This window comes from Gossypium hirsutum, chromosome A11 (assembly GCF_007990345.1).
Source record: "Gossypium hirsutum isolate 1008001.06 chromosome A11, Gossypium_hirsutum_v2.1, whole genome shotgun sequence".
Classification (NCBI taxonomy): Eukaryota; Viridiplantae; Streptophyta; class Magnoliopsida; order Malvales; family Malvaceae; genus Gossypium; species Gossypium hirsutum.
Window position 1 is genome coordinate 22,858,229 of NC_053434.1, and position 144,179 is coordinate 23,002,407.

Genomic DNA, 144,179 nt, shown 5'->3' on the forward strand with positions numbered 1-144,179 from the left:
AAAGGACCGCCCTCATGGAGAGGTCCAGAGGTTGTAAGAGGTGAAAGCGGCAAATCGCAGATGGCATGGAATTGGGTTGCTTTGGTTCCTATCTCCGGAAAATAAGTCAGGATGACTGTTGGCCAAAATGATGGGAAAACAGCTGGGCACTATATTAATCCAACTCATTTTTCTTTGACTATTTGCATCCAGCATCTGTTCAGTACGTATCTGAATATGAAAATATATCGATATAACCCAAATATGAAAATATATCGATATAACAATACAGTTCTCCAAAGACCCTTAAAAGATTTGAAAGAATTAAGCATACTCTTATCATATAATCCATGAATTCATAAGCAATGAAGACAAAGAACAATTTGAATAGTCTAAATCATAGCAGATGTAGAGGTTGGTAAGCGACTAATTGCAGTTTTAGCTAGCAAATGACCTGAGATCCAGGTCGTACCCATTTGCACCAAGATATGTAATAAAGCCCACGCACCACGCCCAACATTGCAAATGATAATTGTAATTTGAATAGTTAATAACTACATACAGGCAAAAGTTCAGATTTCCAGCTTTCTCTTTACAGTTTTTTTAATCAAAGAAATAGACAAATATTGAACATTTATAACAAAATCTCCATTCCATTAGTAAGATTACATAAACAAATGTTACACTTTTAACAACAAGATCAGGAGAGACAATTCAACCATATAACACTTTGTTTGGAAACACTATAATTTCAACATCAAAGAAAAACAAATAAAACAAACAAATGAACAAAACGAGGAACAAAAGAAATAAGTTAAGAGGACCACCAAATTTGTCTACATATATGGCAGACAAAGTTTCACTACCAAAACTGTTTCCCCAGATGGAGAATCAATATTATGGTTCTGATGTTGTAATCTGTTGTTCAGCGTTGTCTGTATGCAACTTTGCCAGAGCTTCGGACAAAAGCAATGTCGTGGCTTTGGTCATGGTTTGATACTGTGAAGGCAACATGGGTGGGGGTGGTTGAGATTTGTATATTTGGACTCGAGCAGGGTCATCATCAAGTTTGTTAGCGTAATTTGCAGTTTCACCAGCAGCAACACCAAATGATTGAGGTTGGTGTTGAACTTGAGCACCTGCATGCCTGGTTTCGGTTTCAGTATGCGGTACATTAATAAGTTGGTGTCCTGCGGGAATCTTTTGGCATTGTTGTGAGGTTAACTCAGCTGCAGGTTGAGGTACTGCTGCAACCTCCTTGAAAACCATTTGTGTTGGAACCAATGAAGCATTTGGATGAGCTTGGGGCTGACCAACACCAATACCCGTTGCATGAACCATACTATGTTGCACAGGTACATTGTAGGGCTGAGCCGGTGCGACAGGGAAATAATACATTGGACGACGCTGATTCGACTGATAATGGAGATGGTGCTGCTGCTGCTGCTGTGGCACCGGATAATAGACTGGGTAATATGATGTAACGGGCTGCATCCCAGGCATGTTCGGCTGCACGTAACGGGTATCCTCATGAATTACTTGTGTTTGCTGGGGGGGTAAATGCATCAGATTTACCGGAAACCCGGATGCATGGATCGGTTTATGCATCTCAATCCCAGAGGAAGGATCAGCCATTTTCTTGTCTGCTTCAAAAGGGTTAGAACAAAGCTTATTGTCTATTGCAGAAATGGGGCCAACTTGGTCTTGAAAAGTTCCAGTCTGCACATTAGAAACAGCACTCCCAACACATTCATCGCTGTTGGAATGATAAAACAAAAATTTAACAATCAAAGGAAGTAAAAAGTACGGAATTTTTCAGTTCTATTGAAATAAACTTAACTATGATCAAAGTTGCATCCTATCCCAACAAGATTTAAGCATAGATTTTTCCAGTTAGAAATCTGATTCCCAAGTTCAAATTCCTTCTGTTTGAACTTTGAGCATGTCATTCAAACCCTTATTTATCAGTCAACACGAATCCAAACAATAGAAATCACCAAAAGCTCTATGAAACAATAAAAAGAAAATGCACATTTACACTACAAAATTCCTCTCTTTCCATACATAAAGAAAGACCCAAATTTGTTTACAATACCTTGGTATTGAATCTGGTGAGGGTTTAATTGGAGGCAAACTCGACAAAGAAAGCGAAGAAGAAGTAGAACCAAAGGAAGAAGAAGTTTCCAAAAGAATAGACTCAGCTTGTTCACCACTTTCACCTCCAAACCCCACTCTTGCACTCCTCAAAGCATCAACAAACCAACTCTCTCGTTTTGGATGAGTCAACTCAGCTTTATCGCCACTACCAACGGGAAAAAGGAAAAGTCTGATTCGTGAAGGTGAGGCAGTAGAACTAGAGGAGAGTCTCTTGTGCTCTTCCAACATGATTTGGAGATCATCATCGGTTGAGATGGAAATGAGCGAGTCAAGGTCGTGATCTGGAAGTTGGTATTTGAGAACAAATGGGGTGGCGAGGCGGAGGAAGGTGGAGAGGTGGGTGGCGAAGGAAGAAAGAGTAAGGGGGGTGTTGTCGGCGGTGGGGATGGTGATCAAGCGGTTTTCACCGCCAGAATAGTAGAACGATTTGGTTTGTGGACGTGGGATGATACGGCCGCCGTAGCTACACATTAGCCGTAGCTTAGGGGGCGAGGACGGTGGTGGATCCATGGCGGTGGTCTTGGGTGGTGGGCGGCTAGCGTAGATCTAGTTAAGTAATAAAAGCAGACAAGTTGGAGCGTATATTTTAAGCAAAAAAGAAGATAAATTATAATTATAGAAAGATAAAAAGCTTGCATTGCATGGAGGGGGACAAGTGGTGTAAGCATTACCGGACCGGACAAGACAGCGAAGCCATCTCATCGGTTCGAGGGGAGTTGGATAATCAATAATCATTTATGGATATTTTTTCTTTTAAGAATTTGCATGATATTTGGATTTTTAAAGCTTTTTTTAAAATCTATTATTTGAACTTGTCTTTTTAACAATATATTTAGATTAGGCATTAATGATTTGGATTTATTTTATATTTTGAATGTTGTTTAGGGGATGTCGAACTCATTCACGAAAAAATTATAATTTGTAGTCTGTTAATTGTAAATAAATCTTTTAATTAATTTAGTATTAGGTCCAAAAAAATGATTCTATCAAGGATTTGAAAAGGTGATTCAAAGTGAGAGTGTATTCACTCACTGAGTCAACATTTACTCTTGGTGAGATCTAAATTTATACCTTTATATGACATTTATAGGTAAGATGTGGACTCTCGCCTTCTCAAGTTTTAAACAAAAATCACTTTATGAATCCACCTAAATTTTTAACTATAAAAATAAAATTCGATAATAAAATAGATTGTAGATATTCTAATTCAATATTAAATTTATTAAAGGCAATACTTTACAAACTTTTCCCAAACAAATCTAACTTTTTATGATGATTTTATTTTTAACTTTTTAAGGAAGTCTTTAAGAAAAGTCATGCACAAGAACTGTATTTATTTTTTCTTAGATAGAGACGCTTAATCCATAAACATTGACAAATTCGTGTTTTTTTTAATTAAAGAAAATTTAATTTGAGCTAAGTCATAATTAAATGCGATCTCAATTATACGTTAGCACAGATCTTTTGAGGTATGTTTAAAAGAAGTGAAAATATTTTATTTTTTACTTTATATTTTCATTTAAAAATAATTAATTATTATATTATGTGTTGCATGTGTTCATTTTTAAATATATATATTTATTAATTAAGTGAAAATTGATTAATTTATAATAAAATTCTACCGATTTTAAAAAATAATTAAGAGAAAATAGCATTTTAAAAGTAATAAAAATAAAAAAGTGAGAAAGAATCTATAATAAATTATTAAGTAATTAAATAAAATAATTTGTAATTTGAATATGAGTCAAAATTTAAAAAAAAATTAAATATAAAAAATTTTTATTTTAACATTTTATTGCCTGTAACATAACATAATGCTAAACAATATTCATAATTATATAAATAATATTAAAATAAAATAATAGTAAAACAATCGAATAGCAAATAATAATAACTAAACGTCTCAAATAATAATGAAAACCATATGGTGATGGAAACAAAATTATTAAATAATGTTAAAATATGAGTTTTTTCCAATAATTATTTAGATGTAATTTTGAATGAAAATACCTCGCTAAAGTATATATTTATAGTGTAAACTATTTGTAACAGTTTGTTTTCAGTGAAATCGGAAAAGTGGTTTGGGACTACAAATCCGAGTTCGTAAGAAAAATTATTTTATGGTCTACCGTATGATAGGAATTTCATATAAAAATTTCGTTAAGAAAATTTTACCGATTACATGTTTAATTGGTATAAGGACTAAATTGCATGAAATGCAAAAGTTAAGTTCTAGTAGCTATAAGTATCAAATAGCTATGGAATTCAAAATTTGAGGTCCTTATATGGCAAATAGACCATTAAGAGGGGTTAATAGATAAGTATGATGATTCATCCATGGAAAATTAAATAAAGAAAAGAACAAAATTAGAAAGATGATAAATAATAAAATAAAAAAATATCATCATTTATATCATCTTTCCCAAAATTAAATACATTGAAACCCTAGCTAAGAAAAGAGAATTCAAGCATGCTTACTTGACTTAATTGGGTAAGTAATCTTGTCCAGTTTTTAGTAATTTTTATGTTTCCGAGATCGTAATAGCTTAATTTAGCTATCTCGGGGATTAATTTGCAAATTTATCAAAGTATTAAAGTTTTTCCATTGATGAATATGCATGAATTAGAAAATGAAAGGTCGTTGATAGATAAACAACTTTTGTAAAGGGAATTTTGATGAAATTATGATTTAAGGACTAAATTGAAAGGTTGTAAAATTCATGGAAAAATTCTAAATTTTATGAAATATATGGACTGCCATTGTGATATGTAAAAATCGGCTAGGCTTGGAATAAGGATTAAATTGCATGAATTTCATTTTTCGAGCCTAGGGACAAAACTGAAATTAATTAAAAGTATAAAGGTAAAATGGTAATTTTGCCTAATATGTGAATTGGATTAAATTGAATATGAATTATATTAAATTGAGTTAAATTTACTCATATAGACCCTGAAAGACAAAATACGGAATTAGATCGAAGAAAGAGAAAGTGTCGGATTAGTAGACAACAAATCAACGAACACTTGCCAAGGTAAGTTCGTGTAACTAAATTGTGTAAATTTATATGTTTAAATTGAATGTTATTTATGTGTATTGTATAATTTACATGTATGAAAATCGGTCACATATCCGATAATGCTTGATAAGTATTAAGTTTCGATGGATACAGGGTTTCCAAATTGGTTGTGGTCCTGCATATGTTGTGGACACACCATAGCTCCAAAGAGCGTCCCATTATTAGCCCTCTTGAGCTTTCCGTTATATGGTTTTTGCGAGCTTCCCGTTAATAGCTCTTCGGAGCATCCCGATCGATCGTGATCTTACATGTGTTGTGGGCACACCACAGCTCTTATGGTCGTCCCGTTATATGGCTCTTCGTGAGCTTCCCGATTAAAGGCTCTTTGTGAGCTTCCTGATTAATGGCTCTTCGGAGCTTCCCGATATGACTCACTTGAACTTCTCGATATATGGCTATCAAGAGCTTCCCGTTAATGGCTTTTTGGAGCTACCCGATATTGGCTCGTATGAGCTTCCTGATTATAGCTTTTATGAGTTTCCCGTTATACAGCTTGGATAAGCTTCCGTTACATGGCTTACTTGGGCTTCCCGTTATATGGCTCGAAAGAGGACTTCCCGATTATATGCTCTAATAAGTACAACATACAAAGTTAAGATTACAAATATGAATTGACAGATTGCAGATTCGTACACTTCGTGTGTATAACCGTGTATCCATCGATATTTCAAATGGTTCAACATACAAAGTTCTAATATAAGTTAAGATGAATTCTAAATGAGATACTACCTGTAAACACTTTAAAACATATGGAAATTTGATATTTGATGAGCTCATCCTTGATTCTTGATATTCACATGAAATACATGACTAACATGTTTGATGAAGTTGTGTTTAGGCTAATAGCCAAATTGCTTGGGTACATTTTTGTATGCTTACATTAAATGTAAATGAATGGTAAGTTTATTTCCTGTTATATGAACTTACTAAGCATTAAATGTTTACTATATTTTATTTCTCCTGTTTTATAGTACTTTGGAAGTTTGTTGGGCTAGAAGCTTGGCTGAGATATCTCACACTATCAATCTATCCAACAACTCGTTTCAGTATAAATAGTAAATTAAATTTTAGGTTATAATAGCATGTATAAGCTAAATTTGGCCAATGATGGCATATAAATGTGTGGTTGAAGCAAGCCATTGGTATGGATTGTAATTGATATGTGTTTTAGTATGTTTAAATGATAGTTAACTAATAGGTATGATTTGATTTGGTATAGTTAATACAAATGAGTTATATATTATTAATCAATTTGGTAAGATTGAATACTTGGATGTATGAGGTAATATGATATGTTTAAGACATGTATTTGGCTTGTTTTGGTTGCTTGATTATAGCTTATATATGTGCTATTTGATGTGTTCAGGTTGAAGCTAAAAAGGGGTAAGAAATATGTCTAGAAAATGACCTTATTTTGTCCAGATGGGCAGAGACACGGGCATGTGTCTCAGCCGTGTGTGACACACGGCCTAGTACATAGCACATGGGTGTGTGTTTTGGCCGTGTGTCCCCTGCATCTAAAAAATTCAAACAGAATGCTTAGGATTTTTCATACGGCTTGGAACACAGGTGTGTGACTTGGCCATGTGACCCCTGCACCTACACACGGCCAAGCATACAGGCGTATGACTTGGTCGTGTGACCCAAGTCAGAGAGTTACATGAGTACAGACATGGGCTGGGACACGGGTGTGTCACATGGTCGTGTGAGCCACACGAGCATGTGTCCCCTGCATTTTGGAAAAAATTTTGAAATTTTGCGAAAAATTCTTTGAGTACCCGATTTAGTCCCGAATTTATGAATAACTTCTAACATGAATGTTAAATAATATGAAATGTCTGTATTTATTCTATAAATTTCGGTAATGCTCTGTAACCCTGTTCCGGCGACGGATATGGGTTAAGGGTGTTGCAGTAGATTTTTGAATAAAAATTAATTCAAGGATCAATTAAGTGCACAAAAACTTTTAGGAGCAATTCAAGGATGAAATAGGGACTAAATTGATCGTAACATAAAATTTCTGGGTAAAACTTTAAAACAAGGGCACATTGTCATATAGCTAGTCCGTGTATAATGCATTAAGCTATGTGGAGGGGTTACACGGCCATGTGGCCAAGCCGTGTAACAAACTGTGGCCGTGTGGAATATGCAAAATTAGGCTTCAAGGAAGACACAGCCGTGTGGCAGGCCGTATGGAAGGTATTAGGCCGTGTGAGAATCGAAATATCTTAGGGTTTCAAGGGGACATGACCATGTGAGGGGCCACGTGGCCTATATGCCTATGTGGCTAGTCATGTGGCCCTATTTCGAGGCATGGTTTGCCTCGATTCGCTTGTAAAAGAACACACGCCTTTCACCAAGATATCGATTGACATTCCTTGCGCTTAAATCTAGTTCGATTCAGCTAAATCAAGTCCTTTAATGACAAAATTGCATGAATTAATGATCGATTTCAAGATAAATCAAAATTTTCGAAAGATTCAATGATAAATCGAGAAACATCTGTTAATCATTCGAGAGAGTATCGTTAGATAGGAATTCTATAAAGATTCGAGATCAACCATCGGAATTGAGATGTACTTACCAATTCTTGACAATGATCAAAGATTGTTTCTACTAGTGATTATGAATCTGGTTGAGAAATGAGTTAAAATCGGGAATTGATTTTTAATTCAGGATCAAGAATAAATTTCAGCAATGGGAAAAAAATATTTTACAAAGAAGAAGATGAAACAGAAAATGGGGAAGAAATAGAGAGAGAAGATAAAAAAAATCAATTTATTTTGGAAAAGAAAACTACAGTTCAATTGTAATTAGGAAAAGTATTAAATATTTAGGGTTTTCAAGCCTTGAGGGGGCTAGATAGAAATTTACCCCTTTTTTCAAAAATAAAAAGGAAAAGAAGGGGACAACATTACTTGATATTGGGCATGCAAGGGAGAAGTGTAAAGGCTTAACCGTTGGGCTACTACCCATAACTTGTTAAATTTTTACTCTAAATTGTACATATTCTAATGTGATTTTTATCCTAAGTTGTTGAAAAAAAAATGAGAGAGGAGTGGATAGAACCCAAGACCTCTAGAAAGCACACTAACTACTTAACCATCAAACTTAGGTCAATTTTTAATTAATTATTTCAATTAACCCCCTATATTTTGGATCGTGACATGTATTTTGTATTTAATGTTGCTTAAAGCTTTTTAAATTTTAATTAATTTTTTTAACATATTAATTTTTTGGTTAGATGGTTAGATAGTTGCAAATATATCCTTGAGTTTCGGATTAGATTCCTTTCTTATTCACATTTGTATTTTTTATTTCATGATGCTTCAAGTTTTTTAAATTTTTTATTAATATTTTACATATTAGTTATTTTGTTAGATGGTTAGATAGTTGCAATTACATCCTTAAATCTTGAGTTCGATTCTTCTATTACTCGCATTTGTATTTTTTTTATTTCATGTTGCTTCAAACTTTTTTTAATTAATATTTTTAACATATTAGCTCCTTTCGTTAGATGGTTAGATAATTACGATTAAATCCTTGAGTATGATGTTCTATTATTTTTATAACATATTAATGTATTTTTTATTTCATATTGTTTCAAGCATTTTTATTTTTAATTAATATTTTGGTGATATTTTTTAATTATTTTTATAAGCTTATTATTATTCTTTCAATTAATTATATTTATAATAATTATTAAATTTTATTTTTATAAAATTAAATAATTATTATCATTATCGATATTCAATTTTTAAATTTTTTTTTACGATCTTTTTACATTATCATTATCGACATTCATTTTTTTAACAAATCCCAAAGATTTGACTTCATAATTTCAATGATGAAGCTGAACAAGTTATCATCAACAGGTTCAAACATGGTAAGTAATTTGGTATACCATTCAGAGCCATAAATTCTGTGGGACTAAGCTTTGAAAGTTGTGTTATAAACGGGATGATAAAATTGGTGGTTCAGTTTAAAAATATCAACAACTGACTTTATAAAATCCCAAATACAAAACTTAACTGACTTTTTTCATGTAATTTTTTACTTACAAAATCCATTACAATTAGCAAATTTAACACAAACCAGAACAATTAACTGTTGGCATTTAATAATAATAATAATAATAAGCAAAACATTTTTATATCTTATAAACCAAACATTTTCTTAAATATGGCATTTAATTCAAGTTTAGAAATTTTTAATGTTTTATTTATTTATTTTCTTAAATATTATCCTATAAATATCCGATTTTCAAGAGAAATAAAAATAAACTTTTTAAGTCCTTCATTGGGGGAAAAAAGTATTACTTTCTGATTTGTGCAAGCTAGTATTTTGGGTGATTGAATTTGTTCTGTCTTGGGGAACACCTGATATTATCATTGAGAGTGTGTATCATCTCAAGAGAGTGACTTAGGCTATGCCTCAGTCTCCATCACCCTATTTGAATATAGTTTAATATCATATAATTTAACAAATTATCATTTTAACATTTAAATTGACCTTCTAAATTTGAAATTAGTAAAAACTCAATGTTTGGTTTATCATTATTTAAAATTATTTCACTATTAAAATTTGAAATTAGTAAACAGTGTTTGCTTTATCATTGTTTTAAATTAATTTTATGTTAAAAAATGAATGGATAAATTAGATAGACCATGTGGCAAAGAAAAGGAGACTGTCCACATTACATGTACTTTAAGACTTTGTAATATAATATATATAGATTTTATTCAATTTTATAAAATTTAATATAATACAAATTTATGTAATATTTAGGAACAAATTAATCAGAGTTAAGGAGTTCCTTTTCGAATGAGATTTGGATATTTAAGATATAATTTTTTTTTAAAGGAGTTTCTATATAATCTTCTTATGCTTGTTTTTAGAATTTGTATTTTTATTTAATATAAAATTTTCAAAAAAAAACAAATGTTGGAATGAGATTGGTAGCGACTTATTAAAAAATTTTAAATATATATATATATATACACTTTTTAAAAAAGAGATGTTGAAATTGTGATATTTAACTCTCCTTTTTTTATCTAAAAATATCTAAACTAATATAAATTATTATATTAATAAGATTAAAACTAATAAATAATTTTTTTAAAATTAGTATTTACCTATATCAAATAACATAATTTTAGTCCGAACTTATATTTTACTAATTGGGGAGGGATCCATTTACACCGATGTAAAACTTAAGTGGTTCTATATTCTTCTGTATATTTTTGTACGATTAATATTTTAACAATTCAACCATCATATTTCATACTTCATTCATGTAGATCATGCATGTTAAATTTGACATAATTTAAAATTTTTTAATTATTTATTTTATGTAAAAAAAACTTTCAACCGTTAAATATATTTTAATATAGACAATATTTTAGATAGATATGATAGAGATATCAAATCGATTTAAAAATTTACATGCATTAAAAATAGTAATATCATGATAAATTCAATGGTTGGATCGTCAAAATATTATTCGTATAAAAAGTTACGAAAGGGTGTAAACCACTTAAGTTTTACATTAGTGTAAGTGGATCTCTCCCCTTCCTAATTTACTACACAATATTTTAATATGAATTCAACACTTTTTAAACTTAGTAGTAAAGTTTAATACTTAATTTTTCAACACTTAAATTGTTAGACACATTTAAAGGCGAGAAAAATTGTGTGACTATTTCTATGGCTGAAACAGTAGCCACAAGCATTGTTTCATTTCTATATTTGCCTATTTTCAGAGTTAACAAATTTTAAAACAAAAATATTGAGCTATCTATTTTTAAGATCTTTGGACGAGTTAAAACCCAAAACATGAGGACCAATTGAGTTGAAATTGGAACTTAAAGATTGGTTATTGTGAATTAAGTAAGCCGCTTTTTTATAGTTGAAGACATTGGATTACATCAAAACTTTTATAGAATTATTATTCTATATTGTTTTTTAGCTTTGCTTTATAGAAAAGTTATTAAACTATAACTCTTACGTAAACAAAACTTAAATAGCTTATAAACTTAAGTTTTGCCTAGGTTAAAGTAATCGAGAGACCCAAAAAGATAGTGGATTGTTTAAATTTGTTCAAGTTAAGAACAATTATATGTACATTATTTTTGTAAGTAATCAAGAAAGTCTCTTGACTTGCAAAACTAAACATTCAAGGAGAAAATTTTATAGGAGAGTGATCTAGCCTTTATACAACGGTGAGGGTCTTAAAACTTAAAACATTGGTTGCACTAGGACTCGCAACATTTTAAAAATTTAAATTCATTATTTAAAATTTGAAATTCCAAAAATCTAACATACATAATGTACTTGTATTAAATATGATTATTGTATGAAAATTTATATAAATGTATATCAACTAATAATTTATATATATTTTTATAATATTAAAATATTAAAATATCCGATTGGTTTTGAAACTTGATATTATCATACCATTGAATTCAACATAACGAAGTCTTTGAATGAGAAAAAAAAGTCAATGATTAAGATATGAAATTATTTGATACAATCATGAAACAATATTGTTCTCAATCAACAATTAATTAATTTGAGGGTCATTACGTTGCATATAAAAGAAAAACCCCATTTTAACATTTCTTTTTATAATTTTCGTTCATCCCTATCCCTGTATTATTTAGAAAAAAACAGGTAAATCGTTTTCTCTCAAAACAGATTATTTGACAAAATCCAATTTTTTAAGAATAATTGTATAATATATGCTGTGGTCAAAATTTTCTAGATGATTCACGACCCATATAAAATTCAACAACCAATGTTTTACGCCATTCTATTTTGGTAAAATTCTCTTATTAGTCCTTATATTACATGTAAGTTATGGATTTAGTATTTATATTGTCATTTGGTCATTTTTAGTCCCTTTTTTTTTAATTTTGAAATTTCAGTATTGACCTAAATTATAACTGTTAATTTTATTAAGTAAAGTTCTACTATTTTCAAAATTTTATGTGACTAATGTATTATCATCTATGTAATATCATGTTAACTTGTTATTTTCATATAATACTCATAAAAAGCCATGTCGTTTTAACTAATGGATAGTAATGGTAAAATTAAAAAAATTAGAAAATTGCACTTTGCCCCCTAAATAATTAAAAATTGTATTAATCCTTTAAAAATTTTAAAAATATAGGCTATTAAAATGGTGAAATTATATTTTTACTATCGTATAAATATACAATTTAATTCCAATCCCCCAAAAATATTTCCTGGCTTCATCCCTGCTAATGGAGTTGGTTATCATTTGAGTCAAAATTAAAATTTAAAAATTTTAAAAATACAGAGAATACAAATTATCAAAAGGATACTACTTCTGTTTGGGTCAAGAATGAAGTTTAAAAAATTCTAAAAGTATAGGGAGTAAAATTGATCGATTAAATTAGAGTACAAAGACTAAATTCATAACTTAAGCATAGTATAGGGACTAATAGCAAATTTTGACCTTCTATTATATTAAGTTCCTTCAAAAACGGTTGAAAGTTCATTTAAAAGTTTTAAACTTTCAAAGTGGAATGGTAAGATTGGGTTTTAAATGAGTTTAAGTTGGCTTAAATTTAAAGTTTAAAGCTCATTATGAGTTAAATAGAGTTTTATTTTTAAAGTTTAAATTTTTTTTTATTTACTTCCTTTTATATAAGTTTTTGATGCAATGCTTAAAATTATTTTTAGTCCTTCTCCAATCCTTAAATACGAGAATAATGCACTTTAGCGCACTTGAAATCACATCCTTCTGCACTGATAACAATACCAATGTTAACTGAGCTAAGACTCAATCGACAAAAAAACTCATTATTATTATTTGATAAAAAAACTCGATTATCATAGTCCAAGTTTTGATTATTTATATTTTTTCTCATGTTTGAATAGAAATTTTCAATATTGATTAAAAGGAAAAAAAATTCAATTGCAATTTGCTAAATAGCTTAAACATTTTGAACTTAACTTGAAAATTTGTTGCAGAATGTGTATATTAATAATAATCTATGTGAATAATGTGCAACTGTACACAATCGTAACAAGTAATAAAGTAGTGAGTATAGTACCATCTTCACAAGGATTGTGTGTGCAACCAAAAATTGAAAAATTTAATTATCAATTTGGCAAACAATAAAAATATGGTTAAGAAATGTGCTAATTAACTAAACTAAATTTAACCTAGATGAATGCACAACTTAACAACACAAAATAATAAGCAAGTAGCAAGCGTTAAATACAATGACATGAAGTACTAGAATAGTTAATCCTCTTTAACCTATATTTATTAAAACAGTGATAAAGAATGTTATAGATTGATCGTGGCATAATTGGTGGTTTACTAATAATTGGTGATTTACTAACCCCGATTTTATGAGTGCTCGACTTCTCTCAAAGTCATAAGCTTAACCACTTAGTCTCTTCGCATATGTTTATGTCGAGTCTAACTTTAAGATTACCTTTCCAGGCATCATTCTTAAGAATTAAGTGAGGTAATAGTGATATGTCTATACTGAAACAAGTTTAACCACATTAATCCTAGGGTTATGCAAGGTAGTAAATATCCCTCGATACCATTACACATGATTAAACAAGCACCAATCAAGTATTGTGTCAATTAATAACTATATTTTCAAATTGATTTACTAATTCAATTACTTACCAACATCAAGTATGTGTCAAGAAGTATGATCATGTTAGTACTTGACTAAGTAAAACTACCAAATGCATAAGATATCTCTACCAAAACTTCATTGAATATAAACTAAAGTTACATAAACATTGTAGCATCAACAAGATTAAGTCATAGTAATTAAAGAGAAAACAAAAAAAAAAAGCAATCATGTTTTCAATTTAAGAACAAAGTAACAAATAAAAGAAAGAAGAAATTGTAAGGTGATTTTCGGTGGTTTTCCACGGTGGTTCACGATTCTTCTCCTCGTTTCTCCCTTTGCTTTGCTCTTAGCAATGCTTTCTCAAGCTATTCCTGAAACTCTTTTGCATCTCACTCGTGGAATTGCTCTTTTACCACAACCCCTGATTTGAGGGTGATAGATTTTCCATGTATTATCCCTTCTTGATTTGGATTCCGTTTAATATTTTTAGGCATATTAAAAGTTAAATTATTTTGCAATAATTGAAAATTTTGATCTAGTTGACGCACATCGTCTTGCACCACATGTATACCTTCTTCTACTTTGTTAACCCTAATCAATAGTGATGAGTCGCTATTAAAGGTTGATTTTCTCTCCAAATCTTGGGTGGCCCTAAATGATAATGGAGGTTGGTATGACGCATTGGGTCTTGAAGGATTAAGGTTTTGGGATTCTTGATTAGAGGGACCTCTTTGGTTCCCTCCCCACTTGAGGTTAAGATGGTCACGCCACCCTGGGTTATTGGTGTTTGAATAAGGGTTGTATCCTCTATTCCTCACATAATTAACCTCCATTTGGCTACTCTCATTGTGATTCCCCCATACTGTGTCCTCACCATTGGTTCCGGCATTAGAATGAGTAAGAAGTGGCTAATTTGGAACTTGTGCCTTTGCCAAACTCATCTAAAGTTGATTAAGCCTTTCGAGAACTTGTTGGTACTTGTTCTCGCTATCTACCGCATTCGTGATCAATTTCTAGACTCTATATGTGAACTACTTAATTGGCCACATATACGAGTTCATTGACATATCTTCAATGAGTTGGCAAGCTTCGACATATGTCTTTGACATGAACGCCCCTACGGACGCACTGTTAATATTAGAGTTTAAGTTTCCATCTAGCCCATTATAAAAAACTTAGAGTTGTAGCCAATCTTGCAGGCCGCGGTATGGACACTTATAGAGTATGAGTTTAAAGCGCTCTCATGCCTCATAAAGCAATTCTCCTTCTAATTGTCGAAAGTTTGCGATATCCATGTGAAGCTTCATTATCTACCGATGCTAAATACGCTCTAACAGATCGTTTTGCAAAATTAAGTCCCATTTTGTAGCGACTAATGACCCTATCTCGGACATATCAAAACATTAATTACCTTCATTAGGATACCTCATGGATTTGAATACATTAAAGGTTACCTAATCGTCTTGAACTCACATGGTGAGTTCCTTTTTTTGGACATCTATCAATGATTTCCCAGTTGCCAAGAAAGGTTTTCCTAAGATAATAGGGATGTTTTTATTTGCTTCAAAATCTAAAATAAGAAAATCAGCAGGAAAAGTAATTTTTTTTAGCATGTACAATAACATCTTCAATTTTCCCCTCAGAATGTGCTATCAATCTATCTGCCAATTGTATTGCAACCGTTGTCGATGTAACCTAACCAATACCCAATCACTTAAACACAAACATGGGCATCAAGTTTATACTCACTCCCAAATTACATAAATCTAATCCATAATAAGAGTCTCAAATGTAGCATGGTATGGTAAAACTTTTTGGATCTTTCATTTTCAGTAGTAGTTTGTCTTGCAATGCATTCTTGTGTCAAAGCTACTGTCTCAAATTCCCTCAACCTCCTATTATTAGAAAGGATGTCCTTTATGAATTTAGCATAATTCAACATTTACTCCAGAGCTTCCAAAAGAGGGATGTTGATATGTAGCTGTTTAAGCACATATAAGAATTTCTTAAATTGTGCCTCTCGCTTCTACTTCTGGAACCTCTATAGATAAAGAGGTGGTGGAACTTTAACCTTAATCGGGCAGCTTTTATAAGGTGATGGTGCCTCCGTATTTGTTGTGGGCATTTAACCTTTAGGGTTATTCTGTTATGCTTGTGTTTCGACAAGGGTCATAGGGGCAGGCTTCTACACTACGGGAATTTCAACATTTCGTGAGACTTTTACTTAATTATTAAGTATGTAAAGTGTCCATTCGGTTAGCTAGTCTTTAGGCTATAAATACTTATTATTTTTCTTTGAAAAAAAAACTTTTGGACTTTGTTAATGTTATGCTGCCAAAATTGTGAGGCAAAACTTTTCTCAAATTTCGTTCAAAGATTCGATTGGCTTCCTAGCGTTCTAGTTATGTCAACCGTTGCCCTTTGTCGAAACCGAACTTATCACTACTCGTAGTGTGGCGTTCAAACATACCGAGGTTCCTATCTTGTTAGATAGTGGGTCGAGGTTTTCCTTTACCATACCCAAACCGAACTAAAACAGCCTATAAACAACGGGTCGATACTAAATCAGTATTAGTTCTTGTTTGCACTTTTTGTTCAACCCCATTTCTCCATTTACCAAATTGTACCTAAACCGGCCATTCCATTCGTACCATTTCATAATACCATTTCGTTCTTAGCCTTCATACTATTACGCCCATTTTTTCAATTTCCCTTACCTAATTGAACCAATTCATTCATTTATACCTATTCGGACCCTAAATCTGAACTTTCAATTCTTCTTACCTATTCCAATTCGAACCAAAACCAATATCCTTCTTTCTCTTATCCAACCTTTCAATTAAACCTAGCGTAACTTCTTATCGACGATCGGGCACACTAATACTACTCGACTCTTCCGAGGCGGATCGTATCAGTAAGCCTCATTGTAAGATTTCAAAAGAAGGGCTCCATTTGCAAACACATCACAATCATTCTAGTATGTGCGTTAAGACCATTATAGAAAGTCTCCAATTGGATGCAGTATGGAATACCATCAATATCCATTGATATTGTGTCAATCACGTATTGTTTCAATTAATAACCATTTTCTCATATCAATTTACTAATTTAATTACTTACCAACATAATGTATATGTGTCAGGAAGTATGATTGTGATAGTACTTGACTTAGCACAACTACCAAATGCACGAAACATCTCTATCAAAACTTTATTGAATATAAACTAAATTTGCATAACCATTCTAGCATCAACAAGATTAAGTAACAATAAGTAATCATGTTTTCACGATTCTCTTCCTCTTTTCTCCCTTTGTTTTGCTCTTAGCAATGCTTTCTTAAGCTATTTCCAACACTCTCTTGTTTCTTACTCGTGGAAATTGTGTCCCACTGCTCAATGGATGAATGCAACATTGCTATTTTTAGCTTTGATTCCCTTGATTTCCTCCATGTAGGTAGTGTCCGTATGCACTTCTCAATAGCCGATAAGTTTGTTCGTTAAATCAAGTGATGTGTTTGGGATGTTGAAGACCGTATCTTTTAGTTTTGGTTTTTTTTCTTCGTTCCTTTCCATGTGCATACGATTTGGGCTCTAATTGGGTCACAAAAATTGTCAAGCTCTTCCGACATTAGGTTAGACGTGAAATGAGGCCCAAATAAAGCTTCAGTGGGCGTCTATGCATATAGATTCTTAAGGCCCAAACTGTTGGACTAATGCTACAACAATTGCTGTGGCATTGAGCCTTTATCTGTCAACTTTTATTATTTCTATCCACTGTCTTCATTAAACACCTAATAGATGAAAAATGTGAGTTTAGCATAGCAATTGGTAAAAATAGCAAATTTCATAAGACTATTTTAGTAAAACAGAATTATAGGTGAAACTATAGAAATTGATTAGAAATCACTAGGAATTTTCATTAAATATGAGCCTAAAAGTATTGAAAATAACTCTATATTTTAGAATTATCACAATCATCGAACAAAATTTAAGTTTTATTGTTTACTATTCATTTGAATAATATTAAAAAGATTTAAAATATATATATTACTATTTATGTATTTTGATAATAAAATTTAAATATAAATTTATATTATTAAATATAAAAATGAATGTGGCTCAAATTCATGAAATATTTGCGACAAATATTTTAGCTTCAGAAACCAATTATACATTCACAAGAAACCAGTAGGTATTGATGATGGAACTTTCATAGTTCATACCAATATAGTTTGGGTTTTTTTTTATTTTAATCCAAATTCAACAATAAATAATTTTCCATTAACACAAACAAAATTGAGTTTAGCTATCCATATTCTAAAATTCAATTCAGTTGTCAAAAACCGACTTTGCTGACTCACAACTAATTGACTTTCATTTCTTCATCCATTTTCTATATATATTCACTATTACCAACGGATTGCCCAATCTCAAAATCTGTCTTTCCATTTACTCCTTAAAAAGGGCAATTTAATGGAGTTTCTTCAGAAATCAGTTCCCGGTACCTTGAAGAGATACTGGAGAAGGCGGCGATACCAAAGACTCCACGGCGGCGAAGTGATCAAGAAAAAGAACGTAAAAGTCACGAGGATCGGAGCGAGGTCGCGAAGGTTTTGGAAGATCAAAGCGATACCGACGCTGCGATGGAGGCCGATAAAGCTTTTGACGAAGCTCAAAAACGGTTACATGAATATGATGATAAGATTAGCAGGGACTGTGGGGCATTTGACTGCTGAGAATCAATTCGGAGGGAAACGGATTCCCAAAGCACGAAAGGTTGCTTTGGGTTATTCGAGCTATGAATTTGATCAAAGGTTGGTTTATGAGATTTACAAGAATTTAAGTGCTACCCATGAGCTATATGGATAAAGGAACTTGACGGGTAGGGATGAATCTTAGAAGATGATTTTGTAAATTTGATTCAGTTCAGTTCATTTTTTTCAAAGTCCGTTAGCTAGCAAAGGAGCAGCTTCAAGGACAACTCGACAACTGTAGAGCCTCCTGCAAGTCTGAGGCCATTGCTTGGCAAAGGTGTAATTAGATTGTATAAACAGCTCTTATGTACCAAAAACATATATATATCAACCAATGATTACACAAAAAGCAAGTAAATTACCTCAACCAATAAATTTACTTACGAATTATTTACACATGTTTCAACTTAAACTAATTCATTCAAACTTAATTCAACATCCAATCTTAAAATTTTCAAATCCTCAACCTTAATAGCCAATTATTAATATTTTTTATTTAAATTTACTTATATAGAAATAAATTGATAATATTGAATCATCGGATCATCTATAACCAATGCTAAAAAGTCAATCTAAAGATCGGTTCCATCCACTCTCTAATTTTCAATTGGTTGAATTAGTATTATTTTATTTTATCTTTAATGTTTAAATGCTTTAAACACTAGTTTTAATGTAAACAAAAGTATACAAATAGTTAATAGTTTTTTTTTTAAAAGCATTGATCTTAAATGTTATTCTTTTTAGTAAACCATTAAAATAGTCATTTTTATTTTTTTTCAGATTACATTTTAGTCACTTATGTTATCGCGTTATAACATCTTAGTCATTGAGCCATTAATTGTCATTAACGATGTAACAGTAAACTGATGTAGCACGTTAAATCATCATTTCAAACGAAAATTTTAGGTTAAATTCTATAATTGATCCCTATATTTTTTTCATTTTGGGCAATTTAAATATTAGGAAAACAGGAGAGAATGGAAAATAAAGAGAAAAAAAATGAAAGTTAAAAAAACATAAACGAAAAAAATTAAATTGGAGAATGGCTAGTCTTGGCTATCGAAGCAGTTGACTCCACGGGTAGAGACATAGATGTATTCATTGGTAGAACAATACATTTGACTGGATTCCACGAAGCAGTTGACGTTCATGGTGCAATTTACCTAAATCCTGAGTTAGTGACTAACCATGCGTATGCAATTCATGTGTTTTGATATAAAAATTTTAAATTTTAAAATTATTTTTATTTAAAATTTTCAAAAATTATTTTTAAAAAATAAAAATGATTAAAATATGAAAATTATGTTTTTAATATTTTTTTTTAAATTTTAAAAATTAATTAAATGCTAACTTATAATCCATATGATAATCCACACGTATGCTATGTCAGCAAAAGTTAACAACATCCATTTTAAAAGTGGTTTGACAAAAAAAAATTACAAATTAAAAAATTAAAAAAAAAGCGAAAATTAAATAAAATACTAAAATAATTTTTACTGAGTGAAAAGAATAATTTTACATGTATTTCAATGTGTATAGTAACACAATCAACATGCATTTCAATAACTATTACCGCTAATCTTCCAATCAGCCAATTTAACATGGAATCCAAGAAACAAACCACCATTTCAAACATAAAAATTAACTAAGCAAATTTTACATTAGCCATATGTTGAAGCTCAATTCCGAAAATGGAGAATGCAACGATGTCCATGCTACATCATCTTCGACCAAAGAGAAAAAAATCCGTCCCAAATGGTATTCCATCTAATAAGAGTAGTTGGTCACACTTTTACTCTGTTTTTTTTTTTTTTTTTATGAATGAGAAGTTTAAAAGTCCATCGTGCATCATATATTTATGTATAAAGATGAGATTTTTCATAGTTAGATTTTCTCAAAATATTATTCACACCCAATCTTCTCAAACTTGAACTAGTTGATGATGTAAATTGGACTTACTCACCAAAAGTGAGAATTTTTCACACTCAATTCTAAACTTTAAAATAAAAGTAACTCATATTTCAAATCTATTACTTGAATAATCTTTCAAATCTATACTAACCAAGTAAAGCTACCGGAAGGAGTTGAATAAGTAGAAATTTTATTTTTAAGCATTCACTCTAAAAAACGATTTTCTCCACTTTTATTAATCAGTTCTCAAGAATAGAAGATGCATATAGGGGAGGCTGGCAGGAGCACTGACCTCCCCTAAAATAGAAAATTATCTAATTAGGCCTTTAAAAAATTTTAAAATTTTAAAATTTTAAATTAGTATATATTTTAAAATTTAATTCTTTAAAAATTATAAAGTTATATTATAGACTATTAAAAATACAAAAAATAACAATTTAATTTCGACCTCTAAAAAAATTTTCTAATTTCACCACTAATCAATAACATAAACAGAATAAGAAGGATGTTTGCAACTAATGTTGCCCATTACTGGAAACAATACTTACAGCAGAATCAACAACAACAATAAGATAAACATTCATTCCAGGAATAAAATATGTGCATATTTTATTAGTTTAAAAAAAATGTCAAAAAATATCGTAATTATCTTCATCTATTTTTCTTCTCTCTATTTGGAGGAATAATATATTTTATATTTCTAATATTTTAAGGTGCACTTTGTAAGTGATACACCTATTTTTTAAGAGGAATAGCATGCTCTTCCAGAAACATAATAGTAAGTTGATCTTTTTTTTTTTTTAGGGAAACACTATTTTTTTTCAGTTAAATTTGGAATAAATTGGATTCAAATTAAAATTCAAAGCTTAAAAGTAGTATGTAAATATAAAATTAAAATTATTTTTTGGAATAATAAATTAAGTTACGTGGACCAAGCATGGGCTAGATGTTTCAAAAATATCCAGGCTGCAATTTGGCCCAATCAATAAGCTCTTCTAGGCTTGGCTATATACCAGTACAACTAGGAATTCAGCATTAAAGGTTGAAAGTAGAAAAGAATTGTTTAAAAACAACTTAAATTGAATTCTTTACAATTCAAACCAGTTAAAAAATTATTTTAAGGGTTAAAAATAAATAATTAATTTATAAGAGATCAAATTATAATTTTACCATTACATTAATTTATGATTTGATAAAATTTAAAAGGTTTTTATAATAAATTTACCATTTTAGGAGAATCAAGTCTTCATGACTTTATTTTTACTCTATAAAATGAATTTATTCGAAGGAATACCTTTATAGAATATCTGTATGAGGAATATATTAAATCCAATCAATTATAAATCATACAAATTTATATTTCAACAAAATTATCCAAAATTCATTAAAAAATAGAAAAAGTAAAAAGATTATTAAAAAAATCTTAGTATGGAATAATATTAAAAACTTTGGATCGATACGTACATATGAATACAAAAATAAAACAATAATTATACCAATATTTTCTTTCTCAAATTTATTACATGCCAAAGAGATAGACTAGTGGTTCTACTATGGAGCTACCATTTTTTTTTCTTTTTGTCAAGTTCATTTTTTTGAGTAAATAGCATATAGTATTATTAACATTTAAATATGAATCTTTTAAGAATTTTGTATATAAAAATCTAAAAAATATTGAATAGACCTGCACTAGATACATCATACATACTCTACTCAACACCTACAATAGAATGAATCCAAATAACATAAATCGTAGATGGTGCAGATTATATTTAATCTAGAAAACAGCATTTTCACTTCCATTACCTTGTTATTCATGACTCCGGCTTACATTTCAATAACTTACTTGCTAAGCCAAATGCCCAATCACCAAACCTGCAAAATAAGCCCAATGCATCTAATTAAAACCTTGAATTTGCTTTTCTTTTTCCAGTTCAGAACCGATACGTTCTGGGATTTTCATTGCAAATTATATTGCTCTAACTCTTCTAATTTTCTTAAACCAACCATGTCTGACACCCATATCCAGTGCATATTCGGACATGATTATCACGCTATAATCATTCCAAAGTCTCCAAATGAATCAAAATCATGGAAAAACAATTAACATACCCATGCTGGATGCATACATATTTCCGAGACACGCATCGAGTCCAAGTTACATAGGTTGCAAATGTAGGTCAACTATTAAGAGGGATATATACACAAATTGTCAAAATGCAGAGGCTATATTGCACCTAATACTCATCTTGGCCATTTAATCCGCCCCATACTTGACCCAGAGTCCAAATAACATAGAACGGCATACCAAGAAACATTCTTAAGAGAATGGCTTGGTCAACCATTTCAGGATGATAATCAAGGCATATATAAAGGCAAAGATGGAATTAAAGTAAAACACTGCACAAATAACTAAAAGGTAAGGTTTACCTTGTAAAGAGACTGCCATGGGATCTTCGTAGCTTAGAGTACCATGCTTTATCATAAGCCGTGATTTTAATACAGGGAACATGTGCTATGTAAGGCCAACCCTCTCCTTCCCCTTCCTTGCACCACTTTTCCAAATGTGGGCATCCCCAAATGACTAGGTTCTTGAGTGTTGTGAGACTCTTTAGTCCCTGAGGCAATGACATCAAATGAATACAATATTCGAAATTCAACTCACAAAGGGAGGTGAGATGTTCTATCTGGTTTGGAACAGAAGTAAATCCGTCACACCGACTAATTGTCAATTTTTGAAGACCATTAAGATGCTGGATTTCTGTCGGTAAGGAATTCAACATCGGACAATCCCAAATGCACAATTCCTCAAGATGTGTCAAATGCATGACCCTATCAGATAAAGAGGTAAATCTATCGCACTGAACAATCTTCAGGACACGAAGTGAAGTTAAGCCATTTACATTACCAGGAAACGAAACAAGAGTGTCACACCCACTCAAAACCAGACTCTCTAAAGCATTGAGGTTTTGAAGTGCTTCAGGAATGTCTTTAAGCTTGTGGCAGCTGAAGATTTCCAAGTGTTTAAGCACAGATAGATTATCAAGATGATTCGACAGAGACCTGAGGTCAGGTAACGGCCCCATATTCAACTCCTCAAGGTGTGTTTGATTTTGCAACAAACCACTGGGAAAATTTGTCAAGCCAGAAAGGTCATGGATCTTAAGTGAACCAAGATCAGAATGAAATAAGACGCTCTCCCTTTCATAAATTCGAAGCTTTTTGAGGGTTGGAAACTTTGGCAATTCAATCAACTCAGGGCATTTCCTGAAAACCAAGATTTGCAGACGAGGAAAATTCCCCCTTCCCTCAACTGTTTTCCACGTCTCCAAAACAGGCATCGAGTCAAAAAAGAGTTCCTCCAATGATGAGAACGGATTGATCCCATTTCCATAGAATTCACTGCTAATGCATTTCACAGCATCCATTCCCTTTATTTTAAGAACCATGAGCAACGGCAGTTCCCCTAGAGGTGGAAGGTGTGAACATCTTTTACACTGGTCAAGCTCAACTAACACCAGATTCGGTAAATCAATCAACCAACTGGGAAGCCTTAAACCTTGATAACAGCTTATCCGAATATACTCCAGATTATAATGAGGTTGGAGACTGCTAAGAACCTCTTCTTCATTATCTGGAAATTCCCCTGCTTGTTTTCCCCAGATTAAACTCAATGATCGGAGATTTTGCTTCCTTATCAAGTTGGCACTCTTGGCTTCAGTTGAACCTGTCACATTATCGAGTTCCTTTAGAGACAACTCCTTCCCAAGGTCTAACTCTTTAAGTTCGCCAATTCCACAACCATGGTCCTTCCTTACTATAAATATACTCAGTTCTACCAATTGAGTTAGGTGCCCAATTCCAGGTGGAGTTTGCTCAAGAGAATCACAACGTGAGATATCAACACACTTTAGGCTTCTCATATGTTGCATTCCTTGGGGTAGCTCACAAAGATAGCGACAGCTGGACAGTTTCATAATCTGCAAGTTTAGGAGGCAATTGGCAGACTGGGGCAATCTTTTGATGCGAGAGTAAGACAAGTTTAGATACGTCAAGTGCACCAAGTTACAAAAAGAATTCGGAATTCTCCGGATGCATATACTCCCGTGATCACGTAAATTTAAATATCTAAGGTGTACCATCTTTCCTAGCGACTTCGGTATTTGATACATATCGCAGTCCAGTGCTCTCACATGTTTCAAAGGAGGACAATTGGCTTCAGTCAGACGAATGCCATCAAGAATGAGGGACCGCACTGACGAACAGCTTTTGAGGAGATTATATTGTTTGTCCGAATGAATCCTTTCGTAACTGGAAGGAGGCATTGGTTGGATGGGAATATGTAAGTGCCTAATCTGTTTTGGAGACCCAAACGACTGGTTGTTGTCATACATATAACATTCGAACCTCATTATCGAAATTGCAAGGTCATGAACGAGATCATGCATTTTACAGGTCACAGTGCCATCATGATATTCAGTAACATCTTGAAAGAAGGACCTCCAAGTTAACTCGAGGAATATCTCATCTCCAATTTCACGCAACTCCCTACGTCCTCTAGAAGGAACAAATCCATTTGCCATCCATAACTCTATCAACTGAGATTTATCCATTTCACAATCTTTCGGGAATATCGAACAATACGCAAAGCACTGCCTTAAATATGATGGTAGATTGTCATAACTTAATCTCAAGGCAGGTAAAATGCCGCTCCCGTCATCCGGTAACTCCCAGATCTCACTTTCTTTAACAGATAGCCAGTCACTTTCTCTACGCTTTAACCGCAACATGCTTCCAAGAGCTTTTACAGCCAAAGGAACCCCTCCACACTTCAGAACAATTTGCTTTCCAATTCTTTCCAATCTCGTGTATCCCTCCTCGCTTTCCATCAGAAAAGAACGCTGCTTGAATAGTAACCAAGAATTCTCATCCGATAAATAGTCCAAATGGTATATGGGAAGAGTAGCCATGATGAGAGCAACTTTCTCGATCCGGGTTGTAACTATGACCACGCTGCCTTTTGCTCCAACCTTCAATGAATTCCTAAAACCATCCCACTTTTCATAGTTTTCATTCCAAACATCATCTAATACGAGAAGAAATCGCTTCCCCCTCAGCTTTTCTTGCAAGTATCGTTGCAGAGGGTCGAGCTCCTTGATATCACAAGGACTACCATCAATGGACTCAATAACTGCTTTTATCAACCTTCTGACTTCGAAAGCATCGGATACACATACCCAAATCCTCAAACCAAAACCCCTTTCAACCCTTTCATCATTGAACACCAGTTGAGCAAGAGTAGTCTTTCCAAGTCCACCCATACCACAAATGGCATAAATGGACAAATCATTTTGATCCAACGAACTACCGAACAACCCGTTGATTACGTTCTCTTTATCCTCATTTCTTCCCAATATTTCAGATTCATTGACCAGCGAGCTAGTTAATCGCCATTCCCTATCATCAATTTCTAAATCCCCAACTTTTTCAGTCAAATGGAATTTGTTTTTCTCCTCTGCTACAGCATCTAACCGCTGCCTAATTTGCTTAAGTTCATGAGCCTTCTTGAAAGTAAACACAGTGGAATTTTTAAAGGAAAAGAAATCACTTACTTTGCTGCTCATGTTTTCTCGAGCTTTCCATAGGAAAGCTTTTGCAGCAAACTCGTCGAGTAAATCATCAGCATCATAAGCGATATCCTTGAGTTTTCTGAGCCAATTCCTGACGGCCTCACTCCTCCATTGTTTCTGCTCTGCGTCTTGAAGCACGGCTTGAATCGTACTTAAAGTGCTCTCGAGATCTTGAAGGTCGGTTTCCAAATTACTTGCGATTTCAAATTCACGAAGAGCTAGAGAATTGAGGTTCCCTAAGATGGTACTCACAAGGGAAGAAACAAAAACATCTGCCATGGACACCCCGGAGAACTCAAAAGATTCAAATGAAACTTAAGAGAGAATAAAAGAAGAACGATTTGAGGGAAGCAATGGAGCTTAGAAACAAAAGTAATGAAGTAAAAGCTGCAGAGAATTAGGAGAGAAATGCAAAGAAGAAATGACTGGGGAAAAAATGGAATTGATTCGTACATGGAATTGGAAGTCTGGTTGACTGCTGACTGAGTTGACTCAGGACATGATTAAGGAGTAATCGGAAATTTACGTGATATTTCTGCCTGACCTTTTTTTTTTTTTTGTAAAGAAATTTAATTGAGATAAATATGTATTGACGTTGTTTAGTACGAGCAGAGTTGGATGCCCCTATTTATCTGAATTTTATCATCAACCAAAGGAGGAGTAAAATGGAATATTTTTATGAAAATGGAAAAGCCTTTCATCAGATCAACTAAAGAGTCAGCAAGAGAATTTGTCTTTTTAGGTATTTGCTTAAATAGCATTCTTCACTTATGTTTGTACAATTATTAGATTTGCACAATTAAATCCATGTTTGCATGTTCTCTATTAATATCTTTGATATTTAGACCACAATCAGTCTCAATAACAACATTCACCCAATTGGCTTTTCAAACTACTTAGAGTCTATCGTAAATAGCCCAAAGCTTAGCTTGTAGCACACTATATCTCCCAATGTTCCTTCCTATTTCCCACATCCATCCACCATACTCATCATGTGCCACTGCTGCAGGTTGCAAGCATCACCTATATTCAGTTTAAAGAAACCAATGGATGGTGGTGCCCATCGAAGCACATTACTTACTCCTAATTTGACCAATCTCTGTTTGAATAAGTTCACTTACTATCACGAAGAAATGATTACATTACTTATGTCAAAAGAATAATCTTAGAACATGTAAAGATCAAATTGTCTTGACATTGTTAAAAAATAAGAGATGCTGAATTTCAACCATTCAATTTTTTTTTTTTTGAAATTTCAGGTTGTTGAGATTTTCTGCAAAATTTGGGAAGATAAAGAATGGTTATACATAATAAGAATATAATTGCCAAAAGAATGAAAGTGGGTAGAATATGATTAGGTAACTTCAACACACTTGCTGCTTGTATTGAATTCCCGCGTTTCGAGAATGCCCCATCTTATGGTGTACAAAACAAACAGAATTTTGAAAATGAGTGTAATAATTGTTTATATAGGAGCTTTTAATGATTCTCCATATATTACCATTCTAGCGAATCGTGTAGTCAATAAAAGATTATCTAATTTAAATTAAAGGTGTTTAATGGGTTGATATTGGTAATAAAATAGGAAGATTTGAACTATGATTTACACAAATTACAAAAAAAGATGCAGTGACAAAATTAAAGAAGATTTCTCCAACAATGCTAGAAAATATGATTTTTATTATGCTCATTTTTGCATCCAACTTATTTATATGATCAGGAATAAGTTTACTTACAAACATTTATAACATTACAAAAAAGCATATTTTTTTAAATAAAAAAAAAAGTAGTAGTTTACTGCTTTGTAAAATTATTATTATTTCAAATATGTTTCCTAATTATCAAAATAATTATTAATTAAAATACACCATAAATTGAATCCCTAGAGACCGTGAAATATAATAGTTTTAAGGTATATAATACAGGCATTACATTGAATATTTAACCACTCCATGAAATTAATTTATTTTATTATTATATTTACAATATAATTGTTTTTCTTATTTGCCAAATGCCCCATATTAGACTATATGATATGACATCACTGAATTTATCTCCGCTTTTACTCCAAATTCATCATAAATCCAATGTTCATTTTCTTTACTATTCCATTTTCAAATATTGTGATTTCAACCAAAAGATCAAAAATAGAGGTTTTATTAGTAGGACTATATATGATGACATCAACACTGGGCTCTGATCAGGCCTAAAATTAAAGAAAATTGCGCATTTCAACCAAGAGTTCATAGTCGAACCAAATCGAGTTCATATCAGGTCTATGTATGACATCCACAATGGGTTGAGATGCTCACAATAGGTTAGGATAGGGTCTAACATGAAAAAAAAAAACGAAAAAAGAGTGAATTTCAACCAAAAGGTCAAAGTAGAGATGCTCATAATCATTAAGTTGGGTTCAAATCAGGTCTATATATATAAATATCAACTGTGAGAACATTTACTACTAAGAAATATTTTATCAATGTCATATACAACACAGTGCACACTGCATTTGACTACAAAAGTCAAAAGACATGATCCCTTTCTGTTCTATCACAAGTGAGCACAAATCCGATTATTCATTGACATAGAAAGACCAGCTCGGTAAGTGGTGGAAAAAGAAATTTAACGAAACAAAACCGAAACTCCCTCAATTCTTGTGCTGCATTCTCCCACTTTCTGCACCGGCAAAGGGATCGATTATCACATTTATCACAACCGGCTTCCTTGCAGAGAAGGATTCAGAAAGGGCAGATTTTAATTCGTCAGGTGTCCCGACAAGGTAACCCTTTCCCCCAAAAGCTTCGATTAAAGTATGGTAAGCAGCACCAGGAACAAAGGAAGTGGGCGCAGGGTCATCTTTGAAAGGGCCACTTACTTCTTCAGGGCTCCTTCGGTCACCACCGTAAACACCACCGTTGTTAAAGACTATCACAACAACAGGCAACTTGTATCGAACCAATGTCTGCATTATAAGAACAGCATATTTAAAAGATAAACAAATACATAAAGCACTTCAATAAGCAAAAGGCATTTGTAAGTCAAACAACATAAAGAGCGTTTATAATTTGGACGATTTTTAATGCACCTCTAAAATTTAAAATAAGAACATAGAAAACATGACACATCGAACAAAATACAAAAGAGAAATGCTCTTCATTAAGTTATTATTGAACACCCAGCTTTCAGCAGACTACTTTTCTACTAATCCATCATGATACTCACCAGGACATAAACATAAATATGCATGCATACACATACTTAAGACACATAAGTACATACTTATGTGATTCTGGGTGTGGGTGGGTATGTGTGAGAGACAGAGAGAAAGAAATACGGGACTCATATACAAGAAACTGTGATACAATCCACTAATGATTTCCGAATCCTGAGAAAAGTTCCCATATTCAGTTCAACATTATATTAAAGATGCTAATCAAAATTTTCTTTCACAATTCGGCTAACTTGATCAACAAGGAATTTTTGCCAACAAAATGAAACAAAGATAAGTTATTATAGCCCCTAAGAAACACCATCATCTCTACCTTAGGCAGCATTAGATTTAGTTTCGTCAATAGAAACAAGAAAATTAGTTCAATATTCCAGTTATCAGTTCAAGCCAATTTAGATTGATAAACAACAGGAAGTGTAATATCAAACCTCCTGCTGAAACTAAAAGAAGTAACTACAAATAAATCATATCATCCTAAATCATCAAAATAGCATTCACATTCTATTTCTTCATGAGTAAGAGCATTAAACATAACAGACTTCAGAATTAAGATAACAAATTTAATTATGCAAGTGACGCTTTAACAGTAAATATTAGAAAATATACCTCAACCTCCATAGCACTGAACCCGAATCCCGAGTCCCCTTCGACTGCAACCACAAGCCGTTCTGGATTAGCCACAGCAGCGGCAATGCAATAACCTAAACCAACTCCCATTGTCCCCCAAGTCCCTGCATCCAACCTAGTCCTAGGCTCGGTCTGAACCAGCACAGACCTTCCAACATCCATTGTATTTGCCCCTTCTGAAACCACCACCGGAGCTGGACTCCCAACCCCCAAAATAGCATCTCTTATAATCCTCATAGGAGTCAAAAAGTTAAACGGCACAACATCTTTCGCCAACTGAGCTTCCATTTTCGACACATTATCCTTCACCTTCTTCGAAATAGCCTCCACCCAAGGATGAGACTTTCCCAAACAAAAAGGGTCATCTTTAATCTCCTTATTAATCATCTCCAAAACCTTCTTAGCATCCCCAACTAAACCTAAATGGGGTTTTCTCAACTTAATCTCTTCTTCAGAAACATCCACTAAAATGAACTTCACATCTTTATCCCATTTAGGACTCTCCCCAAAGTGCAATAACCAATTGAGCCTTGCCCCAACAACCAATGCAACATCACATTTGCCAATGGCGAGTGACCTTGCAGCACTGGCGGCCAACTCATGATCGTCGTTCACCAGCCCTTTACCCATTGGAGTTGGCAAAAAGGGGATTCCCGTTCTTTCAACCAACTTTTTTAGTTCCCCTTCAGCTCGGGCATAAGCCGCCCTTTGCCGAAAACAATCAATGGCCTTTCCGCCTTCCTCAACACACTAACCGCCTTTTCGATTTCAGAACTCGGCGGTGCTTTTGTTGCTTCAAAAACCCTTCCTTTCTCGACCTCGGTTAACAATTTCTCAGCTTCGGATTCAGTTATCGTCTGATGTAATACATCAGTCGGTAAATCCAAATAACACCCACCGGGTCGACCCGAAACTGCAGGATCCAAAACCCTAGCAACACAATCGGGAATTTCCTTGATATCTATGGCTTTAACAGAGAATTTCGAAAAGGGTTTCACTGCTTCGATCTGATCAAGCTCCTGGAAATCTCCACGACCGGAATCCTTCTGATCGGAGGAGCCAGAGATCATGACCATGGGCCAGGTGTTGATCATAGCATTGGACAAACCGGCCAGGCCGTGGACGCAACCGGGCCCGGAAACAGTCAAGAGAAGACCGGGTCGGCCCGTGAGGTAGCCATAAGCAGAAGCCGCATAACCAGCGGATTGTTCGTTGTGAAAAGCAATAAAACGGATACCCAATTGGACTGCACGGTTGGCGAGGCCAGTAACGGGGATACCCACGACGCCAAACATGTGGGTGACGCCGAAACGGGCAAAGGACTTGGCTGCTAAAACATTGCCGTCTAAACAGTCCGCCATCTTTTGTTTTATTGTTGATGAACTTTTGTTGTGGATGAAACTTTTGAAGTGAGAATGGTTTATAAAGAAATTATAAAATTACAGCGAACTAACTTCCAAAATAGAAAATAACAATGTAATCAAGGAAGAAAGTTTGACCATTAGAGCTAGAGTGTTAAAATGGGATTTTGGTTAGATTTAAAGAGGTAGCGTGGTAGTAGAGACAAGAGAGCTGTATGTATCTAATTTTCAAAGGGATGGAGTGGAGGAGCTGTATCTCTTAATATTTTGTGACTCATTTCTTGCTCTTTTATTGAATTTGTTTTCTACTTTTTCTTTGTGTGTTGATCATAAATGGGACGGTATGAGCTTTAGACTCGACCCACCTTCCAAATTGATCTGATGCTTTTTGTACAGGGTTAAGACAGTGGGTGAATTTCTAGTGGTTAAAGCTTATTCAAATCAGTCCTTTTTTAAGTATGGTTTTCGGCTTTTCAATCCAAGATTGTTATGCACTCAACTCTAACTCTCACAGATTCTATTATGAGCTCTAAAAAGGTACTTATATCAATATTTTTCATAAAAAAGTAAAAGAAATTTTGGTGTGAGTTTGGGCTTTGATCTTGTTTGGTTCCACTTTTGGTTTTATGCTTCTTTTCCTTGTGTTGCCTTTTGATGCTTTTGTGAGATCCTTAATCTTCTTTTTGAATGAATAAATGATTCATATGCTGTCAAATCTAAGTGATTAGATTGGTGGGTTTTGTTTAAAAAATAGATTAATTAAATGAAGACATATAAAGGAAAGATGAAAGATGTTAAAATTTGGACCTAATCGATTCAGTACAGCAAATTTGGGATTAATCAAATTAAAGAAAAATTATTGCAAATGTTAAATTTTAACCTAATTTGTACAATCGGATGTTAATTGAGGGAGGTCGCATCTGTTACTTAACTTTTCAAATTTGGGCGTCGGCTCTGATATAGCAAATTTGCTCTTTGGTTTGACCGAGAGTGTCGCCATCACGCACTACTAAACCTATTTATGGATTCTTTCAAAATTATGCTCAAATTCGTATCATTAACTCAAATAATAATTTTTTTTTATCATTTATTACTATTATTTTTAAGATTAATTTTTATTTGGAAAAAAGCAGCTTAAATTTGACAAATTTCTAATTTTGACTTTTTAGACATTTTCATTTTTGTTACTCGAATGAAAAAAAAATTAATTTAATCACTACTGTTACAATAATTTATCATTCTAATCGTTTATCTTTTCTGAGTAAAAAATTCTGATATGACATTACCTAATTCTTTTAATCTATTTTTTTCCGCATAAACACTCAATTAACAGGGTAAAAATTGGTTGAAGGCTAAAAATAAAAAACTAAGGCATCTAAAATTTTAATCGAAAAAACCTCAAAAAAATAAATTTAGGTTTAAAACCTCAAAATTAAAGGAATCGATTAGGGTTTGAATCGAAAGTAATCAAATCGAGGGTTTAGAGAATTAGTTTGATAGTTTAGTTGTTGTCTATTATTATATTGGTGTTCAAGATTTGTTTGTAACAATCATTGGGTCACAATGAATGTGAAGAGGAGTCAACCGAGTTTGAAATCAAGTGCTACATCTGTAATCAAAGCTTGGGATGAAAGATTGGGAATGGTTGGAAGGGCTGTTGGGATGGTATTTGAAGGTGAATGGGAAGAATAACCATGAATTTATAACTGAATTTTCGTTGATCTGCTTGTAGTTATCACTTCTTCCTCTGATTCCGCAACATCAAAAGGATTTTAATACTATTAAAATGCTAGTTGTTTAAAATCAGCTAAAGAAACTCCAATAGCACACTAGGATTGCATTGTGTAACTCCATTTCTAGCCGTTTTAAGTTTCAATTTTGTTCCCCTATTCTCTTTCCTTAAAGGCAGACAATAAACTTATGAAAAAAACAATTTTGAGATTAGAGTTTTAACACAGTAAAAATAGGAGATAAATAGATTTAAAATTTTTATATAATTACATGGAAACTATCGTTCAATTAAGAGTGATTATATGGACAGTACATGTCCTGTCACATTAACCTCAATGAGAAGACAGATAAGTGACTAAATCGATAAATTATTTAAAAGATGGTAATTGAATTGAAATTTTTTATTTAAATAATTAAAATTAAAACGCTTAAAAAAATGTAGTTAATATCGATAGACAAATATTGGCACACTACCTCAAGTCTGCCATAAAAAAATGGTCCTGTCATTGCCGGTGTGTTGGTGGCTATATACATAAATTTTTCCCCGGACGAAGCCTTTGCAGCGGTCAATAATGAGCTTAGCAAAACCAATATTTTCTTTTCTTTATTTGGATATTTGGGTGCCAATAATATTTGTATTCGAATATTAGAATAATCATTTTAAAAAATAAATATCAATTCTCAAAATACTCTTTAATTGAATCCACACAACTTAATAGATATCTGACCAGCAAATCCAGACCCAGAAGTGATCTAACACCAAATTCTGCAAGGGTAACCAATGTTGAGCAGGATATGGACATGGTTATTGGCTCTCACTACCTCGTCATCATAGTCATCCATTGAGCAAGGCCTCTTCAACTAGGTTGAGTTTTGTGCTTTACCTGCTAAAACTCCAGGTGACCCACATGCATGACCATGGTCAAAGTCAAACCGGTTCTCATTACTCAGTAACCACAGCTTCGCATTCAGATAACACACTTGAGCTCCTCTTGCTTTGCTGTGATCAACAAATTCACCTAAAACTCCATAGAAGATGACCATAATTCCAATGCAGGTATCAATTATTTACAATGTTCAATACAATAACAACGTTGATAGGATTCCACATATACAGCAGTAATTTTCCTTCGCTATTCACTCGAGTTTGAGTAGTAAAATAATAGTATGTAGCAAAATATAATCACATGAAGCTCAATTTAAACCCAAACTTAAAGTTCTTATGACGACAGTCCGTGACAACAAAACCGCAATGCCTGTAAGGGCAAGGCAGAAAAGGCAATTGGTAAAGCTAAAGAAAAATGTAACTAAAATTCCTTTTAGAAACATATTACAAACTTGGAAATTCAATTGTAACATTTTCAAGTGCCTAAGCAAATCATCATAGTGAAACAGTAAATTCTAACAAACAAAAACAACCAAATCAAACCCAGCATTTCTGAATCATTACTTCATTATGCATCTTCGTCCCCTGCCAAACTGTGGTTCATATTTCAGGTTCAATCCCCGAAATAGTTACCAGGTTATCTATTTTGAATAACAGCCATGTCTGTAAATGAGAAACTTTAAGGATCCTGCTCCTCATTTTGATTTGGTGAAGCAGGAACTTCCTCGTTTCCGTCATTTTCAACAGGTTGATCAGATGGAGGGGGTTCTTCGTTTCCACCATTCTCAGGGTGGAAATTTATGGGGAACTTTGTCACCCTGGGCTTATCAGATAGAATATTTCTTTGGACTTTCTCAATCAAGACCTTTGGGGGAGGCTCCTCTCTAAGCTGCTCATCATCATAATCATTGTTAACATAGTAGCCGACTCGGATAAACTCTTGGCCAAGATATGAACAAGTCAGGAGAAGCACTGTGACACCTATAATATCTTCTTCACGGATCCTTGATGGGTCTGGCGGGTCTGCCTGTGACACATTCAAGGACAAAGGTAAGAATTTAAAACAAACACATCAAATCCGCAACTAAAACTGAGTTGGTTGAGATTGCCTGTAGTACAAAACGGTAATTTCCAACATTGACAGGTCCAACAAGTACACTCTCCAGTAGTTGATCGTAAGTCTCATCTTCTGCAGATCCGACATAGATAAGTTTCCATTCTAAATCTGCAACCCAATAAAACATGAATATATTTTAATCTCGAAAAAAACATGATGTCAAGAAAAACATAGTATAACTCAGTAATCACGTATGGGTGGTAAAGTCTTATATTAAATTAATACAAACACATCCATAATCCATTCATGAATGATAAAATAAATTTAGAGTTATTGTCTTCAATGTCAGACAAAAGTAAAACAGAAGCAACCGTGATAGAAATATATCCATGTCTTAAACTCAATTTCCAAGTCCAAGCAACATTCACAACTAAAACATACAAAAACAGGTGTCCGAGCTGAAAAGCTGCTCTTCTACACAGAATTGGCATTCCACATATTTCTTTGTTCTAGAAACTTTAGAATGCTTTTGTGCAAGTTGACTATTAGCAACCCATTCCATGTAAATCCGTTAGTCAATAACTTAGGTTCTAGCATAAATTGTATCAAAATACACATAAATGTATCCCTAGAATGCTAAAATTCTGTACCTCTTCTCTTTAGGGTGTTCTTATAGGGTCATTCAATGGCCTTCCACTGGAAATCAAAGGGCAAAATGCCGAAGCCAATTAACTAGACAATCAAATTAAGCAAACATAAAAGGAAGCTTCATTGACTTAAAGGAAATTTGCTTTACAAAGTAAAACAAAAATTCTTCTTTCTTTTCTTCTTCAAAACAAGGAAAGCTAAATATATTTTCCAACTAACAAAAAGCTTAACTTTCTACAGAAAAGAAAATACAACAAATTCCCACTTCTTTGTTTCATTCTTTAAAAAAGAAAACATACGATATAAACTCGTAAAACCAATATATGCAATCAAAACTTGCAAGTGAAGATCAATTTATGCCTGACCCAAACCCTAAACCCACAATTGTACCACCAATTAACTAAATAACCTTATTCAAGCATACTAAATCTTTTTTCTTCTTGTCCTAACATTTTTCCCATTAATCAAAGAGGGAAAAACACAAAACAAAATATCATAGCCTTGACCTCAAGCAAACCCTAAACCTAAAAAAGAGAGAACTTAAAAACAACAAATGAAATCTTAAAAGTATTCAAACCACAAAAAAAAGGTGTTTCAGAAAGAAAGGTACCATCTTTAAGAGGAGTCAAACACTCGTAGGAAATCTCGAACTGAAAAGCAGACAAGAAGGAAGCTGGGTTATCCAAAACGGTAACATTAGTAATGTTGACGGCACTCATTGTCTCGATTCAAAGAAAAATTAGAGTAATTTCTAGCCGATTAATCCAAACCCCAGCCTCTCGAAAATTCATCGAACTTCAAGTAAAAACCTAATGTAAAATAAACAAATAAAAGCCAGAAAGTTCAGAATATTAAAAGAAAAAAAGAATCAACGGCGAGAAGAACAGGTTTTAGGAAAATTTAAAAAAAAAATTCAGTGGGGGGTTTTGAGATTTTGGGGATTTGGAGCTTGAAATGAACTTAAAATAAAATTGGAATTGATGGTTGGATGGATGGAGTTCGGAAGAAGAAATAAAAGGAGGGAAAATGATGGAAATGGTGATTTGGGGGCAAAATAAAATTAGTTTATTTTTTGTAGCAAAAAAGTAATTAATTAATTATTTATTTATTTAGGGCAAGTGGGAAAGCTGTCCAAAGGTGTATGGTGAAAAGCGGGTTGTCAAATTTGGCGGGAGTTTGGAACGTATGAAAGATTAAAAACAAGATGGAGGATGCCATCTATGTAAATAATAATTAAAATATAATGCTAAATATTACATTGAAATTTATATAACATAATTATTAATATATTTAAGTGTTTAATGTTTTTTTTCTTTTCTATCGAGAGTTTTTTTCAAAAGAATAAGGTTTTAACTTTGTGTGCTTATTTTTTTTTATCTTTCAAATTGTTTTAGAATATTTTTTTATTTGCGAATTGATCATTTTCTTTTGTTTTCTCTTCATCTTTTTGTATAGTTATTTTATTTTATTCGCAATGTTCAAGAAATAATTAAGAAAGAAAAAAATTTTCAAGAACTGATTATGAATACAATGGACATAAATTTCAAACTCGAACCATTTTGATGCAAATCTAATGCTTTCGATAAAGCAAAAGATTTTTCCTTTGCTTTTGGAAGCTTTATGTTGTTTTTTCAGCTCTATTTCTTTGTTTGGTTTTGGGTTTCAATTCATTGCAAGAACAAGTGATATCACTAACAAAGTAAGGTTGATTATATGATGGCTTTAAATATGGTGTCTTAACTTCTCAATCCAAGATACTCATGCATAAAGCTCCATCGATCATGGGGCATTGTGTCTTGAATTTATGCTCTTTTTGCTTGTTCGTTTACAATGTCTGATTTGTCTTTTGATCTTGAATGACGTTCTTCAACAAGATTAATACAATGTGTTTTAAGATTTTGAAGCGTTTTAAATAATTATTTGTGTCTTTTTTATAGAATAATTTATCTTGTCTATAGAGTTATATGACTGCCTAAAATAGTCAAATGTAAGCCTTGAAAAAGGTTTAATATATACTGGACTTAACTAGCTTACAAGTGTAATCATTTAATTTAAGTAGTGTTAATGTCAAATCAAACTCAAGCTCGGCCTTATAAATAATCTTATAAACCATCAAACTTGAAGACGAGTATGAAAATTATATTTCTTTTATACTAATTAATTGAGTATAATTCTTACACTATAAACTATACTTTAGGATTATAATTTTTACATATCGTAACACAAGCAAATACTAGAACTAGGAAGGAAAACATATATACACAAACCCGAAAACAGTTGTCATCGTTGGGCCGTCACATCCATCTTTCGAGTCTGCGAATGAAACATTTCAGCTACATCTGCTGCCGTGCTACATTCCTCGGGGTTCCGATCTGTAACCAAGCGAATGAACCTAGGAAATCTTATTGAGATGCCACGCGACGGATGAACTAATCCTATCGCAGCCTGATGAACCGGTGATACGGTGAAGTCCGCACCTCTTATTTCCCAAATAAGTTCTGGAGAGAACCACATATCAGGCACCTCAGCTGTTTGATAGTAAGCTGGCTTTTTGGCTAAGATCCTATCCCCCGCATAGAACTCTTTCATCTGAGCTCAATAAAGAAAACCAAATAACTCTTTTAGCATAACTTACGAAGTTTAGGGTAACGTGAACAAGATGAAAACATGAAAACTTGAAACTTGTATGCACAGGGCAATGTTTTACTAGATATATTGCTCCAACTCTTCAATTTTCTCTAAGTACACCTGTCCAACGCATATCCAACATGGGTATAGGAATACAATCCACCAAATATATGGAAAAACTTGGATAAAAAAAATTTAAACGGACCCATGTCAGACGCAGATTAATACTCTAACACTTGCTTCCTAGTCTAAGTAACATAATATAGGTTAATAATGGTAGGATCCGTGGAAAGAAACAGGAAAAGTCATGTCTGGTTTCTTGAAGGGACTATCAAAAACAGTGATTTGAACAAGAAACAAGTACACTATTTAATAGTATTATGCCCATTACATCAAATCTCAGAGCCATTCTCACTTTTCTACCGTTAGAAAACTGAATCAAATGTACTCCAATAAGTTGCAAAACAGATGAGCTCATTGTTGCAATCTTAACTAAGCCTACATCGAAAAGATCTAAAGTTCAGAATAAAAATTATTTTCATATAAAACATAACCATGTGTAAGTTTAAGTTCAGTGCTTGAAAGATTTAACGCCATATCCTTGGTAACATGAAGAAAAAGTGCACTTTCTAAAATACAAACATCACCAACATCCCACTTTACCTCTTTGTAAAATGAATCAGAGAATCCAGACATAACACGACATACACTTTGAAAATCTTCAGTGTCTGGGTTGTAGCATGCCATGAGGAAGGGGCTGTACCTGCAAGAAACACGTAACATACATAAAAGCATGAATTAGAACAGAAAGGATTCACATTGAGAGCCTGTGGCAACGAAATTCAGTGTAATAAATATCACTTGATTTGATTTCAATCATCTATAACATTTTCTTAGATAATATATGAACATACTTCATAAAATGCAAATCACTCCTCTTTCACTTGAATTCAATTCTACATGCTTGCTATACATCGCAGCTGTTAAAACATCAGGTCTCTTAGATCACAGGCTATTTATCGAGTGATATAAAAGTTTACGTTTTCCAGTGTCACCAGGATCATTTCAGCACACCTAGGGTTTTGTAAGTTATTAGGTCAATGTTCAGATGATTCCAAGCGTCTCTAGGAGCTTATATTTATTTTCTTGATGCCTATCAGTCATTTACCTACTTACTAATTTGTTTTGCATATGCAATTCCATCCTAGTGAGTTTAGGAGGGGATGGTATTTGATCAATGGAACTCTATCTCTTTTTGCAGTTTCTTCTTCTCCTAGTAACTTCTAAGTGTCAACACTAAGCTACCCATGTAGGCCAAACAGCATTGTCAAGGATGCAAGGCAAAGACATAGGCCCGATCAAATGCAACAAAGGGTCCAAGGGGCTTTTTTCGACTAGTGCCAAGGCGCAAGGCATAGGCATGTCTGATCAAATGCAACTTGCCCAAAAGGTATGAGGTGCTTTTGTTGTCTAGAGCTAAACACAAAACTTAGGCATGCATCCGATCAAATGCACCTTGCCCAAAAGGATACAAGGTGCTTTTGTTGTCTAGTGATAAGATGTGCCTAGGTGCACACCTTGACAACACTTATCGCAGATGTGCACAACATCAAATATCTGTTGGGCATGTTACATATGCATATACATATACATAGGGTCATTCATTACCATCCCGCTTTTCTTCCATTGCCATGCCAAGCACCAATTGGGACTAAATCAAGGGAATCGCTTAATCCTTCCACATAGTCTCGCTTCACCTAAGAGAGAACACCAAGCAATCGGATTCAATATTTAGTTCTCTTCCTATTTCTGAGCAGTTAAATGATTAAAATGTTCAAGTAACCACAAAACCTTTAACCATGTATCACTACGTTTTGACAGAAGGTATCCAGCATCAATATCTAAGGCTTTAACCATAATTCCTTCACATGAGAACTGCAATGCATCTTCAAGAAAAGAGCTTATCTGAGTAAATGTGGCCTCACTGGTCAAACAAGCATCATCTGCTTCCACCTATTTAGCAAGAAATCATAAACAATACCAATCAGTCCTATGTTGCTCTGACTCATTTTTCTTGAAGTATCCATGTCTTGACATATATTGGTATATGTGAGGAGATATAACCTTTCAAGTACCCTCCAAATACATAAAAGAAATTTGAAATAAGTAAATAAATATACCTGTGCCAGACACAGGACAAATATCTGACATTGACATCCAAGCTAATAACTAAAAAATTGTATTCTGTAAACAAGGAAAGCAGAGAGGACTTACTATGATTTCTTTTGCATATTCAAAATAACCCAACTTCTCATCATGAAACAAATCCTTCAAACCTAAAGTTTTTTAGCATGAGAGAAAAGATCAAACTTACAACTCACAAGAGTTTGATAAGAGGGACTTTGAAATAAATTAACCTGAAAAAGAAAAAATTGTGGGAGGGGAAAGGCATACATTTCCTTCTTTGGCGTAGAGGAACACCTAGCAGCCTGTAATGGAAATTATATCATTTTTTTTTTAATTTTAATGAAATATAAGAAAACAGCAACAAAAATAAGAGGGACAACTATTTGTAATTTAAGATTTATTTCAGACACAGATTTACAGCTACATGAAGATCTACACTCTAGTCTTTGTTCCAGAAAAAAAATGCTTAACTATAACAATAGCCAGATTTTAGGTGATTGACATACAACAATTGATAAAATCGTATGACTTTCTGTATGTAACAGAAGTGAGTGAATACTTAGGTTACTAGCTATGTTACTCAGACTAAAATGTGAGTGTTGGATACAAGTATGCATCACACACAGGGATGTTCAATCTATTTAAGTTATTCTGTGTATTTGGAGGGTCCTTAGAGGGTTATATCCCAATACCCAGTCCAAATAAACATTGGGCATGAGTGTTGAACACGGATACTTAAGAAAAATGAAGAGTAGTAGTAACATAGGTTTCCAGAACTTATGCTTCAGTTGCTCATTATCTTTCCCCTTTAATAAAATTAATGGTAATACTGTCAACTAACTCTTCAGTTTTCTCACTTAAAACACAGAAGTAAATGCGGGGATAATATTTCAATTGCACTAACCAATCTCTATCACATCAGAAAGGAATCTACAAGCAGTGATAAAACTCTTATACTAATTGCTCATAAATCCCTATGTCACAGGGACACTCAATAGCATTTGCAAGGTCCTCTAGTGAAGGAATAAGCCAGAGCAGCATAAAGTCCATTTTAAATTATGCAGAGAGAGATATGGCACTCAAGTCATTTAATTTAAATGAAGTAGATTGAAAAGCAGTTGAAAGCACAAAATCTATACCACATCGGAGACGTGGCAACCTACTGGGGTAATTAGAAGTTCATTCAAAAGTTCTTTATCAACAAGGAAACTTGGTTGTGGTCAAGTGAATTCATCATGATGACAGAAATATAATGTGTTAAACGAATGCACACTTTGAAGCCAAAAAATCACTAGCTAAATTTCCATCATTTAATGAATTTCTATGTTACTCCAATTCTTCATCATTGCTGAAGTACCCATGTCCAACACCCTTATCTGATGCCTATCTAGACATAGGTATAGGAATATGACCCTTTAAGGATCCTCCAGATACATAAAAAAACTTGGATAAAATTGAACATACCAATGTAGGACAAATACCCATATCCAACATCCACACCCAAGTTCAAGTAACAGAGATGAATTTCTAGCATGCACTTCTGCAAATGCATGTTGTGAATGCAAGAGGCAGTGAGGAAAGATATAAACTGAGAATAAATATTCTATTCTTATTCAATATACTAATTCCTTGCAAAGTTTGATTCATTACTATTGCTCATGGGAAAGCTCCTGTTTTTTGGTTCATTCATAGAATCAGAAAACACTCCTGCTATAACTTGTCCTCAATTTTTTAGTCTATATATCTATATAGATATATGTCAATAAAAGAACCTCAGAACAATTCCAAGAGAGGGTTCAAGATATTTACTGCTGTCCATTAGCAAACATGATGTCAAACACAAATACGCAAATATTAACCTGCAAGTTACAATGATATTAGAAAGAAACCTCCAAATTTAACTTTAGGATACAGGAAATAAAAGTTGAACTTATAAGAGAAGATGAGTGAATGTGAAAACTCTATATTCAAAGGGCCCCTAACATCAGTTAGGAAAGCACAAGGGAAATAGGTATCTTTTATAACAATAAGTGAAACAGCTATGCAGATCCTTCAAGTCATAAGATTACTTTCAATTCGCTTCAATGCTTGATGCTTGCATCATCAAACTTCCACAAAAATAGTAAATCTAATCGTGTAATATTACAAAGTGAAAATAAAGTGAACCTTTATTTTGTCCACTGTGATCAAAGAATCTTTGCTTCCTCTTTCTCTTGAAGATAATTCTTGGAAGGACATCAGCTTCTGACCATTCTTCCTATCAATTGCAACTACCTGAAGCCACAACAATAAACAGAATTGGCAACACATAAGGGTATGTTCCATCTAACATATTCTACAGCTCAGTTAATTTTGCAAGAATAACCAAAAACAACAACAACAATAATAATAATAACAAAGAAGCAAATCTCAAAGAAGTAAAAGGCAAGTTGCCATTAGACAATCTCACCTCAGCATCCAATATGAAAGTCTGGGCAGCAGGCTTAGCAGATTCTTTAATTGTATTAATTAAATCTGGAAATCTTAATGTTGTTTCATCCCCATTTCGTGAAAAGACACGCACCGCTCCATTAGCCAATTTGTGAATCTGGACACGCTGACCATCATATCTGAAAATTACATGCACAGGAAAACCACTCAATCATACCCAACATATAATAAAACTAAGAGATGTGGAAGGAAAGTTAGAAAATTCCAAGACCTGCCTTCGCATCAGTTATCCAACTAATGTGATTCAAGAAAAAACTCAACCACGTTGAGTGAAACAAAAGAATATGGTGGCATACTAGGAAGGCATGAAAGCTTCACAGTTGTTTCTTGCAATATCCCAAAATAGCAAAGAATACAATTTTAAACTAGAGGAAATGTGCATGATCCACACGGAGAGGGAGAGAAAAGAGCTTACTTATATTCACATGTAAAAGCTTTGTTTTGAAAAAGCTTCAGTACTTCTGGAACCCCATTGGTAATTCTACAATCATGGAGAATAATACCACCCATAGGCAACAGCATTAGTACAATTTGATATACAAGAAAGATACAAAAGAGTGATATGTATACATACTTTGCAAGCATGGGTTTAATAGGTATTCCCGGAACCATTGACAAGGTTGATGATGAAAATGCAATACCTTCCTTCATTAGTGAAGGAACAAGCAAATCCTATCCACAAAGCATCATCAGCGTAAATGTACCAAAACAAACATATTCTATCTTATGCTGCTTCCAGAAGAATGGAGAGAAGGAAAGGAAACAAACTGGCATGTGAAATATGTTATAAAGCAAATGAAACAGACTCAAATTTAAAATTTATAAGAACAAAAAGATATCAAGAGCAAATTAACGCATATATAATTACATTAAAGAAAAGCTACCACACATATTATATATAAAAATCTCAAAAGTGGGTAAGGTAAATCAGGAACTTAAAAGAAATAGAAGAAAAACATAAAGTTGAAGAACTTTGATATAAAATGTATAGGCAGTTACCAAATTTGGAAGTACATTATATGCTTCGGTTACTGCTGTAGAAAGTTCCTGACAAGTAACCAAAAGATCAAATCACAAACAGAAACAAATAATCACTTGCACAGAAAACAAGCGATGTTGAAAATAGCATTATGCATGTAGATAAATCTAATAGATACCTTTGGTAGTAGGACCTAAACAAAAATTAGATCAAACTAACACAAACATCAAAATATTCACCACTTAACACCCCCCCTTTTTCTTTTTTTTCTTTTTTTCTTTTTTGGGGGGGGGTGGCGGCACCGGTGGGAGGTTAAAAGTTAATCCACTCATTGCTTTAATACTTCTTAACCATAATGGCATGATGTAAACATCAAGTCTTCATAAAGAGATCTACTATTTCATACTCTTCAAGAAAGAAAAAAAATTTATAGCTTATGGTTTGTATCAAACCTGGAGCTTTTCTTTTAGACAATCTGCTGTCCCTTCATGACAAAGAGCACGAGAGGAATTCATGACAACTGCTTGAGCCAATGCAGGAAGAACAGTTTTCATCATTGCTCCTATTCGCAAATTCCTGACCTGTGTGTGCCATAATTTCAAAACAGAAGACATTGCAGAGCAAGTCAATGCTTGTACACCAAATTAAGAACTGTGCCACAAGGAATCCTTCATTCACATTCATGAAGTCTACAACAAATGCACAAATTCAAAAATCTTAACATGCCTCCACGAAAATTTCCAAAAAATTTTATTATCGGGCACGTGAAGGTTGATAGCAATCAAGACAATGAGCAGTAAAAAATATCAGCACAAGATAGTGTTTGCCTTGATCACATCTACTACGACAGAAGCATCAATTGGGGGAATATTAATATGATAAGATCTTGTCAAATGTGCTAAACTCTAATATGATAATAAAGAAACTCACTATCCATGTTTCAGAAAAGATATCACCTATCAAAAAAAAACATTAACCTTCTGCTCTTTTCATACTGTTGGATACCAGATAATTACATAAATAAAATCAAGAATCACCTACATAAGATACATACAAGAAATATCATTTTTCAAATCTTACCAAAGTTCTCACTAGAAACTTCATCTCCTTCTCTCTACATGAACGTATAAGATTCACAATAAGGTTTTTCTTCCGCATGGTGCTGCCACTGCCTGTTTGTACACTGATAAATGCTATGTGAGGAAAATGGGAAAAAGAAAATATACATGACAAAGATTAAAATAATACAAAACAAAATGATACGCATATTTCTCAAATTTTAAAATCATACCAAATGGATACTAGTACATGGAAAAAATGAACTGAGTTTCTCTTATTCGGAAATAAGAAATAAAGAGAACCTATATCAAAGGCTTGTTTTAGTCCAAGAATCTATAGGCACAATCGTATGCTTCTGGCACTCAAGTGACATGAATAACTATTCAAACCATTAGATATTTTATAGCAAAATATAGAACATGAGATCACTGGGGACACAATCTTTTGTCTTATCATCAACGAAGTGGTAATAACATTCTGCTTCTAATCTATCAAGTAAATGAGAAATCAGTTCTTAATCTTATGAAGAAAGAAATATTTTACAAGTTCTCAGTGAATTTCTTACCAGCAAAACCTAGGCATTAACCAATTACTTCGAGTTCTAAGAACTGCAAATTATTATGACACTCATACTTTCCTACATCTCTGGAAACAGATCAGTATCTAGTAATGGATTCAATATTTCAATAATTTTATAATCATGTGTTCCTGCAGGATCAATACTGGGCTGATCATACCTTATCTTCCGAAGCACAGAATATACATCCCTAATTAATAGTGGTCGTGGAGGAGCAAGTAAAGTTTGGGTTTGTCGGCATGCTTGTGCAACATCACCTTAGACCAAAAATAGGCGGTAAGAAGATGCCAAAAGTTATGGATGAAAAAGACTAACAGAAAATGGAAATTTCTGAATGGAATTATCTGCTTCTACCAAGATCACCCATGTCATTGTACATATCCCTTATTTTTGAACGGTTAGTCCCACAAGCTTCTTCCAGTGCAGATGTAACCAAACTACCGCCAATATTCAATTCCTGCATCATTACTACAGCATGAATGCATCTTTTCCTTTTCAGCTAATCTCTATTAATATTCTGTTTCTTATTTGTTAAGCAACCTCAATATACAATCTAAAGGGGAAATTATCTTTTACGGAATAGAGAGTAAGAATCAACTACTGCATGAAACAACAAAAGGAAGATACAGACAGGAGAACTGGCAAAGTGGACTAACAATATTTTCATGATCAGCGGCGATTTTGTTGGTGCACAGATACACAGCAGGAAGCACATCCTCAGGGGATAAGGCCAGCAAACTGGTTGAAAGAAGATGTCAAGGAAAAAGGGCTGGCATTCAGTTATAAGTAAAGCAATGCAAGCTTTGATTTCACAACCAAGAGATATACACAAAATAATAAGATACAATCTTACCAACCTCCTAAACATATTGCAAAGCATGGAAGTAGCTTTGATCTTTCCCCTTTGACTGCCAACAAGGTCAAAAGTCCGTGCAAGATGGACATATGGAGCAGGCTGGTCAGACCTCCAGCATGCTGCACAGACATCTCAGTAGGAGTTTTAAAATTTTGTGAGTAAGCTGAGATTCTGAGAAGTTCTATGAACTTTCCCCAAAAAGAAAGAGACACCAAAGATGCAACAGGAATATAACTCAAAGAAAAATGCCTAACATTTAAAAACAATAAAATAACTTCTAAATAGATGCTACCATACTACAGAATTAGAAGAATTTCAAGATATAGTATTAAGAAAATGGCAAATGAAAACAACTTCTTGACACTAACCATGCTCAATGGGTTTATATTTATCAGGAGGCAATGATACAAGAGTTACGTCAACATTTTCCACTGGTTGTCCTTGCAAAGATGAATCCGGAGTAGATCTTGACTCCTCCAGTGCATTTTCATTCTTGCTAACAGGGCAATCATTACTACAGCTCCAGACCTGAGCTGATTTGCTGGAAAATACCATATTTTCCGTATTCCCATCATGGTTCACTTCAGGATTACCATAATATGTATCCAGTGCCCTGTTGATATCTCCTTGGGTCTTCTCAAGTAAGGTGGCCACATAATTTCTTGACGATTCATTGCCATTTATTATCTGAATAAACTGATCTATTTTCTCTGTATATGATTTAGTCAAGTCACCAGGCAATGTGATTTCATCCTTAGGGCATTCCTCAATTTTCAAGCCAGTCCCACCACCTTTAGAGTCATCAACCAAAACTTTACCAAAGAAGCTAGTTATCATAGGTTGCTTTGACCCGCTAGATTCCAGTTTTGAGTTGCTTTTTACTTTCTTATTTGACTTGTTCTCAGTACTTTTCTTCCTTTTACCGGGAGATATGTTACTCCGAACTGAAAGTTTAAAATTAGAAGGCTTGCTGGCTTGACTTAAATGACTGATTAAACCTTCATGCCTGCTACTTCTAAAAGGCCCTGAATTCAAAGATGAGACAGAGTTGTCAGATGAACCTGCCTGAGCAGCAGAGGCAGAATCAGAAGTTCTAAAAGCAGAGATTTGCTCGTATAACTCATTTTCATGTTCATAAAAATTAGAAACTGCTTCAACAACATTCCATCTTGAGCTGCTGATCAAATTTAATTTCTGGTCCCTGGTCACCCATCTGGGCAAAGAGTCACCTAATTCCTCAATGATTCTCTCTCTTTCCTCCTCATTCGGTATAGCTGAATCTTGTAAATCAGGTTTCTGCACAGGAGATGAATCATTCAAAGTAATATCTGCATTTTTACTCTCAACAGATTTCATTTCCAATATATTTTGCTTTCTCTCCATGTCCTTGTCCTCATTCAAGTCAGGACTAGCATCCATTTCAACTTTTTCTACACCCCCATAGTTGCCGCGATGAAAACCCATCAGGAAGTCCTTTTTATTTGCCATTTCATCAACCAGACCAGCAAAGTGCCTTCTCAGCTTATCAGCATGCTTACTGTCAAGCTTCTCAATGTCCATGCCAACAGTAGGAATAACCTTCTTTGGTTTCAAAAACTTCACATATTCTCTAAGCTCATCATAATTAGAATGCTCACTGTAAGGGACTAGATGTATCTCGATTGAATCTTTTGACCTCACTACAAATTTATTCCGTTTAATTTCATAAGTCCACCCAGTCGGCACAAAGCCAACAATCTTCTCATACCCTTTTTCCTCCATAATCTCTTTCATTCTCACAAAATTCGGCCGAAAATACGGCCACGTCTCGCCTAATACATTCCAACCAACGACATGAACATTACTCTCACTCTCATCTACCGTGAAAACTTTATCACCCCCATACCCCAAAACATTTAAAATCTCCATTTTCCTCCCATCAACAAATATCTTCCTCTTACATCGCCTCGCGACCTCAACCAAAATCTTCTCTTTTCCAACAACATAAGTGGCAACAAGAAACAAAACCTTTTTTTCTTTAAATTCCTTTCCTATCCTATCTACCACACTAACTACATAATCAACCGATTCTTCTTGAGAAGGAAATACGAATTTTGGATTACAATAAGTAGTATCTAAAAAAATCGCATCACAACCAACAAAGTCATTCAAATAACTATTCAACTTCATCGAATTACAATAACGACAATCACCCGTGTGAACATACCTTTCAAAGCTCCCGTTTTTTGTGGGAACTTTGAATAGGAATTGGACAGCACCGGGGCAATGATTGGCGTCAACGAGAATGACCTCGCAGCCATCTACCACAACGGGGTCGTTTAGAGGTAAAGGGAAGACGAAATGAGGCGGGATTTTAAGGGTTTGGATGAGGAGGAGGGAAGTGAGGTGGGAACAAAAGATGATGCCTTTGGACCAGGAAGGGGAGAGGCCGGAGTAGTGGTCGGAGTGGAAGTGGGAGAGGAAGTAGGCGGCGGAGAAGGTGGTGGTGGTGGAGTGGCGGAAGGAGTCGACAAGGAATCGGGTATTGGGTATGAGTTTAGAGGGAGGGAAAGAGGAGGGAATAGAGGGAAAAGAAAGGGTGGAATCGGAGGAGTCTATGGCAGTGAGATAAAGTTGGGTGGAGTCTAACGCAAGTGTTTTGGTGGCGGTGGCCGTCCCTTGAGATGACATTGGCAGCATTTGGTGCGGAGGAGAAGGGAGAGTTTTCACGAGAGGTTGATTTGGGGGGTTTTCGAGAGTGTAGCGGTTGCGGATGGGTGAGTTTTTTCCCGCCTGCGCGCCGTAGGCTTGTCCATGGGCTGGACAGCATTCAGCCCGACAGACCCGTCCGTAAACAGTTTTGTCATTCGAGCCCCTTGGTTTCGAATTAAAATAGAAGGGAAAGTATCATTAAACTATTTACTTGCATCTATTTTGATTATTCAAATAATTATATTTTTATTTAGTGATTAATATCTTTGAAATTAAATATTTTAGTTATTCTCACCTTAATTGTTATTAGAGTGATAGAAAGTTATTGTTAGGTGAGTGATGAGAAGTTGAATTGGGTTTTTTTTATTGATCTAATAAAAATTTTAACTATTTATTGTTTATACATTCTATTAATTTAATTTAAATATAAATAATTTAATAAGTTTAGCCCTCAGTGTTTACAAAATTTATCATTTTTGTTCAAATTTTAAAAAAACTCAATAAATCTAGCCCTCAACATTTTTAAGATGACAAATTTTAACTTTTAAAAATTTATCCTAAACTATTAATTACTTGGTTTCTTTTATCAATCGATATGAAGCAATCTGAGTTGTACTCTAAAAGCCTTATGTATATAAATAAGAGGTTATAACTTTTGAGGCAAAATGAGCTGATAATTAGTGAGTGGTATTAGTAGTGCAAACTTCAGACTATCATTAAGATAGTTCTAATACTTACCTTATTTGATTTGACAATTTAAAGAAGAAAATCTTTGGACCTGATTATGCATTATTTTATTAAAGATATTATGGTCCATCTATGGAAAACTAATCCTTGGCATTTGAAATTTAGATTGGATTCAAGTGAATCAAATTATCCTTTGAAACATGGAAAACTAATGAAGATTATGTAGTTCTTTTGTAAATAAGATATTCAATTGATTATACTTTGATTATTGTGATTGTAGTAAATATTTTCAAGGAGTTACATTGTATTAGATTTTATGTTAGCAAGCCAAATTGAATATATGTTATAAGGCTTGTCTACGTTTTGTAAGAAAGTTTACTGAGAGCACTTGAATTTGTTCATTGAGGAACTATTTTTGTGAGAGAGTCCAAAGTTTGTATTGTAAACATTGTTGAGAGTGTTTACTGCCCAAGTTCTAAAAAAAAGGATTTGGAGGTAAGAGTTCTAGTCTTTTAAGTATAAAAGTGAAGTCTCTATATTTGAAAAGTGATAGAGTGTGAGTCACTTATTATATTGTTAACTAAGGATAGTGGAATTTCTCATTGAGCTAGGCTCTGCAGACGTAGAGAAATCGAATTGCGTAAACAAATCATTAGTGTTATTTGGTTTTTTGTTTACACAGTTTTGCAGTGTCAAGATGTAATGGCCATTACAATCTAGCACTTCCATTACACTTGTTGTGTTAAGAAAATAAGCAACTTAATTTAGCAATAATTGGTATTAGAGTAGACACTTAACATATCTAGTGGTGAATCTTGATGCTATTTTTTTTGCTTAAAATGGAAGGTTAGTCGATTACTCATTCCCCTGTGCTTGAGAATGACAATTATCCCTACTTGAAAGCTAAAATGAAAGCCTACATTAAGTCTGACAATGAAAACGTATAGAGATCTGTACTTACTAACTAGTAAACTCCTACTATTGATACTAATATTGGGAAGGTTCCTAAGCTTGAGGTTCAATAGACTTTGTAACATCCCATACTCGACCCGGTTGTCGGGCCTGAGCTACGAGATGCCATAATCAACGATTTAATAAATTCAAAACATCATGGAACATAAAATCATTAAAATACATAAATAATTAACATTTAAGTACATAATGTATTACACAATCATTTTTAGGTCCTACATGAACTTAAGAGAGCTCTTTTGTTAACCTGAGCTTGAATTAGGATCAAATTGTAAAGTTTTAAAAATTTAGAGTTGATGTCGCAACCTTACATCATCCACATCGTGAAGTTGCCAACACAGTAAGTCACTTTGTGATTTCAAGCATATCGACGTCAAAACGTCACTCACTGTCAGCATTATGTTGCGACATTGGACAATCGTGGTCGTGACGTAAACCTTGTTTTGGCCAAAAAATACTATTAGATTCCAATTCAAGGAATGCAAAGCTACCTAGATTTATTCTTAACATCTTATACCGTTAAAACCAAGTTAAAACAATATCATTTCATTATAACAAGCCGCCCAACGAATTTCAACTAAGTTCAACTCAAACATGACCTCAGTATATTCAAAACCAATTCATGTATATATTTTTGTTGGCTTATAACTCATGACTACATCCCAGTAGAGCCTATTCCGTGTTTGTTTAAACCATGTAGGATCTATAGCTTCCCTGGTGGACTATGTATATCTCATTATCTAAGGAGCCTCTTCATCTTTTCATCCTAACTGGGGTTGAGATATTTCCCTAGCCCTATTCATCATCACCTTTGGTGAACTCTCTTACTATCCCGGTAGTCTATGTCCCTCAGACCTACCAAGCTCATTCATTCTTGTGACTTATCGTCCCAATCAAAATCAAGAACTCTACTTAAATTCATTGGCATCCCTCTTGGGCTACAAACTTTCAAATTGTGACCCCTATGTTTTACGTCCTAGCTAAATTCCCTGAGTTTACTGTCCTAATGGATTACCCCATGTTTACTGTCCTGGCTAACTGACCTATGTTTACTATCCTGGCGGACTATCCCTTATTTACTGTCTCGGCAGACTACCTCGTGTTTATTGTCCCGACTGGCTACCCCGTGTTTATTGTCCCAACAAACTATCTTGTGTTTACTGTTCTGACGGACTATCCTGTGTTTATTGTCTCGATGGACAATCTCGTGTTTACTGTCTCTATGGACTACCTCGTGTTTATTGTCCCAACGGACTATACTGGTTGTCATAGCTGAGCTATGATCTTACACGTTAAACCTTTTTTTAAGGTGTCGCATCGTAGGACCTTATCGTTGACACGGTGTCACCCCATAGAGCCTATTGACCGCCATTGTAGTGTTACTCTATAGAACCTAATAACTGTTGTCATGGTGTTGTCCCGAATGACCTATTTCATATTTTACCTTGATGCTTGAACACTGAAATGTCCCCCTACAAGGCCTAGAGTTTTGCACATCACAACTTGCACTCAGCAACACCGTATGGCGGTATCTAACAAAAATTCTCATTCCTAAGTCCTAACTTCATCTATCACGTCAATATTTTCCGCTACACTATGCATACATTACTCAAACATATCATACAATTTATCATTAAACAAATATCACTCCAGAATATCTATTAGTATTTATCATAAAACAATCAGCAGTCAACTAGCAATAGCTCATACAACATCATTTATCATCCAAAGGCAAGGTACATAAGTTCACATTGTTCCTTATTCTTGTCAACTTGGCTTATCTAAATCCCAAAGCCTCATTTGTCCTAATAGCTAAGCATGACAACCATTTATCGGTTAAACTATAGGTGTTAAACCCTTAAAACTCAAAATCCATCATTATACAGAAGCTTTTAGAAGTTCTTACTTTACTTCTTCCTTCAATCCACGAGTACAGAGAGGTAAAAAAAGTTTACCATTTACTAGTTCCTTAATTTCTATACTACCAGACTTTAATGTATCCGACTGCTATGATATGCAAATATTCCTTCAACTACATCCACTTATTCTTTAGAGTGACTGAAGAAGATGATGTTATGGAGAGAAAAATGTGTAAACAAAATTGAGAAATCCGTCACCACACACCTCTCTCTCTATATATATATATATTCCTATGGCACGATCTTCACTGATCGTTACAACCATTCATCCTTAATCATTTTGTCTTCTACTATCGAACCAGCCAGATCCATCATGACCAAACTAGGATTGCTATCCAACTAATGGTATTTCGGCCACTAAGATTTCTAAATTTCTTAGCGAGGTTTGACAATTTGATCCTTTCAATTTAATTCTAACTTTTCCTAGATTTTGGGTGAATAAGATACTCGAGTGTTACAATGTAATTGAATGGACTAAACATATTTCTCCAAAGTTATTTTACACTTATAAATGTTTGAAAAAACGTGACATTGATATTTGTGAAATTCGCTCAGGTGATAACCCAACAAATTTGTTTATAAAAGCATTGTCAACTTCAAATTTCTAACATGTACATAACATAGGGATAGGAATGCGTCGTCTTAAAGACATTAAATAATTATTTACTTTTGAAGGGGAAACCTTCTATGAATATTATCCTATTTTTTCTTCACTAATTTTTTTTATCATTTTGGTTTTTTCTTAACAAAATTTTAACGAGTTATATTCATAATGAATAGTCATCTAATTAGAAGTGTATAAGATTATACACTTAGACATTATTTGCATGAAATGGACGATTATATACTTAGACATTTATGAGATTCATGTATATTAATGGTACATGAATTGTGCAAATTCATTATGCATAATCATGTATTGACTTATTAAATGTATCTACCTATTAAGGGTGTTCAAATGATCAGTTTGGTTAATACCCGAATAGAATTATCTAAAATGTAAAAGTCTTTAACTGTTAACCGAACATAAGTTTTTTTCAAATACATTAATTGAGCTGAAATATTTCAGTTAATTCCTGTTGATTAACCAAACTAACCAAAATTTATATGTTTTTATCTTCTGGTTAAAATAAGTATAAAACATACAAAAAAAAAACATTGCTAATGTTCATTTTCTTTTATTCAATAGTTCAAAACACTTTAAATGGAGGTGAAAAGAACATATAAGACATTAGAAATACTATATAAGTCTTGAAAGTTAACAACAAAACACTACATAAGTCTTGCAAACAACAAATATTTCGGTTAATTGGTTAATTCAGTTAATTATCCGGTTTCAAACCGAATTAACCAATAACCAAAATTTCAAAAATTCATTAACCGACCTCCGATCAAACTAAATTCGACTACTGACCAATTAATCGAATTAGATCAATTCAGTAAATTAACTTAATTTTAACCGAATTATGAATACCCGTATCACCTGTATATTGAAAGTTAGAAGTCTTATACAGGACCCTTTCTGTAGCCTCTTAGTGAGGTGCAATGCCTTTGTCTTTGTTGCTTTTTAACAACTCTCACGCGTCAAGGGCTTATTTTCATTTCTCTTGCATGACGATATGTGATGTTTTGCTTAAAAGAAGATATAATAAATTATTAACAACTTGAAAAACTAAAATTGCCCGAGAATATATTTGTTTTGATATTCTTTACTTTATTTTTTATTTATAAAACTTTCATATTTTCATAATTCATTTATAATATATTTAGAATAAATTAATAGCAATTTTTATATTTAATATATATTTTTATAATTCTCTATAATTTCTAAATTTTCTACAATACATTCATATTTTTCATAATATATTTATAATACTCTATAATATTTTTAATTTTTCTAATATTTTAATTTTTATATTTTTATTGCTATAATATTCCAATATTTTTATCTAAATATTTTAAAAAATAATTAAATCTGTATAAAATAATTAAAAAATCAATTAAACAATCTTAAAATAACTAAAAATAATAATTAAACCTTAATATAAAATTTTTTTTCACATCAAACATAATGTGAATCATAATGTTAGTATTTTTCCCATCAATTGTCACTTTAGTCGTTACGACTTCGACCAAAATCATTATTTCAAAATTAAATCAATTTAATTGAATTTAGGATTTAAATGAGTAAATTAAGTTAATTTATTTTTAAATATTTTATAAGAACTGTTTTAACATTTAAGCTTAAAATAAATTTTTAAAAATCATATAGAATTCGAACATAAAATTACAAAATTCTCAATATTTTAAACTTAAGTTTTTTTTTACTAAAATATTATGAAAATAATATTATTATTTACCAAAATATTATGATTTGAACAATAACTTGAAAATTTATATCCAATTCATCATTGTTGGTGGTGATTTGAGAGTTTTGATAGAGAATATTGATCTTATTTGATCTGTTATTTTAGAATTCTAAATCGGCACCATTTATGATAATTTATTATTATATTTATTAATATATTATTCATTTTATATTATTTTGATAAATAAATTTAAACATATATTATTTAAGTAAAGAATTTAGTTTTTATATATTTAGATGAAAAAAAACTCTTGCAGTACGTTTAGTTCACTGTAATGAAATAAGACTGTAATTGAATAGAGTTGTAATCAGTAATTCAACTGTTTGGTTGAATGGAATGGAATAGAACTGTAATAGTATTATTGTGTTTAGTTGAATGGAATGGTGTTGTAATAGCATAAGGTAAAAAACTAAAAAACCAGAATACTCTTACACCATGTTTGGTTGGGTGTATTAGCATAGCCAATACACCCCTAATCGGTGGGTCCCGCTTAATCCCTGTATTGCTATTACAGGTCTAATACACTACTGATCTAATCCCCAAAATCTACCGTTTTCTAATCCCTTCCTTGAGCTCAGATTAGGTGCTGCTTCAATTTTGGTCCATGTTTAACCCTCCCGATTCATGCTTCTGTTTTACCCAAAACACGTTCTGTTTTCCTTCTACCTTTGGGCGATAGAAATCAGAGACAGAACAGGGTGAAAAATGGGCTCATGTTATTGCCCTAATCTCAACCCCCGAAAAAACCAAATAAAAAACCAAACCAAAACTGAGAAACAAAAGACTTTGTCAAATGATGACGTGACCATCATCCATTCATCCCCCATTCCAGATCCCCACTACTTCATCACCCCTCCTAACTCATCGCTCAATTTCTTCTTCTTCTTCTTTTCAAATTTTTTACAAAATTCTCCCAATTCTACATCTGGGTTTTTGTTTTTGAAAGATGGGTATGGGTATCTATTATAATGGGGGAATCATGAATCAATTTTGAGATTCCGTGAGTGGTGGGAATTTGGGTTTTTTTTTCTCTGCTTAGTTTATATAAATTTTTTTAGAAGTGATAAATTGATCATCAATAAAGAAACAATAATTAATAGTTTAATACTAATAATTAAAAAAAAATGGGGAATGTGAATGGAAGAGAAGATGGGAATAATAGCCCATCAGGGATTGAAGAAGAAGAAACAAGGGCTAACAGTGCTCTTGAAGCTATGGCGGCACCTATGGGTCACTCACCTCCACACAGTCCCACATCAACACATTCTCCTCTCATGTTTACTCCTCAGGTACTCAATTACTTTTATTTTCTTACATTTTTCTGCTTGGGATTTTGATTTCGTGGAATATGATTTGATTTTCTTGCATGGGAATCTGGTTTCGAACGCATAATATCAAGATAAAAGAATGATTATGAAAGTGAATTTTTAATTAGTAGTTCATTTGTTTATTGGTTCATAGCTACTAGCAAAACTGTTTTTCCCAATTAATGCGAAGTATCTGTAAATTTTCAATAAATATTGTGAGTTTCTATTTAAAACAATGTAAAGAAAAAAGAAAACTTATAAATGGATCAATGTGTTGTAAATTTAGAGGCTTCAAGATTTTCTTGTAAGTAATGAATCAAAGCTCTTACATTGTAGAATGAGTTTGATTTTGATTCATCATTTTCGCTTAAACTTGAGTATTAAACTTAGAGGTTTAAAAATTTTCATGTAAATAATGAATCAAAGCTCTTACATTGTAGAATGAGTTTGATTTTGATTCATCATTTTCGCTTAAACTTGAATATTTAACTTAGAGGTTTCAAGATTTTCATGTAAACAAGGAATCAAAGCTCTTACATTGTAGAATGAGTTTGATTTTGATTCATCATTTTCGCTTAAACTTGAGTATTTAACTTAGAGGTTTCAAGATTTTTATGTAAATAATTAATCAAAGCTCTTACATTGTAGCAGGAGTTTGTTTTTGATCTGTAATTTTCGCATAAACTCGAGTATTTAACTTAGTGGTTGGTGCCTGATTCAATGAAATTAAAGTTCGCACAATTTGCAAAAAATTATAGTTTAGAAACTATTTTGTATATAGAGTTTTCATTTTTAAGAATACATAGTTTAAATCTTGAGTTTTGGCTTTTTATGTTTCTTCAAGATTCAATGAAATTGGAAAGTCACAAATGAAAATTGGAGACTATTATGTAATAGGGATTCAAGCCTAGTTTGTATTTAATTCCTTTGATAAATTCATGTTTTTTTTTTCGTGTTGCAATTTTGGTGGAAAGTCTTAGTGTGATCCCTTTGTTTATTGGTTAGTTATAATGCTTGTTTCATTTAACTTTGGCAAGAATTTATGTGTATACAAAGGGCCTCGGGTAGAGAGGAAACTTATTATGTGGAAATTGTATGGGTTTAATGTAAATGGCCGTAAAATTTGGTCACCTGATCGAGAATGCTACTGTCTATGCTATCTATGGCAGAAAATGGTATTCATTGATGCATGACGTGTTAATTTTCCTGCTATAGCTTTAAAACTTGTGGTGCATTATGGATAAAATTAACCTAATCTATAGGTTGTCTTCAATGCAGCCTTTATGGGCAGTTTAGGCAGTTCTTAATTTTTTTTTATGTCTTCCATGTCTGTGTTAAATTTAAGCCTAACCCCATACACGTTGCATGGGATAATTGGAAGACAAGGTTCTCGATATAAGAATACTTCCCTATGTTTTTTTTATATCGAAAGAAAAATAGTTAGCTCTTTATGAACTGCGACATTTAACACGTGTTTGCTATCTTAATCAGAATCCCTTTGCAGAGATGTGGAAAAGACTTCACTATTATGAAAGTGTTACCATCAGGTGTTTACCAGTATAGGTTCATTGTCGATGGACAATGGAGGTATGCCCCTGACTTGCCATGGGCTCAAGACGGCACAGGCAATGCTAACAACATTTTGGACTTGCAGGTAAATTTATTGTCTTTATCTTGGTATGGTATTCGTAGTTTTAGGATTTCCAACTATTTGTTTTCATTGAATACGAGAGATTTCGCTAAGGAGCCACCACTCGTCCCTCTTCACGTACAACTTCCACTCCTTAATCTACCTGCATCATATGATTCATGTATGTTGAGTGCATTCGTTCAGTCCCTATATTGTGAGCCAAAAATTGGAGGTTATGCTATTTCACTGCTGCTGCTGTTGGCGCTGCTAACTATGAATTCTATTTTTATCTTGAAAACAGGTTGTGGTGGTTGATCCAGAGGCGTATACCTATGACGATGAGGTGCTAAAGAAAGCTGAAGCTATGGGCAAGCCAGGTCTTGTGGAGATATATGCCAAAGAAGACAGTTTCATCTTTACAGTTGAATCCACTGGTGCGATCAAAGCTTCTCAGTTGGTTATTAATGCTATAGAAATCTTGAAACAGAAGCTGGATGTAGTTCGCCTGTCTGAGGATACTGTGGAAGCTGATGATCAGTTTGGTGAACTAGGTGCCCATATGCAAGGAGGATGATCTGCTTGTAATTAAGAACTAGCCATTGACATTTGTAGGTTTCAGAAAAGGCGTGTTTACATCTAACTAACTACCTTTTGTTTAAAACTCTTGAGATATTTTGGGTAGAACAGACTACTTGTTTTCCTCGATGAAAATTGTCAGCTATATGCCATCTGTTTTAAACTTAAAAGCCAGCAAAGCATGGACTGGCAAATCTTACTTGTTTTGAACCGATACAGTTGAAACTAAATTTTACTTAATTTATGTAAATCTTGGCGGTCCAAGAATTCTCTTATCAACTTAAACATGAAACAAGCCAAAATAATACAATGACACGTTTAATAATCGTCTTCCTTGGCACGTATGTTTGGAACTCGGATTGAGTGTTTATGCAGATTATAATTCTCAAGTTATATTTTGATTTTAGTAAATTCATATAAGAACATTTTATTATTAAGAATTTTATGAAATCATATATCATTATTAAATTATATTTAATATTAATTATTTTAAATTGTATAAATTCATATAAGAAAATTTATTATCAAGAATTTTATGAAATTATATATTATTATTAAATTATATGTAATAATAATTATTTTAAATTATACAAATTCATATAAGATAATTTATTAGTTATAATTATTTTAAATTTTATTAAATCATATATTTTAATTAAAATATATTTAATATTAATTATTTCAAATTATCTTTTATAGTATCATATATTATGATTTGAGTAAATTCATATAAGAATATTAATTATTAAGAATTTTATTAAATTATATATTTTAATTATAATATATTTAATAATAATTATGTTAATTTATATTTTATAGTATCATATATTATGATTTGAGTAAATTCATATAAGAATATTGATTATTAAGAATTTTATTAAATTATATATTTTAATTAAAATATATTTAATAATAATTATGTTTAAATATGATTAAATTATTTATTATTAATAATAATAATATTATTAAAATTTAAATAACAATAACAATAATCATTTACCAAAACAAATTTATGCTAAGGGTATTCTAGTCATTTTAGTTTTTCCATTATGCTATTACACCTCTATTCCATTCAACCAAACACAAGATTACTATTACGCCTCTATTCCATTACATTCAACCAAACAGTGGATTAGCTATTACACCTCTAATCCAATACACCTCTAATCCCAATACACCTCTAATCCAATATACCTCTAATCCAATACAGCGAACCAAACGCACCCTTAGCAATTTTTTTTAAAGCAGATGATTATTGTTATTGTTATTAAATTTTAACAAAGATTATTATTAAAAATAATTTAATAAAAATAATAAATAATTTAACCATATTTTAACATAATTATTATTAATATAATTTTTAATAATATGAATTAAAAAATCATAATATATAATACTATAAAAATAATATATAATCTACTTTATGAATTTTAAACTGTAATATATATTTAATATACTAAAATATCATTAGTGAAATAAATAATTTAATTATTCTACTAGGTTGAAAAGCTCTTTTAATTATTTGTCATTTTGGTTTTCTTTGAAAATTTCTTCATTGATCCTAGCCCAAGCCGTGTTTGAAGATGCCTGTAAAGCTAAAAAAAGCCATGTCTTTAATGTATTTTTAGGAAAACAAAAAGAAAACGACATATTTTTATTAATTACTTTTTCTCATAAAAGCTAATTAAAATTTCAATTTTTTTTACTCTCCTTCTTGTTATTTCTTTTATTTGAATTTGATTTTAGTTTAATTCTATATTTTAATTTCATATTCAAAAGTGTGCCAATCATATTCGATAGCCCCTATCTAATCATATTCATTTTCAATCATTTTTGTGTTTGAACTCAATTTGTTCCTTTGTTTGAATAATGTTTTTATTTGAACAAGGGAAAGTAAAAAGCATGAAGTATCCCGTACTAGAAGTATATAATAACATTTTTTTGAATAACATTTCTATTTACTATAGTTGTAAGACTAAAAGTATATAATAAGCTACCAGACTACAAAAGAAGCTGCCCATTTAATGAATCCAAACTACATTACCAGGAAGAAAAATCCTACAAACTCAACCTGCTTGCCTGCCTGTCCTTCCTACCTTGTACTTTGCTATTGACAATCTTATTTCAAGGTTCAATTACTAACAGAGGCTGCAAAGATGACAAAAAAGAACGCCTGAGCAACAGAAAACTAAGACAAAAAGGACAAAAACAATCAAATTTACTTCAAATCCACAATTCAATACCCATCCATCCATCCATATACATTATTTGGAATCAAGGTAGCAAAGAATACTCACTGTATCAACGTTGACTGCTTTGCCATCTTTTACAAGGATCTCGACTATGGTTCCTAATTGATCAGCCTATTGAAACAATGATTTTTCATCTACAGTTAGCTACATAAAGAGACAATTTGACAATTTCAATAAACTATGGATGCAACAGATCAACATATTGATTAAGGGCTGTACAACAGATTACAGTGATACTGCAACTGCCAAGTGCAGTAATTATGGGCGGTAATCGCTAATTGGCCAAACAAACTAAAATGCAGCTATCAGGCTGGTTGATGAGAATGCTCCAAGAGGAAGAACTAATATGGAATCTATTTAATACTAAGTCTCTTTAAGGTTAAAGTTTAATCAAGCAAGCATGAATGTTCAATAAAAAAATGGAAAACTAACTGGCCATTTAATTGAAACCTGCAGCAGAGTATCCTTATAACCAAAAAGTACCAGTCAAGCTTGCTTAAGTTTCTATTCAGCATTGACCTTAGGGCCTTACACATTCAAGAATCCTAAAGATCTGAGCCAACTACACGAATCTTTTCCTTCCATTTAGCCTCTGTTAAAGCATTCTCTTGTCCCACACTTAAATTTCATTTCTTTTTTATCTAGATATTAAAAATCATTTTTCAACAGAAAGCATCTAAACCATGCTTATGACTAAATTCATTAAAGCATCCTTTCTCCCAGTTTATATATGATTGCATCAACTTTAATTTTTTTTTTCTTTAAAGTCATTCTCATTCTATCTTTTTTTTGGGGTATTTTTGCTTATATCCGTTTCAATGTTTCCATTTGGATCACAAGCTACGTGTGCACATTTTCTCCACCTAAACACAAAAGGCACTGTTACTATTAATCTAAAGAAAGTATTTAACCAATTTGTAGTACTAACCAATGGTTTTTCGTAGTACTAAACGTTTCCTCTATGAATTTTAAAACACCTAAAGCAGAGACCAAACCTGAAATCTATGCCTTTCAAAAAGTGGTCTCTGCACAAACTGATTCCTCTACTAACAATGGGGAAACTTTCTTCTAATGGATCTAAAATTTTAATGTTCTCACCCCATTTCACAAGCCTGTCCAAAAATTCTGCTGCAATACTTTCCTGTCAAACAAATAACAAGCTTTGCCTCGTCATGAATTGGAAATAGAAAAAAAATATAACAAAATCGACGAAGACATGCTACAGGCATAGTTCAAGAACTCGTGGTAGCAGAATCTTTCCCTTTTTGGATCTAATGTGTGACTTTGACTTGAATCATAATAACAGTAATTTTCATCCAACCACGTTCCCATACAAGAAGAGTTTTGAAGTTATGAGTGAGGAGAAATATAATCCTATTTTAGGAGCTTATCATAAAAAAAGAAAAGGTACCCTTTAGGGAGATGAAGATGAAGGGCGAATGCACCCTTGATTTAGGGATAAATGTTGGAAGAAATCTAGAGTAAAAATTTGGGGAGAAGAAAGCAGGCTATTTTGAGGATAAATTTTAGGCGTGTGGTGTTGAATAACAATTCAAAGGCCCCACCCGTGAATACTTATTACAACAGCTGAGGGAATATAAGTATAATAGCAAAGCTGTAAAGTTACCTAAACGATGAACTAAACTTAAAAATTACTATAACAGGCGGAATAGGGCAGAAATAAAATTGCAATTCCATCCAACCAAGCCGTTGAACTTATCCTTCACTAAAATCACAAAATTCTTAACCACTCGGCATTTAATTTTAATCAAGGTGTTATCTTAAAGAAAAAGGAGAATTCAAGGTGTCATTGACATATTTTAATTTTATTTCTCTTTTAAAGTGAGAGATTAGCTAGATTCGAGGCAGTGCACAAAAGTTTTGGCCTGACGTGAGGATGCACGCCTCCACATATATCTAATTGTACAGAATTATTTATAAAACTAATAAAAACTACGAAATTACAAAAAGAACCCAGAAGAAAAAAATCTCCCTAATATCTACACTTTTTCTACTTCCGTTGAACAGTCGTAAACAAATCGAGTCTCCATCTTTCTTTCTTCACTAACAAATTTAACCAGTTTTTTGGGAGTTAAATAGCTTGAAATCGATGGCAGGAATGAGATTGTCGCCGGAAGAGTCTACGGAAGCTAACCAACATCTTCAGCTTCCGCAGCAACAGCTGCAGACCGGTCGAGAAGCGGCTTCCGATGACGACAGGTCGGTGGCTGCAGATTCATGGTCTATAAAGAGCGATTACGGAAGCACACTTGATGATGAGCAGCGCCACGCTGATGCCGCCGAAGCCCTGTCCTCCGCTGCCAACTTCCGTCCCGCCTCTGATTACAGGTTTCTCTTTTAGTTATTCTATTTGTCTTCCGGTTTTGCCTTTTTTTTTTAAATATTAATCTTTGGCTAGTTTTTGAGTTTGATAGTCCATAAACAAGTGCTTTCGAGTTGTAGAAAGTGAATTCGGTGCTTACTTTCTTACTTTTATTTATTTATTTATATATGTACATGTATGTATTTTTTAGGAGTGAATTTTAAGCTTGAGATTTGATCTATTGACAATTTAAAATTTCTTTGCGAGAAGATGAAATGAATATTTAATTATCTTGGTTTAACTTTCTTAGTTTGACTTTTGGATTGGAAAATTTCATAGTTTATTTGACCTTAATTATTGCTTGTATTAGTGTGATTTTTATATTATTTCAAAAAATTATACGTGGATCAGTGCTATGGAAATGAAAAGAAAAGTTATTGATATGATCAATCTATAGAAATTTTAGTTCTATACAGCCAAAAGGTTAAGAGTTCTACATTTCAATATATAATTATTTATCGTTATAGATAAATGCAATCAAGAAACAAGTTCTTTTATTCTAGTATGGTTCTTTTGCCTTTTTCTTTCCCCAGCTATAAAGCAATAGGGAATACTACAAAGAAAAATCATATATGATGGAAATGTGCTGATGAGTATAACGGAATACCAATTCAAACATATTTGTTCCATGCAAATGTAAAAGAAATTATGGATTTTGTTCTCTATGTAATTTCATTTTTAATCGTTCAAGAATATTATTTCCTTTTATATCCCAAAACACGTTATACTTTTTATGGCAAGTAGGAAAGTTGACAATGAAATGGGGGCTTATTAGTTAAATTTTCAGGATTTGGTTTTGATAGGTGGAATTATAGGACAATATTATTTTAACCCATTGCTAAAGAAGTTAAATAGTTTATATTAATCATTGCCTGTATGATTTTTATTGTACGTACAGTTCCGACAAGGACGAACCAGATGCAGAGACATCAATGCTTGGTCTTCAGAGTTACTGGGATGCTGCATATCTTGATGAGCTTGCCAATTTTCGTGAACATGGTCACGTTGGTGAAATTTGGTTAGCATTACCTTAACTATGTTAATTTGCCTTCAAGCTGGGCATTATATTTGTACTAATAGCCAAAATGTTTTTATCAGTTATCACATAAGCATGTAATCTGTGTGTATAAATATATTAAATGGAATTTAATTTGACATGCATTTTCATGGTTGCCCCAATGACCCTTTGACTTGATACCTTCTTTGAGTTGGTATCTGTGCCTAGTTTAATAACTTTTCTTATAGCAAAAGGATTGTAAAACTTTTATTTGTGCTAATTTAATTTCAAAACTTGTAGTTAATCTCTTCACTGTTTTACCTCTCTTTCCATAGGTTTGGAACTGATGTCATGGATACTGTTATTTCTTGGACCAAAAGTTTGTGTACTGATGTTTCTCAAGGTCACATCCCGAATCATGTTGGAGAGCCCAAGCCGCAGTCTGTTGAACACGATGAAAAGTATTTGTCTTGCTGGAGTGTACTTGACATTGGCACGGGAAATGGTCTGCTCCTTCAGGAGCTTTCTAAGCAGGGGTATAATCTAAGACTTTGCCTGTAGCTCTGGTATTTTATGCTACTAATATCAGTTCAAGTAAAATAATTTGTGGTCTTTAAGTGAAACAATCAGTTTGCTTGCATATTGTTATTGCTATTGCTCTACTGGTATTTTATAAGACATATTTTTGCTAGTGTCATAACATGAGCAGATAAGAGGTGCTCTTAGTCTTATGATCTTCAATTTAGGTTGGCCTTGGCCAAAATATTATAAGTGATAATGGATATGAATGAATATTTCCTGAAGAAAAGGACTCTGTTTTACCTAAAGATGGACAAAGTTTTATTATGATTGTGAAACAATATAGATATATAAAGAAACCCTGGTAGGTAACTAATATTTGAATAGGGCAATGTAGCCATCCTGCCTGTATAACTTGATAAATGAACCATTTAAATAACTAGAGAACATTTTTCCTGTTTATAATTGCTTGTATATATTTGAGGCTTAATTGCAAAAGGTGTCCCAAACAATGGGCCAAATTCTAAATTGATCCCTAAACTTCAAAATATTCACATTGAATCCTCAAACTAAAGTATCGTTTTAATCAGGTCCTTCAATGAGTCTAGTTATCAGCATTGGAATTAAATGTGAAATTGGACCTGCCATGGTTCTTTTATTTTTTTTGGAACATGTATGGGTTAATAAATATTCTTTGACTATTTCTGTTATTCCATTGTGTATCACTTCAGTGTTGGTTAATCTATATAGTTGTAGTTGAACTAAATGGATTTAAATAATACATTTAGGCATTGGGTAAACTTTCTGAAAAATTTATAGGTGAATAAACAAAATTTTCTTTTTATTATTGCTTTGATGGTAATGGTCAGGTGAATTTGCTGCACTTCTTAATTCAGGTTCACAGATTTAACTGGAACTGATTATAGTGAAGGAGCAATTGACCTTGCTCGAACCCTAGCTGATCGAGATGGATTTTCAAACATCAAGTTTCTGGTATGGATGGAATTCTATGAAATCTAACTGAATCTAAGTACAGGCTGTTTTTGTTCACCCTTTAAAAGAAATTAGTATTATCATGTTCTATGAATTGAAGTGCTTATCTCTGATTTGAAATGAATTGCTGTATGGTTTCTTTATGTGTGCATTTTTTTATTCCCATTCTTTGTATATTTATTTACACTTGCTTATACATCACATTGTCTTGGTTCTTACTTTTGATTCTTGTTTAATCTTTGGATCTTCCTCATCCAATTGTCTTAGATCAGATGACAAGTTTGCTTTTATTGCATCTATTACTGAGAAACCATTGAACCCATAGGCAATTTGCTTACCTTGCACTTATCAACCATTCTTATTTTTAGATATTTGTTTGATCTTTAAAACTTTCTCAACCTCTTGAGGGGTGCTATAAACCAAAATATAACGGCTTGGGGAAGTTAGGGCCTTCTATGCAGTCCAAAATACAAATTTAAGATCCATTTGTGAAGAAAACCGGATATTGAGACTTTGAACACCTGTCTGAGAGATTAGGATGGAGATGTAGGTTTCTTATGAAGAAACAGGAGCATTCAAAACATTCTGGGTTGAAATTGAATTCCTACATAATTGATCACTCTCTTAATGCTCAACTGTTCTCAAAGCACCTTGACCGTTGCTATTTCATTTGGTCCTTAGGTTGATGATATTCTTGAGACAAAGTTGGATAGACAGTTTCAACTTGTCATGGATAAGGGGACTCTCGATGCCATTGGCTTGCATCCTGATGGGCCTATCAAAAGGTAATAGTGATTTCATCTCTACTAAAGTATCTCCCTTCATATGCTGTTTCCTCAGTACAGTGATATATATAACAAATAACTGATTATCAGGAAGTTCACATCCATGCAAGTAGAATCTCATGAATTAAATCGTACAATTTGCACTTATGTATATGATATGCATTAGTTTGGATCTTTTTTAGTAGCTCTAGCTTCTACAGTTGTTATCACTTTCTACTTGATCACCTTTTAAGATTTTCTTGAACTTTTTCGTTTCAGGATTATGTATTGGGATTCAGTTTCAAAGTTGTTGGCCCCCGGTGGAATATTAGTAAGCACCTTACAGGCTTGTTTATGGTTTTATTTTATTTCATCAAAACTTCTGTGGTGAAATGAGATCCATTGCAATCAAAGCTCGAGCTTGAGTAGTACCTCTTTTTATATATACACGCACATATACACATGCCCACTCACATTCCAATTGTGTACATATACAAATAAAAGTCAAAATTCCAATTGCGCTCACTAGTTTTGCTCAAGCCAAGGTTTCGTCTCCAGCTTTCTTGACTACTTGGATAAGTTCAAATATTCTTAAATTCAATCCTTAGTATAGCTTTGACAAGGCTAGTATCTCAGTGTGAGAATTGAATTTAAATGAATTTACAGTACCGCCTATGTTACTGGGCCTTATATATGTCTTATGCAAGTATGTGTCTGAGCCGGGTATCTTCAATTCTTTTTCTAGGTTATTCTGAGTTTGGAGGGTCATTTCTTTCTCGTACTCTTATCCAAAAATGTGTTAGATATGAGTACTTAAAGAAAAATGAAGAGTTGGAGCAACATGTATTACTCTTTGTAGATTGAGCAATTTTATTTTTAATGATGTTTGTAGGTGATTACATCTTGCAACCATACAAAAGATGAATTGGTCCAAGAGGTGGAAAATTTCAATCAAAGGAACATTGCAATATCCCAGGAGCCAAGTGCAACGAAGGACCAAGAGACACACAGAGATCATCCCCCGTTTCGATATCTGAATCATGTTCGGACTTATCCTACATTCATGTTTGGTGGATCTGTGGGATCACGTGTTGCCACTGTTGCGTTTCTAAGGAACTAAATTCAAAGCTTCGGTCTTTTGTCATGAACGGACTTCACTTTTTTGGATTGTCGTGGTTGAAAATGGTTAAGGATCATGCATGCTGATTGGGACTGGATAGATAGACGTTTGAAACTTTTATTTATCGGATTCTTGATTATGTTTTATTTCCATGAAAGATACTGGTGTAGCTTGTGGTGGGATTATCCTAGGCAATTGTGTACCATACGTGGTGTAAGGGTTATGCAATTGATTACCAATCATGCCTGCCTTTTGAGTTTTGATTCCATGTGCTTCTGTTGCTTGTTTAGTTTCTTGACCGGTAGAGTGATAACAGGAAATTTGAGACAATCCAATATATATTGCAAAATTAAGGTGTTTCATTAATTTGTTTTCCTTGTATTCTTGTCTGATTCGAATCTTGAATCTTCAATTTTGAATTTTGAACGTCCACAAGCGTTTGAGGGGGAGGAAATCCCATATGGATAGCAAAGGATTGAACTCCGTTTTCTATGGAAAAAACTGGTACAGAAACATGATGAAATAAAAAAGAAGATAAAACTCACATTAAATGCACATGTTGCATAAAATTACCTCAATTAATTTTGAAGTAAAATAGATTTTTTTATTTAATACATTATATGCACATGTTGCATAAAATTTTAAATTTTATTTGATAAAATGCAAAATTATTTAATACGTCTCACTAAACTGTTTTTATAAAATTTATTTATTTTATTGATTATTACAGAAAATTGAAACTTTTAAAATTTTATTTTAGGCATTTAGCTAGTAAAATAATATCATCTCTCATTTGTCATTTCTTAGGTAAAAAAAACTAGACTTGGAGAAGCGAGCTTAATGGTTAAAATTTTTCCTTTAATCAAAATGATAAGGGAACGAAAGAAGAAAAAAAGCATTTTTATTGAAATATATTATTTGTTAAAGTTTAAAAGCAAATTTAATCAAAATGATAATTAAAAGAAAGTATGGTACAATTGCTATAAAAGTATTTTTCCAAGTATGATTTAATAAACAAAATGCAATATAATAGACTAAATGTTATATTTGAAATTTTGTTTGAAAAATATATTAGATAATCATTCTTTCGTTTTAGTTTACTAAAATAAATTGAAGTGATTATGTATGCAAGAAAATTTAAGGGAAATTTAAAGAATTAGTATTGAAATTACTTTCTATATTCCTAAATCCTGACAGGCTGAGAATATAAAATTAATTTGAAATTTAATTATGAGAATCCCAAGAAAATTAATTTGCTTGAACCAAACATACCCTAGAAGTTAAAACATGTGTAAAACTAAGATTTGTATATGGTTTACATAATTTAACAAATCAACATTCATAAATTAGCAATATAATTGTTTTGATCACACAACACGAAACAATAACCAAAGCATAAATAAGAACACACTACTCGAAAACAAGAGTTGAGAGGTATATTTTTTGAAGACATAGTAAGATACTGAACTGAAATCTACAACACTTAAGACACAAGAAGCAATTTAAGGTTATACAGTATCAAGTTCTTTGCCAAGCTTGCCACCAAGCTTGCCACATGCAAGTTTTGCATCTCTTCAGTTGGAAAAGAAGGGAAGAGAAAATGATAATAGATAAACTAGCAAGACCAGAGGGATGAAAGAGGCTTCCCTTTCTGACAAGTCACGACATGTTCCAATACGATCTCCTCCACTTGTTTTTCCACATCTTCTATGCACTGGGAAGCATCTATCATCTGCAATCGTCGCATGACATTTTAAAACAAGCATCATTTTGCTAGCCATTGTTCAAACCCCAATAGAACCCATCAAAGCAAAACTGGTTTTTCCGGTTTCTAGCCATTTCATTAGTTTTTCAGTTCAACCTATATGATTGAACTGCCAGACCAACCAGTTCCCTGTTCAATAGGTTGGTCCAGTCCTGTCTTTTAATTACTTCAACTAACCATGGCATCTTGTTGCTATTGCTATATGGCATGAGATGAAATAAAGTATTACCTTCCATGAAGAATCTTCAAGAAGCTTATAGTGTTGTGCAACTTTCTTCTGAAACTCGAGCTGCTCGTATCTCTCACCTCCGTAGCCTCCTCTTTCTGCAGCTTTCTAATAAATATGAAACAATATTTTCAGTTTACATATAATATTTTCTGAAGTTTTCACCAGCTTTAACATAACTAACCTCGGGCGGTATATCAAGGTACACTACCAGATCTGGAGCTATTAGCCCATTCTCTGGTGCCTGTAAGAAAAGACCTTAGTTGTTGTCAACGACCATGGTAAGCAATAACTTAATATGTGAGAAGCAGCTAGTTCTTTTGGCAGTTTGCCTTTACCTTACACCATTCGAAATCAAGTCCTTTAGCAGATGAGAAAGCGACTCCAGAATAAGAGTAACGGTCTACTATAAGGGTGGTTCCAGCTTTCAGTTTTGCTTCCATCATTGATCTGCAAACAAATAGTAGATTTAGGACTTCATCTTATACTGCAAATAATTATCGAACATATGCACATGCAGATACTGGATTCATTTAGGGTATTCTTGGTGAAGTGGAAAAGTATCAAGAAAGCAATGGTAGATTGGAAAAGTTGAAAGAAAATAAATTTCAAGTGTGGTTGGTAGGAAAAAGAAGTGAGAGGAAATCAGAAACGAAAGACAACTATCTTCCATCACAATGCACAGAAACAAAAATTATTCCGATTTGGAATAATAAGAGGAGAGAGAACGGAATAGATACAAATCAAATATGAATATTTACAATATTTGCATTTTTAAAAATTTTATTTTCTTTTCTCTCAGTTTTCATTTCTGTCAAACAATTGATATGTACCAAATTGCAAGTTATGAGACTTGAATCCCATATAGGGAAGTATGGGATTTCTTTGTGAGGATGCTCAACAACTAGTTTTTGGAGTGTGGTTCTCCAAAGGTCCATCAATTGGTACCAAAGCCAGCCATCATGTCTCTCAATTGCAGTTGTGCAGCTCTAATGGTGACATTGATATTGCAGTGTTCTGCCAGGGCTATATTAAGTTAGCAGAATGCCAACCCGTGTGCCAACCAAAACTGCAGAACATGGTGGACTATCATGAGCCTATTGCTCGGAATTGGACTTAGATCTCACATAGGAAAGTATGAGATTTCCTTTTGGGATTTATATAGACCTAGATTCTCCAACCTCAACTGCTAGCTTTTGTAGTGTGGTAGTTCGAAGGTCCATATCAGCAATGGATGGAAATAATTTTTCTTCTTTCTACTTTTTTCCTCTTCTAACTTTTCATTTTGCTTACCTGCAAAGTCTTAATGCTATTTCAAAACGAGCATAGGAACATACAAGTGGTCCATATGCATAACACATACCAAGAATTAAAGTCAGACATAGAAATATGCTGGTAGAAGAAGTAATGCCATGCATCATATTCCAATAAGATCGTTTAAAACATGTCATCAGATTAGATTGTCTGACTTGCTTAAAAGCCTAGAAAGTTTTTGTAATTCATCGGATAAATATTCAAATAAGATCGTTTATTCAGACTACTCTATTCCAGAAGTGCTATTTTGTCAACTAATGCAAATATTGGCCCACTTGTCCTCCTTGCAGTGTGACTAATCAAGAACACATGAACATAGTCAATGGATTGTCTAAATCCATGTTTTGGTGAAGTTGCTCACATTCACAAACTTAAAAAGTGTATAATTCTATGCTATGTTGCTCCAACTCTTTATTTGTTTCTATATACCCATGCCTAACACAAATGTCCAATACATACTTGGACTATGGGAATATGATCCTTTGAGGAATCTTCAAACACAAGAAAGTCTAAGAAAAAATTGAACATGACCATGTTGGATACATACCAAGGCCCAGCACTTACACCTAAGTCCATGTAGCATTAGCTTATAAGTGCAACATCAAGCAAACAAAGATGCTTGTAAGCCCCTGCAACAATCAATTTACTCAAAGGTATGACGGCTGATAAATACAAAAGGTGCTAAGACAATTGTATCATACAAGGTGCAAGGCAATTATAAAGCACTCACCTCAATAATGCAATGGACTTGCAAATGAAAACAATCATATAACATCCACATTATACCAAATGGCCTTTGCGATATATCTTTTCGGATCATAAACATTAGAAAGTTAAATTCATTTCCAGTCTAATGTATAAAGCTAAACGTTGGTACAAAATTAGCATTTTTATTTTCCTTAACTTCCATCTTGACTAGATTAATTAAATTCATTTCCAGTCTAATGTATAAAGCTAAACGGTGGTATAAAATTAGCATTTTTAGTTCCCTTAACTTCCATCTTGACTAGATTAATAATCTTCTATATTCCTCCAGTCTCTAAAAGGGTACAATACCTTCATAAAGTGTACCCCTTTTTAAAGAGGTTTTTGCTTGTTTGTGCCTTTCCTAGGCGCTTACGCATTGCCTTGACAATACATGCACTGTCACGTCATTCAATATTGTGACTGCATATGACATACAACTTTAACATTAAATGAAGGTCCAATATAGAGAAGTAACACCATTTTGATCCAAGATGATACTTCGCCATGTACTTGGCTGTGAAAAGAACGCAAATGCCAAATCCAAGAAGACAAACGCAAAGTCGGAGCAGCGGTAGGTAAAAGGATCATCCTTTCGCAATGATAGCAATGATAGCAAAGAAACAAGCTCCAACATAAATAACCAAATCAGATGCTAAAACCTCAAAGATTGCAAAACTTGTTGACAAATGCAGTATTGCAAATCCGAGAAGAAGACCAAGATATGAGCACAAGGAGATGGGAGATGGGTCAGTGCAGCTTAAAGGATTTTTCCTCCCACCAATATGGCTAACAAAAGTTCAAATTAAAAGAATTAAACCACAAACTGAAGAACTTCATAGATTATGAACTTTGTTGAGAATGTCATAAGCTATGTTACTCAGACTCGGTATAACCACTGAATACATGTACATGTTTGACACAGCCGCATCAGGTACCACCTTACAAGATCAAATCACCATAACCTTATAAAAAATGTGTCAGAAATGGGAACCACAAGAAATGTAATGAGTCCGAGGAACATGGTAAGGACGACATACCTATCAAGAACTACAAAAGATTCACTACAGCATGTGATACAAGTATTTCCTACTAGCAAACTTTTTCTAGGGAAGAAATCAATGCAAAGCATAAATGTGAAAACAAACCTCTTCTCCCACCGATTTGCACTGAAAAGTAGATGGATTGTGTGGTCATCCAACTGGGATTTATTAGTCAGATATGCCGATATCATCTGCCCAACGCTTGTAGTTCTGTCGGGGAATCGCCATAACTCGACTGAATGCCCCATACCCTCTAAATACGAAAGCAGCTTCCCACATTGTGAAGTTTTACCACTACGATCCAATCCTTCAAAAACTACCAAGGCACCTCTAGATTCATTGCTTGCACCCATCAGGTTACAATTATTACCATTCTCCATTCTAATTGACCTAACTGAACGCTTGCAAGAAATATTCAATCCCAAATTCAATGACCTCCTCACGGCCAAAACTCCAAAATTCCTGGAACCCAACTAGTGATAAGATTAAAATCTCAAATAAAAGTGAGTTTTTATTACAATTTAAGAGCGTCTTTATTTACTGTTCCATTTGCGGAAAAGTGAAGAAAGAACAATTTTTTCAAGGATCGAGTTTCACAATGTTTATTTATTTATTTTTTTGAAAAAATTGAACTTTCACCTTGTGCAGACAACTATGGAGTGCAAGAAATAGAAAAGAAAATGTAAAAAAAAAAATACTTACAGACTTGGAAACTCTAAAAGTGCAGGCATGTGTCATGCCTGCAATCAACAAAATTACAAACAAATTGAAGAATTAAGCAATGGAATCTAATAGTTTGAAGCTTCATTTAAAAGGAAAAAAAAAATACTAACTTGAGTAGCTCGTGAAACTTGAGCTCAAACACAAAAAATGAAGCTTGAAGTTGAGCATACAATTCAAGTTCGTTTTTACCAAGTAAACAAACCTAACCAAGCAATTCAGTATTTTTTTCTCAAGTTGAACTTGAGCCGAACCTCGAGCTTCGAGTTTCAGGTCAAGCTCGGTCTGGTTAGACTTAGACCCCTAAGCCCCTCTCCCTTTCCATTGTCTTTTTCAGTCTCAAACTTTCTCAGTTCCTCAATCTCTCATTCATTCATTTGCCTATCAATACTTATATTAGTTTCACACACTTTCATAACTTCATATATAATTATATTTTAACAATTTCACTATTGTATATAATAATCTATTCATATAAATCATTATATATATATATTATATTTTGAGTACATTGAAAATATATAACCATCTAAAAATATATATTAATAAAAGATCATATTCTCTATTAAAATGTCAGGAATAATGGATCAATTCAAAATTTAACATGCACACTGAGCTTATTTTGTCTAATTCAACAATTAGATTGCTAATATTAATAGTATACAAAGTTTAAAAAATGTATAAAATTAATAAAATTTTACATGTATCTCTCCTTATAAATATTATATGCGGGACACTATGCTCACTATACCAATTAATTTTTAAATTCAAACTGTTTACAAATCCACCTTACCTCAATGAAAATTAAAATGTAACAGCTGAAAAAAAAAAACTCAACACAAAGAAATGATCTCATTTTTTGAAAAAAAAATAATAAGAGAGGAAAATTAATGCAGAAATATCACACAAATTCATACAAAAATATCACACATGAGATTACGGAACAAAGATCCATAAAAAAAACCCAGAAATTTTGAAGAAAAAAGAGTACCTACCTGAGATGAAATGCAGCCATTAGAGAGAAAAAGAAAAACAGAAAACGAGAGGGTTTTGATGGGGAAAACTATGGAGACTTTATAAAAAGCGAAACCATTGCCCGCGCAAGACAAAAAGACCAAATTACCCTCTTTGACCCAATTGGCCAATTCTCTCGCTCCTTTGTGTCCTCGTTTCTTTCTCGAAAAATTCCTCTAGGGTTTTTAAAAATGGCAAATAACAGCAATAAAGAAGAACCAAACACTGCTCCAAAGCCTAATCATTGGTACAATATAAGTTTGGGGTCTTCTTTCAAAGATCAACAACAACCTTCCTCCAAATTCTGCACTTTACGATGTAAGTTCTCGTTGTTGCTCTTAATTTTTTTTTTCTCAGGGTTCTGTTTGGTTTCCTAGAAAACGAAGAAAAAGATAAGACTATTGATGAATATTCGATATTATTTTCTTTTTCTAGTTTGGTGTTTGATTAACACTCTAAAAGAGGAATTTGATTAGTGTTGTATATTCATGTTCTGCTATATCCAGAATTGCAAATCATTGAGATTTAAGCTTCAATTTTCGTTTTGTGTTTCGCGATCCTTTAATATATAATTAAAAGGAAAAGTAGTCATTCAATCCATTGAATTGGAATATCGTTGATTGTCATCTCCAGCAGTGAATCTCCAACTTTGAGATTTCAGGTTTGGTGTTTGTGAGATTAGTACTTTCTCCATTAGCTAGGAATTATACTTCTAGGCTATGTTACTTGGTCTAAGGTGTGTGCCGGATGCGAGTATGTATCTTTCACTGATACCGTTAAATTTTCAAGTTTCTATGCCTTTCTACTGTTATATCCCATACCTATATTCAATATGGGGGTGTATCTGGCATGGATATGGTGAGCTTTTTCTATTTTCCATGTATTTGGAATGTTATATCCCATACCGATATTTCAAATCTGAGGCATCACATCTTTTGTTTGATTTTGTTCCAGATGAATTTAAACCAGCATCAATTGATAAAAGTCAACCAGGATTACTCCACAAGGCAAAGGATAATCGAGTTAAAGTAGAATTTGAAAACAATCAGCATGGAAAACCCAAGGTGACATTTGAGGGTGCCAGTGAAGATTACAAGGATAATGATGCGGTTTTGTTCTTCAACGGTGAGACATTCCGGTTGGAGCGTTTACACCGAGCTGTGAAGCGGTTGAGGCATGTTCGGCAGCCTGGCGAATCTGCATCCATGGTTATGTCAGCCGGCCCTACTATGGAGTCTTATTCACCTCCACCTCCTAAAGGAGTGAAGCCAGAATCGTCGAACAAAGTCCCGGTTCCATCGTTGCCTGTGAGTTTACTTTACCCTGCAATCTTATGCATCTTTTGAGGCGTTGCTGTTTTTAGCAAGATCTATAATTATATTTTCTATTTGTTCTGTTCTCGATGTGGTTTACAGCTTCAGGTGGAGCGCATCAATACATCTGACTTCACGAGCAGAGGTGAGGTTCTTTTTTGTTTATGAGATGCTAACATAGTTAAGATAGGCCTTCATTGTTATGATTTTACTGGTTTATTTGAATTGTCAGTTGAAACTTAAACCATCCTAATGGAAGCCTAATTAAAGGAGATAGTTTCTTCTATCGGAAAGAAGGTACCTGGCTAGGGTAGGAAGTTTCTCGTGCTTAATGTCTTGAGTGAAAGAATAGTTTGCTCTTTCTTTTATCATATATTCTAGCTTGATGAACTTTATAAAGTCTTTCTTGAACAAAGAACGCACTTTCGGGACATCTAAGGAAAGGTAGCGTTTACTGTCTGTCATTGTCGATTAAGCCTTCCTAGTGAAAGCCTGATTCGTATTAAACCTTCTGTCGGAAATAAGGTACCCGGCTAGGTTAGGAAGTTTCTTGTGTTTTTGTGTTTTTCTCAAAAGAATAGGCACTCTCGAGACATCTAAGGGAGGGTAGCATTTACCGTACATTGTTGAAAGCCCTTTTTGGAATCCCTTCTGCTAGATGTACTAAGAATTGAATAAAAGACAATTATCTTTGCTCATTGACAAAATCATCTGGGCACCTGAATTTTCGCAGATACATTAGCAACTTTGTATTTGAAGAATTTGTTGTTTTTAGTCAATTTATTATTTAAACCATGCAAATTACTTTCATTGCTCATATTGCAGAATCCAGAAAGGAGAACTCCGAGTTCCCTACGTCAATTCCAAATCAACCAACTGCATCACCAGATCCTAAAAATTACGAATCAGAAGAACAGGTGGATATTGTCAATGACGACGATGATAATGATGGTTTGGGGGCAGTTAAAGAAGATGATGCTTCCGAGAAGGTTTCAACTGGTTTCAATTTTGAGTTACCACATCAAAAGGACATGGATGATGAGATCGCGGATGTAGATCTAAGTGATGATGAAGAAAAAGCAGGAGGGAATGCAGCTGAAGCTCTTCGAGCTCAGGTCAATGCAGAAGAGAACGAAGAACATACTTCGAGCTCGAGCAGTAGCAGCGGAAGTGAGAGTAGTGGTAGTGGTAGCGGGAGTGGAAGCGGGAGTGGAAGCGGGAGCGAGAGCAGTAGTGATAGTGAAAGCAATAATGATGGGGATTCAGTCATCTCTGTTTAAGTGGTTAAACCTAGTAATTGTTTTACACTATGCTACTCGAATTGGGGGTGAGTATTGAAAACAGGTATGTTTTCTTATATGGGTATACTCAAATTTTTTTTAAAGTTCCTTCTTATGTTTGGTGAATCACGCCTCATATTTGTCATATACAGGTGCCATACAAGGTTAACTCTGAGAAAATGAAAAGTCGGAACATCATGATGGACCCAGTTTGGCATTGCTATCGAATGACTCGTTGGTAAACTGGGGTTCAAATATGTGAACATTATTTACTATTATTTAGCATTGCAATTAATTAAAATCTTCATAAAGACATGAATGGAATCAAGTTCTGGTTTTAGTCCAAATGATTCATTTCTCGAAACTTGTTACCAAACCCAATGTTAGGGGTGATAAAAAGAATTTTTGCACCCAGTGAGTTCCGATTCACCCCAATCCGATACGAACTTTCTTTTTTTTTTTTTTTTTTTAAATCAAGTTTTAGGTTGGATTGAGTTGTTTATTATTATTATTATTATTATTATTTGGGTTTAGAGTTTTAGGAAAAAAATGTTCAGCCTGTCCGGACATGTTTATAAAGTAGTCCTTTTTAATTTTATTATTATTTTTAATGATTTTAGTTACAATTGTATAAGAATTTATCACATATATTTTATATTTTGGTTGTAATTTTGAATTTTATAAGATTTATAATATATTATTTGATCTAATTTTGTAAAAGATAACATGTTATATAGAATATTTAAAATTTAGGGGTGGGATTAGAAAAGCTATTTTGGGATGAAGATGAAAATTTTAAATAAAATCAAATTAGAGAGGTTGGGGGTGGGGTGAACAAAAATTGATCTTGTCTCGTTGTCATCCCTACTCAATGTCTATCAAAGTAAATCAAATTCAATCTCTACTTAATTTAAAAAAAAATATTAGCATATATTTAAGTGGTTTTTGTTAATTTAGAAATAAAATATTTTTATTATAAAAATTACAAACAAAACAAAAATAAAAAATCGAATTAGAGTACTTCATATAGAGTCGGTTTATTTCTTTAGCTGAAAAAAAACTTTTTATTGCATATTTCAAAGTTACTTTTGGCTAATTTAGAAATTAAATATTTAATTTTCTATTATAAAAATCTTTTGTAGCATATTTTTAAATTAGTTTTATTGATTTACAAATATAAGATTTATTATAAAAAAGTTACAAACAAAATAAAAATAAAAATTGATTTGTATTAAGTCAAATTCTAATAGAATTCAAAAGGAATTAGAGAATATAAAATTGGTTTAAATTTTTTGTTGGTATCTTAATAACTAAGTTTTTTAAGTAAGATTTAAAATCGTTATAGCCTTACTTCTTTAAAAGGATACAATCTCATTGAATTTTTAGACATCTATCTGTCTAAAACCTAAACAAAAAATGAAATGGAGAAGAGAGTGGATGGCAAATTACTCTGTGGGAGTCGAAGCCAATGAGAAGGGCCAAGCAGTGGTATCCTTAAACGAATTCTCATAAGTTCTTTTCTTTTCTTTTTGATTGGCAATTCAGTGTACTATTGCTCAACCTGTTGCAACAAAATTAGGAATAAATGTCCGACCTGTGCCACTCTAATTGGCCATCGAGAAAGTTCTGGAATCTATCAAAGTCCCGTGCCGAAACACAAATTACGGGTACCGAGAAGCATGAAGCTGAGACATGAAAACCCATGTTCATGCCCAGTTGCTGAATGCAACTTCGAGGGTTTATCCAAGCAGTTATGCAGACACTTCAGGAATGAACATGGAGTCTCTGCTACAACCACTTAAATAACATTATTTTAGGAGTCCACAAAAAGTTCCTTATCCTTCAAGAGGAGGACGGTTCTTTCTTCATTCTGAACAACAAGGTTGTGACTCTAGGAAATGTAGTCACTTTGAACCGGATCCGACCCTCCATGGACACATGTTTCTTGTACGAACTAATGTTCAATTTATTTTTAAAAAAATGATTTGTTTTACTTTTTTTATTCTTTTTACATTTTTTATGTATTTGAAAGGGTTTTGAGAGAATCAAACAATTGTGTGTATAAATATATAGTTTGGTTTTATCTTTTCGCAACAAAATATAAAAATTCTATATAAGAATGATAATGGTTTGATTCAAATTGATTTTGAGAAAAAAATTCAATGGGGTGTTCTAATTTTTTAACTTGTGTTGAATACCAATTAAATATATAATTATTTAAAAGTTTTAATTAAAATCATTAAATTATTATTTTTATATATAACCTTTCTAGAAATTTAGTTATGATGAAATTTAACCTTATAACATAATTTTTTAAAATAATTTTATTATAAGCTTTAATTATATTTGTAATGTTTAAAATAACCTGTAACTCATTCCCAATCCATAAAAAAAAATAATACACTTCAATGCATATTCTCCTGCATTGGTAATAAACCCATACTAATTGAGGTTTATCGACTACAATATAATAAATTTTAGAAGTTTAATTTTATCATTTCAACCAATATATCATTTGATTTCATTATATTTGTCATATACATTTTTTCACTCATACTGTAATCTAAGCTAGTGTGTATATATATATTGGTTTTCTTCACATCTATTTTTGACATCAATTAAATGCACTTGAAAGTAAGACCAAGGGCAGCAGATCAAACATCAACACTCCATCTTAAAGGATTGTATCCCAAAGCAATATACAAAGCATGTAATTTGGAACAATAATTACAACCACACCCCCCCCCCAAAAAAAAAAACAAGAACAGAAAAGTTAGTTATTCCAGTTAAACTCCCTGAGGTTGCATCTCTGATGGATCAATCAGACCCTCTAATACAACAAGCTGATCCAGCAGGGCAAGCTTCTCATCTTCAAGTGCCTTCACTTCATCTTCCACTTCTTTAATTTCTTTACCCATTGCAAAGCTTTCTTCCTCTAGCAGCAAATACTTTCTCCTCAGTGCTCGGTATTCGTTTCCCGATGTCGAAGACTCCGGTAATGAATCCGAATTTGATCTCTCTGGTTGTTGAAATATTGGAGACATTTCTTTCTTCGAGTTCCTTTTCGATGCCTTTTGCCCTGTTTTTGATGGGACAGATTCTTTGAAATCATTCCGTTCTATCGGAAGCAATGCTGATTTGTTTGTCGAGCTTTTCTTTTTTCGTGACTTTGGATTCAAACCTTGCTCCGACGGTGGCATCCTTGGATGATCCTGCATTTCTCAAGGCTGGAAACACCACAAGAGAAAACTTCAAAGGTCTTCACTGATAAAAGCATATATAAGCTAGAATCATACATCATATAAGATTATGTTGCTCCGACTTTTTTTTTTTTGAAAAAAAAATCAGTGTTTGACACTTATGTCAGGTGCATATTCAAAAACGGGAGTAGGGATATGTTCCTCCAAATATATGAAAAAAAAATTAAAAATATAAATTTCAACATACCAGTTTCAGTCATATATCCATATTCGACAACCACGCCCGTAACTCAAGAAGTCCAAGTAACATGCATATAGGCAACAACTGGTTAATGTTTTATCAGACCCTCTAATATAAAAGCTTATTACAGATCATAATGGTATCAGTTTATGGTGGTCCTATGGTTATCCTACTCATCTCAAAAATCCATTTCAACTTCAACACTAGGTGATTAGAAGCCAAATTACAGAACAAAAATGCATTGTATCATGCCTAGTATTACTTGGAATGCAGATCGATCCAATACAAGCAACAGGAAATAGAATGCAAATCACTACTTGTCTGGAACGTAATTCAAAAGGCAGTATTGCACAATTCACTTAGTACAAACGCAATACGACTAATTGGAACCTAAAACATTTCATGAATCCTATATTATCTGGGAGATGAGAAGCCAAAAACTAGAACATAAGGCTTCATGAATTGGATCACAAACAATCCACTTGGGATGACACGATCCAGTTCAGAATTCGGGTAAAGGTGATCGTACCGTATGTCATGTCTACCAGGATAGGATTGAAGTTTTAGTATATCATCTTCCTCCTAACTGGCCCCATGCATTTAAGGCATAAGAAGGATTCAAAAATGCTGGTGGATGATTCAAATCAATATCGTTGTCCCCAACGAGACTTTGAACAGTTCAGAAACAAATAAGTATTAGAATCAAATATTACAGAAACTAATCGGATCAGTGATGGCCTAATTCCAATCGACTTTCACATGAACTAGAAAACATTGTCAGGGAACTATTCCTTGATTCATTTATAACACGTAAAAGAAATCCCAGAAATCTATCACAAATAGAGCTTTGCACCAACCCGATTTCAAAACCCTCTCCATTTCGAAGCATCTTTTAAACAAATAAACTCCCACTTAATTTCGGATTAGTTGAAACGTTAACAAAAATTGTACTAGAATTGGGTAAAATCCTAAATACTAAAGAAAATTGTAAAATACCCATTATTCAAATATGCATCAAGAAGCCATAAATTGACATGGGAATTCATCAAACAGAAAATTACCTTAGGAAATTTGCAGAGCAAGCTTGGGTTCAGAAGCTGGGAATTAGAGGGATTCGATTATTTATCAAACGGATTGGGATTGGGATTGGGATTGGGATTGGGAAAAGAGAGTACATGTGTATGTGTATGTGTATGTGTATGTGTATGTGTATACAGTATATATTTATATATTTGAGTAGAAGAAATTAATTGAGTTCGTTGTCCGACTTTTGGAAACGACAAAGGGAAAAACGAATAATAATTCATTGAACTTTGATTTTTTATATAGGAATTAATATATATTTTGACCCTTACCATTCATTTTGATATCTAAATTAGTCCTAACTTTATCATATTACTATATGGAAATTTAATTAATTCATGGAAATTATATAATTTGAGGAAAAATAATAAAAGTCGTGGTAAACAGTGAAGAATAAGCTCTATCCAAGTAATAAAAACTTCATTCTCAGCATTAATAGAACATTATAACACATTAAAAATTTGCTTTTAGTCATAATTCAAGCACGACATATCTGAAGTGATTGCAAATACTTAATATGATAAGAAAATCAGCCTCAAATGTTCTAAAATGTCAGGTAAAAATCGATAAAAAAACCGAGCATCCATCAAACTAGAGAGTATAACGACAAAACCATCCCTGAAATCACTTGCAAAATCAAGACTACATGCATAAACAAGACTAAAAAATGTACTACAAGAGAAAACAAAAGCTTTTAAAAGTGAAGACTTATTAAACAATAGAAAATAAACAAAAAATATAAAACTTGAGACAACACAGGTCCAAATTGACTTGTGAAATAATTTATTATTTTGAAATACTATCAAAACATAAACATATTAAGAAGTCAACAAAAAGTCACCAATTTTTCAAGAGAAATCATTGGTGGTTGGTGGAGTTTCAATAACGATAGGCACCGTTATCTGTCTATCACAACTTGTGAAGATAACAAAGAAAACCATAAAACAGGTCTGCACACTGAAAAGAGAGAAGGCACATGGAATGAATAAGAATAAGAAAGAAAGAGAAAGTTGGTGGGAGGGAGAAAAAGTCGGGCAGTAATCAACTCGGAGGTTAGCATTGCTGCTGAGAAAAACAAAAGAGATGAAACAAACAACTTGGAGAAAAAAAATTCATGCATTAATGATTTTCTGAATATTTTTTTATTATCTTTCCTTATTTTCTTCATGATTACTTTTTTTTAAAGATTCTTGCTAATCATAGTCATATCCATAATTGTATTTATATTCGTATTTTTGACATGTTCAGTAGTTCATATTGGAAGGTTTTGTCTCTCTACTCCATTGAAAGTTCGAGTGTTTAAAAGGGCCGAAAGTTTAAAAAAGTGGGAGCTTTTTATTGGGTGTATGAAAAGGCAAATTGCATGTACACATATGATCACTTATAGGAATGAAAATGGAGCGAGGCGGGGCGAATATTACTAAATCCACCACCACTCCATAGCTGACAAGCTCTGCACTATTATCCGCCCTGCTCTACTATGAATGTATAATCTTGAAAACTACTAACACTGTAACACTCCTTGCCCGACCTGATCATCTGATCCGAGCTAAAGGATGCCACATCTGTTGCCGGAGAAACTATCGTCAAATGCACAATAAATAAATCATTCAAACATTCAATCATACCGTAAACACAATCATATTATGATCCACAATTAAATCTAAGTCTTAATTGAGCTTACAAAAGTCCTTTTGTTGACCCGAGCATGAAATAGGACCAAATTGTTAAGTTTTTAAAATTCAAGACTGACGTTGTGACTTCACTTCCTCCACGTCGTGACCTCAGGCCACTTGACATCGCGACGTGACACACTGTCGGTCGGCATTGCCGCAAAGAAAGTTGCTCATTGAGACGTGTACTTTGTTTTTGGTAAATTTTAGGTCATTTGATACCTATTTCAAGCTTACACCCTAATTCATTCATTTTATGCATAATGCACAACTTTACATGCACCAAACATCCCAAAAACATGCTAAAACAATCCATTCAACCATTCCAAACCAATCAATCCAATATACTTCAATTTGGCATGTAAACATATCATCACAACTTATTCAATTCCAACCTATTCAATCATGCATTTATCTATCCAAAACCATCAAATTAATCATGTTAATTCATACCCCAAATATGCCATACATGTAACACTCTTCACCCGTATCCAACGTCGGGATAGGGTTCGAGGCGTTAACGGGCTTAAACATTCACAACAACACATAACATATTACCAACCATGCATGGCAAACAAGCATATGCACATCACCAATATCAAACATAACATAAATAGCTAGATTTATAAGTCAGAATCATTAGCTCACTAAAGACCAATATATTTGGCCAAATTATAATAACACATGTTATAAAACTAGGTCCCTATACATGGCACTCACTTGATAATTCTAGCATATGTGTTTATACTGCCAAGGTATTGGCTTGATAGTGTGATACTGCCTCCGACGATCTCCAACCCTGAGCTAACCTGACAACACTAAAAGAAATGGAAAGGAGGGGGTCAGCTTTACGCTTAGTAAGCTCGTATGAAATAATAATAAGCAATTTACTAACATGCTTTCCATAGTAAAACTAATCCAATTGTACATTTACACATGTTCTGGTTAAGCTGCTTTCTTGAGTCACAGTCACTAAATCATTTATATCTGGAGTTACGAAACTGAAAATTAAGATACGTAAATTTTTCCAGAAACTAGACTCATATATATTTTCACCATAAAATTTTTAGAATTTTTGGTCCAGCCAATAAGTACAGTTTATTATTAAAATTTTCCCCTGTTTCACTGTTTGACAGCTTCAACCTTTCTTCGCTAAAATTTATTTATCTCATAGTACGAGACTCGGATAATGTTCCCATTTGTTTCTATTAAAAGTAGACTCATCAAAGATTCTAAGAATATAAATTATAATCCATAATTATTTTTTTAAAATTTTTTAAAAATTTTCCAAGTCAGAACAGGGGATCTCGAATTCATTCTGACACTGACTCACAAAAATTATAATATCACATAATATAAAATCTTTTGTTCCCCCTGTTTTCTTTATATGAAATTATACTTATTAAGATTTAATTCCATAATTCATTTTAAATTTAATTCAACTTACACAATTTTTAGTGAATTTTCAAAGTCACACAACTGCTGTTGTCCAACACTGTTTTACTATTAAAATTTACTCTTACATAATTTCACTTAATCCATTTTGTCTTATCGAAGTTCACTCAAATATCGAGCATATTGCTCAAAATTTTCTTAAACATATACCTGCACTTATTCATCATATAATCATGTTCACATGTATTTTTACTTAATCGATTTTCCCGTTGAACTCTTCGAAATAATAACTGATACTCAGTTGCCTGCATATATTTTCACACTTGTAGCCAAAGCTATCTGGTACGCATAGTAGCCTGCACTTAGTACTACACATGCGACCAATTATCCGGTACACGTAGTAGCCTGCACTTAGTACTACACACATGACCTAGCCATCTGATACACGTAGTAGCCTGCACTTAGTACTACACACGTGATCGAAGTTATCGGGTACGCATAGTAGCCTGCACTTAGTACTACACATGCGACCAATTATCCGGTACACGTAGTAGCCTGCACTTAGTACTACACACGTGACCTCACAATAGATCATTCGTATCGTTTCTATTCCGAAGGCTCAACCGGGAAATTCCTCACTTTCTAACATGTTACAATTTATTCATAGTCCTTTTTCAATTTGCAATTTACAACAAATAATCATTCTATAGGCAGCTACATTTCATATGATAACAAAATATAATAAAATAAAAATAATCGATAAATTATTTACGTACAAACTTACCTCGGATCCAGAAATGGCAATTTACCATTCTAGTCCATAACCTTGTATTTTCCCGATTTAAGCCCAAATCTCGATTTCCTTGATCTATAATATCACATTTAGCCGACTAATTAGTCATACTATTCATATGGGTCTAAAAATCATATTTTTACAAATTTGCATTTTGACCCCTAAACTTTTGCATATTTGCACTTTTTCCCCAAGGTTCGGAAATTAAACTTCTTCCTATTTTCTTATGTTTTATGACATGCTGATCATTTTTCCCTTCTATGGCAACATCAAATTCTCACTCTAACATGTACTTATGAACATTAGGTATTTTTACCGATTATACTATTTTACTCGTTTTCACGTAAAATCGCTTAGAAAAAGTTGTTTAACACAATTTCAAGCTTCATATTCTACCATTAAACATCAAAATACATGCATATCATTCATGGGTAAATTTTTAAACATAAATCCTAATTCAAAATAATGGTAGAAATGAGCAGATCATGTTATCGGGATTTCAAAAATACATAGAACATTAAAAACAGAGCTCGAAATCACTTACTATTAAGCTTGGAAGCTTGGCCAAACCCTAACCATGGCTGCTCTTGGTACATTCTGCTGTAGCAAGAAGAAAGGGATACATTTGGAGTTTAAAATTTGTCTTTTAATTCATTTTATCCCTAAATGACCAAAATGCCATTTTTACTATTCTTTCAAAATTTACCCAATTAAGGCCATTTTTGTCCAACAAGTTATACAATGGTTTAATTATCATTTAAGGACCTCAAATTTAAAATTTCATAACAATTGATACCTCTAATGTGTAGAACTCAACTTTTGTACTTTTTTACAATTTAGTCCTTTTTACTAAATTGAGTGCCCAAACGTCGAAATTTTCGAACGAAATTTTCACGAAATCATTTCGTGAAATTGTAGACCATAAAAATATAATAAAAATGAAATTTTCCTCAACATATTTGTAGTCTCGAAACCACTGTTCCGATTAAGCCCAAAATCAGGATGTTACAATACATATAGCTTAACACATCACCAAAACATACACATATATATATGAACATTAGCCTTTCTAAAATCAAACATTAGTTAGGGTTCAAACTATAGCTATCATTATCAAGTTAACATATATAAACACCTATATACATGTCACAAAATTGGACTTAAAACAATTAAAAAACTATCAATTTGAAAATGAGATAGTGCGAGCTTTTTGCTGATCCACTATACATACTTCGCAAGTTGGTAATCTATAGGTAAAAGGAAAAACAACGAGATAAGTATATTGAATGCTTAGTAAATTCATAGATATTTAAACAACAACTTACCTTAATTTTCAATTCAAACACAATAAGCTACCAGCTTGACATAGATTATCTAAACATGGAAAATCACATCAATAATAATGTGAGCTCATCATGAATTCAAACCATATAGCAATCTGAATCATATATCAAACGAATTCATGTCATTTTGAATATCACATTTTCAATCTCATTTAATCAATCAATAGATATTGAAATCATATAGATATTCATGCCATTATTCCAAATCAATATTCCAGTTCAATTCAACATTTTTAAATTTATACATCAAACTCATATCATACACAGGTATCTTGATACCCTAGTTACTTGTTTAAGCTAAATATATATACATGTCAGGTTACCCTTTCAAGCCAAACCTTTTAAACAATATCAAATTACCATTCTAGGCTAAACCCGTGTCACAAATATCATCAATATAACAATTGCTCGTCCGAGCTAAACATATATTCGTATCAGGTTACCAGTCTAGGCTAAACCTTTAGATTGACATCAGGTTACCAGTCCAGACTAAACATGTGTCTCGTGTATCTCCAATACACCAAATGTTCATCTAAGATTACCAATTTGGGCTAAACCTTTAATGAAATATTCGATTGCTTGGCCAAGCTAAAAACATACATATAAGGTTACTTGTCTGGACTAAAACCTTTAAAACAACATCAGTTTACTCGTCTAAGCTAAACCTGTGTCACATGTATCTCTAAGTCGACAACAAATGCTGTGTAATAGCCCGAATTAGGGCCTAGTCAAAACGGTGGTCTCGGGACCACAAATTCAAAGTCGGGAAATTTATTATTATTATGAGGTTATAGTATGATTATATTAGTGCATGAAAAATTTGGGGAGTTAATTTTAATGTTTGTGAGCCCGATTGCGAAAAAGGACTAAATCGCATAAAAGGAAAAAAGTTTCATTTTTGTACCCAAATGTGTCAATTAGCTAGAGAACTAAAATTGAGGGCTTTTAAAGTGAAATTAGACCCTTTTTAGAGTACTTGGCCAGCCATAGAGTCAAAGGGGGGATAAAATTTTTGTGGTTGGTGTGTTAGGTGACTTGTTTGGACTAAAATAAAGAAAAAAATGATATCATCTTCTTCCCATTTATTTTTCCACTGAAAATAGCAGCAAAAGAGGGATTTTTGAAGCTTTGAAATTTCAAAAATTTATCACCTCAACAAGTAAGTGATTTCCATGTCATTTGTTGATGATTTTTACATTTTTAAGACCCTTGAAGCATGAGCTTTCAAATGAGGGGTCCATATTACAAAATGGTGGAAAGTTTAAGGTTTTTACATGAGAGAATTTAGGGTGTTTTCTTAAAATTTATGGAAGAGTATGAGTCCTAGCTATGTTATAAACAACTTTTGTGAAGGAGTTTTCATGGAAAACACTTAAAGGGGCTATTCTGCATAAGTTGTAAAATAGTTGATGAATATGTGAAATAGTGAGAATTTGAAGTTGTTATAAGAGTAAAAAGGGTTCGGCTAGGCTTGAGATATGAGGAAATTCGATAAATCGAATTTCGTGCATAAGGGTAAAATGATCAAATTGCCAAAGTCTAGGGGCAAATAGTTATTTTACCAAAAATATGAATTTATGATTGCCTAATTGTAATTAGTGATTAAATGAGTGCATTTTTGCTATTATAGATCAAGATTTACTGAATCCGAACCTAGATCAGAGGAAAGCCAAGTAAATAGACTAAATCGACTAGTCGAGTACATTTTGTTATCCGAGGTAAGCTGTATGTAAATAATACAACTATATTGCTAATGTATGTATTCGAATTTTCATTAAATTGATATAGTATAAATTGCTAGATTGTGGACTGAGAATGTATATTAACAATTGAGATAATAGAAAGATCTAGTTGGGACCCTAAGAAACAAATTGGATATTCATGCCATAACATTCAGATTACTTGTGTGCTAGTGTAAGACATGTCTAGGACATGCATTGGCCACATTATGAATGCCAGTGTAAGACCATGTCTGGAACATGGCATCGGCGTAGAGATGAGTACTAGTGTAAGACATGTCTGGGACACGTATCGGCCTCGACGATGATAGCCAGTGTAAGACATGTCCGGGACATGCATCAGTACGTACATATGAGAGCTAGTGTAAAACCATGTCTGAGACATGGCATCGGCCTCGATGATGATAGCCAGTGTAAGACCATGTCTGGGACATGGCATCGGCAACTTATCCCATGTTTGAGGCTTATAGAATATCCAGTAGTATTCCAAAAGGTCCAACTTTAAAGGTTACAAAAATGATTTAATGAGGAAAGTATAATAATGTTGTGAGTGGTATAGGTACCTATTTGGTATGCATGAGTAATGAGCTCAAATTAGAAAATGTGACTTGAGTAAACGGTAATGAGTAAGTCAAGTTTATGCTTACCTTTGAGCTATGAGCATGATGACTAATGGTGAAATTGTTGTTGTATATCTATTTATATGCAACTTGCTAAGCTTTATGCTTACTCTTTTTCCTTTCCCTTTTCTTTTAGTGCCGCTTAATTAGCTTAAGGTTCCCTTGAGGTCGGAGTTATCGATCACACTATCAATCGAAGCACTTGGTATAGTACAAATCTTCTTTTGAGTATGACATGTATAGGGCTAGACTAAGATGTTTGACTTAAAGAGAAATTGATTATGTATTTTGGCTTAAGTCAAAAGCCCTTCATTTTGTATCAAGCCTAGAATAATGGCTATTATTCATTTTGTAAATGCATATAATGTTCTTTCTATGGATGAATTGGTGTCTATTGTAGTGAAATTAGTATATTGAAATGATCTTGTGTAGGTTGTGTAAGATGGGTGACAAAATGGCCTCCTTTGGTCCACACGGGTAATGCACACGGGCAAGGCACACGAGAGTGTGTCTAGGCCGTATGTCCCCTACACTTAAAATTTTAAGTCAGTTTAGTACACAGGTAGGCCACACAGGCGTGTGTCTAGGCCGTGTGTAACACACGGCTCACCCCCATGGGTGTGTGTTATGGTTGTGTGTCCCCTACACTTAAAATTTTAAGTCAGTTTAGTACACAGGTAGGCCACACGGGCGTGTGTCATGGCCATGTTTTAAAGTCAGTGTTGTACACGGGCGTGTGTCATGGCCGTGTTTTAAAGTCAGTGTTGCACACGGGCTAAGGGCACGGGTGTGTCCCAAGCCACGCAGGCGTGTGTGACCACACGGTCTATATCCAGACGGGCGTGTGGAGTTTTAAAGCATGAATTTTCCAAGTGTTTTTAAGTTCTCGGTTTAGTCCCAAACTGTCTCTAATGTATGTTTTAGGCCTTGTGAGCCTGTTTAAGGGACATAATGCATGTGAACGAGAAATTCTAAGTTAAAAGAAATTTTATGACTCGGTTTTATATGCGTATGCTTGAGTTAAGTCCGGTAGCACTTCGAACCCTATCCCGGTGTCAAATACAGGCGAGGGGTGTTACATGCTGGATCTCTATAATCAGTGATAATCAATCTGTATCAGTGTGAAAAATATATTTACTAAGTGCATCATAAATTTTCAACACATATAAATACATATCTTTACAATTTAGTCCAGTTCTCTCTTATTGTACCAAATCGCAACAATCCAAAATTTAGCCAAACAAACACTTATTCATAATTCATAAACATAACAATTTAAATACAATCACACCATATGAATTTACCTGGTCAAATGAAAAAACAAGCTGAATTTGTAAGGACTAATTGAAAATTCTGTCTTTTCCTTTATTATCTTCGGTTTGATTCAATTCTCGATCTAAACAATAATTCAGATCAATTTATTAATTCTAAACAATTTATAATATCCTATTATATGGATGAATCGGTTCAATTTAGTTTTTTTACATTTTATTCAATTCAGTCCCTAAAACTGAAATTGCAATAACTTTCAAATTTGAGTTTCAATTTCAAAACCAATCTCAATTACATCCTTTTAGGGCCCTCTACTATCAATAATTACAAAAAGAATTCACATGAAATTCGAAATCTATTCACTTTAGTCTTTATGTTAAAAAACTTAACAATTAAACTTTACAATCTAGTCATTTTTCACATCTAAGCTTAAAATCTATTAGTTTAACACCAATTTCTTTAAAAAAAATCATCAACGGAAACTTTTAGAAACTTTAACAGTTTCACAAATTAATACATAGACTAGCTAAATCAAACTTTCACAATTTCAAAAATATAAAACATATAAGAAAAAGACTAAAATAAACTCAACTAATTATTTTCGAAAGTTTGAAGCTTCCAAACCCTATTTTATACCTTTTCTTGCTTCGTGAAGATGAAAAAAAAATTTCTTTCTTTTTTTTTCTTTTTTTTGGTAAAAAGAAGACATTCCTATTAACTAGGAAGAAACAACGGACGAGCTTCCTTCATATGAGTGAACATTACTATCCTCTTCAAGTAGTTGAATTACGAAATTTGGACATTAATACGAGCTTTCTTTCTTTTCTTTTGAATTTTGTCTTTTATACTTAATTATTTTCTAATTAATCATAATTAGTTAATTGGACATTAATTAATTAAACAAACATAATTAGCAAAGTTGGTGGATTATATTTCCATCCACCATCGATTTACTATATAATAATTCTCTAATTGCTCAATTGGTCCTTCGTCAATTTAGAAATCTATAGCGATAAACTTTTACAATTTTTACAATTTAGTTCTTATACTTTAATTAACTATCAATTTGACAAAATTAAGAGACCAAACTTTAATACTAATCTTGTAAATATTAAATAATAATATTTATGAACGCCAACATCAAAAATGGGGTTTCAAAACTACCATTTTTGACATTATTAAAAAACGGGTTGTTATAACCACCTCTATGAATGTTGGATGCATCTATCCTCGCCTTATGCCACTTTGCTTCAATTTAACTTTTGCTACTTATCTTTAATATTTTCATTATTTTTAAATTCAAGTAAATATTTAAACATAATTCTGTAAAAAAATTAAAAATAAAATATATGGATTTTTTTCTATATTACGTTATTGCATTTTTACCTTTTTAATAGTTTATATATACAACGATAAAATAGTAATTTCATATAGTGGTGCGAGTCGAGGTGGGCAAGCAATTGTTGTAACTGTTCCATACCCACTATCCCAAAAGAAGAAATCCACCATTGCCTTGCCTCACATCCACTTTTTTTTTAAAAAAAAAATCGTTTATTCCGAAGTAGATTGATTCAGAATCCATTGGATGATTTGGTTTTTGCAATCTATAATCACCTATCAAGGAATTCTCAACATTTACATCTTATGAACGACTACATACCACTTAAGGTGAACGAGCTCAACAAAGTGGGAACACCTTCATACATTACACAATCACCCATTTTTCAGTTGCTACTTGAACTTGTACTAATTATTTCTTGGGTTTAATTCACAACTTGACCTTTGAATTATATCTTTTTTCTACTTTGATACTTAATTTTTTTTGTTTCTTTTTGGTACTTAAACTATCATTTTGGTCCATCTTTGGTACTCGAAAATTGCTAGTATCCAATAAGAATGTGGCATGTATTACATTCTAATTGGCAACTTTTAAAGTAAACTGAGACGAAATTAAAATTTAAGTATTAAAGTGAGAAAAAAATGTTTAGATTAAATTGTGAATTAAGTCTATTTTTAATATTATAACAAACTATTTTAAAATTAAGGTTTTTTATTTTATCAGTCCATTCGATTTAAAGAAAATAAATTATTAAAAATTTAAAATGTAAAAACAAAATAAATCATAAAAATTAGTTAAACATGTTTGTACTAATTTTATAAATTAACTATTTTTTTTATCTCTCACCAAATTAATACTTAATTTTAGTTATATTATTACGTACAAGGAGAGAGGAATTTTCAGAGCGTTCTGTTTTTGAATTTTGAACATAACCAAACCACGTCGTTTTCGGGTTTCGGCTCTAGAGGCACACACACCTTCACGTTTTTTTTTTTGAACATACACACCTTCACGTTTTAGCTCTCTTTTAAGCTAGTCTTGCGATCAAATTAATAGCCTCTTCATCCATTTATGTATGGTAATTTCACACTCATGTTTATGCATTTTGTTATATTTTAATTATATATTACCATTTTATATTTTTTAATAATTTTTTAAATAACTTTATTATAGGTTCTGCCCTCCCAATTCATAAATAGGAGAATAATACATTTTAGCGTATTCGAACTCATGTCCTCTTGTGTTGGCAATAATGCTTAATTGAGTTAAGACTCAATCAACATATTTTTATAAATTTTGATATTAATGATTTGTATTAAAAAGATTTTAAACAAAGACACATTATGCTATTGAGGAGATAATAAAGTTCGAATCTTAAAGACAATATTATTAGAAGAAACAATCATAAATTTTTAATATGAACTGTAAATGAATATGAAAACTACTCAAAACTTTTAAAAATTAATGTATTCAATATTGTATTCTTATAAGTTTTAGGTAAAAGGTAAAAGGTTTTGGTTGGTCAAAAGTAACAATTTATATGCAAGGAGGTGATGCATTTATATCATACTTTGATTGGGTAGGTAATATCAAATATAGGTAGATATTTGATACTAGTATTTTAATTTTTTATGAGCTTTTTTTTATATATATATTTTGTTAAAAGTAGGGTATTTATTATTAGAATTAGTAATTAATTTCTTCGTTACAAGTTTTTTCGTAAGAGATAAACAATTGATTTTAAAATATGTTTCATTCGCATTAGTAGAGATTAAACTGTGACCTCATAATTAAAAAATGAGGTGAACAACCACTATACCGCACATCATGATTAATTTTTTTTAATATTTGAAATCATATTCTTAAACTCATATGTATTCTATCCAAATGTCTTAACATAAATACTTGAATAAAAAAGGGATATAAGGTATGAGCTGTAACAATACAGTTGGTAATATCTTTGCTGGAATTTTTAATGGCTGACTAAGATTTGAGAGTATAATTTCAAAATTAAATGTAAATATTTATTGTATTAAAAAATATTTATTTATATTAAGGGTTTGGATCAGAATTAGAAAGTAATGATTTACAATCAGAGATCCAGTCAAGATTTCTTTCCTTTTTCTTTATTTAATTTTATTAATGTGACTAATAAAACAGTTGAAAGCACACCCTACCTAAAGTTTTATTCGATGTCCCAACCGACAAAACACAAAAATTTATTGTTTTTTTTTTTCCTTTAATTCTCCATCCAACTTTTTAAAGTCCCTTTGTGAGATTATTAAAAATAGCAGCAGCTCTAGTAAATAAACCAACCATAACATAAATAATAATAAATAATTAAAAAATCATATGACCCGGAACCCATCCATTAATGCAAGAAAAGGATCCGACCCGAAACTGAAAAAATTGAAATTATCGAAGCGGACATAACGCTTTCTGAAATTACATCATACGTAAATCACTGGATTTATTACCTTACAAAAAAAGGTCAAATATTTTTAATTAATAAGTAAAAGGAAGGTACCCAGCCAAGCGCCTTCTTTTTCTTCCACAGGGTTTTTATCTGTGAATGCTCTTCAACAACTTTAATTCTCTTTTTTTGAATCTGAATTTCATAAACTTTCTTAAAAGTTTCAATTCTCAGTAAAAAAAAAAGAGAAAAGAATTGAAGGTTTTTTTTTTTTGAAAAGCTTTAACAATTCATGTACAGCAAACTCCAGAGCTTCAAATAACTATCAGCCATGAAAATCCCATCTTCATTTCAATCTTTTAACCTTTGAAAAACCCTTTGCGGCATTGGGAATCAACGCAAAATTCTGTTGTTTTTGTTGACCCTTTTTTGTTCTCGAGGAAGAAAAGGAAGAAAATGAAGCCAATTCGTTGTATAATCAGTTTCTCCTTGTTGTTATGGGCAACTTGGTTGGTGACTGTGGGTTCAGATCTAGCTGCTGATAGGGCAGCCATGGTGGCACTTCGAAGAGCTGTTGGTGGACGCACGCTTTTATGGAATCTTTCGAGCAGTCCATGTACTTGGACTGGTGTAAACTGTTCTCAGAACAGAGTCGTCGAGTTAAGACTCCCTGGAATGGGACTTTCAGGTCAGCTTCCTAGTGGTATTGGCAACTTAACTCAGCTTCAAACTCTTTCTCTTCGTTTCAATGCTCTTTCTGGGTCTATCCCTGCTGATTTTGCCAAGCTTACTTCCCTTCGAAACCTTTACTTACAAGGGAATCGATTTTCTGGTGAGATTCCTCTGTTCTTGTTCTCTTTGCAAAACCTTATAAGGCTAAATCTCGCAAGCAATAATTTCACTGGTTCGATCCCTGAGAGTGTTAACAATTTGACTAGGTTGGGTACTTTATATCTGGAGAACAATCATCTATCTGGGTCGATCCCTGATATTGAAGGGCCTTCACTTGTCCAATTCAATGTTTCTTTTAATCAGTTAAATGGTTCAATCCCAAAAGGGTTATCAAATAAGCCTCAAAGTGCTTTTCTAGGGAATTCTTTATGTGGGAAGCCTTTGGTTCCTTGTAATGGGACTGAAAGTAGTGGCAATAAATTGTCTGGTGGAGCAATTGCTGGTATTGTCATTGGTTGTGTTCTTGGTGTTTTATTGATTCTGATTCTACTGATCTGCTTATGTAGAAGAAAGAGTGGTAAAAAAATGGAGGAAAGGGATGTTGCCCCTCCAAAACAGTCTGTGGTTGAAATTCCAAGAGATAAACCAGCAGGGGAGAGTGATAATAGAAGCAGTGGGTTATCTGGGGTAGTCAATAAGGAAGCTAAGAGTAGTGGGACTAAGAATCTGGTGTTTTTCGGGAAGGCGTCGATGGTTTTTGATCTGGAGGATTTGTTAAGGGCATCTGCTGAGGTATTGGGGAAGGGAACATTCGGGACCACGTATAAGGCCACTTTGGAAATGGGAGTGGTTGTCGCAGTGAAGAGGTTAAAGGATGTGACAGTGTCGGAAAAGGAATTCAAGGAGAAGATGGAGGTAGTTGGCTCCATGGATCACCAGAACTTGGTCCCATTAAGGGCCTACTACTTTAGTGCAGATGAGAAACTTCTAGTTTATGATTACATGCCTGTGGGCAGCTTGTCTTCACTTTTACATGGTATTTCTTTTGCACTATCTTTCTTGCTTTACTGATGGTGTTATCATTGCTGTTCTTTGTATTGATTGCCAGAAATAGAATCTTACTATGCATCTATGTAGCAGTAATGCTCATTGTAAAAATCAATTCATGTAGGCCAACATTCCCTTTTCAAATTTCCATGAGCTACATCTTTAGGATTTGGATACAGTCATTAGTTTGATAAACAAAGTAGCTTATGAAAATAAACTTCATAGTTGCTCAATTTACTTGTTGTATCTTATATAAATGAATTGGCATTTGGCTTTAACGAAAATCTGATAAAAGTTTCTGAATCCCGAGTGTACCGTTCTGTTTATCATCATTTTCTGCGCATTTAGCTGCTAGGAAAAAAACCCCAAAATTCCTACCTCTTTAAGTTTTTCTTTTATAATTTATTTGAAACTGTTATCCTGCATCATCATTATTGCTATTCAGGTAACAGAGGATCTGGAAGGACTCCATTGAATTGGGACACAAGGTCCGGCATTGCCCTCGGAGCTGCCAGAGGCATTGCATACCTCCATTCCAAGGGCCCTGGAATCTCCCATGGAAACATCAAATCATCGAATGTCCTACTTACTACATCCTACGAAGCTCGAGTATCTGATTTTGGTCTTGCTCAGCTTGCTGGCCCCACATCGACTCCCAACCGTGTTGATGGCTATCGTGCTCCAGAAGTAACAGATACAAATAAGGTTTCCCAAAAGGCTGACGTTTACAGCTTTGGTATATTGCTTCTGGAACTGCTTACTGGAAAGGCACCAACACATGCCTTATTGAACGAGGAAGGCATAGACCTTCCAAGATGGGTCCAATCCATAGTTCGAGAGGACTGGACCTCTGAGGTGTTCGACCTCGAACTTCTGAGATACCAGAATGTTGAGGATGATATGGTCCAGCTCTTACAGCTTGCCATTAATTGCACTGCTCAATACCCTGACAAGCGTCCTTCAATGGCCGAGGTGATGAACCAAATCGAGGATCTCTGTCGCTCCAACTCAGAGAAAGAGACTCATTAAACCCGCGATGCATATTATGGATCTCTTCCCAGCAGGCTTCCTCAGTTCTTACAGGTGCTCCACCATCTTTCAGTAAAAGGACTGGGAAAAACAATCAGCAATCTTTTATTTCTTTTTTCGATTTTCATTTCTTGCATAGATAGAGTTGTCGTTGCGTGTTTATTCTTCGGTTCATCATCTATAAGAAACAGTTGCATTTTTCATTTTTCCTTTGATATATTCCTCTTACATTGCCCATATTCACAGCAACATTCTTGGTGTTTCCCTGTAATTTTGACTCGATTGTGTGAATGTGAATTAACTGTCTATACCATTTGGCTTGAATGGATGATTCAGCGCATGATTTGCCATTGAAATGAAGATTCGTTGTTGAACATGAAAAATGTTTGATCATAAAGGATAGAGCTAAGATTGTTTACATTTGTTTGAATGCATCATATTAAGTTGTTGGTATTTCATCTTTCAAAAGAATTTTCTCTTCAAATCCTTGCATGCTTTTGTTTGTAGCTAACCCCAATAAAGAACAAAAGGGGGGTTTACATAATCCAATCTCAATGCCTTTCCTTTCCTTTTATTTTCGGGTTCTTTGCATCCATGTTTGCCAAGTTGGTTGGCTCCTAAAACAGATAAAAAGGGGAATAGCATAGATTCTATAATATTTCTTTTTAATTAGATTTTTTTTTTTTTTTTTTGCCTTTCCCTTCTCCCAATACATTACCGCATGCCTTAGAGAAAGTGGTAGTACTGAGCAAATAAATTGATAAAATCAATTCAAACCATAGTGTCTGGTTTTTGAAGCAATGTTATCGTCTTTAATCAATGAAGCAAACTTGATGGGTTCAATTTCAGAACTGTAATTTCTTTTTCCCTAAAAACTGTTATTGTCTTTAATCAGTAGCACTTAGATATCAGTAAGTAAGATCATGGGTGAAATAGAAATGTGGGTTGCCAATGGACCTGCTTTTGCTTCTGATGCAACTTTGATTTGTTCAAACTGAGTTGTAATTTAAGTTGCTTTACGTTCTGGCTTTTGCTTTTTGCTTTTGCTTCAAACTTCGATTTGTTGAGTTTGGTTTAAAAGATCTAGATCAGGGACCTTAAATCAACTATTTATCATTGCAAGTCATTTGAATTAGATTTGACTTTTTTAAAAAGAAATTTTAATTCTATTATTATGAAGTTGACTCGAGTTCTTGAGCAACTCAAACTAAAATCAAGTTTTTTTTTTTAAAAGAAAATCTAATTACAAATAAAAAAACCTTAATTCTAACTTGAATTGAAATTCAAGTATAAATAATTAATTTTGAAGTCAAACAAAAAAAAAAGTTAAATTCAATTTTTACTAGTTAAACAAATTTACTTACAAAAATATCGATGTCAATCGAACTAAAATTCAATTGACTATAATAATTTAAATATAAAGTAATTCAATATAAAATTTAACTTTTTTTATTTATTATGTAAATTATTTACTTTAAAGTTTTTCTTAATAGAATCAAAATTCTTATTATACTTATAATAAATTTTATTATCTAAGTAGATTATTTAACTAAATATTTTAATAAAATTAAAATTTTTATTTATAAATATGATAAATATTATAATAAAAATATTTAAAATGATAAATTCAACGATAAAATCAAAACCAAAAAATTAAGAGATATTATATTTCACATGTTATGATGTTCATAACTCTCATAATAAAGTATAAGTAACAATTCATTCATTACTTTGATAAATGAATGTCTTCATTTATTTTGTGCATGAAATATAATATTTTCCTTAAAATTTTTTATTTTATCACTTGATATTTTTCCTTTTTATAATAGGTTATTAGTACAATTTTTTTTTAAAAAAAAATCTTCGATTGATATTGAAAATAATAAGTTTTAAACTTAAACACATTTACCAACAAATGTAAAGTCTACCTCTTTAAACATTAAAACATATAAATCATCATTCACCAAAAAAAAGAAAACATATATGGTGATTGATCCTTAACTTAGTTGGCATCGTTGCGGCTATTACAACCTGAAAAGCGTAAGTACAAATACGCTTAAATGCATTATTTAAACTATATTGAAAAAACACTGAGTAAAATGTAGTATTAATAACTAATAGCTCCCTCTCTTTTGCTATGGGAGTCTTTTTATCTTTTACACGATTCAAGTTCTCATCTACTGGAAGAGCAACACATGCCCTTGAGGAGGAAGAAACATTACCCATGGGATGACTTACAGGATTCTTAGGATTGGAGGACAAGTATATTGAAGATAAATGAGATGTATTCCCATTTACTTGCTTGAATGCTTCAACAACTGGACTTACCCCTGAGTTTGCAAATGTTGTTGATGTATTTTGAGTTTGGTATTGGAAATTAAATATATATTTTGTGTCAGTTGCTTTAGGCCTTTAGTAATAGGCTGCTGTTAGTTTTCTCTGCTGTAATTTTTTTTTTTTACTTTATGTTTTTTGCTTATTTGGCAACTGTAAAGTTTTTTTTAATTAAAAAGGATGTGTGTGTGAAGGTAAAAAAAAAAAAAAAGCCTTCTCCATTATTCATAAATTTTTTTTATTTTCTTCTCTTCCTCTCTGTAACAAAATTTACACCAACAGATGTTCCATCAGAAGGAAGACTGAGCCCAAGCCTTCCTATACCACCATTTGCTGATTCCAATCCAATCTGTAGTCAATAGTGACTTGCTATTAAACATTCAGAAATACTAGCTTTGCTAGGATGACAACTATGAGCCACCAAATTAACCAGAACTACTACAGTCCTCCTAGAATAGAAGCATGCTGGTACCTAAGGAACTGCAATCTGATTGACTGCCCAAAACTGACATATTGGCTTATGTAGTGGTTAGAAAGGGATCGTATTGCTCCCTTACAAATTTATCACTGCAATGTTGCTCAACTTATTGCTCCTAGCAATTTTCAAGCTGAGGTATGGCCTAATTGCCAGCCATATCTTACCTCAAAAATGGTCCCAAGTTTGCTCCCCCTTCCCTATATTAATAATACAATAAAAACTAAACTAAAGCACAAAAATCCTGATAATCTTTTAGCTTTTCAGAAAGATGCATGTGCATCAAATAATAACACCACCAAGAGCAGAATCTAGAATTGTGAAAGCATAAGTATTTCTTAGTTGCATGAAAATGTAAATTATTGTAATGCTTCAAGAACCAAAGTTTGCCAAGTCAATTTCAGAAATCTTAAATCCAACCCAATTTCAAACCTCTGTTCAAAGACATTATAGAGACAATTCAACGTAACTGGAAATAAACAACGAAAGGAGAATAATGAATTTAAATACCTTCTCATGTTGGCTATGTGACTTCCTAGAAGAATCAAAAACAGATGAAGAAATAGTCCAAGATGAATGTGAGGAAAATCTGGAAGGGTTGTAATGACCTTTTTAACTATTATTGTGTCACTGAAATCATCCCCAAGAAGCCTAATATTGTTAACTGTAGCCATTATCCTATCAGAATACTGTTTAATGGATTCAGACTCTTTCATCTTCAGATTCTCAAAGTCCCACCTCAGGTTGGTCAACTGCTGCTGTCTGGTTTTATCTGACCCTCGAAACTCTTCCTTGAGCCTATCCCAGGCCTGCTTTGGAGAGTCACAAGTCATTATCCTTGTGAAAATTACATCTGAAACTCCATTTTGACATAACCTTTGTTTTGATCTTTATTAAACATTTGATATTTTTTTGTATTTTAGCTTTAATAAATTAAACATTTGCAATACATGAACTTGATGAATGGAGAATATATTGTTAAGAATGTGATATAGATGTTTTCATTGGAAAACAATATCAACGGAGGAATAGGAATTAGAATTCTACATTTATTTAATTTCTTTGGGAGTTTTAGTTTTATTAGGTTTTTTATTTCCTTATAAACTTTAAATTAGGAATTCTATTAGGACTTTAAATTAGGAATTAGATTAGGATTTTCCTTTGTAATTAACAGCCTATAAAAAGGCTGCCAATATGAAATAAAAGGGGGGTTTTTATTTTTTATCACAAACGTTAGTTTGGGAAGGGGGTTCAGTCAAAGACGAATCTGCCTTTGAGTAACCATAGGTCGAAGCAATGATACTTTCTCGTCTAGACCTGTGACTAGATCTTACGCCAAGGCGCATAACAACTTGGTATCGGAGTCAGTTGTCATGGGTGACGAAAAAACTTTGACAGCCAAGCTGGAGGCATTTATGGAACAAATGGCTACAAGGCAACAAGCATTAGAGGAGCAGATGGCGATTTTATCTTTTTCGGTCCAAAAGACAACGAAAGAGAATTTAGAAAAAAATAATGAAGAACAAGGCAGCAGTGGAGGTAAGAAAAGAAATTCAGATTCACAACACGGTGGGGGCATGGTGCCAAGATACTCCAAGATGGAATTTCCCACTTATGATGGTGTTGGTGATCCTTTAGGATGGTTAAAAGATGCGAAAATTTTTTTGGCAATCAGCGGACCAACGAAGAAGACAAAGTCGGCTTAGCTTCATTCCATCTCTTAGGAGAAGCACAATTGTGGTTTGATCAAATCGAGGAAGAGGAGGCAAATTTGGATTGGGAGCGTTTTAGAGAGTGTTGTCATGTCAGGTTTGGGCCACCTATGAGTAATAACCCCTTGGGGGAACTTGCAAACTTGAGACAAACTGGGACGGTAGAAGAATATCAACGTCAATTTCAATCACTACTGGCTAGGACTACTGATCTTAAACCTCGACAACAAGTAAACCTTTTTACTGCCGGATTAGTAGAGGAACTTAGAATTGATATCGAGATGCAACAACCGGGAAACCTTGGAGTTGCAATGAATATGGCTCGAGCTTTGGAACGGAAACAAAAAGTCTCTTCCAAGATGTTATCTCAAACCAATCTAAACTGGTCAGCTTCCCAAAACACTGGCAGCAATTCCATTATTCCAACAACTAAGAGCTTTGCAAAGGGAGGAGGACAAACAACGAAACCAATAGGGAATAACAGCAAAGTAGGTTCTTCCGCACCATTTATCAAAAGATTGACACGAGCAGAGATGGAGGAGAGAAGGGCTAAGGGATTGTGTTATAATTGTGACGAGTCTTACTCCATGGGGCACAAATGTAAAAGGCTATTTTGGATAGAAGTACCAGATATTGAAGATGAGCAAGATGATGAGGTAGATGATCTTGAAATTTCCTTACATGCCATTAGAGGAACTTGCAATTCATCTACTATGCAATTACCAGCAAAGGTGTCAGGAAAAACAGTGTTAGTTCTCGTTGATTCAAGCAGTACACATAACTTTCTACGCGAAGGTCTAGTGCCAAGATTGGGACTGAAAATACAAAAGAAAAGGGGGTTGCAAGTATGTGTGGCAAACGGAGAACGGGTTCCTAGCATTGGCATTTGTAAATCAGTATAGTTCGTTCTGGTCAATGACAACTTTCAAGCTGATTTTTATACAATACCATTAGAAGGGTTTGATATAATTTTGGGGGTTAAATGGTTGTGTACCCTTGGTCCAATTTTATGGGATTTCAGCTCCTTAATTATGCAATTTGCAGTAAACAAGAAGAAGATACTCTGGCAAGGGCAGCACCCAGAGGAAGTTCCACGACTCAGCTTGATACAGGGACAGGATTTAACTAATATAGTATTAGATAAGCTACTGGTAGAATTTGCGCATTTATTCCAAGAACCGTCTAGGTTACCTCCTAACCGCAAATCTAACCATCGTATAACTCTCAAACCAGGAACGGGACCAATTGTAGTCAGGCCTTATCGATATCCATATTTTCAAAAGGATGAGTTTGAGAAGCAGTGTGACCAAATGTTACAACAAGGAATCATTCGACCCAGTAGATCACCATTCTCTTCTCCAGTACTATTAGTAAAGAAGCATGACGGGTCATGGCGTTTTTGCATTGATTATCGAGAGCTTAATGCTTGCACTGTTAAAGACAAATATCCGATTCCTGTCGTGGATGAATTGTTGGACGAACTTCATGGGGCAAAATATTTTACAAAATTGGATTTACGATCGGGATATTTTCAAATTAGAATGGCAACTATTGATGTGGAAAAGACAGCCTTCCGAACCCACCATGGACACTTTGAGTTTCTTGTCATGCCATTCGGGATTACCAATGCCCCTTCCACATTTCAGAGTTTGATGAATGACATTTTTCGCCCTTACTTGCGTAAGTTTGTTTTAGTCTTCTTTGATGACATATTACTTTATAGCAAAACATGGACTGAACATATGCATCATGTAAGATTAGTTTTTGAACTCTTGCGGGATAATATGTTGTTCTTAAAGAAATTCAAGTGTTTCTTTGGAGAGTCTCAGGTAACCTACCTCGGTCATGTCATCCATGGTGAAGGGGTCGAGGTTGATCACACTAAAATTAAAGATGTCACCGATTGGCCAACTCCTAAAACTACCAAGGCTCTACGAGGCTTTCTTGGGTTGGCAGGATATTACAGAAAATTCATCAAGAATTATGGACAAGTGGCTGCACCCTTAACATCTCTTCTAAAGAAAAATGCCTTCAACTGGACTAAGGAAGCTGATGTTGCTTTCACCCAATTAAAAACTTCTCTTTCAGCAGCCCCAGTTTTGCAATTATCCAACTTTGCAGAGGAATTTGTGGTTGAATGTGATGCTTCGGACAGCGGGTTTGGAGCTGTACTACAGCAAAAGGGACACCCCATTGACTTTTTCAATTGCAAGATTGCATATCGACACCTTAAGTTGGCTGCCTACGAACGTGAATTAATTGGTTTGGCAAAGGCAGTGACTCATTGGCGACCCTATCTTTGGGGAAGGCATTTCCTCATCCGTACTGATCACTTCAGTCTTAAGTATTTGTTAGACCAACGACTTACGACATCTCTACAACAACATTGGATCAGCAAGCTAATGGGGTTTGATTTCCGAGTGGAATATAAAGTAGGGTTAGTTGAACAGGGCTGCAGATGCTTTATCTAGAAAAGACGAAGACTTACCACACCTCATGACTGTTTCATTCCCTCAAGTTGAAATTCTTAAAGCCATCAGACGAGAAATAGAAGCTTCCCCAGAATTATCACAACTCCAGCAAAGAATTCTACAAGGAGAGTTGGGGCCCGATTGGGTTGCACAAGATGGGTTGATTTTCTTCAAAGGGAGGTTGTACCTTTTACCTACCTCACCAATTATTCCCACTCTTATCTCCTCTATACATGTTATGGCACATGAAGGGGAATTGAAAACATTGCATCGTCTTCGCCAAGATTGTTTTTGGAAAGGAATGAAGCTTGCAACCTCAGAATTTGTGCAACATTGTTTAGTATGCCAACGCCACAAATGGCAAAATTTACAGCCCGCAGGTTTACTTCAACCTCTTCCAATACCAGAACATGTTTGGGCTGATATTTCTATGGATTTCGTGGAGGGTCTACCCAAAGTAAAAGGGAAATCGGTACTTATGGTGGTTGTGGACAGACTGTCGAAGTACGCTCATTTTTTACCTTTGTCCCATCCATTTACTGCTATATCTGTTGCTACCGTCTTTTTTGCAGAGGTATTCCGACTTCATGGCTTGCCTGAATCCATAGTTTCAGACCGTGATAAAGTTTTCCTCAGCCTGTTTTGGAAGGAATTATTTCGTCAAAGTGGTTCTAAGCTCGCTTTTTCCTCAGCATACCATCCCCAAGCTGATGGTCAGATAAAGGTAGTTAACTGAACAATAGAAATGTACCTACGATGCCTCTCTAGTGATCGTCCACGACAGTGGGTCGATTGGGTTCCATGGGCTGAGTATTGCTACAACACCTCATATCACACTGCCCTAAAGGCCACTCTCTTCCAATTAGTATACGGTAGGGATCCACCTCGACTTCTCTCCTATTCAGCTGGTTTTACAAGGATTGAAGCTGTGGATAAGGCTCTACAAGATAGGGATGCACTTTTACACAATGCTCGGGATAGACTTTTGCAAGCTCAGCAACGAATGAAAGCCACTTATGATTTGGGGCATAGAGAGTTGAATTTTAAAGTCAGGGATTGGGTTTGGTTACGACTTCAATAGTATCGACAATTGACGATAACTAAACAGAAGCATCACAAGTTATTGCCAAAATATTTTGGTCCTTTTAAAGTCTTGAACAAAATAGGATCAGTGGCCTATCAGCTTGAATTACCTACAGGCAGTAGAATACATGATGTATTTCATGTTTCTTTCCTCAAAGAATACAAGGGACCTCAACCAGATGCGGTCGGAGACTTGCCCTTAGTATATGATGGCAAGGCCTTGCCTACTCCACAAGCTATTATTAATACCAGGCTTAATCGGGGTCAGCGGGAACTATTAGTGCAATAGGCAGAATGCCCTCAAGAAGATGCCACTTGGGAACCAATTGATAATTTTCGAGCAGCTTATCCTGAATTTGAGCTTGAGGATAAGCTCAACTCCGAGAGGGGGAGTAATGATATGGATGTTTTCATTAGAAAACAATATCAACGGAGGAATAGGAATTAGAATTCTACATTTATTTAATTTCTTTGGGAGTTTTAGTTTTACTAGGTTTTTTATTTCCTTATAAACTTTAAATTAGGAATTCTATTAGGACTTTAAATTAGGAATTAGATTAGGATTTTCCTTTGTAATTAACAGCCTATAAAAAGGCTGCCAATATGAAATAAAAGGGGGTTTTTATTTTTTATCACAAACGTTAGTTTGGGAAGGGGGTTCAGTCAAAGACGAATCTGCCTTTGAGTAACCATAGGTCGAAGCAAGGATACTTTCTCGTCTAGACCTGTGACTAGATCTTACGCCAAGGCGCATAACAGAATGATTTGGATCCACATTTTGTTTTCAATTTGGTTCCTTCTCTTATCTGATTTGGTTGTTAGCGAATCGGTTTTCCTGCCAAAGTCATTTTCTTTTCTTCCATTTTTCATTTGCTTTAAACACTGTAATTCTTGTTCAATCTCTTTCAATGTATACTATTTATGATTATGCTTTTCCCCTAAATACAAATATTTAATGTATGGTTTTGAAAACATGAAGCCATTTTGATTGATCATATTGATTCAGAGTGAAGGCCATTATTTCTTCAGAGACCAAACAATGGTTCTTGGCCTAAGAACTAAGAACAGAACAGGCAACTCATATCAGGTTCATTACATTGTATGTGTAAAGGAAATTAATCCTTGGACACCATTGTAGCCTTTGCCAGCGGCTCAATCTTTATTGCTTCAATGGGAAAATGGTGATAAGAGTTCTGGGTCCTTGGTTTCTAGTTTTAGGAATGGGAAAATCGAGTTCGGCGAGTCTTTCAGGCTTCAAGTAACTTTCTCTAGAATCGTCCCGTAAGAGCACCAACCGTGATGGTTTCCAGAGGAATTGTTCAGAGTTCTACTTGTATGAGCCTCGAAAGGACAATATGGCAAAGGGTCAACGTTTAGGATCTGCTGTTGCAAACCTTGCAGATTATGGGACAATCAGGGAAACTATAAGCATTAGCACTCCTATTAACTTGAAGAAGAGTTCAAGTAACATAGAGCAGCCCGTTCTTTATCTTAATATCCAACCATTTGATAAAGGTAGTAACAAAACAAGAGAATTCTATCCCTTTTCATTGAGTTAAACTTTCAATTATATAGCACTGGTACAACAACTTATTCTTAGGAAAGATATATCTACAAGATATCTACAAGATATTTGCCAGCTATGCTTGACAAGCTAAAGTTAGCTACCTGGATGATGGCTTTCCCCATGAAAGGGAAGATGACATTTCTTGGAAATACTGGCCATACAAAATAGATGGTAATTCTGGAGATTTTTTGGATTATGAAAATGGTGAGATGCCAGATAATGCTTTTGAAGGGCATCACATACTGAGGAAAAGATCGGCAATCAACAGTGAATATTTCCTTGTTCTGAGAGATAGGAGTATACCCTTTCTTTTTGATGAATTCATTACATCTATGCTGGGATGTCAAAGCAACAAATTTGAATAGTTTAAGTGCTATTTCTCATTCAATTTATGGAATAGTTTAGCTCAACACTTTTTATTTAATATTAACCGGACAAATTAGTTTACAATTATTGCTTTGTTATTGGTTACAAATCATTATATGGCGTCATCCCTTTGTCTTTTAAGAATTTGGAGTGTTCTATTTCACTTACTGAGAATTTGCTGTGGGGGAAATCTCTAGATTCTTGGGATGATTGTTGGCTCAAGTTACTTCCAAGAGGGAGGAGTTAAATGTAAAAGTGTGTGGTTGCCATATTTCTTTCATGTTATTATTTTGTACTTGATGTATCTATGATGAGAATTGTGATTAAGAATGTTTTCTATCCACCTCTAATTCTTTCTCGTTTTCCACAATCAGATCTTTCTCCAAAGCATTCATCATCAAAAGTTGGTCATGATTTGACAACTTTAATTGGGGAAAGGTATGAAATTTCCCTCCAAAGGTACTTGGGAAATTGGCCTTGTAAATAGAAAGGTTGCTTTGATATACTGGCAGGTACAACAACCCAACTCAACCGAATTATGATATAAGAGATTTGCCAGCCCAACCAGGTAAATTATAGTAACTTTTTATTGCAAGGTGATTTAATTGGATGGTACTACTTTAACTTACATGTTTCCTCTCTCTCTCTCAAGCTGTAGCAGTGAAGAATCATGCTCTTCTAGTGCAGGTTACGTTTGATTTCATAAATTGCTTTGAAAATTCATTGTCATTTTGTAGTCTTTAATGAAAAGCTCTGATCTTGTGAAACTAAAGCAATCATTTAAAATATATAATTACAGTGAGGGGTGAAACGATAAATAGTGCACCTCCAAATCTAATGCCTAGGCATAGCAAAAGAATAAGTAGTCATTTGGTAGGACCAAAATGAAGTATGATCCGGACGATGATTTTGCCAAGGAAACACGTTGCGAAGACAGAGTCTTTCTCTTAAAAGCTTAGTTGTAAGCTGATTAACAAAAATGAAAGAAAAATTAAAAGAATGATTGGAAGTCCCAAGTTATCAGCTGTCAAAGAAGACAAAGAACACTTGACAAAAAATATTGACAAGTGTTATAATAATTTTAGTTATTATCAGACCCAAGCAGGGATTTATTTAAAGACAACAGCTTAACATGTACTTCAACATCAGAATTATAAATTTTGGACTGATGGAAGAAGGATAGTGGCTAATGGTATTGGAAACATCCATAATTATAGAGAAGAAGAATCCGTACAACTATTAAAAAAGATAGTTGATATGGAGATCGATGATTTTTCATAACAAATAATAGATGAAATCAGAAACACGTGGGAGCTTTGGAACTCACCAAGATCGTCACTATCACCTGATTCATTACATTTAGATGAAATAGAGTTAATGAATCTAGATAATATCCAAGAAAGATTATAACACCCCTTAACCCTAGACCGTAGCCGGAACAGGGTTATAAGGCATTACAGAACATATCAGACAATTTACAATTAATTCGAAATAAATTACATACATATCTTGATTTTATCATAAAGTCCCTATAATGGACCTTCGAGGTCTAAATCACACGTTAGAATTGAATCGGGACTTGTTCGGGTACTCCGGAAATTTTTCGTAAATTTTTTTTTACAACTCAATATAACTCCTTTATAAATATCTAACATTCCCTGCAAGTTTCAAACTGATACCAATCCAAAACAAATCTTTCAACTAATACATTTGCACACTAAATATACCTAAATTATGCCTATAACTTTGACTTAACCATATAATCAAATTACATTCATAAAATCATATAAAATTTTACTAACTAGCTTTATTCATTTTTCTTCCCAGGTTTAATACCAAACTTACCAAATTTGTCAAACCATTTCATTTAACTTAGTACCAAAAGACCAAATATCCTTTATTACAACCAAAATCATAAAACATTTTAAAGTGACCATTACAACACTTATGTACATGCCACTTTCATTTAAGTAAGAAAACATCACCAAAATTTATGCTGGAGTCGAGATCGTTCGGATGCTAGACCGGGACTCTGGACTCCTATTAACCTGCGCACGGAACCGTACGCTGAGTACTTCATACTCAATGGTATTACCATAATTCAAATTTTAATCATAATAATGGAATATAATTATCAAGCATAGAACTATCCAATTTTTCAAATATCAATTCATTCTTCAACTTTCATTAATTAACAATAACAATATAATTTTTTTTTAGCTAATCTTCAATTTCATTCACATATCATATTTCTCAATTTCAATCACTACATGAACATTTAGTTCATGCCTTTCATTTCCAATCTCAATTTCAATCCACAATTCAACTTTCTCACATTTTCAATAGTACAATCAATCAAATTCATTTAATTTTTCCCATTTCGATTATTCACCCTTTTAACAAACCCGGACTTTGACAGATACACGGATTCCAACCCAAACACACCAGTATGGCACATTGTGTCTAAAACGATACATAGTACCTGATCAGTATACGACACATAAGTGCTAGAAATGATACACGAGGTGCTTGATACGACACACGAGGTGCTTGATATACGACACATAAAGTGCCTGATCGGCAAAGTCAATAAATCCCGTACTCTTCCAAATCCTATGGCATGCCAACTATATCCTACTTAGCCCGACTAGTTAATAAGGTATTCCAATTCTCAAATAAATTTTCACTTTCATACCAAATTTAAGATCACTATTCAATTTCAATTTCACATTCAAATCAACATACAATTCAATTATACATACACATTCACCACCCGATCCAATTTCCATTCAACTCAAATATTAATACTTACCTTATACTCATTTATTAAATATAAAATTTATATAGAACATTTAATAAAAAGTAATTTTAATTATAGTAATACAAACCCAGACTTGTTCGATTACTCCTCGACAACTTTTCCTTTTGCTTTCGATGCCGATGCTTTGGGTTCTTTGCTAGCTACGAAAATTAAAATAATTATATCATTAATTACAACACTAATTATAGCAAATAATTGAATTTCTATTCAATTTACAACTTATTTTCAATTAGGTCCTAATTAACTCATTCACTTTACTAACTTAATTCATATTTCATTCTTATTCAAATTCCTATCAAATTCAACCTAACTATCAAGTGTTCATAATAAAACCCTAATTTAAAATTTCTTTCAATTTAATCCCTCAATCACAAAACTTATAGCTTCTTTTACAATTTAATCCATTTATCAATCCTAACTTGAAATTCATTCAATTAAATCCCTAATTCAACAATTTATCCAACATGAACCATGCTTAAAATCCTATGAACTTCCAATACTTCAACTTAATTTCAACAAAACTTTATTTTAAAGCTTCTAAAACATCAAAATTAAGTAAAAAGGACTTAATTGACTTATTATTATTATAATAATAATAAATATCTTATTTAATAACAAATATATATATTACAATTGGACACACATATATTTTACACTTGCCTATTATCATCACCATCCAATTGTACTTATTTTATTTATTTTATATAATTTAATATTTTAATATAATAAAAATCTTTTTACTTAAATAAAAAGTAATTAAATAAATATATTACAAATGTATAAATCTATGCATTACACTTGTATAATTTAATCACCATACTTTTGTCTTTATTTTAATTTATTTCTAATAATAATAGTAATAATTTAATAATATAAATTATAATTTGATAGAATAATAATAATGATAAATAATAAATATATATTTACTTAAATAAAAAGTAATTAAATAAATATCTTACAAATGTATGCATACTATTATTACATTTGTATATTTTTATCATCATACACTTGGCTTTAATTTAATTTAATTCATAATATGATATTTATAATTAATTAATTTAATAATATATTGTATAATTAAATTATATATATTTACATGATTAAAATCTAAAAATATCTTATGCTAAATGGCTTATTTTCCATTTTAGCCATTTTTACTTTCTATTAATCTACAATTCAACTTTTACCCCTTATTCAATTTAGTCCTTTTTCTTAATTTCTCTTAATTAGGCTAAATTCACTTAATTAAAGCATATTTAAACACACAACTAGACTCAAAAATATTCCTAATAAATATTTACGAACCCATTTAGCTAAGACGGAGGTCCGATAAAGTACTTTTTCGATGCCCGTAAATTTTGGGTCATTATAAGGATAAAAACGAGAAGGCTACGTGGAAGATCTACATTCAAGGGATGACTTAAACAATAAGGCACCTAGATGAAGACAAAAACCATCAATAATGTGACAAGACAGGTGGAAACAATCATTAATGCAACATTGGGCTACGTGGAAACAATAATAAATTCATCATTATCAGAAACACTGTGCGAGATTGAAGAAAAATTAAATAGAGTTTAAGAATTTTGTTATAAATAGTAATGTAAGAAGCCTAAACAAGGCATCGGAAAATAGTTGAAGAAATTTTCTATTTTACTTACAGCTTTCTCTCTTTGTAAAAACCTATCCTTTACTTCAATAAAATAGTAGCTTCTTTATTCCGCTTTGTAACACCCCTTAACCCCAAACCGTCACCAGAAGAGGGTTATGGAGCATTACCGGAGTTTACAGAATAATTACACACAATTCCATTATTTTCTTATGTTTATGTCAAAGTTGTCTTCTTGAGCAGCAGTCACTAAAATATTTATAACTGGAGCTACGAAACTTCAAATTAAGTTCCGTTAATTTTTCCTTAAAACTAGACTCATATACCTTTCTACCATAAAATTTTCAGAATTTTTAATATAGCCAATTAGTACAGTTTATTCCTCAAAGTTACCCCTGGTCTGCTATTTGACAACTTCGACCCTTTTTTACTAAAATTTAATTATCTCATAGCATAGGACTCGGATGATATTCCCATTTATTTCTCTTGAAAATAGACTCATTAAAGATTCTAAGCATATAAATTATAGCTCATAATTATTTTTATACAATTTTTAATGATTTTCCCAATTCAGAATAGGGAATTCCAAAATCAGTCTGACATTGTCTCACAAAAATTCAAATTCATACCAAATTAGTCAAATCCTATTTTATACCATAACCAAACCTAAATTTATTTATTTGATCCTTACATTTACAATTTCAAAATCACACACACATAAGACATCCTAGGTACATGCCATTACCCATAATTAACACACTTTACCTCATTGAATTCGGGATCGGCCTGGGATGCTAATTCAACATTCTATCTTTATTTTACCTGCGCACGGAAACAAACTGTACGCTGAGTATGGTATACTCAGTGGTATTTCTATAATCCAAACACTTGATAATATAACAATTAAACTTAAAATCACAATAACAAATATAACTATTCATCTATTTATTTTATAGATAAGTTTCATTTACTTACCATAAAAATTCTATACAAGCCATATAACAAACACAACAATATATTTGCTCAATTCTTTTCATTTGCTTACCGTATAAATTCTTTACAATATATTCACAATTCATTTGTATTCACACTTTACTTCTTAACAATATACCATTTTAATTCATTTTAACATCAATCATCATCCATTTGAACTTCACTCATTTCATGAACCTTTTGGTTCATGTTTTCAATCTCATATCTCAATTTCAATTCTCAATTCAATTTCTCATTTCATTCCAATAGCTCAATCAATCAAATTCACTCGATTTATTTTTCACTTATTTACCCCTATTAACAAGACTCGGACTCTGATAGATACGCGGATTCCTCCCAAACACACCAGAATATCCAACCCAAACACACCCAGAATATTATAAATCCTCCATAACACACCAGTATATCATATCCTCCCAAACACACCAATAAGGCATTAAATGCCTCTTCGGATAAACCGAAGTATATAATAACAGATACATCTTCTCGGCCGAACTACAAATCTCCCCATCACATCACAAATCCAATGGCATGCCATTTGTATCCAATCTGGTCCGATACTGTTAATAGGGTATTTGATTCACTTTCTCAATTTAATAAGTCTTTCATCAATATACCATTCTAATAATCACATATATTCATATCAATTCCCTCATATTTCCAATCAATATAATTTTTTCAATATAACATTCATTCAATATTCAAATTTTTACATAAATCATATATATATATTATATATTATATATTTCAATCAATATAAATTCAATCAAAATGATTTCAATCAATATAAATTTGATAAATTCATCACATACCAAAATCAATCCATTTCAATTGTAAAATATCATAATTTTAACACTAACAATTGTCATCTGTATATAAATATAACAAATAATGACTGAGTTCGGATTATAGAAATACAAACCGTATTTTCTCGAGCTAACTCCCGTTGTCTTTGTCATTTTTCCTTGCTTAGCCGAGATTTCCCGAGACAACATTAGCTATGGGAATTAAAACAATTCATATTCGTTAATTCTCTACTAATTTATATCTAATTAATAAATTTTGATTCAATTTCTACTTTAATTTCAATTTAATCTTAACTAAGTTCACTTACTTTTTCTATCTCAATTCATACTTCATTTCTATTCAAATTTTGTCCAAACTCATACTTAACTATTAAATTTTCAGCATATTTTCCTAATTTCGAAAATTTCATCAATTTAGTCCCTTCAACATAAAACTTATGAATTACTTTACAATTCAATCCTTATTTCATTTCTAACTTGAATTCCTATCAATCTAACCCCTAATTCATTTTTTTATTCAACATGAACAATATTTAGAATTCTAATAACTTTCAAAATATTAATTTAATTTCATCAAAACTTTGTTCTAAAGCTTTTAAAACATCAAAATTAAGTAAAAAGGGCTAAATTAACTTACCTATTAAACTTTCAAACCTTCAAACCCTAATTCTCCCTTTTTCTTTTCTTTCTTTCCTTCCCCTTCTTTTCGTTTGCCTATTCTGTTTCTTTTCTTTGTTTCCTTTCTCTTTTTCTTTATTTATTTACTATATATATATAATATAATAATAAAAATAAAATATCTATATTTAAAAATCTATTTAATAACAAATATTTATTTAACACTTGTATGCATTTTTTATTATTACACATGTCACAAATTTTACCATACATTTGTCATAATTTAATATATTTATTACATAAAAATCTCATAATATAATTATTTAATTAATAAATATCTTATTTAATATTAAATACTAATATTACAATTGTACACACTTATATTTCACATTTGTACCAATAAATTCATTACAATTGTCATTATTTAATTTATTTATCAAACAAAAATCTCATTATTTAATTATTTAATTAATAAATATCTTTTATTCTAAAATTAAGTAAATATACAATTATATTCCAAGTGTTCAAATACATATATTACACTTGTACAATTTTATCATCACACATTTGTCTTTATTTCAATTTATTTCATAATATAATAACTTAATATCAATTAAATAATAATAACCATAATAATAAATTAATTAATTAATATAAGAAAATCCTAGACTCTTCCATCTTTTGCCGCCTAAATTCATACATTAGGCATAATTGCCTATTTGGTCCCTTTTTATTTTCTTTTAATCTACAATTCAACTTTCATCCTTTATTCAATTTAGTCATTTTTCCTAATTACTCTTAATTAAGCTAAATTCACTTAATTAAAACTCTAATTAACCACTCGATTAACTTCATAAATATTTTTAATAAATATTTTCTAATCCATTTTTCAGAAACAGTGATCCGAAAATACACCTTTCTAATAACCTTAAAGTTCGGGTCGTTACACGCTTCATCCATATTATACACATAAATTGGTATCAGAGGCCCCCGATGTAACGATACTTGGAGAAATAATATCATAATGTTCATTGTAAGTTCTTATATTTAATTTGCAATTCAGTTTATTTCATGGTTATTTATCTTAAAACCCATATATCTGCTATTCTGTCTTACAGTTGCCTGTTTATGTTTGAGTGAGAGACTTTAGGCCTTTGAGTGTTAAGACAAAATAAGATAATAGATTGTTTATATAAAGATAAAATTTGCAATTATACTATGCATATAGACCCTAAGAATGAAAATAATATTTTGGCCCTTAGTAAAGGTTTTAATAGTTTAATAGATATAACCTCTATATATTTTAATAAATTATATAATAAAGTTAGTAAAATAGAAGAGCAAGTAAATAATATAGGAGAAATTACAGAATTAGATTTGAACAACAAATCTAAAAAAATTTTATCTAATGTTAATAATAAATTAGAACAAGTTCTTATTAACAAAAATATAGAACAAGAAATAGATTTAGGTCCTTTATATTATGGAAATTGTACTATAATATTAACTTTATCTGAGGAAGAAGACACTTCTTCAGAAGAATCATCTTCTACTAATACAATAGGTACGAATCCTGAAAAACAGAAAAGAAAATATACTCGTCAAAAAAAATATGATTTTCAATCTTATAAAGAACTTATAGAACATTAGAAATTTAAATTTACTAAAAGTACAGATAAAAATGAAAGAATATAATATTAGAACAAATTTATGAAAAACATAAAGATTTGTTTACTTTATTTAATTATTATTATATGTTAAATTATGACATTACAGACAGTAGTAGTTCTAGTAATTATGATAATCTAGAATATTTAAAGGTTACTAATTATAAATCTAATGAAAAAATACTTCAACAGATGAGTAAGAAAATATAGAAATTCCAGAACCAGAACCAATGGATACTGGAGAAACAGATCCTTATGGAAAAAGAAAAATAGAATTAGATCTTCACTATGATGATTATCTGAGAACTTTTAATAAAATTTTTGAAAAAGTTGAAAACACAACTAGAATTTTTGGTAATCAAACCGAAAATATAGCTACTAATGAAATTAAATCTGAATATCCGGGAGAGTCATCTAATCAACCTATACCACGTAGGATAGGTGATTTTAAAAAAAGAAATGTGGCCCAAGGTGGAATATATTTAGACTTGACTAATATTCCAATATCAGATTATGAAAAAAACTATAAATGATTGAGCACAGTCAATGACTATTGTTGTAAACAACAAAAATACTTGGACAAAAGAAAATTTCTTAAATTATTTTGTTAGAAAATTTCTTAAACTATTGAAGATGGGAAGAATATGATAAAGGAAAAGAACAAAAAGGCAGTTAATAAACCAAATAGGAACTCTCAAAGATCTTTTAAAAGGATTAACTTTATTCTAAAAACAGAATTTTGTGGCTATTTTGATAAAAAAGATCAAGATAGTGTATCTAGTTATATATTGTCAAAATTAAATTATGTGATATTAGATATTTAGAAGAATTTTCTAAAAAATTTCTTCATGAATATCAAAAACTAAAAAATGAAAACATAGAATTTTAGAAAAACCAATATTTTCATAAATTACCACAACTATGGGATGAAATTTGTATATAAAAATATGTAAATTATCTAGAAAACCACAGTAAAAAGGCTGGAGTAGCATCAGAAAATATAGACTCTATAGGAAATAAAATAAATTTTGCAAAAAAAAGAATAACTTTACATTGTTTACAAACTAAAGCCTTTAAACAGGTTAAAAATAAATTAAGTGCTAAACATTGTACTAAAATTTTAGAAAATGAGTGGAAATTTTGATGTAAATCAATATGTTCTAATACTTATAAAAAACATAGAAAGAAAAATAGAAGATATAAGTTAATTAGATGGAACCCAGGAAGTAAAAAATATAATGGTTATAATAAAAATAAAAAAAATTGTTAGAAGAAAAACTTCTAAAAAAACAAATATGTAAATGTTTTATATGTGATGAAGAAAGTCACATAGTACCACATTCTCCTAATAAAGGAAAAAATGCAAAGAAACTTATTAAAACTCTTGAAGAACAAGACTTAGAAATATATTTAGAAGAGGAAATAAATCATGAACAATATTATATGAATTAATATCAGAAATAGATTTTGATTCAAATAATGAAGAATATATATTTATTGTTTAATGTAGGAAGTAGTTCTAATAATCAATTAGAAGAAATTCCTAAATCTGAACAACAGGATATAAAATTGGGAAATTTAATTGGAGAAGAAAAAGACTTTTCTAATGAAATGATAGAAAAAATAAATAAAAATCATATTTCTAAAGAAGAAATATATAAAATTTCTAAATTTAAGATATGGAGTTAAAGACACATAAAAAAAATTAGCGGTAATACAGTCGCTAAAGATACTAGAGGAGGATTAACAGAAATCTTATTATTTACTAAAGATAAAATTAAAAGGATTAAAAGAAAATATCCTCAAGTTAGATATATACATTTAGGAATAATAATGATAACTATTAGAGCTTTATTTAGAAAAGGTCATGATATACCTATAATAGCAGTATTATTAGATAAAAGATTTGAAAATCCAATAAAAGAACTTTTTGAAGGTATTCAATCTAATTTACATACTGATGTAATAGGATTTAAAGTTAAACCAAATTACTTTATATCTATTACAGATCCTCTAATAGAAGCTTGTTTATGTTTAAGAATTCAGACAAAAAATTCTGAAATAAATGATTTAGCAGAAGATCTAGTAATAAGTTGGACTTCTATTAATGAATATACGAATACGGCAGAAGTAAAAATTAAAGAAATTAATAATAAAATCATTGAGCTTTTTGAACCTAATAAATTTACTACAGAAATACAACCAAAATAATTAAATTTAAGGGATCTATCAATACCAAGAGACTGGATAATAGATAGAATAAGTAGTGCTAGTACTTCAAAACCTGTAAGTACTATAGAATATATGTCGTCAGGAGATAGATTATATTTTAAAAATAATGCTATAACAAATATAAAAGATAATTTAGTTTTACCCTCAAATACTCAAACAGAAGAAGAAGAGTATAATATAAGTACAAGTTCAACAACAATAGGAATGAAAACAATTTATATACCTATATTTCCAACTGAACCCAGTAGAAATTCTAGAAACACTAGAATGGAAGAAATACAAACTTCAACAATTATTCAACAAATGAAAATTGGAAATAGTGATGTTATTACATTTTCAAATTTTCAATCAAGAAAATATTATACATATATTGAAATTAAATTTCAATTCAGAGAATATAAAACATTTTCTTTACATGCTTTATTAGATACACGAGCTACAACAAGTAGTTGCAGAGAAAATGCTATTCCTGTAGAAAAATGGAAACCTATGAAACACCCAATAAGAGCCATAGGAATAGATGGTAATGAAACCATAATTAAATTTAAGGCTAGAAATGTACCAATTTACATAAATAATGTAAGATTTGTAAAACCTACAATACTATGTTTTCCTGCAATGCATTGAGACATATTATTAGGAAATAACTTTATATTTCAACATTTATCATTTTATATAGATAAAAATTTAATTATATTATCAGTAGAAAAAACTTCTGTAGAAATACCATTAGTTGAAAATTATAAATTTGTGTGTGATAAAAATTTTACACCACCAAGAAAAGAACAGATTAAACAACTAGAAACAGATCATTGGTTGTTTAAAATATTAGAAAATAATTTTAGTGAAAAACAATTAAAATTATGGCAGAATAATCCTAGATATTGTGAAATTAAATTAGAAAATTCCAATAAAATTATTAGAGTAAAACCTATGATCTATACTAAACAAAATATAGATGAATTTGATATACAAATTAAAGAATTATTGGAAAAATGATTAATAGAAACAACAACAATTGTTAGGAATAGTTAATTATGGAAGAAATTTATTTCCTGACTTATATGAAAAAATGGGTAAGTTATATGAAAAACTAAAAAAAGATAAACCTTTTATCTAGTCTAAAAAAGATTCAGAAATTATAAAGAATTTAAAATCAGAATTAGATTTTATTCCGAAAGTTTATTTACCTAAACAAGGTGATAAATTAATCTTAGAAACAGATGCATCACAAAATTATTATGGATGTATTTTAAAAGCTAAAACAGTTAATAATGAAGAATTAATGTGGATGTAGTGTAGAAAAATTTAACCAAATAAATTTAACTATGCTATATATGAAAAAGAGTTATTCGCAATTAAAAAAGGAATAAAAAATTTTCTTATATATTTAGCACCTGAAAAAATTATTATAAAAACTGATAATTAAGCAGTTAAACAATTTCTTACTAATAAAAGTTTAGAAACTGTACCTATGAGAATTAGATGGTATAATGAATTATGTACTTTTAATTTCGAAGTTTTATATGTGAAAGGTATTGATAATATTATTGTTGATTATCTTAGCAAGCCTTATGGATAGAGGTAAAAAACCTCTAGAACAGATTGGAGAATGAACTACTGTTCATAAAAAACCCAACAAAGGGAAGTCAATAAATCCTAATCAAGGATTTGTTACTATATCTCCATAGGCATCATTTTACCCTAACCAGGGATATTATGTTCCTTATACAATGGTAAGACAACCAGTTAGATCTCAAGTAAGTCAATACCCTTGGTCTCAAGATCCAAATTCGGCATTTTAAGCCAGTTATTCTGAAATTATAAACGGAGCAGAAATTTTGTTCAAACAACAAATTCCAAAAATAAAATATTTTTATAATTCAGGTTTATCATCAGAATTATATAATTTTATTAATGAAATATGGAAAACCCATGTTTCTGAACAAAGAGCAAATTTCAAAAGAGTTCTTGCTAAATTTTCATAATTTTTAGTTGAAAAAACAACTAAAGAAAATGAAGCAAATGATTTATTATTAAAATTTATTTTATATAGAGACTAGGAAAAACTTGAAATAGAATATATGGATATTAAGGAGATAAACAATCTTCTTGATATATTTCAATATTTTGATTATAAAAGAACAAACAGTCCTATTATGAATAAAATATTTAGAATATATTTATATAATAAAGTTAGAAAAATATTACTAGTAGAAATTTTTACAAAAATAAATAAAGCTATTTGCAACGCAAGTTTAATTTAAAAATATTTTCTCAGAATATTTTTTACAAGCATATGTTTTTACAAATGCTCCTATAAAATTTAGACTGATCATGAACCATTTGATATAAAAAGTATTGTATAGGGTTTTGTTAAAGAAATAGTAATTCAAAATTTTTCTTTCAATTTATTAAAAGATTTTACTGTAATTATTAAGTCTATATTATCAAAAATAGTAAATCAACACAATTTTTACTTGTTTAAATAAGCATAAAGTGATTTGCTTTGTTAAAATTAATACGAATCTCTATCTCCTCAAAAATAGCCTGATTGAAATTGTCGAGATTATCTTGTAGTCTTCTACAGAAAAATATCTTTGAATAGATCACATTGAAAGTATTTAATATCTCATTATTTGATTTGTGTTGTTCCACGCTTTCAGCTCAATAATATGCTGCAAATAGTCCTTAAATATGTTCAGCAGAACCTTCGCCATCTGCTTTACCAGTTTTTATTGCTTCAATGGCTCATGGTTGGATAGGATTCAACAAGTTAAGGTGTGCTTGACTCTTAAGCTTAAGCCCGTTGGTTTACTCGGGAGCTGGGTTTGATCTTCACTTCTTGGTGGCTAATGGGGAATGATAGCAATATCAATGAATGGATTTAGCTTTTTTCTTCCCTTTTTATTTACAGCAATTCTGCGATTTAAAGAGGCTCCAAAGTGCAAATAGAGCATAGATCAGGAAACATAATATAAACAACTTCCCAACTTTAATTAGTTGATTAATTTTACACATTCATACAACCATATTCAACAAGTTTAAAAATTGAATATGCTTGCTTTTTTACTCTCCTTCTCCCATTGTCATGAATGACTCTTTTCTCCTTGACCTTCATTTCGCTCAGCTGAACTGTTTTTCCTTATCCATTTCAACTGAGATTAGTTTGTTTATTCCCTTGTTTTCGTCTTTTGCTATTTTTCTTCTTTCCATTTTCCTTTGCTTGAGAGAGTTTTTGCTCCCTTCATCTTCATCTTCATTTTGCTCTAGGGTTTAAGATTTGATTTGGGAGTTTCGAGTTTTGTTCACCTCTTTCAACTGCCCCGAGCTTCTCTTTTAATCTCATAGTTCCAAGTTCATTCGACTTCCGTTCGGTTTTAGTATTGATGGCATCACACCTTGGAACAAAGCATCAACAAAAAGGGAACCATACCTGAATCGCCGCCACCGACACGTTTTTGACCGTAATGGAGTTGTTTGACGCTCGACCGTTGATGGGTCTTAGTCAACCACAAGAGCCACATATTTTTTTCATTAAGGTTCATGTTGTGCTCTGTTTCGATAATTTAACCTGTGAAGCTTCTATATTTGCGCCGCTTTTCTTTGCTCACGAGGAAGATGGGCTTCACGTGTCCAATCCTCCATATTGTTTGGACGTCAAGTTTTTTATTAGGCTTAAAAAGTTATGGATTTAGAAGCGTTACTTTTACTAGATCGATTTTAATTTTTGTATTTTTTAAATTAATCAATCTAATCTTTATACTTTTCAAATTGATTAATTCTAACCTAACACAAACGATAACAATTAAATCTATTTAATTAAATTCAATTATTAGTCATATACTATGTGTACAAGAATAATTTGAATCCATTTTCTCCAACTCAATCATCTTAATTTTTATACTTCTCAAATTTTAAAAATTTTTTAAATTTAAAATTTAAATCTTAATGTAAATAATAATCAATAATTTATTAATTTAATATATTTGACACATTATATTTTAAAAATAGCAAAACTTAAATTAATGAGTAACAGTTATTGTTTAGGAAAGACTAAATTTTAAATTTAGAAAACACAAGGACTTAAAATGATCAAATTAAAGTAAATTGATTAAATAATCATTTTTGCAAAATATCGGGACTGATAGCAGAATTTAACTTTTTTTGGAATCATGGTCATGGAATGCGCTTGTCAGCGCCAATTGTCTACCACTCGATTTACTGTTTTTTTTTTTTTTTGGGGGGGGGGGGGTTTCCAGAGGCGTGTTTGTTGATGTCTTCTGGAAGAAAAAGGTTGTCCATGTAATCTATTCTCTTATGCTCGAAACACGACCTCATTTTTTTTTTATAAAAAAAAATGACAAACTTAAAGCAAAACCAAGACCGACGCTTCTAATTTTAAAAACTCAAGTGTAACATGTTGCAAGAACTATTTGTAATTAATTCAAATAAACTTTGATGTAGGTTATGGTTAGATCGGCAACATGAAAAAGCGCAAATAACTTCCCCATCTACCAACAAGAAACAACGCATAACAATGCCAATTATGCTTCTTACCTCATCAAACAATTACGTAGACCCAGCAGTCCTTGAAACATGTTAGCCAATAACCTTATAGCAGCAACTAGCTAGTAATCTTCCTCGGTGGTTTTTGCCAACAATCGCTAAATCCCCTTGGGACTACTTACGCATGCACATTGCAGCAGTATCCCAAAACCCCGTACTGAAGAACCACCGGAAAAAGATGGTTTTTGCTAACAATCGCTAAATCCCCTTGGTACTACCTACCCATGCATATTGCAGGAGTAACCCAAAAACCAGTTATGCAGAACCATTGAAAAAAGATGGTTACAACTCAGCGAACAGGCAGGCTTCATTTAAATTTCATTTTCGCCATCTGAAAGCAAAAATTCTTGTATTTGCTCCCTACAATCATTTGAAGAGGCAATATGATACTTTTTCTTTGTAGGACCACAATTTATGCAGCATATAAACTATTTTTACATGCACCTAGAGCAGCAAAGTCATGAATTTGAAGCTGACGTGAATCATAAACTCTAATTTTTTTAAAAAGTTTGTATTAATGAAAATTTAATCTCTCACCTTAGCAAACTGAAATCCCCTTGATCACCATGCTTTGCTTTGGTAATCATTTGTTGCGGTAGGACAGAGAGAAATTCCTCCATCAATGAGGGGTCTTTAGGAAGTATCTGAAACTGGCAACTTGAACAAGCAGAAGCAATAAGATCTGGATTTTGTTGATTTCCATGACTTCTCAAACTTGATGGAAAGTTTGATTTTTTGAGTGGACTGCTGCAAATAGGACAAAATGAGTCTGATGAGAGAGATCCATTCGGCTTGAGAGTATATCTCTTTTGATGTCTACGAGTTGCCGAAGGAACATTAGAGTCATGGATTTCCGGAACCCTGTTGAAGTGAAATGGAGTGAGCTTCCCAGCTGTTCTTACTATTGTGCACTCTCGAGAAGGATTTTCTTCCTGAAAGAAACAGCATTTCAATTAGAAACCTGCGAGTATAGTTCACTTAAAAGGAACTTACAGAAAGACAAACTGATAATGGTCACACTTTTAAACGTCCAACAGCTACTAACGGAATTTCCTTTTCTATGTAAAATAAGCTCCTGGATGGCATGAATATTAATGAGGTTAAAGAAACTCTCCTTTGGGGTCCGGAGGGCAAAGGTGAAATTTAGCTGCTCAATTAGACATAGCACTCTGCGTATCCATGAGCAGATAAACCATAACTAAAAGACTATGCAAAGAATATGCCCCCAAAAGGCACTATAAAAATACAGAATAATAAAATGTGAAAACTCCAACAAGTTCTACCTGCAGCACTTTAACAAATGATGATACCAGGCCATTGATGCCAGAGCATGGACCATTAAGCAACTCCACTATCTTCAAACTGCTGCCAAAATGAGTTTAGACCAATCATTTAGTTATAAATCAGATGATTAGTCAGATATGCCACAGATATACTTCCATGAAATTATATGATTGTCACATAATGGAGAAAAATGGAGGTAAACCTGATTAAAACAGAAAATTCAACTAAAAGTATATAAAAGTTTTCTTAATGCATAAAATAAATTCAAATATAAAGAACAAGGTTCAAACCCATCAAGGCTGCAAAGGGTGTTGAGCTCTTGTGCAGGACAATCACGAAGTGGAAGCACAACAGGAATCTCCCATCTCGAATCAACATACTGTATGTCAGCTGATAAAGAATAACCCTGACCCTGAAAAGAGCAAAGTGATCAAATTAGATAGGTGGTGAATCATAATGAGAACTCAAAGAGCAATGAATTGTGAATAAATATCTAGGTTAGCAGTGCAGGAGGGTGGGGGATCATGGGACTAGTGATCCCTGGCATGCCTATTTCACCCCAAGAGCTGAACTTGTGATATATTTTGTTACTAACCAGATAATATAAAATTAGTTTAATAAGAAGTCAAAAATAATCATTTACACCTCTCCAACTTATACTTTTGTTTGCAGTACTGAGCACAACAACTTTTATTTCATGCATGTTTTTTGCATAAACTTCAAAAAAATAGCAATGAGAATCAATGACTAAGGTAGAAAATCAAAAAAGCCTCAAATTCCCAGAATGTGATCAAAATTTTTTACAACTGCACTTATCATGCTAGTCTTTGAACCAATTTACAGCAACTCCTCTAATCTACCAGTTTGCCTAGCAATTTGCTCCTCCAAATTCTAGATAGCATGTTACCCTTCTAAGATATTGACCACAACTATACTGCTCCGCCTCATATTCAATCCTTGTGTCATATTCAATCCTTGTGTCTAACACATGGATATGGGGACATGAACTTAGACAAATTTGATCATAAACCCGTATCCAACACTCACACCTAAGCCCGAGTAACATAGGACCTCAAATCAACCTCAAAGCTCCTTCAAATAACCCCTTCACAACTTGAGCTAAAGACCATCTAAGCTTTACTATACTGATAAAATAAGTTTGATGCATTCACCATAGAAAATAGAAATAGCTTTTTCCAAACAAAGACACACACACCTTCACTGTGGCAGAAATGACGTGGCAAGCAATCCTTGACGTACATGTTCCTAGCACGATTCTAGTGTACCCATTTTCAGAAGCAATCTACAACAGAAACAGTAGTCAATTTTCCATATCTTTTTCCACACATTCACAGCTCAAAGGTAAAATTTAGTATTAAACCTTTTGCAACAACAAGATCCGTAAACGAATTAGAAGATCTTCTTTCCCAGTAACATCACTAACAGCATCTAATAACTCCTTCAATCTCTCCTTACCATCAATGCCATCTGAAGAGAAAATACTCTCAATTGGAACAACAAACAACTCTTTCGACGGTGGGGCTAGATTTGACACAATTAATCTTATATCCTCAATTGCCTTCTCAATGTGTAGAGAAGTAAATGAATGAGTGGAACTTTCATCAATAAACGCGACTCCGACACCAAAAACCGGTAATGACTTGTCTTTATTAGCATCATAATTCTTCTGCGCTTTATATTGCATCTCATGCACAAATTGTAAAACTACCCTAAAACCACAAACATAAATAAACATTCTGAGCAAAATTACCCAAATCCTTCAAATTAAGAGAGAGAGAGTGAAAGAGAAACCTGGAGGAAGGTCCACCAGAGAAAGCAACGAGAACTTTATCAGGAGGAGTAATCATGGCGTTATAAGTAACAGCTTGCTTGAACTTTCCATAGAGATTGTTTTTAAAGCAATCCTTACAAAATCTGGAATTTTCCCCACCGATACCGCAGCACACGGGTTCGTTGACCTTGCACTTCACGCAGAGGTTTTGGCAACTGTTGCCCCCATTTACCGCTGCTTTTGTATTTGGTTTAGGCTGTTCTTCCTCCTCGTACCCTTTATAGCAACCGGAAGAATTGCAGGTTGACGAATTGCACGCCATCAGTCACCTTGTTGCTCTGTATCTTCGTCCTAGGGTTTATGACTAGAAACACTACGGGCTATAGCTTAGCTGCCTCAAATTACCCAATACCCTTATTTCGTAAAAGAAAAGTTCTAGTTAATTAATTTACACTTTGCTCCTTAATTTCAAAAAATTACAATTTAAATTACTAAATTATAATTTAAATTACTAAACTATTCAAATGTTGTCGTTTGAGTCATGGGACTAACGTCATTTTTAAAATGAGTTTATGGCACTTTTTATAATGTAGGAAAAATGCTAGAAATCACAAAGCAACACTTGCAATTTGATTCCACGCTACCAACCTCATAAATTTATTGCATCAACAATTCACATTCGAAATCAAAAATAGAATAAAACCTGATACTTTATATTAATAATCAATACAACATATTAGTTTCATACAATGATTTACAATTATTGAATTAAAACCAGCCATCATCTAAACTTATAGGTGCAAATACAAAAAAATTTTACAACATGGTATAACATGCTTCTATGTCATAATCTTCCAATTATAGTTTACATACAAAATGTTACCTCCTTTTATAGCATACATGCATGCCATTATCTCATCTTACAATTGCATAAATAAAAAGTTACTTAACTCATCACCACAATCATAAGGGGTTTTTACTAATTTAATAAAAAAAAACACCAAAATAATACAAACATAAAATTATATATCAAAATGGTACATGTAGGGTGGTACCGCCTCTAACAGAGGTGTGATCACCCTACTTTTCTGACACTAGTTAAAAAAAATATTAATTTAAAAAAGAGAGTAGGATGTGCCAGAGGCAGCATTGGTGAAGCCTCTGTCAGAGGCGGCACCAGTTGCTGACGTGGCACAGGCGACACCTACTCCCCCAAACCCTTTATTTAAGCCATCAATGTTAAATGGAGGCACACACCAATAAAAAAATTACAAAATAAGAGAGGGAGAGTGAAGAAAGAAAGAAAAATAATTTTTTCCAGTAAAAAAATACATAATAAGAGAGGGAGAAGAGAAGAAATAAAATGTATCTTCTTTTTTGTTATTTTTAAATAGAATAGATTACGATAAGAAAAAATTATTTTATTAGTACTATATAGTTTGTTTAGTGTTATTTTTATGTTTTGTTTTAAAAGTTATTTTGTTTATTGTGATTTTTTGGTAAATTTTGTATTTAGATTAATTATGTATTTATTGTGAATGTTATGTTTTAAATTTTTTTAATATATTTGAAAGTTTTTATGTTAGTAAAACTATTATACATATTTTTAATTAGTGATAACAACTGAAAATATTTCTGTTATACATATTGTTAAAAATGGCAACATATTTGGTATTGCCTGATGAGATAATTAACTTTAGCACAAAGGGAAAAAGTTGATAAGATGATAAGAGAAGTGCAATAGTACAAAATGAAACCAGAAGAAGACATTATTCAACACCTTATTACCGTAAATCAAAAGATACAAAAAGTGTTGTGGAAGGGTCATGAACTGATTAGAAAGAATAAAGTGCAATACTTAACCCTTAGAAGGATATTAATAGAACGGGAGCACCAAATCATTTTAGAGAAACTTTGGAAGACATCGGTTCCAAGAACCTATTGGAATCTAGTTATAAACTTCGCGAAGTTTATAATCTCTTATGGAGTAAGGAAAATAGCGAGACAGAGTATAGGTTCACGAGACTGGGAAGCAAAATGTGTTTGGCAAAGCATGGATGGATAAATTAGTCAAGAGAACTTGTATATTCAATACCTGTTATAAAGATTGAAGAGCCAGAAGATCTTGAAAAATTTCCAAATTGGATTGTAGAAGATGAATATGAAGAAAATCAATAATTTCTAAATTGGATTGTAGAGAATTTAGGATCGGAGATGGAAGAAAACGTAGAACTGAATTTAAGTGGTTAAATGTAAAGATAAACGTTGTTCATGTACAAAATGGGAACTGAAAAGTCTAAGCTTATGAATGAAAAAAATTGCATATTGATTAATTAATTTTTTATTTAAGCAATTTATTTGCTGTTCGAAATTGTTTTCAGAAATGTTGTTTATTTTTTAACAGATTGAGTATTGAAGATAGATAATCAATTTTTCATATGCGTTTATTTCGATGAAATTATATTGACAACAACTGTTGGATGCATATTTGAATGTTGGCAACAAATAGCAATGAGATTTAATAGAAATGTCTCGTTGGATGATATGAAAGGAAGGATTAACGCAAAAATTGTTAGACGTTGTGGGAGAATGATCTCAAAACTTTTCTACAAGTTTCTAGTTTCGACAGATCCATCAAATTCACCGAAATGGAACTTGTAAATAACGAAGACGTGGAGACAATGGTTGCTCTTTACTATGGGAATGAGAGTGACAAAAATGCACCGATTCACTTATTTCTTAAGTTAGCCGGTATAGAGCAAAATGAATATCTCATTGCATATGGTGAAGAACATGGAGCTCAAGAATCGTGCATGGTGGCTCCAATATCGTACGTTGATAGTGAATCGACTATACGTGGGATTGATATCGATCTTAATGTTACACCCGATATTGATTTGGTTGGTGATGATGGATACGATAGTAGTGATCATTGTCATCAAGAGGTCGACAGTGATAGTGATCCCGATGTGGATGATGTCCCCAATGATATTGACGATAAAAATGTGAATGATGATGGAAACATTAACGCGTCTTCGGTCGGGAACCAAATGCAACGTATTGTGATACACAATAATCTTGGGCAACACATGTCGCTCATAGACCCCGACGCGGCGCATGTAGCTGAGTTCCCGAAGTACCCTAAAATACTTCCTACTCACCGGCTGGCCGTAAATTCTGATCCTAAGAAGTTGTTAATAGGCCAGAGATTCGAAAGTAAAGAAGAGTGCGTATTTGCTATTAAGCGGTATAGCATGAATATATCAGTGGATTACAAAGTTGCAGTGTCTAAACTGACATTATATATTGGGGAGTGTTGGAAGTCGGCGCAAGGCTGCGATTGGCGGGTTTGAGCTGCATTTGTTCAAAATTCACAGATGTAGGAGATACGCAAATTTGTTGGGCCTCACACATACACATCAGCACATATGACAGAAGATCATCGAAAACTTGATTCCAAAATTATCTGTACATGTATTATGCCAAAGGTGAATGACATGCCAACCATTAAAGTTTCGGTACTGATTGCCAAAATGCAGGTATGATTTCAGTATCAAGTATCATATCGAAAGGCATGGATAGCTAAACAGATGGCAATAGAGCAATTGTATGGGAATTTTGATGTGTCGTATAATGAGCTACAGGGATGGATAGCCGCTATGCAAGAGTACGTACTGGGGACTGTCATTGAGTTACAAACACGACCTTATTACAGCCTGGATGACTAACTACAACCGGGAAAAAAATTTCAATCAGTTGTCCTAGACGTTTGATCGATGTATATGGGCATTTCCCTACTGCAAGCCGTTTGTACAAATAGATGGGACCTGGCTATATGGAAAATATACACAGATCCTACTCCTTGCGGTTGCTCAAGACGGCAACAAGAACATGCTCCTAATAGCATTTTCCATCGTTGATAAGGAGAACATAGAATTTGGGAATTCTTCCTTACCAACCTGCGGAGGTATGTTATTAGCAACGATAATATTTGCATCATCTCCGATAGAGGGAAAGGATTAATTGTCGCAATTAGGCGTTTCGGTATGCCATGAAGATTCGTTTACTGCATCTGTCATATTGCGGCTAACTTCTACCGAGATTATAAGAATACAGACTAGAAGAGACAAGTAGTGAAAATGGGTAAAGTATAACCTTATCTTTTCAATATAAGTTGTAATGTTTTATGTTATCGAGTTATTGTAAATTGTCTTTTCTTAATCTATATACAACGTACGAGTTAGAGCCACATATTTTCTTCTAAAAAATGACAGGACTTGAGAGTGACATGGAAAGTTAAACAAACGCATCTTTCCGACAGTAGTTGGGTTCAATGGAGCCGTGGCAATAGGCTCAAAGTTTTGACGAGGGCATTCGTTATGGTTAAATTACCACAAACTTAGTGGAGGGGGTCAATGCTGTGTTGTTGAAAATACGATATCTTCCGATTTCATTTGTATTCTCAGCTACATTCTACAGGTTGGATATCTTGATGCCAAGAATATGTCAGCAACAAGTCAACCAAATGGAGGCGGGGCACGTGTTTGTCGAAGATGTTAGGGATGCAATGGTTGCAAACCATCGGATGGCGAGGTCAATGAATGTAGAAATATATTCACAATGCCTTGAAACGTTTCAAGTTATGGATACTGTAGCACCCCAAACCCGGCCCAGACGTTATGGCCGGATTCGACATGCCACATCGAAGCGTTCAAAACATTTATATTGTTGATCCAGAAAAACCTACTTAGTGTTTTAAAAGATAATTTCATTATAGGTTAAAGTGAATGGAAGCTGTGCACCGGGTAGGAAACCAGAAAAGAGGAGGTGAGTCTATCGGACTACTTAAGTACCAAGCTCCTTTCGGATCCAATCCTAGACATGCACACCGTCATTGCCACACCTTAACATCATGTATATTTCTAGGAAACCGATTTGATTAAGTCATTTTTAGGAAAAGTGATTAATTTTGGAAAATACTTTCATTGCGGAAGCTTTGCTTGTTGTCGTGTTATTTTGAAATCAATTGTTGTTTTTTTTTTAAAACGCGCCCTAAAGCTATGCAATTTCAACAGTTAAAATAAGTAATACCTATCTTAGTAATACATATTAAAACCATCAAAAATAATTAAGCGGCCTTATTCCATTTCAAAACCCAAACCTCAACGTAAATAATAGGATGTCCAGTTCACCAGAAGAAAACCATACTTTCAGAACGGGTGGCCACTCCGAATTCCCTCACAGCTCCAAGCCCACTATGGTTGGAGATTTCCTGCGTGGATGAAAATAAAAGGGGTGAGTTTGGGGAAACTCAGTATGTAAGGAAAACCCATTCAAAGCCCAAGTCAGCTCAAGCCTATTGGGTCTAAGCCCATTAGGTAACAGTGGTACTGGACCAGAGCCCTTTTCAGATTACAATAAACCAGCCTTAGCCCCTTATTCAGATAACAGTATGGCCCATAGGCCCATTTTAAAATACATGCAACATCAATAACATATGCAAGCCTATTTGGGGAGACTACTCAACCCACCAACCGCTACACTCCACCCGTACCAGCCCTACACTCCATGTGGGGAATAGCTCAACCCACCCAGCCCAACACTCCACAGTTGCAGCCTTGCTGCTCAGTTAACAGTAAATTGAGGCAAAGCCTCCAATACGTGGACAAGCCACTTTCAGTACTTCCCCCGTCAATATCCTAATCCCATGCATCAGATAATAACAACATGGCATGTAGTAAATAACAACAGTCAAACATTCATTTAGGTTAATTTAACCCTAGGGGTATTTCGGTAATTTATCTACTAGGGGTAAAACTGTAAATTTTCCACTTTTAAAGGTATTTCAGCAATTTATCTATTTTAGGGTTTTTCATGCATATTCCTACTTTTCACGTACTAACAAAATCACGTACCAAGGGTTCTTACCGAATTGGGCCCGTTGGCCCATCATTCCTATTTTGGCCCATTAAGCCCACAAATATCGAGGGCACAGAAATCATGCACTTTGCAGTCCAAATTTTGCAGCTTACCAAAAACATTAATCGATTTACCTCACGAGCATTCGCACACTCGCAAATCTACAAAATACCGATTTTTGGCATTTCGGCTTTTCGACTTTTGCCGATCCAGACTAAGAAAGACGGTGTTAGTTACACACCTGTTTGCGACGATATGCTGACGAGATCCACACATGAACTGCCTATAATTGGATTACTAACACATTAATCTAACTATTCAAATACGAACTACGTATTAACCCCTTACAATATTCGGCCAACCACACCTACAGATCATAGTAAGCTTATAAGAAATCAATAAGCAACTCATTAACAATTTTTTGTCAATGTTTACCATATAATCATAATCTCACTGCAAGTTGTCTTTCTGAACAACAGTCACTAAATCATTTACAACTGGAGCTACAAAACTCCAAATCAAGTGCCGTTAATTTTCCCTGAAAATAGAATCATATATCTTATATCCATAAAATTTTCAGAATTTTTGGTTTGGCCAATCAATACCAGATTTTTCTCAAAGTTTCGCATGTTTCACTGTTTGACTAATCTGACCACTCTTCATTACGAATCAAATTTCTCATTGTACAGAATTCAAAATATCTTCTTGTTTATTTCATTTTAAACTAGACTCAACAAGCTTTAATTACATAATTTATTCAGCTTCTAATTCATCTCCCACAATTTATGGTGATTTTCCAAAGTCACGTTATTGCTGCTGTCCCAAGCAGATTTATTACCAAATTCACTCTTTCACACATAACTTGCATGCATGTTATTTAAACATGTATATCACCAATCAATCATCACATATCTATGATTTTACTTAATTATAATCTCCATTTCATCATTTTAAAGCACAACATGTTAGCCGATTTTTCCCTTTAGCATCTAAGGCACATGCATGTTCTTTTGTTTGGCTCAACTTCACCTATCTTTCATTTTTCATCAAAAGAACATGAAACAACAACCATTTCCTTCATTTTAATTCATGACCAAATGCTCACAACACAACCAAAAACCAAAATATGCTTCAAGAGTTAAGGTAGAATCAAGAAGAACTCATGAACATCAAGATAGAAGCAAACTACCATGAACTTACCTTCAATTTTCTTCCCCAAGTGACCAAACATTCAAGAGTTTTCTCCTCTCCTTTCTCTCTCTAACTTTCGGCTATGATGAACAAAGATGGACAAAACTTTGTTCTTTTCAACCCTTTTTCTTTTAATAAAATTTCATATTTCATCCATTTAATTCTTTAATACAAAAGACATGAAATGCCCATCATGGAACATTTACCTAAACCATTATCATGGAACATTTACCTAACCCATTATCATGGAATATTTACCTAATCCATTATCATGGAACATTTACCTAACCCATTATCAATTTGTACCATTAATTATGGATATCAAGTGCTCATATTGTCTACAACAACATGATGGCTGGCCACTTCATGTAAAATGGGAGGTTTTTCATGCAAATCCTTCTATTTTGCACTCCTATTTATTTGGCCACTTCAATTTAGCCTATAGCATTTTCAAACATTTTCACATAGGTTCTATTTCATAATTTCACCCCCTTTTTCTTATGGAACAAAAATTAACTAAAATTACCGGGTTCTATCTTAAGCTTGGGCCTTCTAGAGGCCCACTAACATAATTAAACCTATACCAACATTCACAGAATTCCCAAAAATTGAGGTGTTACAGATACCATCGGTCGTCGACCCAATATACCACCTAGGTCTTATGGAGTTAATCTCCGGAACAGACGGTGTGATTGCAGGAGGGTCCAAATATTTTATTATCCATGTGTGCATGTCGTGGCAGCATGTGCTAAAGTGAACCTTAATGTTGAATAATTTGTCGATGATGTGTACACACTAGAGTGCACGTTGCGTGTCTGGAAAAATGAGTTCCCTGTCCTACCTAACCTGTCTATGTGGGAGGTGCCTCCGACGACTTTCGAGCTTTTCCCAGACAGAGGGCTATGCAAGAATCCGAGAGGTCGTCTGCAATCATCTAAAATTTGTAATGAAATGGACATTAGGGAGAAATTCGACAGTAAGTATTGTGGATTATGCAAGTTAACTGGTCATAATCGGAGTAAATGCCCGTAGCGAAACTATTATGTTGGACAATTATCACGATCGGGTAGGAATTAACCTTATGTTTTAATGTATTTAATTTATATAAAAAAATTATATTGCGAGGTTTGTTCCAATTAGATTAATGTTGTAATGTATTTAATTTATATTACAAGACTAAGTTTGTTACAAGTTTTAGTGTTTTAATGTTCAAAATATCCAAATTATTCTAATTTAAGTTATGGTCAAATTTTGTTCCAATTAATCTAATTAAATGTATACAAAAAATACAAACTTTTTAATATCAAAACCCAAGAAACCCCTAAAATTGATGGTTTGATAGTGTGGTCCTAGGGGTATATTTCTGCGGAGGTCGACGTTCACGTTGTGGGTGATTGCGATGACCAACATCCTCTTCAGTCGCAGGTGAGGGTATCTGAAACATGGAAGAAAAATCATATGGCTCGAATGGCATCGATGAATTTGAGCCGAAAGGAGTGCCATGTGCGGTGGCTACAATCCAAGAGGAGTGGAGTACTGCGATGGATACGGGCCGAGAGAAGTGCTGTACTGCGGTGGATACAACTCAAAGATATCAAACGCGTAATGGTATCCGCCCCCTAACGAGCCCAAGAAATAGTCATTGCCCGATAAATTTAGATGATAAGAACTATCAGCCGAATGTGAATGCAATCGCTCGAACTCGACCTCCGACTGTGGCTCGGGCTTAGGCTCAAGCTCTATCTCGGGCTTGGATTTGGCTCTGGCTCGGCCTTTATATTGGCCACTGGCTCGTATGCCCTAGGTCACTGCACGTGCGGGGGACTACAGTCGACTGTCCACCAAGTAAATATGGTTTTCCCATACTAGAGTACCATTGTATGTACTTTAATGATGGTTGCAAATCGAAAGACATCCATCTGAGGTCTTCAAGCCATCTGATTATGCCACACTGCAATATATTTTTGGTGTACAACCCTCCAATGACTTCCATGTTTTTCTCTCTTGTTGATGTCGTGAACCTTCCCCACCTACATTGGTGGATCCGGGGTATACTGGATGCAACTAAACTGTCGTAGTACTCGATCCCTGTGGTACCACTCGACTTTATTGAAATTGATAATTGGTGTGTTAGTGCACCATAATTGAGAATGAATGTAGGCATACGAGGGTATAATAGCAGCAATTTCTGGTCTATGATATGGCATCCATATAAAATGCACGATTAATACCATGGTTAAAATTTAACACGGTTCGAGTAAGATATACACAGTAATTACATGTCATGAAAATTGATAACCCTATTGTTGTTCGCTTCGGGCATCAGTACACCCCCTATAATATGCATAATGTACGCTTGAGTTGCGCACATCAACTCTTCTTCAATGGCATTAACTGATGAATGCTCAAAATTGGCTTTCAGCCATGTAAATTTCAAACCCGAAAAATTAGACTCATCATCGCCAGGTGAGGCTCCAAGTAGGCTATATCAAAGTGTAGTCGGCTCAGCTATTGCACTTACGCCTGTTACGGCACTCCCGTCGATTGGAAGCCCAAGTTGTAATTCAACACTCGGCCAGAGCAACAGTCCCCTACACGGCAAATGAAAAGTGTGGGTCTCCGGGCGCTAACACTCGACCAATACGGATATTAAATCGTACCGCAAATCAAACGTCCGGATCAATGCTGCTAGCCGAATCCAGCTAACTCCAAGTGAGGCATCAGTCGTGCATCTGGGGAATATCCTAAACCATTAACCCAGCCCCTTAATGCGCAGTACGGGCCCTAACAGTGTTAAATTATAGAAAATAGTTATAATAACATAATTTATTTTCGTAAATTAAATAGATCTTTTTTTAATGGAACCTGTGGTTAACAAATAACAACATATTACCATATTATTAACTCTGTTAGATATGTGAGGATCTTTCGTAATCAATGAAGCCATTGCGATGCCTGCAATTTCAAAATAAATTTCGGTTATTAATTTTAATGTTTGATGGATTTTAAATATTTATCAAAATAACTAAATTTTATATATTGCTTTTAACTATAAAAACATACGACTCACGATGTTTAAACATTTATGGAAGAATTTTGACTATTTTAAAACATACGACTCACGATGTTGGACTAATGATGATCTCAAATCTAAGGATTATACATATGATTATCACTGTGAGAAATATGATTATCACTGTGAGAAATGTTGTTATAATTACATAATAATACAATATGCATTTTCATGGCGGGTCAGTCCAGTATATTGTTCTCTAACAATACTTCTTATTATATAATAACCCAGTTGACAGTGGTTATGTGGTTATGGGTTCAAGTTTTATGATATTGAAAAATGATGCTTTATAAACTCGATACATAAGTTTCAGACCATGATAATAGGGAAAAACTAAGGGGCTTTCCAATATAATTAACTTATTTTATTTCTCTATCTCGAACAAAAGCAGTATCCTTAACCTCGGTCTTATCTGAACCCAGTAACAGAGTTTGATGCAAGAGGACTCTCGGGGAGGGAGTGACTATGGCAGTGAAGAGAAAGTAAAACTCAAGTTGAAGTGACAGTAATTGTAGTTATTAATGAGTTTTTTAAGCACAACAATCGTTGTCACCCCGAAAAGACCTTCACCTTTTCTCAACTATCATAATCACTCCTCCTTTGAGAGCCCTTTTCAATCCAACTTTATCACAGGTTTTAGGCAAGACGTAGGTTAAGGATACAACTTTGGTGGAGATGTAGAAAAAGAATAAGTTGATTATACTGGAAAGCCCCTTAATTTTTCCCTATGATTATGGTCTGGAACTTATGTATCGAGTTTATAAAGCATCCTCTTCTAGTATCATGAAACTTGAACTCGTGATCGCATAACCACCGTCAACTAGCTCCTGAGTTATACTCTAACCCATGACCGTATAAGTACCGTGATCTCAGAGCTTGAGTTGCAATGTGATGGGCTTTTAAGGCAATGGTTCCATCTTGACACGACAAATGAAATGTGTAGGTCTTCGAACACCACCGCATCATCGTCAACTCAAACGTAATTTAAAACTATCACACTATCTCCCTCAAACACAAATAAATCTTTTTGTCCAAAAATTTCAACACTCAACAAAAAAAAATTTAGGAGAGAATTTTTTAAGATTGAGGGATGGTGGCCTAGAAAGGTGATGTAGTAGGGGAGCAAAATCCCTATTTATATGGGCATCTTCGTGGGAAAGAATTGAAAAAATAAACAAACAATGTACCAGCTAAATCTAAAAATTATCTCGGGATTCTTGGGTTGTAGAAAACTTTTACGATTCGAGTCAGGGTTGAAAATAGAAGGGGGAAACATGCCCTACAGGGCACGTTTTTAGCTGAGATAGCAGAAATATTCACTGAAAATGTGCCCTGTAGGTGCTGGAGATAGAGTTAGTGCAGAAAACATACTTACAAAAGGTGTTGATGTAGGGTACAGTAGTGCATAGTGTGGTGCTTATGTAAAAGTAACAGGGTTAGCGAAAGCACCAGAATAATATGAACCATATTGACGGGGATGTGGTATAACCACTAGTGCCTCGTACTAGGTTGGAGCTGATGATAACTCTGTCAAGGCATGCATTCCTGACCTGGGATTGATGTGAGATCGTCTTAGCCTCCAAGTATGACGTTGCCTATTCCTTGTCTCCTCCGGCAATAGATATGGTTTGTCGTGATGTCTGAACCATGGCATGTAGTCTGAATAGGTCGCCAATTCCGGTGTGAGAATTCGTTCACACATAGGTATGAAATCATACCTATGCTCTCAAATGTTGATATATTGCTCATGGAATTTACGCTAATCTTCGTTAGTTATCACCTGCAAATTAACATTGTGCATGTCTTCGATGTCTTGGGGTTACAGCAAAATAGTTTTCCTAAGCCCGTATTGTCGCATCACTTAATCAATTTCGTGCATCTCTATCATCGCATAATGTTAAATATGACTCCTATTTTCAGTCAAATTTGAAAAAAAAAATCTTTCAGTTAAACTCTTTTTACATGTTTCAATCAAATACTGATTAATTTAGATTATTTTATTATTATTTGACCTATAAATTTAGCCTATAAATAGGCTCTTTTACAACCTTAGAAAAACACACCCATTAGAGATTAGAACTCATAACACATTTAAAGAATTTTGTGTTTACGTTTTGAGAGTTCTTTGTTTTCAGGTTTTCAGGGTTTAGTCTTTATTTCCATCTTTTGTACTCTTCATTCTTTTGCCATTATAGTAAAATTATCTTTGCCCGTGGTTTTTTATCCTCTTTGGAGGGGTTTTGCCACGTTAAATTTATGTGTTCAATTTCTCAATTTATTCTGCTATTTTTCTTGTTCGTTGCTTAATCGGGTCGATCCTAACACGTAAACTATCAATGCTACCTTGACGTATCAGATATTGCGATTGGTAAAAAAATTCGGTCGAGATGCATTCTTTAATTTTTGGATCAATGTATGGCATCTATTCAAACTATAGTATGAAATTATAAATATTATTATCTATATAATATTAAATTTCAAATCCTTACATAAATATTATATAATTGAAAAATTCAAAAACTAACATTGGCTTCCGATCGTTAATATAACAATAGTCGAATATCTTCAAGCTCCTTTGCTAATCCCATATGACTTGTGCGATTGTTCCACCTATTTTCGAATAATGTTATTACAAAAATATAATAATGACAAAATATTATGATAATTATATTATCAAATGAATTTTACCTTTTTTATGAGTATAAAAGTATAAGGGGCGTCGACTCGGGAACGTAAAAATAGTAGTTGGTATCATGACTATAGGAGTATGCAACCACCAATTTTAATTTTTTGTGGTTGTGTCGCTCGACACTTCTCTTGGTACAATGTAACTAACATGGCTGATCCCCAACTAAGTCGGCTCGCTTCTTTTAATTTGACGAGTTATAGTTGTCATCTTAAATGTACCAAAGTTTGAGATTTATCGAGCATTAGAACACCCCCGATTAACCTCAAGTTGAATGCTCAGGCATACTGTTGACTTTCAGGGGCACTGTCGAAGTTGTCGAGATAATTGAAATTTTGTTCCAACCATTTCATAACTATCTGGCTATGAAAAAACTTGCCTGACACCTTCTTTAATTGTTGCTTGCAAGTGCCGCTCCAACTGCCAATGATTGCTGATTCCGTAACGATTGACTTATCCACTGGTAAATCGAGTCGTAAAGATGCGTTCTTGAATGTGATTGTATACTCACAGCATGAAAGATGGAATTTGTTTGTCTCATATCTCCATCTTTCTACCAATGCGCTAAAAAGTGTGGGATCCACTTTACACCCCCAAGCATACGAGACATGTGCAAAAATATCGCTTCTTGCAAGTCTTATTTAATTACACCCAGTGCCCTTGCAGATAGATTGTGTACGTACGTCTCCAAATCTGATCTTTGACCTGATTATATAATTATAAAAAAATTATAAATTTAATAATGTTAACAACTTAATAATGAATTTAATTAAAATTTTAAAAAATAAAATATTTTCTTATCATTTTCAATTGGACGCCAAAAATGTGGTTGTCATCGAAATGAATAAGAGGAATTGTCATTATAAAATCAATTAAAACAAATAAATTAAGAAATAGATAATTAACAACAAGAACTTGAGAGAAATTTAATGAAAAATTGAAAACTAAAAACTTGAGAGAATTGATAGAATGGATGAACTGAGAGAATGAGATTTGAATGCAAAAGGGGGAAAATGACTTGGGTTTATATAGCAAATAACTAGTCATTGGAAATAATTTGCCCGTTTGACTTTTTGACCATTGGGGAAATTTTACTATTGCTTGAAAGCATGTCTCACAAGGCACACTTTCAGCCACATCAGCTTTCTTTCTCCAAAATCGGCTTATTTCCTTAAATATATCAGAAATCGACTTATTTCTTTAATTTTTTTTAATTTGGCCTTTTCTTCAATTTTAGCCCACCAAACATTCCCAAATTATGACTTATTTTAAATTGGTCATCAAACTTTAAAACATTCTAATTACATCATCAAACTATCAATGTTATATCAATAAGATCATTCCATTATTAAAATCGTTAATTTAGCTGCTAAATGAAACGTCAGATTTTATGTGACATAATTTAAAATGAAATTTTTTTAAAGAAAAATGAATATTATAAAAATGAATGTTGTAAAAATATTAATTTTGAGCTTTTCGAAACTTTTACAGAAATTATCAATTACTCTATTTTTTTGATTTACTTTTTTATTAGTTTTTAATTTAAAAAGTTATGCAACAACAATTTACTTTCTTTAAAATTTTCTTTTTAAATTGTCATGTAAGATTTTACATATCATTTAATGGTTAAATTAATGATTTCAATAATAGAAGGACTTGACTGATATAACATTGATAGTTTGTGAATGTAATTAGAATATTTTAAAATCAATAGACTAATTGAGAATAAGAATCATAATCTGGGGATGTGTAACAGCCCAATTTCAGTGAAATCGGAATAGTGGCTTCGGGACCACAAATTCGAGTCCGAAAAATGAAATTATTTAAATTTCATAAAATGATAGGTATTATGATAGGAATATTACATGAAAATTTTTATTGAAAAATTTTATCAATTATGTGTCTAATTGCAGAAAGGACTAAATTGAATAAAATGTCAAAGTTGAATTCTAAAAGTTATAAGGATTAAATAGTTATAAAATTAAAAGTGATAAGTCCTAATATAGAAATTAGACCATTTATGAAAAATATGTAGATATTTTTAATGAGTCATCCATGGAAAAATTGAAAAAGGTTAAGGACTAAATTGAAAATTGAATTAAATAAAGTATGATAAATAATTAAATAGAATTAAACCCATTTTATATCATCTTCTTCTTCATAAAATACATGGAAACCCTAGGAGAGAGAAAGCTTGATTTGGTAAGTTCTATGTCCCGTTTTTAATGATTTTCATATTTTTCTGATCGGGAAAGCTTAATTTCTCTATTTGGGGGATTAAATTGTAAGGAAATCAAAGTTTAGAAAATTACCCATGGATGAACATGGTGTAAATTGAAAGTTTATGATAGGAAATGAAAGGTTATTGATAGAGAAATCACTTTTACAAAGTGATTTTTAGTGAAAACATGTGTAGAGACTAAATTGCAAAGTAATGAAATTCTTAGAAAAATTCTAAAATTTATGAAATACATGTTCTGTAAAAGTTATATTGGAATTTTGAATAAGCTTGGAATAAGTAGTAAATTGCATGAATTTCAATTTCCGAGTCTAGCGACGAAATTGAAATTAATTAAAAAGTTAGGGGCAAAATGGTATTTTTGCCTAAAATGTGAAATGGGCTTGATTGAATGTAAAAATCATAGAATTGATGATTAAATTTATTTATATAGATCCAGAAGTGTTGAATAAAGAAAAAGATCGAGGGAAAGAAAAAGTCTCGGAATAGTAAATACGATCAATTGTCAAGGTAAGTTCGTATAACTAAATTAAGCATGTAAATGTGTTGAATTGATTGTTGAATTATGTGCATTATGATTTGTAATTGGTATGTACATGTAATAAACCAATGTTGATTTGTGATTTACATGAAAATGATGAAATATTACATGAATTCGTTGAATATTGATTTCCGATTGGACAGGTGATTACCGTGTATATGAGATCCTGCATATGTTGCAGAAAGGTTGTCCTGAAAAGGTAATATTTTGATCTCATTATGAAAAGGAAATGTACACCTTGTGTGTACCATGTGAAAAAGGATAACTTCGGCTATCGAATGTGAAAAGGGATAGCTTCGACTATTGAATGTGAAAAGGAAAGGTATACTTTGTGTATACCACATGAAAAGGCTATGTACATTTTGTGTGTACACTTGGAAAGGTTAGGTATACTTTGTGTATACCATATGAAAATGAAAGGTATACTTTGTGTATATCACTTGAAAAGGAAATGTACACTATATGTGTATACTTGAAAAGGTTATGTGCACTTTGTGTGTACAAATTGAAAAGGGTATGTATACTTTGTGTATACCACTTGAAAAGGGAATGTGCACTATGGATGTACAACTAGAAAAGGAAGGGTCCATCGGAAATTCAAAGATTCAACGGAAATGTATTAACAAATTAAATAAGAAGAAATGACATGATGAGCTCATCTATGCATAATAATGTTTTTGTACTAACCAATTTGGTTGAATGATTGTGTATAGGTCATATTTGCTAGTGTGCTAAATTGATGGATAAATTGCCTTATGTATGATTTACTTGTTATATATATGAATGGTAAGTGTAATTAGTTATATGAACTTACTAAGCATATAATGCTTACTAGGTTTATTTTTCCTTGTTTTATAGTGCTCGAAGCTTGTGAAGGTTGGATTGGGTCGGAGCTATCATCACACTATCAACTCCTTAATTTTGGTATAAACAATAAACTCATTTTTATATAATGGCATGTATAGGCTAATGAGGCCAAATGATGAAGTAACATGTTTGTTTACAACCTAGCCATTGGAATGGTTACTAATATGTATTTTGAGGTAATATGGTATGTTAATGTTCAACAAGATACAAATCGCCTTTCATAAAACATGATTTACAAATCAAAGTAAAGGTAAACTTCAAGGTATGGTTAAGAGTTGGAAATGTTAGATTGAATGATGGAAATTGGTTAAATTGGTTGGTATATGTATGTAAATTTTTATGCAGGAAAATGGTTAAGCTTAGGTGAGAAATAGGGTTAGGAAATGGCTTTATTACGTCCACACGGGTAAGACACACGGGCGTGTGTCTAGGCCGTGTGTGACACACAAACAGCCCATGGGCGTGTGAAATGACCGTGTGTCCCCTATATTCTTAAATATGAAGTCAGAATAGTACACAGGAAAATGACACGGCAGTGTGTTTGGTCGTGTGAAAGGCACGGGTTTTAAGCATGGTCGTGCGTCAAAACCGTGTGAAAATGGCTTTAAAATGGTGAAAAATCAGTGTACTACACGGCCTAGACGCACGGGCATGTGCCCAGGCTGTGTGCCCTTTTTGTACTTAAGAAATTGCAAGTCAGAATTCCACACGGCCATGTCCCAAGTCACACGGACGTGTGTCCCTATCTTCAAGGATAAATTTCCAAAGTTGCCACTTTAGTCCCGAACCACTTCCAAAGCATGTATTGGGCCCCGTAGGCTCATATTAGGGACTTTTTAATGAAATTTGAAAAGTTTTGATTTGAAATGCAAATTTATGACTCGGTTTTGTACAAATGCTAATGTATAAGTTCGGTAATGCCTCATAACCCTATTCCAATGACGGATACGTGTTAGAGGTGTTACAGAATGTCTAATGCAATTAACTCTTATAACACTCGAATAGTTTAGTGATGTTAATGAGGAAGAAAATCTTCTCTTTCAATAATTTATAACCTCTAATTGAGTTGGTGTCACAGGTTAATCGGATACCAATTTAGTTAGAAAATTATAAAAATATCTTTTTGATGAGACTTGAACTCACGCCAATTAAATTCATAAAACCTTAAATTTATCACTCAACCAAAATTTTATTTTATTATTATTTCTAAGCACACATATGTATTTTAAATCTATAATTTTCACATGTATACATATGTGATAAAAATTTCTAGTGCAATTTTAAGTGCTTTAAATTTTATTTTATTGATCCAATTTACTGTCTAGTAAAACAATATCTTTAAGGTGAGCAAAACTCGATTCGACTCAAAAAAATTGAAAAAAAAGATCGGAGGAGTAAAACTATAATATCTTACATTTTTACCCTAAGCCTCCAAACTTTTTTACTTTCCTCGTAATACTTTTACTCCCATCCCATCCCATCCAATCCTACCACCATCTACCCCAAACTTATATTCCCCCTAATTTTTTTGTAAATATTTTCTCCCATTTAATTTCCCTCCAAAATTTTACTCCCCCAACTCTCAAAACTCTTTATTTTCTCCCCTAAACTTTTACTTTTCACCATTTACCCCAAAATACAAAATCATCCAAAAAAAATCTCTAAACTTAAATAGTAATAATTTTATTTATATCTACTATTTATATTATTAAATTAAATTTCACATTTTGTTCTATTTATATTATTGAATTGTTTAATTATATTAAATCTTAATAAATTTATGTTAAAATTGAATTATTGATGATGCCATAAAATATTTGCATTAAAATTTTATGTTGGTATCAATTTCACGTTTTATCTTTAAGATAACTTTTATTAAAAAAGCACACATTTTTATGTTTAATATATTTTTTAATTTCAAAATATATAGTGGCAAAAATTAGAATATAATTAAATCAACTAAGTAAGCAAAGAAGTTAACCCGTAAATAAAATATTAATAAATAAATTATAACGAGATGAAAGTTAATAACAAATTTGATTATGGTGGGTGACAATGGTTACAAGGATCCAAAGTAATTTTTTTAAATTTAACTTAAACAAATATATTCGATTCGAATTCCGTCTGACTTGACTCGATTCGAGAAAATTTCAAATCAAGTTAGGATGATAAAATAGGATTCACCAACTCATTTAACTCGAAATTTTTTCATTCTATTCGATTTGATTGAACGGTCACCCCGAATCTAGGTGTACACAACAACTTTCTACCTCCAAAAATAGAAAATTCATAATTTAATCCTTTTATAAATAATAAATTATAAATTAATATATGGTAAAATTAAATATTAAT

At 32.9% G+C, this 144,179-nt stretch overlaps 13 protein-coding genes and 1 long non-coding RNA gene across 29 annotated transcripts; 5 read left to right on the forward strand and 9 right to left on the reverse strand.

The window, feature by feature from the left end:
• Window positions 1–605: 605 nt before the first annotated feature.
• On the reverse strand, window positions 606–2,850 carry LOC107911022 (uncharacterized). The gene is made up of 2 exons (XM_016838922.2): window positions 2,075–2,850; window positions 606–1,735 (listed from the first exon to the last, which is right to left on the reverse strand). Exons 1-2 carry the CDS (start codon window positions 2,644–2,646, stop codon window positions 877–879), a joined length of 1,431 nt encoding a protein of 476 aa, XP_016694411.2. The 5' UTR covers window positions 2,647–2,850; the 3' UTR covers window positions 606–876.
• A 15,468-nt stretch (window positions 2,851–18,318) lies between these two features.
• Window positions 18,319–18,714, forward strand: LOC107911311 (uncharacterized). Its single transcript, XM_016839172.2, has one exon. The coding sequence runs from the start codon at window positions 18,319–18,321 to the stop codon at window positions 18,712–18,714; it is 396 nt and encodes a 131-aa protein (XP_016694661.1).
• A 3,208-nt stretch (window positions 18,715–21,922) lies between these two features.
• LOC107912762 (putative disease resistance protein RGA1) lies at window positions 21,923–26,741 on the reverse strand. 2 transcript variants are annotated; one of them, XM_016841071.2, is made up of 2 exons: window positions 22,941–26,741; window positions 21,923–22,385 (listed from the first exon to the last, which is right to left on the reverse strand). In XM_016841071.2, exons 1-2 carry the CDS (start codon window positions 26,417–26,419, stop codon window positions 22,325–22,327), a joined length of 3,540 nt encoding a protein of 1,179 aa, XP_016696560.1. In that variant the 5' UTR covers window positions 26,420–26,741; the 3' UTR covers window positions 21,923–22,324. The 2 variants fall into 2 exon arrangements, with proteins under 2 accessions (XP_016696560.1, XP_040937305.1); XM_041081371.1 differs by lacking the exon at window positions 21,923–22,385 and having other exon boundaries at window positions 22,945–23,128; window positions 23,419–26,723.
• Window positions 26,742–28,573: 1,832 nt separating this feature from the next.
• LOC107912763 (2-hydroxyacyl-CoA lyase) lies at window positions 28,574–31,649 on the reverse strand. The gene is given in 3 exon segments (XM_016841072.2): window positions 28,574–29,102; window positions 29,976–30,700; window positions 30,703–31,649. Coding segments are annotated over 3 exon segments (1,695 nt in total). The 5' UTR covers window positions 31,358–31,649; the 3' UTR covers window positions 28,574–28,787.
• A 2,609-nt stretch (window positions 31,650–34,258) lies between these two features.
• LOC107912764 (histone chaperone ASF1B) lies at window positions 34,259–36,753 on the reverse strand. Its single transcript, XM_016841074.2, has 3 exons — window positions 36,290–36,753; window positions 35,084–35,199; window positions 34,259–35,001 (listed from the first exon to the last, which is right to left on the reverse strand). The coding sequence occupies exons 1-3, from the start codon at window positions 36,396–36,398 to the stop codon at window positions 34,654–34,656; spliced, it is 573 nt and encodes a 190-aa protein (XP_016696563.1). The 5' UTR covers window positions 36,399–36,753; the 3' UTR covers window positions 34,259–34,653.
• A 1,057-nt stretch (window positions 36,754–37,810) lies between these two features.
• On the reverse strand, window positions 37,811–49,289 carry LOC107912765 (DNA ligase 6). Of its 4 annotated transcripts, XM_041081372.1 has the most exons (19): window positions 46,824–49,281; window positions 46,457–46,574; window positions 46,256–46,337; window positions 45,954–46,056; window positions 45,760–45,856; window positions 45,044–45,146; window positions 44,416–44,544; window positions 43,984–44,031; window positions 43,559–43,656; window positions 43,400–43,465; window positions 42,944–43,103; window positions 42,661–42,768; window positions 42,304–42,353; window positions 40,762–40,796; window positions 40,582–40,643; window positions 40,159–40,320; window positions 39,976–40,064; window positions 38,971–39,070; window positions 37,811–38,268 (listed from the first exon to the last, which is right to left on the reverse strand). In XM_041081372.1, exons 1-19 carry the CDS (start codon window positions 49,132–49,134, stop codon window positions 37,960–37,962), a joined length of 4,230 nt encoding a protein of 1,409 aa, XP_040937306.1. In that variant the 5' UTR covers window positions 49,135–49,281; the 3' UTR covers window positions 37,811–37,959. The 4 variants fall into 4 exon arrangements, 3 of the variants coding, with proteins under 3 accessions (XP_040937306.1, XP_040937307.1, XP_040937308.1); XM_041081373.1 differs by lacking the exons at window positions 37,811–38,268; window positions 38,971–39,070; window positions 39,976–40,064 and having other exon boundaries at window positions 40,725–40,796; window positions 46,824–49,288; XM_041081374.1 differs by lacking the exons at window positions 37,811–38,268; window positions 38,971–39,070; window positions 39,976–40,064; window positions 42,304–42,353 and having other exon boundaries at window positions 46,824–49,288.
• Window positions 49,290–56,217: 6,928 nt separating this feature from the next.
• Window positions 56,218–58,816, forward strand: LOC121209983 (SNF1-related protein kinase regulatory subunit beta-2-like). Its single transcript, XM_041082041.1, has 4 exons — window positions 56,218–56,382; window positions 57,746–57,786; window positions 57,892–58,054; window positions 58,332–58,816. The coding sequence occupies exons 1-4, from the start codon at window positions 56,218–56,220 to the stop codon at window positions 58,602–58,604; spliced, it is 642 nt and encodes a 213-aa protein (XP_040937975.1). The 3' UTR covers window positions 58,605–58,816.
• Window positions 58,817–60,532: 1,716 nt separating this feature from the next.
• Window positions 60,533–62,426, reverse strand: LOC107912766 (uncharacterized). The gene is made up of 3 exons (XR_001688284.2): window positions 61,957–62,426; window positions 60,904–60,969; window positions 60,533–60,754 (listed from the first exon to the last, which is right to left on the reverse strand). It is a non-coding gene; the product is annotated as an uncharacterized lncRNA (long non-coding RNA).
• A 66-nt stretch (window positions 62,427–62,492) lies between these two features.
• LOC107912767 (EEF1A lysine methyltransferase 2) lies at window positions 62,493–68,000 on the forward strand. Its single transcript, XM_016841078.2, has 7 exons — window positions 62,493–63,207; window positions 64,140–64,259; window positions 64,574–64,774; window positions 65,654–65,750; window positions 66,432–66,535; window positions 66,794–66,845; window positions 67,407–68,000. Exons 1-7 carry the CDS (start codon window positions 62,969–62,971, stop codon window positions 67,632–67,634), a joined length of 1,041 nt encoding a protein of 346 aa, XP_016696567.1. The 5' UTR covers window positions 62,493–62,968; the 3' UTR covers window positions 67,635–68,000.
• Window positions 68,001–68,957: 957 nt separating this feature from the next.
• On the reverse strand, window positions 68,958–74,569 carry LOC107912769 (thymidylate kinase). 6 transcript variants are annotated; one of them, XM_016841080.2, is made up of 7 exons: window positions 74,442–74,539; window positions 73,429–73,466; window positions 72,832–73,188; window positions 69,964–70,075; window positions 69,810–69,869; window positions 69,629–69,733; window positions 68,958–69,366 (listed from the first exon to the last, which is right to left on the reverse strand). In XM_016841080.2, the coding sequence occupies exons 2-7, from the start codon at window positions 73,455–73,457 to the stop codon at window positions 69,250–69,252; spliced, it is 780 nt and encodes a 259-aa protein (XP_016696569.1). In that variant the 5' UTR covers window positions 73,458–73,466; window positions 74,442–74,539; the 3' UTR covers window positions 68,958–69,249. The 6 variants fall into 6 exon arrangements, with proteins under 6 accessions (XP_016696569.1, XP_040937313.1, XP_040937312.1 ...); XM_041081379.1 differs by having other exon boundaries at window positions 72,832–73,199; window positions 74,442–74,493; XM_041081378.1 differs by having other exon boundaries at window positions 72,832–73,199; window positions 74,438–74,492.
• Window positions 74,570–74,576: 7 nt separating this feature from the next.
• Window positions 74,577–77,400, forward strand: LOC107912768 (ELL-associated factor 2). The gene is made up of 5 exons (XM_041081376.1): window positions 74,577–74,778; window positions 75,415–75,767; window positions 75,876–75,918; window positions 76,599–77,117; window positions 77,206–77,400. The coding sequence occupies exons 1-4, from the start codon at window positions 74,652–74,654 to the stop codon at window positions 77,051–77,053; spliced, it is 978 nt and encodes a 325-aa protein (XP_040937310.1). The 5' UTR covers window positions 74,577–74,651; the 3' UTR covers window positions 77,054–77,117; window positions 77,206–77,400.
• Window positions 77,401–79,710: 2,310 nt separating this feature from the next.
• Window positions 79,711–81,784, reverse strand: LOC107912770 (uncharacterized). 6 transcript variants are annotated; one of them, XR_005904933.1, is made up of 4 exons: window positions 81,556–81,784; window positions 81,024–81,162; window positions 80,501–80,542; window positions 79,711–80,280 (listed from the first exon to the last, which is right to left on the reverse strand). XR_005904933.1 is itself a non-coding variant. In XM_016841089.2 (3 exons), exon 3 carries the CDS (start codon window positions 80,251–80,253, stop codon window positions 79,840–79,842), a length of 414 nt encoding a protein of 137 aa, XP_016696578.1. In that variant the 5' UTR covers window positions 80,254–80,265; window positions 81,024–81,162; window positions 81,556–81,775; the 3' UTR covers window positions 79,711–79,839. The 6 variants fall into 6 exon arrangements, 5 of the variants coding, with proteins under 5 accessions (XP_016696578.1, XP_016696575.1, XP_016696576.1 ...); XM_016841089.2 differs by lacking the exon at window positions 80,501–80,542 and having other exon boundaries at window positions 79,711–80,265; window positions 81,556–81,775; XM_016841086.2 differs by lacking the exon at window positions 80,501–80,542 and having other exon boundaries at window positions 81,556–81,775.
• Window positions 81,785–94,197: 12,413 nt separating this feature from the next.
• On the forward strand, window positions 94,198–97,236 carry LOC107912771 (probable inactive receptor kinase RLK902). The gene is made up of 2 exons (XM_016841090.2): window positions 94,198–95,872; window positions 96,329–97,236. Exons 1-2 carry the CDS (start codon window positions 94,621–94,623, stop codon window positions 96,910–96,912), a joined length of 1,836 nt encoding a protein of 611 aa, XP_016696579.1. The 5' UTR covers window positions 94,198–94,620; the 3' UTR covers window positions 96,913–97,236.
• A 24,851-nt stretch (window positions 97,237–122,087) lies between these two features.
• LOC107912772 (cytoplasmic tRNA 2-thiolation protein 2) lies at window positions 122,088–125,861 on the reverse strand. 2 transcript variants are annotated; one of them, XM_016841093.2, is made up of 7 exons: window positions 125,332–125,861; window positions 124,901–125,249; window positions 124,736–124,822; window positions 123,810–123,931; window positions 123,519–123,597; window positions 122,773–123,167; window positions 122,088–122,595 (listed from the first exon to the last, which is right to left on the reverse strand). In XM_016841093.2, exons 1-7 carry the CDS (start codon window positions 125,631–125,633, stop codon window positions 122,547–122,549), a joined length of 1,383 nt encoding a protein of 460 aa, XP_016696582.1. In that variant the 5' UTR covers window positions 125,634–125,861; the 3' UTR covers window positions 122,088–122,546. The 2 variants fall into 2 exon arrangements, with proteins under 2 accessions (XP_016696582.1, XP_016696580.1); XM_016841091.2 differs by having other exon boundaries at window positions 123,519–123,600.
• Between the last annotated feature and the right edge of the window lie 18,318 nt (window positions 125,862–144,179).

What these genes read in the sequence shown, in the direction of transcription:
- LOC107911022 (XM_016838922.2), bottom strand. Translation starts at nt 2,646, where the DNA reads ATGGATCCACCACCGTCCTCGCCCCCTAAGCTACGGCTAATGTGTAGC. An exon ending in TCACCAGATTCAATACCAAG is followed by an intron (nt 1,736 to 2,074) that starts GTATTGTAAACA and finishes TCATTCCAACAG; the next exon opens with CGATGAATGTGTTGGGAGTG.
- LOC107911311 (XM_016839172.2), top strand. Translation starts at nt 18,319, where the DNA reads ATGGAGTTTCTTCAGAAATCAGTTCCCGGTACCTTGAAGAGATACTGG.
- LOC107912762 (XM_016841071.2), bottom strand. Translation starts at nt 26,419, where the DNA reads ATGGCAGATGTTTTTGTTTCTTCCCTTGTGAGTACCATCTTAGGGAAC. An exon ending in CATGGCAGTCTCTTTACAAG is followed by an intron (nt 22,386 to 22,940) that starts GTAAACCTTACC and finishes CTTATTTTGCAG; the next exon opens with GTTTGGTGATTGGGCATTTG.
- LOC107912764 (XM_016841074.2), bottom strand. Translation starts at nt 36,398, where the DNA reads ATGAGTGCCGTCAACATTACTAATGTTACCGTTTTGGATAACCCAGCT. An exon ending in TTTGACTCCTCTTAAAGATG is followed by an intron (nt 35,200 to 36,289) that starts GTACCTTTCTTT and finishes ATTGGGTTGCAG; the next exon opens with ATTTAGAATGGAAACTTATC. An exon ending in ATTACCGTTTTGTACTACAG is followed by an intron (nt 35,002 to 35,083) that starts GCAATCTCAACC and finishes AATGTGTCACAG; the next exon opens with GCAGACCCGCCAGACCCATC.
- LOC107912765 (XM_041081372.1), bottom strand. Translation starts at nt 49,134, where the DNA reads ATGCTGCCAATGTCATCTCAAGGGACGGCCACCGCCACCAAAACACTT. An exon ending in TCTGTGCTTCGGAAGATAAG is followed by an intron (nt 45,147 to 45,759) that starts GTATGATCAGCC and finishes AGCATTTATCAG; the next exon opens with TGTACAAACAGGCAGTGGCA. An exon ending in ATGTTTGCTAATGGACAGCA is followed by an intron (nt 40,797 to 42,303) that starts GTAAATATCTTG and finishes TTTCCATTACAG; the next exon opens with GCTGCTAGGTGTTCCTCTAC.
- LOC121209983 (XM_041082041.1), top strand. Translation starts at nt 56,218, where the DNA reads ATGGGGAATGTGAATGGAAGAGAAGATGGGAATAATAGCCCATCAGGG. An exon ending in CTCTCATGTTTACTCCTCAG is followed by an intron (nt 56,383 to 57,745) that starts GTACTCAATTAC and finishes GTTAAATTTAAG; the next exon opens with CCTAACCCCATACACGTTGC. An exon ending in ACAACATTTTGGACTTGCAG is followed by an intron (nt 58,055 to 58,331) that starts GTAAATTTATTG and finishes TCTTGAAAACAG; the next exon opens with GTTGTGGTGGTTGATCCAGA.
- LOC107912767 (XM_016841078.2), top strand. Translation starts at nt 62,969, where the DNA reads ATGGCAGGAATGAGATTGTCGCCGGAAGAGTCTACGGAAGCTAACCAA. An exon ending in CGTCCCGCCTCTGATTACAG is followed by an intron (nt 63,208 to 64,139) that starts GTTTCTCTTTTA and finishes TTGTACGTACAG; the next exon opens with TTCCGACAAGGACGAACCAG. An exon ending in TTTCAAACATCAAGTTTCTG is followed by an intron (nt 65,751 to 66,431) that starts GTATGGATGGAA and finishes TTTGGTCCTTAG; the next exon opens with GTTGATGATATTCTTGAGAC.
- LOC107912769 (XM_041081377.1), bottom strand. Translation starts at nt 73,617, where the DNA reads ATGCTCAACTTCAAGCTTCATTTTTTGTGTTTGAGCTCAAGTTTCACG. An exon ending in CTTTTAGAGTTTCCAAGTCT is followed by an intron (nt 73,200 to 73,428) that starts GTAAGTATTTTT and finishes TCTTATCACTAG; the next exon opens with TTGGGTTCCAGGAATTTTGG. An exon ending in ACCTTGATATACCGCCCGAG is followed by an intron (nt 69,734 to 69,809) that starts GTTAGTTATGTT and finishes CATATTTATTAG; the next exon opens with AAAGCTGCAGAAAGAGGAGG.
- LOC107912768 (XM_041081376.1), top strand. Translation starts at nt 74,652, where the DNA reads ATGGCAAATAACAGCAATAAAGAAGAACCAAACACTGCTCCAAAGCCT. An exon ending in CAAATTCTGCACTTTACGAT is followed by an intron (nt 74,779 to 75,414) that starts GTAAGTTCTCGT and finishes ATTTTGTTCCAG; the next exon opens with ATGAATTTAAACCAGCATCA. An exon ending in ATCTGACTTCACGAGCAGAG is followed by an intron (nt 75,919 to 76,598) that starts GTGAGGTTCTTT and finishes CTCATATTGCAG; the next exon opens with AATCCAGAAAGGAGAACTCC.
- LOC107912770 (XM_016841086.2), bottom strand. Translation starts at nt 80,271, where the DNA reads ATGCAGGATCATCCAAGGATGCCACCGTCGGAGCAAGGTTTGAATCCA.
- LOC107912771 (XM_016841090.2), top strand. Translation starts at nt 94,621, where the DNA reads ATGAAGCCAATTCGTTGTATAATCAGTTTCTCCTTGTTGTTATGGGCA. An exon ending in CTTGTCTTCACTTTTACATG is followed by an intron (nt 95,873 to 96,328) that starts GTATTTCTTTTG and finishes ATTGCTATTCAG; the next exon opens with GTAACAGAGGATCTGGAAGG.
- LOC107912772 (XM_016841091.2), bottom strand. Translation starts at nt 125,633, where the DNA reads ATGGCGTGCAATTCGTCAACCTGCAATTCTTCCGGTTGCTATAAAGGG. An exon ending in GGATCTTGTTGTTGCAAAAG is followed by an intron (nt 124,823 to 124,900) that starts GTTTAATACTAA and finishes TTTCTGTTGTAG; the next exon opens with ATTGCTTCTGAAAATGGGTA. An exon ending in GGGGATTTCAGTTTGCTAAG is followed by an intron (nt 122,596 to 122,772) that starts GTGAGAGATTAA and finishes AAATGATTGTAG; the next exon opens with GGAGCAAATACAAGAATTTT.